The sequence below is a fragment of the Nerophis lumbriciformis genome, linkage group LG09, assembly GCF_033978685.3.
Source record: "Nerophis lumbriciformis linkage group LG09, RoL_Nlum_v2.1, whole genome shotgun sequence".
Classification (NCBI taxonomy): domain Eukaryota; kingdom Metazoa; phylum Chordata; class Actinopteri; order Syngnathiformes; family Syngnathidae; genus Nerophis; species Nerophis lumbriciformis.
In genome coordinates this window covers 43,090,475-43,234,653 of record NC_084556.2, presented here as the reverse complement: position 1 = coordinate 43,234,653, position 144,179 = coordinate 43,090,475, and the positions used below count along the sequence as shown (strand labels likewise).

The 144,179-nt window shown below is 40.5% G+C and overlaps 3 protein-coding genes and 1 long non-coding RNA gene across 5 annotated transcripts in view; 2 read left to right on the top strand and 2 right to left on the bottom strand.

Moving 5' to 3' along the window:
• Positions 1-26,715: 26,715 nt before the first annotated feature.
• On the bottom strand, positions 26,716-94,586 carry p2rx1 (purinergic receptor P2X, ligand-gated ion channel, 1). 2 transcript variants are annotated; one of them, XM_061963128.2, is made up of 14 exons: positions 94,336-94,586; positions 68,705-68,849; positions 67,955-68,026; positions 62,019-62,088; positions 50,447-50,534; positions 50,280-50,360; positions 37,334-37,475; positions 33,004-33,149; positions 31,648-31,738; positions 27,930-27,995; positions 27,764-27,859; positions 27,518-27,556; positions 27,264-27,302; positions 26,717-27,021 (listed from the first exon to the last, which is right to left on the bottom strand). In XM_061963128.2, the coding sequence occupies exons 1-14, from the start codon at positions 94,470-94,472 to the stop codon at positions 27,016-27,018; spliced, it is 1,218 nt and encodes a 405-aa protein (XP_061819112.1). In that variant the 5' UTR covers positions 94,473-94,586; the 3' UTR covers positions 26,717-27,015. The 2 variants fall into 2 exon arrangements, with proteins under 2 accessions (XP_061819113.1, XP_061819112.1); XM_061963129.2 differs by lacking the exon at positions 27,518-27,556 and having other exon boundaries at positions 26,716-27,021.
• A 3,783-nt stretch (positions 94,587-98,369) lies between these two features.
• LOC133608013 (uncharacterized) lies at positions 98,370-100,012 on the bottom strand. The gene is made up of 3 exons (XR_009815480.2): positions 99,753-100,012; positions 99,475-99,671; positions 98,370-99,379 (listed from the first exon to the last, which is right to left on the bottom strand). It is a non-coding gene; the product is annotated as an uncharacterized lncRNA (long non-coding RNA).
• On the top strand, positions 99,615-134,400 carry dhx33 (DEAH (Asp-Glu-Ala-His) box polypeptide 33). The gene is made up of 12 exons (XM_061963127.2): positions 99,615-100,033; positions 109,086-109,246; positions 113,522-113,749; positions 113,832-114,002; positions 118,237-118,422; positions 118,515-118,626; positions 123,605-123,764; positions 125,244-125,332; positions 125,404-125,531; positions 125,719-125,922; positions 125,992-126,078; positions 130,119-134,400. Exons 1-12 carry the CDS (start codon positions 99,826-99,828, stop codon positions 130,425-130,427), a joined length of 2,043 nt encoding a protein of 680 aa, XP_061819111.1. The 5' UTR covers positions 99,615-99,825; the 3' UTR covers positions 130,428-134,400.
• A 4,973-nt stretch (positions 134,401-139,373) lies between these two features.
• The window catches only part of c1qbp (complement component 1, q subcomponent binding protein), a 10,471-nt gene continuing 5,665 nt past the window's right edge, over positions 139,374-144,179 (top strand). The window contains exons 1-2 of the mRNA XM_061961700.1: positions 139,374-139,783; positions 140,328-140,478. Coding sequence (XP_061817684.1) covers positions 139,546-139,783; positions 140,328-140,478 — 389 coding nt within the window. The 5' untranslated portion in view covers positions 139,374-139,545. The remainder of the gene's footprint in view (positions 139,784-140,327; positions 140,479-144,179) is intronic.

Below are 144,179 nucleotides of genomic sequence, written 5' to 3'. Positions count from 1 at the left end.
GATGAGCCAAGGAGACGCCAACGAGGAATTGTTGAACAAAAAGCTTTAATTGTTTCAGCGAGCCTCAGACTGAAGCTTCAGTTTCCAGGAGAAAGAGTGGGCCGAATCTTTTCTGCTGTCTTCTCGGACCACTGTCCTTAAATACCGTTTACACCAAGAAAGTTACTCTTGGTTGTTCTAAACTTGGGGCCGGCCAGTCTGGCCAGTCAATCTTTCCTTGACATTGTTCCTCTGGTCAGTTTGAGTCGGGTGACATCCAACCCCTATCCTCTACCCCTATCTGTGGGGGCTTCCTACCAGATGTTGCTAATGTCTTTATTATCTCTCCTAAACTCCAAACTTAGATTCTTGTAGGATCCCAATTCCCTGGGGGCAAAAGCCACCACTCTCTGGAGCACCTGTGATGGATATGTGCACTTTTGACCTTGGTAGAATAATCCTCTACAGGATTCCGTGACCAAATACAAACACATGCTACTTCCAATCATATAAGAAAATTGTATTTATACGGTATAATTTACCTCAGTATCAACACTTAATTATTAATTAAGTATTAACAATTAAATACAATCAATAAGACAATATAAACATATACATCAATGGCATAATACCCTGGACCATGGAATAGATGCAAGCCACTTGTCAAAGCAAGAACGCCCCTTAGGGTGTCACCCTATAGGTCCAGAATCCAGAGGCTACAAAGCAAAAATCCAGGAGGAAACAACAGGCCTCCAGGAATACATCAAGAAGATGGCCCCAAGGGACAACCTGATAAGTGAATCCCTCAGTAAGGAGTTGGAGCCAGATGGGCTGTCATGGAAGACAAGACAAGCCCTGCATGGCATGCACCACCTGTGACACAACATCTGTTGCGATCATGGGGTTGCATAGCTGCGATAACCGGTTGTGTTCTCATGGATGCAGAAAAACAAGCAGGATCAGCGTGCAGGTACACTGAAAAAAGTGACTTTTTGGTGCTGTAAACTCTATTAGAGTAACTGTCATAATTTATACCTAATATTTTTAACATTCAGTAAGAACTAGAGTTTTTTAAGTAAAATTAAACATTTTATTAACGTAATACATGAATTATGGGGGAAGAGTAAGTTTTACTTATGTTTCCTCATACTATTTAAATGTTTAATAGTTGTACGCACATAAACCTAAAAATATTACATAAACTTTACTCTGAAAATCTAGTGTTTTGAAACGCATGCACGACGACGCATGCGCACAGCACAACAGGCTCCGGCCGTTAGGATCTCTTCACAGAGCATTGCAAGGTGTAGCGCCAGCAAGTCATTCCACAGGTAAGTTATTACGTTCTGTTTTAAATTTGTGATAATATACGTCTGCATGTAGTTTGACGCAAGATATGTAACTGCTCATAAGTTAATTAAGTTAAGTTAAGTAAGTAAGTAAGTTCAGTAAAAAAATTAGCATAACGCTACATTGGTCCGTGCTGGCCTGTAGTGGGACGGCTGCAGTTTTTCCTGATACAAACTAAAGTTAACTAATATAAAGTTAGGATATTAAAAAACCACCAACCTAACGGTATAACTTTTATCAACTGACGTCAACATAGTAGAACATGGTATTGTTCTCTGTAAAACTTTTGGCGGCGACACTGAAGTAACGTTAACGTTAGTGAATTAATGTTAATTGATGTGCATTGGGAATGAGGGGGCGATACTGCTGAATGTTTGGGAGAAATGCCCAAGAATAGGTTTTTAAAACACACATTTACTGACAGAAGCGCCAGAGGTCTTTGAGAGCATCAGCTTGCGATTACAAAGAGACTTCGCTGGCAGTTTTCTTTCTTTTCTTTTTTTTTGACAAGAAGCTAGTTATCGGTGTGAACCCACAGCAACATGTTTTTGTAATTCAATGAAAGAATGGATTGTTCATTACAACTTCTACTCGCAAATAAATCTGTCATGTGTTAATTGTTTTATTTAGCTAGACAAAACAAAATGTTCATTATTGTTTATGATGTAGTTTATTTCTTATTGAAATATTTTTCCATCAACAGGAAGCAAATCAGAACAGAACATTATTCTCATAATTCAGGCAAGTAGAAAATAATGTATGCATTATATTGCTTTGTTATTTTCCCTTATTCATCCATCATAATGTCATATTAAAATTGTGGCTGAATATTTTAGACCATTGTTTTAATTGTGTCTCTTCATTTTCAGGGTGCCAGTGGACTTTGTGCAAGGGAGGTGCCGTGGGGATCAAGATGAGGCCGCTCCTGGACAGACTGAGTCAGGTGTGCTTGTTTTGCTTGTTCATGCAGTATGTTTTACAGGGAGCTGGACCTACTTTTTTTCTCACTCACAGACACATACAGTATACACATACAGGACAAGCCTCACACTTGGTAGATTCCATGCCCTTGCACGCTCTGGGTCCATGCACTTAAAACACGAGCAAATATATGCACTTGTGTTTTCACTTGACAGTTCATTGTGTATATATAATGGTTATGTTCATGTTCTTAATCTGTTCACAGAAACAGAGCATTGAGATGAGGCGTGAAACCATTATCCGCAGCCTTATACTGTACCTTGGCGAGAAGGAAGAGGAACTTTTTGAAGACTGCTTGGTATAGCATTATTTTAATCATTTAAAAATATTTTTTAATGACACAGGTTAATTTAATGTTAAAGTTAAGAGGAAAGCAGACAAAGGAACATATGTTCTTGTGTTCATTCTTCCCTGATAATGAAGTCACTTTGAATGATTCATGCAGTTCTATTATTTGTTTCTCAATAACATTCTTCTTTTTTGTTGTATATTGTATGCAGGAGGACAGCCGGAGTGATGTCAGTAACCACATCCTCAAAATACTCGTCGTCCACGGTGCTGATGAGGATTCAGTTGATGTCTCCATCCTTGTGGAAGGCCATGAGATTTTGCCAGGGTGCAACAGTACTGCGAAAGCTTGCTCACTGCTCATGGGACTGATTTATGCCCTGAACTTGGCATACCCTCCCACTTTGCGCTACACTTTTGAAGTCTTCCAAAAACTCATGCTGGAGCTGGATGGATTCAAACTGTCCCCAAAAGTAAACACCTTGAAGTTGAAGTTGCTTTCCTAAATGCATGTCATGACTTTGTCATCCTAGAGGAGGAAAATGACATCATTTATGGACCCTTGTTGAGGACGTAGCATCATGCATGGACTCTTGTGAAGAAATGCCAAGAATTAGCACTGAGTTCCAGTTCATCTTGGTTTACTAGTGGGTTGCCTGTCATAAATGTTTTTCATTTTTTGTCAAATAAGGTATCTGTTAATGACAGTAAAGATTGTATTCTTCAACAAGAATGGTTAGACACCTTAAGCTGTTTATTTTTAGTTGATTATGTTGATTTTATTTCATTAATGTTTTAATTGCATACGTAAAAGTGCACTAGTCAGAGGACTGGTTTAAATGTTGAAATTGCACTTTTTCAGTGTAGTTTGTAAGATTTTAATTGCATATTTGAGAAGTGACTATGTTACCAGATCTATGTTGGACTTGGTGTATAATGTGTAATACTGTGTATTTGTTGTTTACCAGTCATACCAACCTTTGGATATTTTCTTTAAAAAATATACTATTACTACTATTTACTTTGAATACCTTTTGCTGGAGATACATCTTTAATTTACTGTTAGTACAAATTCTAATGCAGTACAATATAATGCACTTTTACTATTAATGCATTACTTGTACAGTACATTCTGTTTTTCCCCCCATTTAAATAGGGGTATACATAATCCATACACCACTGCTCAAAGTTTAAGAGGCGGTTTCTGTCCTGACCCTCTCCCAGAAGTTGTTGTTGAGTATTATATTTCTGCAATGAATGTAGGAACTCTGTTTCAGAGGGTTGTAAGATTGAACTAAAAAGAAACTGTTTAATTGCATTGTAATTTAGTTGTGTGATATGTGATACATATATATTAAATGCATAGAGTATTGGTTAAATTTATTTGGTAACATTTATCAAAAGAAAACTGGCAATGATTACCTAATTTTAGTGAGTAATGTAAAGTAATGCAACCAAGTAAATTAAAATGTCAAGCACAAGAAAATAATTAAAATCTACTGAATTACTTCATAACAGCAAATACTACAGATATATAAAATTTACTTAAAATTTTGAGTAAAATGATGTTCCTGCCGATGAAAAACAAGTAGACTTTACTTAATTTGTTTAAATAAATATAACTTAAAACTTGGATGTAATTAAGTAACTGTTACTTAATATCTTCACAAATGTTATGTTATATGGTAAGTAGAATTTACTTGATACTGGCAAGTGAGTGTTACTTGATATTGCAGCATTAAATTTTACTTAAATCATTTGCGTGCAAATACTTACAATAATTTTTTTAAGTAAATCTTATGAGTTATTTTTTTCAGTGTAACAATCTATTTTGATTCCACAAGGCAAGGCAAAAAATACAAAAACTTGGACGCTAGCATAGCGTGAAACCATACCCAAACAGTCGCCAAGGGCGAACAGCATGAAAGTCTCTAAGCGTGACAAAAAACAAGAAAACACAACTCGCTCGTGTAGCGAACATTGATCTAGCTATTAAGTCTGGGTAACCAAAGAAAATAAAGTTTTGTGATTAACTGGGAGACAGGCGGGAACACTGATCACGAGACATAAACAGCGCAAGGATTGAAACATAAACAAACTTAGTATTATAAAAAAGTTTTAATCCTTTTTTTGGGGGGAGGAGGGTGCAAAATACACCCAGTCAGACTTTACACAAAATTAAAGTTTCCCCAATAGAGAAATCCCCATAGTATGATGCATTTCACAACTCATCAGCAAAATGTATTATTCCCTTGAACTAGGGCGGAATAATATGGACTAAATCAAAGATCACAATATTCATGACCAAATACTTCGTGTTCGGTTCAAGAACTCCTTCATTCCGCACTCCATCCAGCTGTATAATCACTCGCCATACAGCAATAGATGATATCTGTCTATTACCTGACCGCCTCTATCTTAGCTACCTCTCTTTGTTTATAATGTATATTTTCTACTGGATCTACTCTGTATTTTATGCTGCCCTTTTTTTTGCTGCTGCTGTTACATATACTGTAATATTGTACATGGCATTGGCGTTGTTAGGCCTATTTTAGGGGGGCTCAAGCCCCCCTAAAATATTCTTAGACATCCTTTGGGGTTATATTTTTTTTTTTTTATTTTTTTTTTTTTTTTTTTTACAAATACTTGCCGACATATTCATTATAAAGTGACCTGAATATGAGTTTAAATAAATAAGCATATAACCTGTCATTATACACTCAGTTTCCCCTCACTTCATAGTGCGTCGGTATCCAATGCATTCCACTTGTTCATATAGAAAATGCCCACATCACTCAAAATCCAGTCCGCATTTTCTCTGCGACCTTGCTTGCGGTCCTTGGACTTGTTCATATAGAAAATGCCCACATCACTCAAAATCCAGTCCGCATTTTCTCTGCGACCTTGCTTGCGGCCCTGCAGGTGTACGAAGCACATTAGCACACAGCACTGCAGAACAAGAACGTGAACAGATGCAAAATGGACAGAAGAAACTTTTTCGAGAAAGTAAGAATTCATCACTGCTTGTAGTAAAATGTTTTAGCTCCACTTTACACCAGGTCTGTGTTTGACAAAAAATTATTTTCCCGCTCTAAAACAATGCTGCTACTTAGTTAGCTAGTTAGCCTGAAATGCATTATGAAGGTCCTCGTTATTTATAAAGTTAAATGTGCACTCTTTTTTACCATTTGCTATCTTTGGTGTTACTTCCTTCTGGAGCATCAGCTGTGTTTCTCACTTTACACATGGAGGAGAACAGGAGCTGAGCTCATTCACATATGACTATCATCAGTAGATAATAATAATAATCACTCCACAACCTCTATTGACCTGTAGGAGTCAGGGCAGAGGAGCACAGAAAGTGAGAGGGGAGAGGCCTCTACTGGAAAGGTGAGTAGGAGAATAATGATACATATAAATAAATATTAAAACAATTTTTTATATATATATATATATATATATATACAGTATATATATAGACATAAAATAAAACAGATGGCTTATCGATAAGCCATTTTTTATTTATATATTTATTACAACGCCAAAATAGGCCTAACAACGCCAATGGTTGTAATTCTGTAGCACTTTGAGATTTGGAATCAAATGTAAAGTAGATTAAAATACAATCTATTATATAAAAAATAAAAAATAAAAAATATATATATATACAGGTAAAAGCCAGTAAATTAGAATATTTTGAAAAACTTGATTTATTTCAGTAATTGCATTCAAAAGGTGTAACTTGTACATTATATCTATTCATTGCACACAGACTGATGCATTCAAATGTTTATTTCATTTAATTTTGATGATTTGAAGTGGCAACAAATGAAAATCCAAAATTCCGTGTGTCACAAAATTAGAATATTACTTAAGGCTAATACAAAAAAGGGATTTTTAGAAATGTTGGCCAACTGAAAAGTATGAAAATGAAAAATATGAGCATGTACAATACTCAATACTTGGTTGGAGCTCCTTTTGCCTCAATTACTGCGTTAATGCGGCGTGGCATGGAGTCGATGAGTTTCTGGCACTGCTCAGGTGTTATGAGAGCCCAGGTTGCTCTGATAGTGGCCTTCAACTCTTCTGCGTTTTTGGGTATGGCATTCTGCATCTTCCTTTTCACAATACCCCACAGATTTTCTATGGGGCTAAGGTCAGGGGAGTTGGCGGGCCAATTTAGAACAGAAATGCCATGGTCCGTAAACCAGGCACGGGTAGATTTTGCGCTGTGTGCAGGCGCCAAGTCCTGTTGGAACTTGAAATCTCCATCTCCATAGAGCAGGTCAGCAGCAGGAAGCATGAAGTGCTCTAAAACTTGCTGGTAGACGGCTGCGTTGACCCTGGATCTCAGGAAACAGAGTGGACCGACACCAGCAGATGACATGGCACCCCAAACCATCACTGATGGTGGAAACTTTACACTAGACTTCAGGCAACGTGGATCCTGTGCCTCTCCTGTCTTCCTCTAGACTCTGGGACCTCGATTTCCAAAGGAAATGCAAAATTTGCATGGTTGGGTGATGGTTTGGTGTGCCATGTCATCTGCTGGTGTCGGTCCACTCTGTTTCCTGAGATCCAGGGTCAACGCAGCCGTCTACCAGCAAGTTTTAGAGCACTTCATGCTTCCTGCTGTTGACCTGCTCTATGGAGATGGAGATTTCAAGTTCCAACAGGACTTGGCGCCTGCACACAGCGCAAAATCTACCCGTGCCTGGTTTACGGACCATGGTATTTCTGTTCTAAATTGGCCCGCCAACTCCCCTGACCTTAGCCCCATAGAAAATCTGTGGGGTATTGTGAAAAGGAAGATGCAGAATGCCATACCCAAAAACGCAGAAGAGTTGAAGGCCACTATCAGAGCAACCTGGGCTCTCATAACACCTGAGCAGTGCCAGAAACTCATCGACTCCATGCCACGCCGCATTAACGCAGTGATTGAGGCAAAAGGAGCTCCAACCAAGTATTGAGTATTGTACATGCTCATATTTTTCATTTTCATACTTTTCAGTTGGCCAACATTTCTAAAAATCCCTTTTTTGTATTAGCCTTAAGTAATATTCTAATTTTGTGACACACGGAATTTCGGATTTTCATTTGTTGCCACTTCAAATCATCAAAATTAAATGAAATAAACATTTGAATGCATCAGTCTGTGTGCAATGAATAAATATAATGTACAAGTTACACCTTTTGAATGCAATTACTGAAATAAATCAAGTTTTTCAAAATATTCTAATTTACTGGCTTTTACCTGTATATATATATATATATGTATGTCCTTACGTAACATCACCAGAATGATTGACGATTAAGAGGACCAATATTCAACATGATCCACAACATCCTCTAGTATACCTTTAAGTCTTTCATATACAGTATATATATATATATATATATATATATATATATATATATATATATATATATATATATATATTTATATATATATATATATATATATATATATATATATATATATATTTATCCATCCATCCATCCATCTTCTTCCGCTTATCCGAGGTCGGGTCGCGGGGGCAGCAGCCTAAGCAGGGAAGCCCAGACTTCCCTCTCCCCAGCCACTTCGTCCAGCTCTTCCTGTGGGACCCCGAGGCGTTCCCAGGCCAGCCGGGAGACATAGTCTTCCCAACGTGTCCTGGGTCTTCCCCGCGGCCTCCTACCGGTCGGACGTGCCCTAAACACCTCCCTAGGGAGGCGTTCGGGTGGCATCCTGACCAGATGCCCGAACCACCTCATCTGGCTCCTCTCGATGTGGAGGAGCAGCGGCTTTACTTTGAGCTCCCCCCGGATGGCAGAGCTTCTCACCCTATCTCTAAGGGAGAGCCCCGCCACCCGGCGGAGGAAACTCATTTCGGCCGCTTGTACCCGTGATCTTGTCCTTTCGGTCATAACCCAAAGCTCATGACCATAGGTGAGGATGGGAACGTAGATCGACCGGTAAATTGAGAGCTTTGCCTTCCGGCTCAGCTCCTTCTTCACCACAACGGATCGATACAGCGTCCGCATTACTGAAGACGCCGCACCGATCCGCCTGTCGATCTCACGATCCACTCTTCCCTCACTCGTGAACAAGACTCCGAGGTACTTGAACTCCTCCACTTGGGGCAAGATCTCCTCCCCAACCCGGAGATGGCACTCCACCCTTTTCCGGGCGAGAACCATGGACTCGGACTTGGAGGTGCTGATTCTCATCCCAGTCGCTTCACACTCGGCTGCGAACCGATCCAGTGAGAGCTGAAGATCCTGGCCAGATGAAGCCATCAGGACCACATCATCTGCAAAAAGCAGAGACCTAATCCTGCAGCCACCAAACCAGATCCCCTCAACGCCTTGACTGCGCCTAGAAATTCTGTCCATAAAAGTTATGAACAGAATCGGTGACAAAGGGCAGCCTTGGCGGAGTCCAACCCTCACTGGAAACGTGTCCGACTTACTGCCGGCAATGCGGACCAAGCTCTGGCACTGAGCATACAGGGAGCGGACTGCCACAATCAGACAGTCCGATACCCCATACTCTCTGAGCACTCCCGACAGGACTTCCCGAGGGACACGGTCGAATGCCTTCTCCAAGTCCACAAAACACATGTAGACTGGTTGGGCAAACTCCCATGCAGCCTCAAGGACCCTGCCGAGAGTATAGAGCTGGTCCACAGTTCCACGACCAGGCCGAAAACCACACTGTTCCTATTATGTTATATATATATATTTATATATATATATATATATATATATATATATATATATATATATATATATATATACTATATATACCAAGGGGCCAGGCCAATTTGGCCCCGCGGCCGCGACGCATGCAAAACTACTTTTGCAAAAATAATAATCTTAGGCCCCAAGGGGCCAGGCCAACTTGGCCCCGCGGCCATGATCCATAGAGGGTCAGAGGCCCCAAGGGGCCAGGTCAACTTGGCCCCGCGGCCGCGACCCACAGAGGGCCAGAGGCCCCAAGGGGCCAGGCCAACATGGCCCCGTGGCCATGATCCATAGACGGTCAGAGGCCCCAAGGGGCCAGGTCAACTTGGCCCCGCGGCCACGACCCACAGAGGGTCATAGGCCCCAACGGGCCAGGTCAACTTGGCCCCGCGGCCGCGACCCACAGACGGCCTGAGGCCCCAAGGGGTCAGGCCAACTTGGCCCCGCGGCCACGATCCATAGAGGGCCAGAGGCCCCGAGGGGTCATGCCAACTTGGCCCCGATCCATAGAGGGTCAGAGGCCCCAAGGGGCCAGGCCAACTTGGCCCCGCGGCCACGATCCACAGAGGGCCAGAGGCTCTCAATCATTATTATCAAAGCTAATTCTCAAATTGGATCACACAACCTCACTCACATATTCTTTATCAATTATTAAAGGTTGTTTCTGAATTTTGATCACAGAACTTAATGCAAATATTCTTGATTGATTGGCAAAGCTCATTCTCAAATTTTGATTACACAACCTTACTCTGACAAATTATCATTATCAAAAAGCTCTATCTCGAATTTGGATCACAGAATCTCACTCAAGTATTCTTAGCTGTGCCCCTCCCCCATCGAGTCTGTTCTTTTAGAATCTCCTCATTTGGTACTTTGAACTCGTGAGTGACTGCTCAAAATTTGGTTTCCTTTCCCTCAGTTCAGACTCAGAGATAATTTGAAATCATTCCACAAGAAGTTTAACGCGCACACACACACGACACACACACACTTGAGTTGAGCATTACTTGGAAATTCTTATATTTTCCATTTTGCTGTTATTATCAGCATCTTCCCATTTTGTCCTTTTCTTTCAAAAAAGTTTACAGTCTGACATTTGTCACTGCTGTCAGTTAATAACTTTTTGGTCTTTGACCCATTTTGTCATTTTCTCGATTCGATCGTCACTGACCACTCTCTCCTGTCTGGCAGACATCGTTGCTGCCATCATAGCCAGCAAGCTGCCTGCAGATAGCAACATTTTGGTGTCCTTTGTGAAAATATTTAGAAAGTAGACAAAAGTACACAAAGTTGTACAACTATTATCTTTATGATCTTTTTGTTTGTTTGTTTGTTTCTCTGTTACTGTGTGTGGCCAATTAAGCGACTTTTGGCCATACCTGGCTGGTGACATTTAGCGACTTTCTGGTTGTTGTTAAAATTAATAATAGCAACAGTTCTCTTCATCTTAATGCAATTTATTGTGTCTGTCTCTCCACATTTTGCCATTAGGTACTTTGAGCTCTTGTTGGTCAGTCACTCTAAGGTACATTGTTGCTGCCATCATAGCTAGCAAGCTGCCTGCAGATAGCGACATTTTGGTGTCCTTTGAGAAATATTAAGAAAGAAGACAAAAGTACAAGACATTGTACGATTACTATCTTTTTAAAAATTATTTGTTTCACTGTCAGTGTGATTGAGCGACTTTACCGCTAGATTTTGCGTCTTTTGGCCATACCTGGCTAGCGACTGAAAACATCATTTAGCGACTTTTTGGTTGTGAAGATAAGTGGTAAAAGCAGATCTGCCTGTTGGTCTTCCCACATTTTGCCATTTGGTACTTTGCACTCTTGTTGGTCACTCCAAGGCATTTGTCCCTGCCTTCAGCTAGTCACTTGGCTCTTTTGGAATTTATTTCACTGTAATTGGCTCTCTCTTTCTCCTCAGTACAAATCAGTCTGTTCCCTTGCCATTCATCACTGACCACTCCGCTCTCCTGTCTGTCAGACATTGTTGCTGCATGCAGATAGCTTGGGGTCCTTAGTGAAAATATCAGAAGAGAAAAGTACACAATTATCTTAATCATCTTTTTTTATTCACTGTCAGTCCTTCAGTGAGTCCCAGTGTGTTGGCGATTAAGCAACGTTGGCATTCGATTTAGAGACTTTTGGCCATACATGACTGGCGACTCAAAACGTCATCTAGTGACTTTCGCTGTCTGAGTTTAGCATTGATTGAAAATCTGTTATCAGTTCTTATAGAAATCAGCTGATTTCTGCTTTTGACTGTTAATGCTAGATTGCTAGTTTTGAAAATTGCATCACTCACACACACACACACACACACACACACACACACACACACACACACACACACACACACACACACACACACACACACACACACACACACACACACACGTACACACACACACACACACACATAGTTGGTTAAGCTGTTGTGATAGGCAAAGAGCCAATGTGCACAGAAAGAAGGGAAATATGGATCATAAACGTCTAAGTGGAGGAGCTAGAAAAAAAATTCAGCAAGAAAAGAAAAAAAAGGAATCAGTTTTACTTGAGAGTGTTCCAAATATCTCCAGCTTCTTCAGTACAAAGACATCTGCTGAAAGCAATTCTATAAATGCTACTGCAAATTCAGCTAAGGTTAGCAATGCACCTGAGCTAGCATGTAGCTCCCAAGATCCTGAGACCACTACAAGTGTACGCACTGAACCAAATGCTTCGGATGCTAATGATTCAACCAACTCAGCAGTAGCCAGTTGCTTGGATGAATGTAAGGTCACTGCACCTCTGGACAGCATAAAAAATTAGTTGAATCTTTCTTCAACACCATCTACAGTGACAACTCTACCTAGAGATCCCGCTAAAAGGGCTGATACCCTCACTGAGTCAATGAAGGAAGTTCTTATTCAAAGAGGTGCAAAATCATTTCACAACCGTCACAGCCATTATCCAGCTTCTGTGAGGAACAGTGGGCTAGGAGGCAAAACCCGATGCCTAAACAATGAACATTTTACTTCACACCTGCCCAATGGACAACGAGTACAAAGAGAGTGGATGATGTACTCTCCCTCTACTGGTAATGTTTACTGCTTTGCATGCAAACTGTTTCCCCCAAAAACGCATTCTTTTGTGACAGGCTATTGTGATTGGAAACACTCAGAAAGATTTGGTGAACATGAGCGAAGTGCTGAGCACATAACCTGCATGCAAGCAGTCTTGAACCGCGCCACAGGTGCCACAGTTGATGCAGACCTGTTCAAACAGTTTCAGGCAGAGAGCAGCTATTGGAGGCAGGTGTTACAAAGAGTTGTTGCAGTCATTAAATTCCTTGCAGAAAGGGGCCTTGCATTTAGGGGTAAAAATGAATCGTTAGGGTCTCCTCTCAATGGGAACTACCTTGGTATTCTGGAGGTCCTGGCTGAATTTGATCCCTTTCTAAAGGATCACATCAGAAAGTTTGGGCAGATGGGTCGAGGTAATACCTCATATCTGTCCTCCACCATTTGTGAGGAATTCATTGAATTGATGGGTGCAAAAACCAAACAGGCTATAGCAGATGAACTGCAAGCAAGCAAATACTACTCTATCATTGTGGATTCAACCCCAGATTTATCTCATGTGGACCAATTGACATTCATATTCCGTTTTGTTAGCAAAGAGGGCAGTGTTGTTGAACGTTTTGTGGGTTTTGAGCCCATTACTAGCCATACAGGTGAAAGTTTGGCTAACTGTGTCATGTCTGTGTTGGAAAATCTAGGGTTAGAGCTGTCAAATTGCAGGGGGCAGGCTTATGATAATGCCAGCAACATGTCAGGGAGGTATAATGGGTTGCAGGTTCACTTAAAGAAAAGCAACCCATTAATACACTATATTCCATGTGCAGCTCACTCTTTGAATTTGGTGGGAGTCAACAGCATTGACAGATGTGGAAATGAAGTCTCTAAGTATTTTGACTTGATTCAGTCTATTTACAACTTCACAACTGCATCCACACACCGATGGGACAGGGTATTTGGCAATTCCAACATAGATCTCACACTTAAAGCTTTATCCAACACGCGTTGGAGTTGCCGTGCAGAATCTACCAAAGCACTGTGGCAGAACTACAGTAAAATAAGAGCAGCACTACAGGGTATTTCCACTGATGACACAGAGAAACGAGACACACAAACTGAAGCTGACAGTCTAGTGCGGAAGCTGGATTCACTTGAGATGGCCTTCATGGCAGGCTTTTGGGACACTGTTCTGTCCAGATTTCAGGCCACAAGTCTGCAACTTCAAAAAGCAGACATAGACCTTGGTACAGCAGTTAGATTGCTGGAATCTCTGCGCACCTTTGTTCTCTCCCAAAGAGATCTATTTGATCATTTTGAGCAGAAAGCCTTAAACATGTTGGGTGGCACCCCATCTTACAGGGCTGAACGGACGAAGAAACGTAAAAAGTTTGCTGATGAATCAGCATCCCCAGATGTTGTGCTTGAGGGAAGGCAACTGTTTCAAATAGAGACATTTATTGCCTCTATTGATCAACTGAGTTCAAGCCTTAATCACCGTCTGGAGGCCTACAAACATCTGAACAATTTGTTCAGTGTCCTTTTCTCTTTGGATACAAAGTCCAATGCTTCAGTCCTTCACAAGGCCAAGATTCTCACTGAATCATACTCATCTGACCTCAATGAAAGTCTTGGACAGGAGCTTATACAGTTCAAATCTTTTATACAGCTCAACAACACTGATGAGGAGAGGACCCCTTCAGGACTGCTCAAAACAATAATACATTTTGGACTACAGCCTACGTTTCCTAATACATACATTGCACTACAGATTTTTCTCACTCTACCGGTCAGTAACTGTGAGGGAGAACGCTCATTCTCTCTTTTGTCAAGAGTCAAAAATGAGCTGCGCACAAGAATGACTCAGAAAAGATTAAATGCGTTATCTCTAATGGCAATTGAGAGTGAGCTGACAAGAGAGTTGGACTTCAATGATGTGGTGGATGATTTTGCGAAATTGAAAGCACGAAAGAAACCCCTTGCTTAAAGGTGCACTGTGTAAGATTTTTAGGTTGTTATTTCCAGAATTCACCCATTCACTAATGTTAGGCTACCTGTTTTCATGAATACTTACCACCACCATAAAATTCTAAGTATCCATTATGACTGGGAGAATTGCACTTTCGCCATTTCTGGGAACTGTCTGTCACCTGGATTCTGAAGATAGGATTGACTTTAGGCAGAAGCTTGGTGCTTTCTCTGGCAAACTGAACCTCAAGCTTCATTCTCTGCAGCTTTGCATTCTTGTTCAGACTTTCATCGACAAGGAACTTTTCAACTTCCCCACTATCGTGAAGGGGCCACCAAAAGATTTCAGTGTGTCCAGCATGTCTAGTCTCTTCTTCTCCTGTCTTTGAGCCATCTCTTGTTTCTCGTCAGCCCAACTCTCGAATTTTGCCTTCATGAGTTTACTCCAGTTGAGTTCAACCTCTCTTTTTGCTTGTGCTGCTGCCTTGAAACCTCTGAAGCTCCTGGCTCTTCTGTAAAATTATTGACCTATTGACTGCGTTCAGTGTGCCCAACTTCTTCAGTCTGTAGTCCACCTTGCCACATTGTCTCTCCATCCCAATGTTGTGCACAGGGGTGCCATCAATGTTACTAGCCTGTTCACTGACAGGGTCCATTGGGAAGGTCTCCTCATCCATCCCATAGTCCATCCTCTGCCTGGCCAGGACAGTCTTCAGATGGGGCAGCATGAGATCTGTCAGCTGCTTCACTTCATCCAAGTATTCGGCAGCCACGTCTGACACTGAGTTCAGGACATGTCCAGTGCCTGTCCAGCCACTATAGCATTCTTGCTGTCTACATCCAGATCCACCATGAAACTCTGTAGCACTTGCTCCATCTTCATATCGGCCTCCGCCAACCTCATCACTTTATTCATGGCACTGCTGAAGCCCAGTGTAGTGTGGGTGCCACAAAAGATCTGCCCTGCTGGTTTTTCCAAGTTGTTCATCTCTGCCAACAGCTTTGAAAAGCCTTTGTTGTGCTCTGTGCTGTCAGTCATATGTGCATCTACAAGTTTATAAACATCCTCCACATTGACTCCTCTGACCGACGCCAGTATTTCGAACCCCATATCCACTTGCATTTCTATGTCCTCAGTGGTCTCTCGGTGAATGGGTAAGACAGGCAGAGGAAATGGGCTATCTTGACCTGCATGCAGCCCCTGTACCATGAACTGGCCTACACCTTTCTTTGTGGTGCTCTCCGATGCATGTGTTATCATTTTACCTTTCTCCTTCTCCTCCTCAAGCTTTCCCACAAAATAGATACAGACTTTGAGCCTCAATTTGCTGCACAGCTGCCGTTATGCCAAAGTGTTTTCCTAAGATATTATTTTATTTTTAATGATAGAAGGGAGGAAAAGGGGGCAAAAATCATGTCCAATTTAGTTTTTTGGGTGGGGTGGGGGGTTTATTTCATGATAGGTACCAACTTCCAATACATAATATCCCTCAAATGACCCAATGCACCATCACTGAAGTGGGCGTAATCATTTTCCAAAATTTTTATTTTTAGGCCATTTATCCCCTCCCCCTACCTGTGTCCGTGTGAAACCTGTGCTTGTCTGTGTGGTATACCTAATAGTGTGTGTGCAGTATGTGCACTCTTCTGTACAGTACAGTGTGCATGTCTGTTCACAGTATACAGTATTTCTTGCATAGTGCGTGCACTGAAAAAAATAACTCATAAGATTTACTTAAAAAAATTATTGTAAGTATTTGCACGCAAATGATTTAAGTAAAATTTAATGCTGCAATATCAAGTAACACTCACTTGCCAGTATCAAGTAAATTCTACTTACCATATAACATAACAGTTGTGAAGATATTAAGTAACAGTTACTTAATTACATCCAAGTTTTAAGTTATATTTATTTAAACAAATTAAGTAAAGTCTACTTGTTTTTCATCGGCAGGAACATAATTTTACTCAAAATTTTAAGTAAATTTTATATATCTGTAGTATTTGCTGTTATGAAGTAATTCAGTAGATTTTAATTATTTTCTTGTGCTTGACATTTTAATTTACTTGGTTGCATTACTTTACATTACTCACTAAAATTAGGTAATCATTGCCAGTTTTCTTTTGATAAATGTTACCAAATAAATTTAACCAATACTCTATGCATTTAATATATATGTATCACATATCACACAACTAAATTACAATGCAATTAAACAGTTTATTTTTAGTTCAATCTTACAACCCTCTGAAACAGAGTTTCTACATTCATTGCAGAAATATAATACTCAACAACAACTTCTGGGAGAGGGTCAGGACAGAAACCGCCACTTAAACTTTGAGCAGTGGTGTATGGATTATGTATACCCCTATTTAAATGGGGGGGAAAACAGAATGTACTGTACAAGTACTGCGTTAATAGTAAAAGTGCATTATATTGTACTGCATTAGAATTTGTACTAACAGTAAATTAAAGATGTATCTCCAGCAAAAGGTATTCAAAGTAAATAGTAGTAAAAGTATATTTTTTAAAGAAAATATACAAAGGTTGGTATGACTGGTAAACAACAAATACACAGTATTACACATTATACACCAAATCCAACATAGATCTGGTAACATAGTCACTTCTCAAATATGCAATTAAAATCTTACAAACTACACTGAAAAAGTGCAATATCAACATTTAAACCAGTCCTCTGACTAGTGCACTTTTAAGTATGCAATTAAAACATTAATGAAATAAAATCAACATAATCAACTAAAAATAAACAGCTTAAGGTGTCTAACCATTCTTGTTGAAGAATACAATCTTTACTGTCATTAACAGATACCTTATTTGACAAAAAATGAAAAACATTTATGACAGGCAACCCACTAGTAAACCAAGATGAACTGGAACTCAGTGCTAATTCTTGGCATTTCTTCACAAGAGTCCATGCATGATGCTATGTCCTCAACAAGGGTCCATAAATGATGTCATTTTCCTCCTCTAGGATGACAAAGTCATGACATGCATTTAGGAAAGCAACTTCAACTTCAAGGTGTTTACTTTTGGGGACAGTTTGAATCCATCCAGCTCCAGCATGAGTTTTTGGAAGACTTCAAAAGTGTAGCTCAAAGTGGGAGGGTATGCCAAGTTCAGGGCATAAATCAGTCCCATGAGCAGTGAGCAAGCTTTCGCAGTACTGTTGCACCCTGGCAAAATCTCATGGCCTTCCACAAGGATGGAGACATCAACTGGATCCTCATCAGCACCGTGGACGACGAGTATTTTGAGGATGTGGTTACTGACATCACTCCGGCTGTCCTCCTGCATACAATTTACAACAAAAAAGAAGAATGTTATTGAGAAACAAATAATAGAACTGCATGAATCATTCAAAGTGACTTCATTATCAGGGAAGAATGAACACAAGAATATATGTTCCTTTGTCTGCTTTCCTCTTAACTTTAACATTAAATTAACCTGTGTCATTAAAAAATATTTTTAAATGATTAAAATAATGCTATACCAAGCAGTCTTCAAAAGGTTCCTCTTCCTTCTCGCCAAGGTACAGTATAAGGCTGCGGATAATGGTTTCACGCCTCATCTCAATGTTCTGTTTCTGTGAACAGATTAAGAACATGAACATAACCATTATACATACACAATCAACTGTCAAGTGAAAACACAAGTGCATATATTTGCTCGTGTTTTAAGTGCATGGACCCAGAGCATGCAAGGGCATGGAATCTACCAAGTGTGAGGCTTGTCCTGTATGTGTATACTGTATGTGTCTGTGAGTGAGAAAAAAAGTAGGTCCAGCTCCCTGTAAAACATACTGTATGAACAAGCAAAACAAGCACACCTGACTCAGTCTGTCCAGGAGCGGCCTCATGTTGATCCCCACGGCACCTCCCTTGCACAAAGTCCACTGGCTCCTCCAAAGGGCACCCTGAAAATGAAGAGACACAATTTGTGGTATTAAAACAATGGTCTAAAATATTCAGCCACAATTTTAATATTACTTTATGATGGATGAATAAGGGAAAATAACAAAGCAATATAATGCATACATTATTTTCTACTTGCCTGAATTATGAGAATAATGTTCTGTTCTGATTTGCTTCCTGTTGATGGAAAAATATTTCAATAAGAAATAAACTACATCATAAACATTAATGAACATTTTGTTTTGTCTAGCTAAATAAAACAATTAACACATGACAGATTTATTTGCGAGTAGAAGTTGTAATGAACAATCCATTCTTTCATTGAATTACAAAAACATGTTGCTGTGGGCTTCACACCGATAACTAGCTTCTTGTCAAAAAAAAGAAAAGAAAGAAAACTGCCAGCGAAGTCTCTTTTGTAATCGCAAGCTGATGCTCTCAAAGACCTCTGGCGCTTCTGTCAGTAAATGTGTGTTTTAAAAACCTATTCTTGGGCATTTCTCCCAAACATTCAGCAGTATCGCCCCCTCATTCCCAAAGCAAATTAATTAACATTAATTCAATAACGTTAACGTTACTTCAGTGTCGCCGCCAAAAGTTTTACAGAGAACAATACCATGTTCTACTATGTTGACGTCAGTTGATAAAAGTTATACCGTTAGGTTGGTGGTTTTTTAATATCCTAACTTTATTTAGTTAACTTTAGTTTTTATCAGGAAAAACTGTAGCCCTCCCACTACAGGCCAGCACGGACCAATGTAGCGTTATGCTATTTTTTTTTACCGAACTTACTTACTCTTACTTAACTTAACTTAATTAACTTATGAGCAGTTACATATCTTGCGTCAAACTACATGCAGACGTATATTATCACAAATTTAAAACAGAACGTAATAACTTACCTGTGGAATGACTTTCTGGCGCTACAATACACCTTGCAGTGCTCTGTGAAGAGATCCTAACGGCCGGAGCCTGTTGTGCTGTGCGCATGCGTCGTCGTGCATGCGTTTCAAAACACTAGATTTTCAGAGTAAAGTTTATGTAATATTTTTAGGTTTATGTACGTACAACTATTAAACATTTAAATAGTATGAGGAAACATAAGTAAAACTTACTCTTCCCCCATAATTCATGTATTACGTTAATAAAATGTTTAATTTTACTTAAAAAACTCTAGTTCTTACTGAATGTTAAAAATATTAGGTATAAATTATGACAGTTACTCTAATAGAGTTTACAGCACCAAAAAGTCACTTTTTTCAGTGTGCGTGTGTGTGCGCGTGCACGCGCGGGGTTGAGGGGCCAAGACCATGTCAGGCCCAGGGGGCCAAAATTTCTTAATCCGCCCCTGTATATATATATATATATATATATATATATAGATATATATATATATATATATATATATATATATATGTATATATATGTGAGTGTGTGTACTGATCACTAAAATCACATAAAAACAATGGGATTTTTGGTGCAGATATATATATATATATATATATATATATATATATATATATATATATATATATATATTTATATATATATATATATATATATATATATATATATATATATATATATATATATATATATATATATATATATATATATATATATATATCAGTCACGTGCAGTCACTAGAGGCAGGTGAGGCGGGGCCTCACCTGCCATCATGGAAAGAAAAAAAAAGTAAAAAGAAAAAAAAAAAATTAAATTGTTAAATGTATCCAATGATTATACTATAAAGTTATTTTCCATTTAACTTCACCAGTTTTAGATTATTTTTATTCAAAATCGCTGAATTTTCACATTTGCCGTTCAAATACTGAGAAGAGACGGTGCGATGAACAGCAGCCAGTTGAGGCACGTCACTCATTTGTGCCTCACCATGGATTGCGGACTCGGCTAACTGCTGGCCTGCTGTGCAGTGAGACCGTATTGCTATATGAACTATATTATACATTTCCATAGTTTAGTTAGCTGAGGTATATAATGTACAGTGTATTTTGTCAATAACTGTATGTGTGTAACGTATTTCTTGTGCTTAGCGATCATAAAACGGCTGCAAAAGACGCACTGGCTGAGGCTCGCAATAATCCGCCTCCTGCACCCCCGCCGTAGAATTTGCACCCCCTGACGGGAGTGTTATATCAACTAAAGCCCACACTTAAACTTTCCACGTGCAAGATTGAATCTATTTAAAAAAGTTATTTCATAAGAAGCCAAAAAGTGCAAAAACAATAATGTTCGTGTTGGAGGAGTTGTGAATGACTGCAGGGCCACAACATTAGGTACACCTGCAGACTGCAGGTGTACCTAATTCACAACTCCTCCAACACGAACATTATTGTTTTTGCACTTTTTGGCTTCTTATTAAATAACTTTTGTAACCTATTTTTATGGGCTTTCCTCTTTGTGATGTTAAGTTCCTGTTATGCGCTGTTATATAGTATATGCCTTGAGCTCTTATTTTGAAGGCCTAAGAGCGGAAGTGATGACACGTTGGAGTGGAGCGTAGGTTTTTGAAAGAAGGTAAATAAAGTGGTCCTCGTGTAAACTGGAGCCTCCGTGTTTGTTATTTTGTAGTTTCATACAGTATAGGCGACATTTATAAACCCTCGGTTACACTTTTTTAAATAGATTCAATCTTGCACGTGGAAAGTTGAAGTGAGGGCTTTAGTTGATATAACACTCCCGTCAGGGGGTTCATTAATCCAGCACAACAGTGGCGCATGGACTTCATTTATAAGAACAGGTAAGACCATAATAACGTTTTTTTATTAAATACTCAGTGGCCTAGTGGTTAGAGTGTCCGCCCTGAGATCGGTAGGTTGTGGGTTCAAACCCCGGCCGAGTCATACCAAAGACTATAAAAATGGCCGCCGCTGCTGCCCACTGCTCTCCTCACCTCCCAGGGGGTGATCAAGGGTGATGGGTTAAATGCAGAGAATAATTTCGCCACACCTAGTGTGTGTGTGACAATCATTGGTACTTTAACTTTAACTTAACTTAAATGTGCTTTTTTGTGTGCTATAGTTTGTATGTGTAAAGTTAAAGTTAAGTTAAAGTACCAATGATTGTCACACACACTATGTGTGGTGAAATGTGTCCTCTGCATTTGACCCATCGTCTTGTTCACCCCCTGGGAGGTGAGGGGAGCAGTGGGCAGCAGCGGCGTCGCGCCCGGGAATCATTTTTGGTGATTTAACCCCCAATTCCAACCCTTGATGCTGAGTGCCAAGCAGGGAAGAATGCTGGTATGAGCTTTTAAACATAACCCGTTAACTGCTGCCAATCAAATGGTGAATAAGATACTCTTTAGGGTTCATATGTTTGTAAATCTGACTGTGATGAAGTCAGTGCCTCACCAGCCATGAACCTCACCGCACGTCACTGATATATATATATATATATACATATATATATATATATATATATATATATATATATATATATATATATATATATATATATATATATATATATATATATATATATATATATATATATATATATATATATATATATATATATATCCATCCATCCATTTTCTACCACTTATTCCCTTTGGGGTCGCAGGGGGCGCTGGAGCCTATCTCAGCTACAATCGGGCGGAAGGCGGCGTACACCCTGGACAAGTCGCCATCTCATCGCAGGCCTATATATATATATATATATATATATATATATATATATATATATATATATATATATATATATATAAGAAAAACCCAGACACCATCTTTGTAGTCATTTTTCTCCTGCGTGGACTTCCGTCTTCCTTTACAATGAGTGAAGTTGCACGAAACCTAGTGTCTGCAATTGTAAATGATTTAGTTTTTAAGTTTTGTGTTTCTTGTAGAATCTATATAAAGTAATATACATTAGCCTATTGTTAAAATAATGAAAAAAACATCATTAAATATATTTGTTTTATTGTATTGCTACATCATACTTGCCAACCTTGAGACCTCCGATTTCGGGAGGTGGGGGGTGGGGGCGTGGTCGGGGTGGGGCGGGGCGTGGTTGGGGCGGGGGGCGTGGTTGGGGGCGTGGTTAAGAGGGGAGGAGTATATTTACAGCTAGAATTCACCAACTGGAGTATTTCATTCATATATGTATATATATATATGTATGAAATACTTGACTTTCAGTGAATTCTAGCTATATATATATATATATATATATTTATTTATTTTATTATATATATAAATAAAAGAAATACTTGAATTTCAGTGTTCATTTATTTACACATATACACACACATAACACTCATCTACTCATTGTTGTACTTGAAAGTACAATGCAATACAATTCCGGGGCAATGGCACCTATCAAATACACAGTAATGAAAACACAGTTGTTCTACTAACTGTACTGTGTGTTATGAGAGTAGAGTATGTGTGTGTGTGTGGCCCTTTAATAGGTGACAGCATGTGAGGTGAGTGACGTCAGTGAGTGTGTGGGTGAGAGAAGAGAGGGAGCTTAGCGTGAGTGCGGGGAGGGACTAGTTGGTTTTGTGTTGGATTGGCTGTGTGCAAGCAATCAATAAAGCAAGATTTGCAACTAATCGCTGGACTCATCATTCACCCTAAAGTTGTCCGCTGTGGAGACCCACTGCCGGGTAAGGTGAAAGGTGTTGCCACGAGCATACATCGGCCCTGGAGAAGCGTCTCCCCTGCGCTCTTAGACTATGGTCTCGTTCTTCTGCTTCGTCTCCTTGTGTGCGCACACTCAGGTCCGCATGGAACTGGAGGCTGAATTCCGGGAGATTTTCGGGAGAAAATTTCTTCCGGGAGGTTTTCGGGAGAGGTGCTGAATTTCGGGAGTCTCCCGGAAAATCCGGGAGGGTTGGCAAGTATGTACTACATTAAAAGCTGTTGTATTATTATAGGATGGCTTGTTAAACATTTCAGAGGATGAATCAAGACATTTAATATAAAATGTAAAATGAATACATACATAAAAAGAAAAAAAATGGTTAAAAGCCATAGTCCCGGGGAGCATTTCATTTCGTCCCGTGCATTTTTTTAAATAATAATTGTTACACCGCACGCGCAGTCTGCTTCTCCTTCCTCTGCGGGAGCACTTGAAGAGCCGCTCCCGGACACGCCCCTGCTCGCGCTGAGCTCAGCACGCCCACGCAGCACGCCCACGCAGCGACAAGCCTGCACACCTGGGACTGATGAGGGCGAGCTGTATAAAGGACCAGTGGACCAAGGATTGGCGCGGGATCTTAGTTTACCCTTTGGATACCGTAAGGCTTACGCTCGCGCTCTCGCTGCGTTTTCTCTCGTGTCTGACATCCTTGTTTGTTCTCCCGTAGTTACCTCTTGATGTACCTGCCTTCCAGAGTTTCCCCTTCGAGATCTCCCGTTGTTTCCCCCTCGTGTTTTGGGCTGCCTTCCTCGTTCCTGACTCCTCGCTCGCCCCTGGACTTTGACGTCACTCTCTCGCCCCGGATCACCCGCCTGCCCCATGGACTGCCTCGTTCGCTCTCGTCAACACTTGGTAACACACACTTCAGCTAAATACACACATAGTCCTACACTACACACTCTCGTATTTTGGTCACACACTCCATTCGATAGTTTAGTAGTTTTGTTATTATTATATATACATTAACTATATATATAATAAATCATTGTATCATTACTGCTCCCTGGTGTCTGAGCCGTCACCTCCCCTTAGTGAAACACAACAATAATAACAACAATGAACAATTTCTAAATCTTTGTTAGCTGTTTGTGAAGTTTTGTGCTCGTGCGCTACGTTCGCTCGCATCCTGTGCATCTCCTGGGGGTAAAGCCCCCCCTGTCCATAAAAGCAAGTGACGCCCCTGGTATTGGGATTTGTTATATATTGTATATATTATATAAAAATATAATATAATCCATCCATCCATTTTCTACCGCTTATTCCCTTCGGGGTCGCGGGGGGCGCTGGAGCCTATCTCAGCTACAATCGGCATATAATAATATAATATATCAGTATATACTGTGTATATAATATGTAAATATTACATGTTATATTTTATATTGCTACTATGGTACATTTTTAGTCTACTTTATACCTGCATTATCCTTTCCATCCTTACCCTTTCCTTCCTTTGTAACTGAGCTACTGTGTGGAACAATTTTCCTTGTGGATCAATAAAGTTTGTCTCAGTCTAACTTAAATAACAGCATTTTACAATATTTTATGGAAAACAGCAAACTGCCCATAATATTTTCCACAATGCAAAGTTTTGTACAGTATTTTACTGCTCTTTGGAAAGTAAGTTACTGTCATGATTTGGCTGTTTTTTCACAGCATTTTGTTACAGTGCACTCCGACATGGCGCTAAATTCCACGTAGATTGGGACGTACAAAAGAATCAAATCAAATCAAAGAAATGTGATTCGATTTAATATGTGCGCACACTTTAATGCATTTGAATATGTTTGTGCGTACAACGTTTTCTGGGTTTGAGTGTACATCATTTTTTTTGGTAGAAAATCCATGCAAGTCTTTTAATACATGGGGCCCCGGAAGAGGTCCTTAGATATGTGGATCCCCAGGAATTTAGATCTGGAGACTTGGACAATGCTGTAAGCCAAATCTGGGAAAAATACGGCCCGCGGGCCACATGCGGCCCATTAAGATTTTCAATCCGGCCCGCCGGACGTTCTACATAATTTTTTTAGGCCTTAACATCAAAACTGTAGCCGTCATTATGATGTGCAGTGCCGTTTTTAAATTACCGTTAAGTCTTGAACTATAGAAAGTATTTCAATGGTTGAAATCTGCGTTTTTGGGTGTTATACGAGTTATTACGGTAATCTACGTCACAGCAGCTCTGACGAGGAACAAACCAGAGTGGGCAGGGTTTGTTTTCAGAGCAACCAGCCCGAAACACGTGTGTCAGAAACAGGTGTGGAAGTGGATTTTTACAACAAATGTTTGCACTAACGTGATAATATATCATATTGTTGGTGTTTGACACGTTGCATTCATATTTTGCTGTTTGTTACATTTTTGTTGTGTGTTGCTTGATTGTAAAATGTCTATAGAGGAGCTGGTCTGAGAAGTAAAACAGGAGCAATGTTTATATATTGTCAATATTCAGTGTTTTATTGTTCATAGTTAATATTTTAAATCCCACTTTCTTTGTTTTATTGTCTGTCATAATGTTTTTAGAACTCTATCGGACATTGTGACTTTTGGTATTAGTGTTCCTGAAAAAAGGGACCCAAACACACAACCTGCACAGCAGATTTTTACAGCTAAATGTGTATATATCATTTATACACACATACACATTGGCCCCCCCAGACACATTTTTTCTCTCAATGTGGCCCCCCCGAGTCAAAATATTTGCCCAGCTCTGCTGTAGGCCTATTCTCTTCCTGAAGTCAATGATGAGCTCTTTAGTTATGAAGGCGCTAGGGAGCAAGTTATTATCCTCACATCAAGTAGCCAGACGTTGTACTTTTTCAACCTGCAATCCGTCTCATAATTTTTAGCAATGAGGCTGATCACCCTTGTCATCTGCAATTTTTGAAATGGAGTTGGATACATGAACAGGTCTACCGTCATGAGTGAAGAGGGATTAGAAAAATTGACTCAGCACACAGCCATGTGGTACACCTGTGTGGAGTATGGGAGTGTTGTTTGTAATGCTCGGGTGCCCAAGTTTGGTAACCAGCTTTGACGGATATTAAAGTATTGAATGCCAAACTAAAATTAATAAACAATTGTGGGGGGAGGTGTAGCCAGCACTGCCTGTAGGAGCAAAAGTCACCGCCGCTGGCCATGGTGCTGAAGACGAGCGCCATCAGCTGACGGCGAGACACAGCTGGCAGGTGATTAGATTTCACAGGTGGTATGTGTTAATCTAATCATCTGTTGTCTTTAACAGTGAGCAGTCAGGAGCAGGAGGAGGAGAGAGGCATGACACAGAGCAGGGCTGAAAAGTCGAGTGTCATATGGCTAATGTGAAAAAAATAAACCCAGAACAACGGTCTCCAGCTGAAGTGTGTGATCCACCAACCCTGCTAGGAGGTAACTTCTACAACAATATTCCTGTATGTGTTGTTTTTATCCAGATGTGTTGGGTACAGAGCTATTGCTGTGAAGGGGTGTTGTCGATGTTGCTGTTTTTTGTGGTGAGCAAGCTGGTATGGCTCCACTGTGGGTGGATGGAGTCTCTTCGATATGACGTGACCAGACCTTCAAAACTCTTCATTATAATAAGAATAATTATCAGGAAAGGACGGGCTGAATATGTCTGTGAAAACCCTTGTAGACTGCTCTGCGCATAACATTAGTAATAATATTGGATTAGATTTATACAGCGCCTTTCTAGCCACTCAAAGAGCTGAACAGAGAACCTGTCATTTATTCACTCCACATGCACACATTGACTCCTTGCTTGTGTTTATCATACAAAAACATCACATCAGATTTTATTTGTTCATTCTGGAAATAGGTTTGCAGTCAAATTGATGAATGAACATTTTAAAAACACTTTTTCAATTTCTTGCTGAGGGATAAAGGGCATCCTTTTATCTTCAATAAGAACATTTATTGGTTTTCGAAATTCAAAATTCCACACTTTTTGACACCGAAATAATTCATGCAGATTTTTGGAAGACATTTTCATCTTCTTCAATCCCTGATGTTGATTTGTTGTCTTTTAAAAGTTTCCACCGTTCCTTTGCGTACATTTCTTCCTGAGGTCACTTCTGAAAATATTAATAAACAATAAATAGGTCAGAGTTACGGTTTTGGATCATACTTCTGAAAAATATTAAACAATCACTGTCAGAATTATTATTATTATTATTATTTGTACTTCTAAATATACTAATACAAAATCAACTAGTCATAAATATTGTTGTTGTTTGTAATACTAAAACTATTAATAAACAATCAACAGGTCAGAATTATAGTTATTGTTTTTAATACATGTCAAGAAAATCCTCACTTTAGAAAGAGGTTTGCTGCCTTTCTTTGAGTCAGGATCCTGCAAGCATGGACATAAAAAAGGTGTTCAGGCTGCTCAAGCAATGCAAATATCACAACATGACAGATACTGAATGATTTACAGATTGACATGCTGGATGATTTAAAGATTGTATATAACTGACGATTATGATTGGAAGATATATGATTGACAAATACTGAATGATTGACAGATGTGATATGATGAAAGATATGATATGATATATGTAGATCCACCTTTGGCGAAGCAGAGTCTTCAGTATGTTTGTTTTTGCTCTGTTGGCATAAAAGATGTTGGTATTATTACTACAATAATAATAATTATTGATATTAATATTATTAATATTATTATTGTTATTAGTAGTAGTAGTAGTAGGAACATTCTCTCTATTAAATATAAACCCACTAGAAGTGTGTGCTGCTATCTGGTGGTAAAAGTCAGCATCTTTGTCATGCAAGGTAAAAGTTGTGTTGTTTTTTTACCTTTGTTTCGGTACCTGTGTGTTTAAATTTCATATTCTTGTAAAACTCTTTTTTGGGGACAAAATACAGTAGCACCAAGTCACAGACTACAGTTGCCTGAAAGAAAAAGACAATTTTATAAAGGTTTTGGATGAGTGATTTTGTGAAATACCGGAGAAGAATTTACCACTCCAAAAATGCCGACTCCAGATCCAATTGCTGTGAGCGTTGGAATGATATCAAACTTTCTTCCCTGTCAAAACAGAACAGTAATGTTAAGAAAACCAACACACAAAATTATGGAAACTCACACGATCTAAAAATCTATTAAAATTACAATTACAAATATTATTTCATACCCAAAGTTGTACATATATTATTTCAATACAGAATGTTTTACAAATATTAATTCAACATACAATAATGTAATTGTTACAAGTATATACATGATTGCACAATTATTATTGTAATACACAATGTGGTACAGTTATTTCAATACACAGTATGGGACATTTATTATTTTAAAATTTTTGTACAATATTAGATATTAACACACAATGTACAAATTGTATTGTAATACAAATATTTTACAATTCGTACAACAGACTCATAAAAAGATCCTAATATATATTATTGTAAGATTATTATTATTATTATTATTATTATTATTATTATATTATTATTATTATTATTATTATTATTATTATTATAATAAACAATGTTCTACAATTATTTCATACATATGCATACATATTGCAAATGTAGCAATAATGCATTAAAAAAAACACAATTAACAAAATAAAACAATATTTTATTTAAAAAAAAAAACAAGTATAAAAACATGAAAGAATAATAAGTTATTTAAAAAATAAAAACAATGATGAACTTCCATCCATTTTCTACCGCTTGTCCCTTTTTGGGGTCACGGGGGGTGCTGGAGCCTATCTCAGCTGCATTCGGGCGGAAGGCGGGGTACACCCTGGACAAGTCGCCACCTCATCGCAGACAATGAACTTACAAAAATAAAACAATAATGCATTGTTGAAAACTAAAAAAAACATACAATAATTCTGTTCCAGAGTAAGAATGTTGTTATGATAAAAATTTCAGAACTACAGCAAAAATCCTACTTCACTTTTAAACAGTAACAATAGAATGTGTTGTTTTCTGCACAGCAATTCTGCTATCTTGTGGGATGTATAGGCACTGTATGCATTAATATGCATACAAACATTAATAATTAGTAAGCATAAGCCTTAATTAAAATGTGTACCGTATTTAGTAATAAGCATACATTATCATTAATAAGCGTACAGTATTGATTAATAAGCTCACCATATAAATAAGCATAAAGTATTATTAATAACCTTATTGTAATAATTACAGTAACAAGCATAGAGTATTAATTAAAAACGCTTAGAGTATTAACAAGCATACAGTATTATGTACATTAATAAAGAAGCTTAAAATATTTAAGCGTAGAGTAATAATTTTTAAGCGTACAGTGTAAATTAATAAGCTTACAATCATAATTAAAAGGTACAGTATAGAGTATTAATTTATAAGCTTAGAGATTTGAAGAAAATGTAGAGCTATATGACTTCTTCAGTCTAATTCAAAACCTTTATTATACAAACCTCAGCACTATATACTAGTCTTTAGCATTATGCTTGTACCTACATGCTGATTACATGAACTCAATTACCTTCACATGTGTACAATTTTTTTTTTTTTTTTTTCAATGAGCAGACTTTCTGTGGTTATTGTTACTTTTCTTCTTTGCCCTTTATTAATGTCTTATTAAAATAAAAACCACAAAAACTAACAAACTACTGTACTTTGGTGTAGTACTTTAATGTAGCACTTTGGTGTAGTATTTTGAGTCAAGCCCTGGTGGAAGTAAAGCAAACATGAGTAAACCTACCCTAGTGGAAGGGATGCTAACACTTGTGAACCTACCCTAGTGAAGTAATGCAAACACGTGTGAACCTACCCGAGTGAACGTGAAATAAACTTGTGTGAACCTACCTTGATGGAACTGAAGCAAAAACGTGTGAACCTACCCAAGTGGAAGTTAAAAGCAAAGAAGTGTAAGTCTATCCTAGTGGAAGTGATGCAAAAACAAACCCCGTTTCCATGAGTTGGGAAATTGTGTGAGATGTAAATATAAACGGAATACATCCATCCATCCATCCATTTTCTACCGCTTATTCCCTTTGGGGTCGCGGGGGGCGCTGAAGCCTATCTCACAATGATTTGCAAATCATTTTCAACCCACATTCAGTTGAATATGCTACAAAGACAATATATTTGATGTTCAAACTGATAAACAATTTTTTTTTGCAAATAATCATTAACTTTAGAATATGATGCCAGCAACACGTGACAAAGAAGTTGGGAAAGGTGGCAATAAATACTGATAAAGTTGAGAAATGCTCATCAAGCACTTATTTGGAACATCCCACAGGTGAACAGGCAAATTAGGAACAGGTGGGTGCCATGATTGGGTATAAAAGTAGATTCCATGAAATGCTCAGTCATTCACAAACAAGGATGGGGCGAGGGTCACCTCTTTGTCAACAAATGCGTGAGCAAATTGTTGAACAGTTTAAGAAAAACCTTTCTCAACCAGCTATTGCAAGGAATTTAGGGATTTCACCATCTACGGTCCATAATATCATCAAAGGGTTCAGAGAATCTGGAGAAATCACTACACATAAGCAGCTAAGCCTGTGACCTTCAATCCCTCAGGCTGTACTGCATCAACAAGGGACATCAGTGTGTAAAGGATATCACCACAAGGGCTCAGGAACACTTCAGAAACCCACTGTCAGTAACTACAGTTGGTCGTTACATCTGTAAGTGCAAGTTAAAACTCTCCTATGCAAGGCGAAGACCGTTTAACAACAACACCCAGAAACGCAGTCGGCTTCGCTGGGCCTGAGCTCATCTAAGATGGACTGATACAAAGTGGAAAAGTGTTCTGTGGTCTGACGAGTCCACATTTCAAATTGTTTTTGGAAACTGTGGACGTTGTGACCAAAGAGGAAAAGAACCATCCGGATTGTTATAGGCGCAAAGTTGAAAAGCCAGCATCTGTGATGGTATGGGGGTGTATTAGTGCTCAAGACATGGGAAACTTACACATCTGTGAAGGCACCATTCATGCTGAAAGGTACATACAGGTTTTGGAGTAACATATGTTGCCATTTAAGCAACGTTACCATGGACGCCCCTGCTTATTTCAGCAAGACAATGCCAACCCACGTGTTACATCAACGTGGCTTCATAGTAAAAGAGTGCGGGTACTAGACTGGCCTGCCTGTAGTCCAGACCTGTCTCCCATTGAAAATGTGTGGCGCATTATGAAGTCTAAAATACCACAACGGAGACCCCCGGACTGTTGGACAACTTAAGCTGTACATCAAGCAAGAATGGGAAAGAATTCCACCTGAAAAGCTTAAAAAATGTGTATCCTCAGTTCCCAAATGTTTACTGAGTGTTGTTAAAGGGAAAGACCATGTAACACAGTGGTGAACATGCCCTTTCCCAACTACTTTGGCACATGTTGCAGCCATGACATTCTAAGTTAACTATTATTTGCAAATAAAAATAAAGTTTATGAGTTTGAACATCAAATATCTTGTCTTTGTAGTGCATTCAATTGAATATGGGTTGAAAAGGATTTGCAAATTATTGTATTCCGCTTATATTTACATCCAACACAATTTCCCAACTCGTATGGAAACGGGGTTTATACATGTCAACCTACTCAACTGGAAGTGAAGAAGTGTGAACCGCCCCGAGTGGAAGTGATGCAAATATGTGTGAACCTACCCTAGTGGAAGTGATGCAAACACATGTGAATCTACTCTAGTAAAAGTATACCTAATGGAGTGACTTACCAGCGATTCCACGATGATATCAATTCTGATACCAAACACTTTGAGGAGAGTTCTTTTATCTACTTTGTCTTCCTTGTAATGTTTGGCATGCCTGCAAATAATTATAGAAAAGACTTAATACCATCCATCCATCCATCCATTTTCTATCGCTTATTCCCTTCGTGGTCGCGGGGGGCGCTGGAGCCTATCTCAGCTACAATCGGGCGGAAGGCGGCGTACACCCCGGAAAAGTCGCCACCTCATCACAGAGCCAACACAGATAGACAGACAGCATTCACTCACATTCACACACTAACAATCATTTAAAAAATCTTAATACTACTACTACTACTAATATTATAATAATCATCATCATCCTCATTATATTAAATACTTAATGATTATACTTGTAATAATGTAATATTAGTAATAATAATGATAATACAAACAACAGAAAATACTTTTTAACACACACACACACACACATATATATGCAAAGTGAATTATATTTATATAGCGCTTATTTCTAGTGACTCAAAGCGCTTTTACATAGTGAAACCCAATATCTAAGTTACATTTAAACCAGTGTGGGTGGCACTGGGAGCATGTGGGTAAAGTGTCTTGCCCAAGGACACAACGGCAGTGACTAGGATGGCGGAAGTGGGGATCGAACCTGCAACCCTCAAATTGCTGGCACAGCCACTCTACCAACCGAGCTTGTCCCTCTCGGGGTCACGGTGGTGGCTGGAGCCTATCCCAGCTGCATTCGGGACATATACATAACATATAAAATATTATACTAATTAGAACAAGTATACTTGAAGAAAATACACATTATTATTTTTTCATCTCAACTTGTTTACATGTCCTGTAACTTTTCCATCATGTTCTTTGCAATATTACATTTTGACAGCACCACAAATAAAATAACTACAAGTTGAAAAGTAGTAAAATCAAATACAGAAAATAATGAACACTAATTAATATTCTAAAATATTCATTACAACAATGAATGTCAACATAATAGAAATTATTTATAAATGTTCAAATCTTATTACAAATTATGTGTATTCATACACTGTAATGAATTTTACAATATATGATTATATTGCATTAAATATTACAATATAATGTATACACTGTATTAAATAAAGTGCATGATTATAATACACATTGACATGCATACATACATTGTATTAAATATTGTAAGGCTACTGCATTAAATATTACATTGAGCGATAAAAAAATGGATGGAATATATGATTAATTTATATTATATAATACAATGTATGATTACATTGTATTACATAATACAATGAATAAAGTATTACATATTGTAGTATTTGAAGTTTAATGTATATGAAAGTATTGACACACCTAAAGTTGTATCCAACAGAAGTTCCGACGTTGTCCGTCTCCTTAGGGTTTCCATACAGTCCATGAAAACTATATTTTGGTTTGCAGTGTTTCACATCCACATCAAAGTTGCACGTCCAGTCAATTACGATGCCGATAGCACCCCCCTTTGGAAGGAATGCATCATTACACACAGTTGTAGAACCAAATCAACTACAAAATATATTAACTAAGTTAGCAGTTTTATATTCTATGTATGTATGTATGAATAGAGATGACAATCCCACTTTTCCGGGCAAATACCCAGAGTTGGAAGTGCAGATTTTTATCCCAGTCCCTTCACACTCAGCTGTGAACCGATCCAGTGAGAGATGAAGATCATGGCAAGATGAAGCCACATCATTAGCAAAAAGCAGAGACTTAATCCTGCAGCCATTTGAGCAGATCCCCTCAAAGCCCTGACTGGAACTAGAAATTCTGTCGATAAAAGTTACGAATCGAATCGGTGACAAAGGGCAGCCATGAGGTTAGACAAACGGGTCTAAATTATTGCCGGTAACGCGGACCAATCTTTGACATCGATCATACATGAGTAGAGCGCCACAATCAGATGGTTTGATACCCCATATTCCTGGCACACTCCACACAGGACTTGGGACACGGCTGAATGCCTTTTCCAAGTCCACAAAATAGGCTGGTTCAAGGACACTGCCAAGAGTATAGAGCTAGTTCACGACCAGGACGAAAACCACACAGTTCCTCTCGAATCTGAGGTTGGACTATTCGGCGTAACTCTCTCTCGAGTACACCTGAATAAACCTTACCAGGAAGGCTGAGGCGTGTGATCCTATGATAGTTGGAACACATCCTCAGGTCCCCCTTTTTAAACATAGGAACCACTAACCCGGTCTGCCAATTCAGAGGCACCATCCCAATGTCCACGGAATGCTGCAGTCTTGACAACAAAGACTGCCTCACAGCATCCAGAGTGTTAAGGAAATCCGGGCGTATCTCATCCATCCCCGGTGGTCTTGCCACCGAGGAGCTTCTTAACTACCTTGGCAACCTCAGCCACAGATATAGGTGAACCCACTGTAGAGCAGTGATGGAGTGTCCATCACTGTCCTGTGCCAGAGTGTTTCGTATCTTCTTGTGCATACCTCCAGCGTTCCTTTGCCACAGTCTTGTATACAGCCATTGCCACGTTTTTTTTTACCTTTTGTTCCACAGGAGATTCTTTGTTTGTAAACTTTTGTCAGGTAAGATTAGCTTCCTAGCATCGCCTCCATTGGAGCGCTTTTTATTGTATTTGGTAGTTTTTGTTCTTAGCCCCTTTTTCCTTCCAAAGCCGGAGCGTTTTGAGTTCTTAATATTTTTGTCAGTTTAGTGGTCAGGTTGGATCTGTTTTGATAGCCTGTTTTGTTTCTCCCATTTTGGACCCCTCCCCTTGTGACAATAAATAACTGTTTCTCAAATCCTCCATCTGTATTCAGAGTCCTATTCTGGTCGTGACAAAAACATGGTGAAATTTATGCAAAAGTCCAGAACTTTGTCTCGACTGACTGATGTTCCGTGGGATTTGATGGTCTTAAATGTTGTTCACACGTCTAAAACAAGACTGTCTGACATACAATATTTAAAAATGTTTTTATAGATTGGGATGGGGGAGCACGGTGGAACAGGGGTTAGTGCGTGTGCCTCACAATAAGAAGGTCCTGGGTGTGATCCTCTGGGTCTTTCTGTGTGGAGTTTACATGATTTCCTCGTGACTGCGTGGGTTCCCTAACCTGACTCTCGCCAGACCCTTGTAGTTTGCTGAGCTCCACACAAGGGTCTGGGCTCGAAGGCATTGCAAACTCCTTCAAGATAGCAAAAAATAATGAACCAATCAGGATCGCTGGGCGGGATTTCATAGATGTGACGTAGCGCCGAAGCGACTGTTTGATTCAAACAACAATGGCGGCACGCAGCGAGCAGTCGTGTGCTGACATTGATTCTGCTATTGCAACTGTTTTGTCGAATCTATCGAATATTAATTATTTAAAAGATGAACAGAGAACGGTTTTGAAGGCATTTATTGGTGGCAAGGATGTTTTGACTCTTCTTCCGACCGAGTTTGGATTTCCCAGCGTCTCTTTCATCAGCGTCACAGGTTGATTTCGTTGTGAGTGGTTGAAGTAGCATGTCATTCAAGATGGTTTATCCAATCACATACAATGATTTTTTTTTACAAAGCCCAGCCTTTTGAAATACATCTCCTATTGAGAACTCCCACATCCTTGTGTGGAGCTCAGCGAACTACAAGGATCTGGCGAGAGTCAGGTTATGGGTTCCCTCCTTCCACCTCCAAAGACATGCACCTGGGGATAGGTTGATTGGCAACACTAAATTGGCCCTAGTGTGGGAATGTGAATTTTTGTCTATCTGGGTTGGCCCCGTGATGAGGTGGCGACTTGTCCAGGGTGTACCCCGCCTTCTGCCCGAATGCAGCTGGGATAGGCTCCAGCACCTCCCGTGACCCCGAGAGGGACAAGCGGTGGAAAATGGATGGATGGATGGATGGATCGGGATGGTGACAATTTTAATGTGGGTTATTTATTCACAAGTTAACAGCATTACAAACAATAATTGAAACAAAAGCAAAACAATCTGTATTCATGCGGGGTCTCATTGTCATCAGATCATGATAATTAATGTTTTTACATTCTTTCTTTTTATGTTTTATAGTTGCTAGGTTTTACATTTTCATTTATGAGGTCACTGTGTTTAAATACATTGAGTTTTTAGCTGATTTTAAGTTTGTTTTGTCGTAATTTAATTAGATATTGTGATAACCGTTTATCCCTTGCCACAATTATGATCAGTAAGTGCTGTATAACTTCATATCACAAATAGCCTAAACTTTGTAAATTTTACAGACTGGAGTACACCAAGAATAGGAAGATTTACTTCTTCTTCATCTTTACACATTTCTTAAAACCTAACCCCTCACCCGAACTTTTTTTCCATGTAATAAACATGAATTTTTTCCAAACCTAACACTTTTTTATTCAATAAATAAATAAATAAACTATTTTTATATTGCTTTCAATGTTGAACAAACCAAAACGCTGCATACAATGTTTTACAGTCTGTCACATCTGAAGAAACTGAACACAACATCATTAAAAAACTCTTTGTTAGTGTACATACTTGGAACTTTATGAAAAAAGCTATTATTATAGACAGGGAGGGACACCTCACCTTCCTGTGCAAACCGCTTAAACCCTAACTCGAGACGCGAGACCCTTCAAGTCTACACTCAAAACACACAGTGACTATAGTTGACATAACATCCCTATGTCCTGTCAGATTAATATAAATAATTATATTAAATATATAGATTCATATTTTCAAAACAACTGACATGGAAGTCAGTTAATTTTTAATTTTTTTGTATTACATTTATATGACGTCATCACTTTGATTGACAGTTTGACAGAAACTCTTCCAACGCACAGCGCGTGTTCTGGTTTTAAGGCATCGGGCACCTGACTGACATGACAACGGTATAATCCCAACAGCGTTTTAAATCAATTTTATTCAGGTCAACCCAAAATGTGTTACGTCAGTATGATTTAATGTTAGCGTTACGTTGACAGCACATTGTGGATCAAATAATGTTTAAAATAAAAGTGGACCTCAATGCAAGAAGTTGCAGCGGGCTGTACATGACCTAAATGTTTATATTGAGAGAGGATGGTAATGTACAGTGCACACAAAGTCCTACACAAAGTATATTTGCAGTCAGTCATATCATCTTCTGTCACTTAACTACCGAGGACATGACCTTGGTATCCTCAATGGTAGTTACGGCCATGCCTCTGACCTGCTCGTTGCTGGATTAACCTGCCTCGTGTAAATGCCCACCACAAAAAGCAGGCTTCACATACATTCTAAAATGTATGGTGTTTTGCAAACTATATGTCGATGATCTGTAAATTTTGTCACTTTCCTTTTTGTTCAAATATGCTACCCTTGCATGATGTTGTCCTCTTGTTCCACTCCGTTGTAGTATGTGATATATGACATCTATACGTTGTTGTATGTGATGTATGACATCTATATGCTGTTGTATGTGATATATGATTTGTTGCATGCATGGGATATATGACATCTATTATCGTGTTGTCGGTGATATGACATCTATATGTTGTTGTACATGATATATGACGTTACGTTGTTGTATGTTGTATATGACATCTGTTACATTGTTGTATGTCAAATGGCATTTATACGTTGTGATATATGAAAGGTATTCAAACCTATTGAAAATGATGTGAGCATTTAGCATACTTAGTTTGAAACTCACCACTTTAGCTATAGTTTGAAAATTGAAACCAGACTGTTTGATGATGTCTCCCAGTCTGAAAATTGGACAGAAAGGAGCTTTCTTTCGATCATGAAGACATTTTCTTATGTAAGCAGCGTCAACGTGCTCCACAATGTTACTCCTGCAAACACAAACGTGTACTGTGATGAATAATTTCATGCCTGAGTTTCAGGTTGAATTCAGTTAGTTTTTTTCCACACACTTAAGGAGCAGAACATTGCTCACAATGCAAAATATGATCATTGATACAATTCAGCTGCTTTCAAAACGTTTCCTTTAAAAACAAAATAAGGCTTGAAAAAAAATACTAACCAAAATAACACTAATAATACAATTGTACACTGCAAACTATACATTACATCAATATAAATTATTGCGGCACATGTAGCTAGCTAAATAGATATACTGAACAAAAATATAAACACAACAATTTTGTTTTTGCTCCCATTGTTCATGAGTTGAACTCAAAGATCTAAAACATTTACTATATACACAAAATACCTATTCCTCTCAAATATTGGTCACAAATCTGTCTAAATCTGTGCTAGTGAGCACTTCTTTTCCAAGATAGTCCATCCCACCTAACGGTGTGGCATATCAAGATGCTGATTAAACAGCATAATCATTGCACAAGCTCAAAGTCAAGGTTTCTTTAATTATACCCGGAGGTAAAATAGTTGTGCAGACATTTGTAATTCAGCGTCAAGGCAGAATGAAACACAAATTCATATAAAACATAAAAACATTATAATCCACAAATGATCACCAGTATACAGGTACACCATAGAACAATGAAATACATTACCTAATAAACCCATAAAATCATTATGATAAAAGTGCTATGGTACAATAAATAAATAAATAAAATCACCCTGGGATAGCCTTTTTTAAGAGTATTCTTAAACCGTTTAGTCCTACAAAGAGGAACAACGAACCGCCGACCATAGCGAAGTAGCTGGAATTCACTGCGTGATGGGTGATGGGTGCAGTGATGAATAATAGAACTCGCCTTGCACTGCCTCCTTTCTGAGCTGCCACCTTATCGTGGTAGAACAGTTTGCGTGTCCCAATGATTCTAGGAGCTATGTTGTCCGGGGGATTCTATGCCCCCTGGTAGGGTCTCCCAAAACAGGTCCGAGGTGAGGGATCAGAAAGAGAAGCTCGAAGACCTTAATGGAATATAACAAACAAGGACTTAGATTTCCTTCATCCGGACACGGGTCACCGGGTCCCCCCTTTGGAGCCAGGCCCAGAGGTGGGGCACGATGGCGAGCGCCTGGTGGCCGGGCCTGTCCCCATGGGGCCCGCCCGGTCACAGCCCGAAGAGGCAACGTGAGTCCCCCCTCCAATGGACTCACCACTCATATGAGGGGCCATAGAGGTCGAGTGCAATGTGAGCAGGGCAGCAGCCAAAGGCAGGGCACTTGGCGGTCCGATCCTCGGCTACATAAGCTAGCTCTTGGTACGTGGACTGTCAACTCGCTGGGGGGGAAGGAGCTTGAGCTGTTGCACGAGGTGGTACAGCAAGGGCTCTGGAACCAGTTCTTTCGAGAGGGGCTGGACTCTCTTCCACTCTGGCGTTGCACGCAGTGAGAGGCGACGGGCTAATCCTTGTTGCCCCCCGACTCAAAGCCTGCACGTTGGACTTTAACCCAGTAGACAAGAAGGCAGCTTCCTTCCACCTTCGGGTGGGGGGACGGGTCCTGACTGTTGTTTGTGCTTACGCACCAAACAGCCGCTGAAAGTACCCACCCTTTTTGGATTCCCTCGAGGGAGTATTGGGGAGTGCTCCCTCAGGTGATTCCCTTGTTCTGCTGGGTGACTTCAACGTTCATGTTGGGAACGACAGTGAAACCTGAAGAGGCGTAATTGAGAAGAACGACTGCCCGGATCTGAACCCGAGTGGTGTTTTGTTATTGGACTTTTGTGCTGGTCACAGATTGTCCATGACAAACACAATGTTCCAACATAATGGTGTCCATATGTGTACTTGGCACTAGGACACTCTAGGCTGCAGTTCCATGATCGACTATGTAGTTGTGTCATCGGATTTGCGGTCTCATGTTTTGGACACTGGGGTGAAGAGAGGGGCGGATCTTTCTACCGATCACCACCTGGCAGTGAGTTGGCTCCGATGGTGGGGGACGATGCCGGACAGACCTGGCAGGCCCAAACGCATTGTGAGGGTCTGCTGGGAATGTCCAGCAGAGTCTCCTGTCAGAGAGAGTTTCAATTCCCACCTCCGGAAGCACTTTGAAAGTGTTACGAGGGAGGCGCTGGATATTGAGTCATAGTGGAACATGTTGCGTACCTCTATTGTCGAGGTGACTGATTGGAGCTGTGGCCGCAGGGTTGTTGGTGCCTGTCGTGGCGGTAATCCTAGAACCCACTGCAGCAGCGGTGAGGGATGCCGTCAAGCTGAAGAAAGAGTCCTATCGGGTCATTTTGGCTCATGGGACTCCGGAGGCATTGAACAGGTACCGACAGGCCAAGCGATGTGCGACTTTGGCAGTCGCCGAGGCAAAAATTCAGACATGGGAGGAGTTCTGGGAAGCCATTGAAAAACGACTTCCGGACGGCTTTAAAGCGATTCTGGACCACCATCCGCCGCCTCACGAAGGGGAAGCAGTGCACTGTCAACACCGTGTATGGTGAGGATGGCGTGCTGCTGACCTCGACTGTGGATGTTGTGGATCGGTGGAGGGAATACTTGAGGGGATCTGGTTTGTTGGCTGCAGGATTAGGTCTCTGCTTTTTGCAGATGAAGTAGTCCTGATGGCTTCATCTGGCCAGGATCTTCAGCTCTCACTGGATCGCTTTGCAGCTGAATGTGAAGCAACCGGGATGAGAATTAGCACCTCCAAGTCCGAGTCCATGGTTCTCACCCGGAAAAGGGTGGAGTGCCATCCCCGGGTTGAGGAAGAGATCTTGCCTTAAGTGGAGGAGTTAAAGTATCTCAGAGTCTTGTTCACGAGTGAGGGAAGAGTGGATTGTGAAAACGACGGGCGGATTGATGCAGCGTCTTCAGTAATGCGGACACTGTACCGATTCATTATGGTAAAAAGGGAGCTGAGGTAGGCAAAGCTCTCAATTTACCGGTCGATCTAATTTCCCATCCTCACCAATGGTCATGAGCTTTGGGTTATGACCGAAAGGACAAGATCACGGGTACAAGTGGCCGAAATGAGTTTCCTCCTTCGGGTGGCGGAGCTCTCCTTTTAGAGATAGGGTGAGAAGCTCTCTCATCCAGGAGGAGCTCAAAGTAAAGCCGCTGCTCCTCCACATCGCGAGGAGCCAGATAAGGTGGTTCAGGCATCTGGTCCGGATGCCCCCCGGACGCCTCCTTGGGGAGGTGTTTAGGGCACGTCCTGGTTCTCAGGCAGTGAAGATGTTGTTGTCCCTTTTTACACAAAGCCTCGCAGTTCATCTCGAAGGTCACCTTTGAGTCTCTGACCATGCAAAGGTATTTGTAGCAGTCTACAGGCTGACCTTTGATGACTGTGATAGATTTGGCATTAGTGTGGGTTCTAAAATCAATAATAATGTCATTTGTTTTCGATCTGTTCAGCTGTATAAAGGATTTCTTACACCAGCTAACAAATTCAATAACAGGACTACGGCTGGACTCATTTCCGCTAAAAAGACTCATGATAACTGCGTCATCTGTAAATATATATACACGTGTTTGTGTACAGGATAAAAAGAAGGGCTGAAAGCACACATCCTTGAGGTGAGCCAGTTGAAGAGTTTGATAGCCTGGATAAAATACCACTCCCCTTGACTTGTTGGGATCAATTAATTAAAAATGTTTGAATCCAAACAGTCAGATTAAAACTCAGATTAAAATTCTTGATCGGCCTCTCGGTTAGGATATGAGGTTGGATAGTGTTAAAAGCAGATAAAAAATCAACAAATAAAAGTCTAGCATGGGATTATTACCCTCTCAATGTTAAAATAAAATGTTAAGTCGCATGGTTGAAGCATGCACCACTCTTCCATTTCTGTTGTAAAATACAACTTCACAATCCTTTCAAAACATGTCATCACAAGTGAAGTAAGAGCAACTGGCTTTATGTCATTCAAGGCAGTCGGTCTGCTCCTTTTAGGGACAGGGATAATCGCGGCACGCTTCCACACACTTGGAACACGCTGTAAACTTAAAGATAGATTAAACATATAAGAAAAAATAAAACTTAGTTGCTTTTGCGCATGACTAAGTAAAATACCACTGATTTTACACAAAGTGACTCGGTAAAAAATGTCGGTGTTATCTTCGACCGAACTCTCTCATTTAAGTCACACACTAAGAGTCTTAGTAAAAACAGCCTTCTTTCATCCCCGTAATATCGCTAAAATGTGTCCAATTTTGTACACCACCGACGCTGAGATCATTATTCATGCGTTTGTTACGTCTTGATTACTGTAACGTATTATTTTCGGGTCTCCCTATGTCTAGCATTAAAAGATTACAGTTGGTACAAATTGCAGCTGCTAGACCTTTGACAAGAACATAAAAGTTTGATCATATTACGCCTATTTTTCCAAGGTGGCGCCGCTGTAGTGGCTGCTGTTGGCAGGAGCTCTGTGCTCTTGTGTCATCCTTTTGTGTTTCAGGGGGTGGCACTTTTGTGACTTCTGCGGTGCTTTTTTGTGGACTTCTGGATCTACCTCCCGGGAGCCTTTTGGCCATGGAGACCAGCTGTTGGGTCTCTGCCACACTAGAGTCGGCTTGGAGAGACTGGAGGAGATGCAGATGAAGAGACAGGGCTGCGGAGCTAGCACTGAGCGCCGGGACGGACAGGCTTCACAGCGTCTTGACTGAATGAGCAGGTATCGGACACCTCAGTCTCCTTAGATGCATCCTCGCTGGCCGAGTTAGTGGGCGGCCGAGAGTGGAGTCGGCTCTCTTGGTTGCTTTGTTGGGTCTGCTCCTGTCTCTGGCCATGCTCCCTCCACCCCAGCAGACGATGGCGTGGAACACCGCAGAGGCCGCCACAGTGTATGTTTATTTTACTTTTTATTCATAGCTGTATGTAGAAGTGGCTGGTTGCATCAGCTCTGCTCTTTTAATGTCTTTAATGTCCTTTGTGTTCTTTGATGTTTTATTTTTCCCTCTTACACACATGTAAGAGGGATGTGTGCTATGGCTATGAGTTGTTTTTTCCCTTGGTCTCAGTCTGGACCCCCTCTCCAGGGGCCCAGGCTTAGACCGATTTCCCCCCGCCCCCGGCCCATTGTTTACCTGTATCTCAGCTAAGGGGCGCCGCAAGTTGGCAGACCCGTCAGCGATCCTGTTCTGTGTCCCTGTAATGTTTGTCTGATCTTGAATGGGATTGTGCTGAAAATTTTAATTTCCCCTCGTGGATTAATAAAGTATTTCTGATTCTGATTCTGATATACTGGCTCACCTGGACTGGCTTTTGGTGCACTTAAGATGTGACTTTAAGGTTTTACTACTTACGTATAAAATACTAAACATTCTAGCTCCATCCTATTTTGCTGATGGTATTGTACCATATGTCCAGGCCAGAAATATGCGTTCAAAGAACTCCATCTTATTAGTGATTCCCAGAGCCCCAAAAAAGTCTGCAGGCTTTAGAGTGTTTTCTATTCGGGCTCCAGTACTCTGGAATACCCAACCGGTAACAGTTAGACATGCTACCTCAGTAGAAGCATTTACCGGTAAGTCTCATCTTAAAACTTATTTGTATCCTCTAGTATTGCCAACATCTGCGGTACCTTTCAAGGTTTCTCGTTTTTTACTTGCCCTGATGTGGGATCTGAGCTCAGGATGTCGTTGTGGCTAGTGCAGCCCTTTGAGACACTTGTGATTAAGGGCTGTATAAATTAACTTTAATTGATTGATTAATAATGAAGTGGTAATCATCTTTAGATTTAGTCTCAGATCCTCAATTATTAAAATCATTAAAGTCATTAAAACCTTGCTGCTGTTCACATCTCAGACAAAATGTATTAAGACCATTAGCCAAATCAATCTATCCCCACGTGCATGTCTTTGGAGGTGGGAGGAAGCTGGAGTACCCAGAGGCAAACCACGCAGTCACGGGGAGAACATGCAAACTCCACACAGAAAGAGCCCGGGGATCGAACCCAGGACACGTACTAACCCCCGTGTCACCATGCTGCCCATAATTTTGTTTAGCCTTTAATATTTCAACTTTCAGTTCCTTTTTTGCTGCCTCCATATAAAGTGCTTCTTCCTGACTAAATGCTACTGTCTTTCTCTAAAAGGGGAACTTTATTTTTTGCCTATCGTTCACAATCATTATGAGAGACAAGAAGACAAAATAGTTTTTTCCCCGCTTTCTAACATATAAAAACTGGCTCGTTCAAGGTGGCTAGCAATGCAGCTCATGGGAGCAATCAATTGTACCTCTAAATCTCTTTAAAATGCATTCATAAACCGTCAACAATACTTCATTTACGTTCCGTAACCCGTATAATAACCAAGCTGTAGCGACATTGTTACTGTAAGAGCAAACACAGAGGAACTCTTTTTCTATCATAGTAACACATCGGCGTGCTACGGTTTTAGCTCTAAAAGCTAACTACGGCAAGAGATAAGCAAGCTTCTGCAACAACACGAAACCCGGTTGGGTTTGTAATGCACAACACTGTGATATGACACCAATTTGTACTGACTGAAAAACATGAACGATCATATTAAAGTATCTGTAAAGTATTAGCCCGCATTTCATGTTTTTTTTTTGTAGACGACTGAGCTAGCCAGCCAGTGTATGTACAATAGTTGTACTAACACGCATGGTGTGCTGTGTGTATCATAATCAATATTAAAGTGACTCACTCGATGGACAGTTTTCGTCTGGTCCAGCTGGCCGGGGACGTTTTCTATTGATTTTGGGTAAGCAATCCATTTATGTTAAAATACCATGGCTCTAAGTTCCATATTTATAGCGTCGAAATTGATTTCATCCCCCTCTTTCGCCTTTTGTCTGCTTCAATGTCTCACTCTTCATTAGTGCTTGCTTCTATAAGCAGCAGTATATTTAGGTTCAAAAGTATACAATTGTAAATCCTCATTTGTCCAAAAAATTTCATCTTCGTTGTCTGTTACTAGTTTGCCATAAATAGAAAACACACTGGTGTTTGATTCCGGAAGTAGGAACACAAATGTTACCAGAAGTCAGATGTGCGCTGCTTCGGAAACAAAAAACGATGCGCGGAATAAACCAGTCCCGGAAATGATTAAAATAATCAAAATACGGCATCACGGTGGAAGAGGGGTTAGTGCGTCTGCCTCACAATACGAAGGTCCTGAGTAGTCGTGAGTTCAATCCCGGCCTCGGGATCTTTCTGTGTGGAGTTTGCATGTTCTCCCCGTGACTGCGTGGGTTCCCTCCGGGTACTCCGGCTTCCTCCCACCTCCAAAGACATGCACCTGGGGATAGGTTGATTGGCAACACTAAATTGGCCCTAGTGTGTGAATGTGAGTGTGAATGTTGTCTGTCTATCTGTGTTGGCCCTGCGATGAGGTGGCGACTTGTCCAGGGTGTACCCCGCCTTCCGCCCGATTGTAGCTGAGATAGGCTCCAGCGCCCCCCGTGACCCCGAAGGGAATAAGCGGTAGAAAATGGATGGATGGATGGATGGACGGTAAATACTGAACATAATACATATTGTTAAGAATGTGTCTGTTACTACATTATATATAGACTTGCAGTGTGTATAAAAAAATGTTGCTGGAGGGTTTTAAAGTTGTTTTAGAGGGCTTTAAAGGCTACAACGGTGACTCCCATTAGCCGCATCTTTCAAACGTTTTATCCATCCATCTTCTTCCGCTTATCCGAGGTCGGGTCGCGGGGGCAGCAGCCTAAGCAGGGAAGCCCAGACTTCTCTCCCCAGCCACTTCGTCCAGCTCCTCCCGGGGGATCCCGAGGCGTTCCCAGGCCAGCCAGGAGAGATAGTCTTCCCAACGTGTCCTGGGTCTTCCCCGTGGCCTCCTACCGGTCGGACGTGCCCTAAACACCTCCCTAGGGAGGCGTTCGGGTGGCATCCTGACCAGATGCCCGAACCACCTCATCTGGCTCCTCTCGATGTGGAGGAGCAGTGGTTTTACTTTGAGCTCCTCCCGGATGACAGAGCTTCTCACCCTATCTCTAAGGGAGAGTCCTGCCACCCGGCGGAGGAAACTCATTTCGGCCGCTTGTACCCGTGATCTTGTCCTTTCAGTCATGACCCAAAGCTCATGACCCAAGGTGAGGATGGGAACGTAGATCGACCGGTAAATCGAGAGCTTTGCCTTCCGGCTCAGCTCCTTCACCACAACGGATCGATACAGCGCCCGCATTACTGAAGACGCCGCACTGATCCGCCTGTCGATCTCACGATCCACTCTTCACATTCGTGAACAAGACTCCGAGGTACTTGAATTCCTCCACTTGGGGCAAGATCTCCTCCCCAACCTGGAGATGGCACTCCACCCTTTTCCGGGCGAGAACCATGGACTCGGACTTGGAGGTGCTGATTCCCATCCCAGTCGCTTCACACTCGGCTGCGAACCGATCCAGTGAGAGCTGAAGATCTTGGCCAGATGAAGCCATCAAGACCACATCAAACGTTTTATATCATCTTTAAAATTGTAAAAAAAAAAAAAAAAAAAAAAAAAGGCATGTGTGTTATTGTCTCTCATAATGATTGTGAACGATAGGCAAAATCCCTCCCCAAAAAAGTGCAGTACCCCTTTCAGACTGGATTTAACTGATTTAGACATACATGGTTTATTATTAGGATAAATCCTAATAGTCTTGGTTGTGATGATCATGTTCTTGCAGAAGGAAATATAAGAGCAGGTGACATCAGAGTTCATCAACGTCCTTACAAGAATCAGAGATCACGTCCCACATGGTGCAGTCAAAACAACCCTGCAGACTAGCAGTGGAATCCTCACATATTTTTACTTCTTTGGTCTAGATTTTTTTCTTTCTTTAGTACTGTTTTATATGTTGGAAGGAGCATCGCACAGTTATGATCTGCAGACCATCAGGGAGGCAGGGGGATGGATTGTTCTGTCTGGTTGGACAAGTTACATATTGATAAAAAACAGACAGTGATTTTCTTGGTTGTACTTGGGTTGTACTTGTATAGCGCTTTTCTACCTTCAAGGTACTCAAAGCGCTTTGACACTACTTCCACATTTACCCATTCACACACACATTCACACACTGATGGAGGGAGCTGCCATGCAAGGCGCTAACCAGCACCCATCAGGAGCAAGGGTGAAGTGTCTTGCTCAGGACACAACGGACATGACGAGGTTGGGACTAGGTGGGGATTGAACCAGGGACCCTCGGGTCGCGCACAGCCACTCTTACACTGCGCCACGCCGTCCCTTAGGGACACATGATTAAATTCACCCAGTATAAAATTAGGTGCTTCAAGTTACAGTACTTGTGGCTGTGGTAGGGTTTGCTTTGGGGTGAATGTACACAGTTAAAAATATTTGTGTGAAACTCCCGGGGCTAAATAAACTGGACGAAGCGACACAGTCAGAATTTACACATTCGGTGTGCACAGTCTTTCCGACAGTGACAGAGCTGCAGTAGCGCTTGTTGACGTAGATGCACACGCCTCTTCTGCGGGATTTCCCGGTTGCTTGTGCGTCACGATCCAAGCGAAATGGAATGCCAAATCCATCTATGATCACATCGTTGTCCGAGTCATCCACGGTAAGCCATGTCTCTGAGAATGCCAGCAGTCTCTGTACTCGTGGAGGAAGCGAGTAGTTCCTTTAGGTAATCAAGTTTATTTCGCAAGGACTGGACATTCCCCATAACCAAGGATGGCAAGAGGAGGCAGAATGTCTGCCGTTTCCTCATTCACAGTTGGACTCCTCCTCTTTTCCCATGCTTCCTTTTCTTAACACCTCTAAAGTACTTGTTGCACAGAGTATTTAAATACCTCCAGATCAAATCAGGCAGCTGTATGTCCGGCGTGATTTGATTCTGGTTATTGAGATGCAATAGTAGGTCCCAATTGGATTGGATTCTCGGACGCGGCGGATATGACACGCTGCTGCACTCGAGAATTAAGCCTGTCAAAGTCTGCAAAACAGCAAAAAGTAGGAGCTCTATTGCTCCAGATATACAGTATAAAGACTAAAAGCGCTTGTCACGGAAGATCAAAATACATCAGGCATAAAAACATGCACAGAGTCACTCAAACAAACATAGCAAGACTGAGAAAAACCCATCTGCCGGTCGCTGCACCCATCTGCCCTCACAATGTTGTGCCTTTGGCTGCCCACAATAAAAGGGCACTCTGAAATGTGCAGTTTTGCTTTATTAAGGGTCTGGGGCGTCACAAAAACAGTCAGTATCTGGTGTGACCACCATTTGCCTCACCCAGTGCAACACATCTCCTTCGCGTAGAGTTGATCAGGGTGTTGATTGTTGTCTGTGGAATGTTGGTCCACTCATCTTCAATGGCTGTGCGAAGTTGCTGGATATTGGCAGGAACTTGAACACGCTGTCGTATACGCCGATCCACAGCATACCAAAAACATGCTCAATAGGTGACATGTATGGTGAGTATGCTGGTCAATCAAGAACTGCGTTTCATTGATTGACCAATGTAGCCGAGTGTCCTGGGTTCGCATATTCTGTGTACTTATTTAATAAAATAATAAATGGGAGTCATTAGAGCAGGTCCGGTCTCCACCACTTCTTTTAATGTTATCTTCACACACCTTCTCCAACAACCCACACTTGTAGACCTCTTACGTCAGAGCCCTACGGCAACTCTGGAGGGACAAAACTCCTCCTCCTTACCTCACACACTGGTAACTTGGGACACCCTGAACTGTTTGTTACATACGTCCCCCCCTCAATTAGAAACGTCCCTGTTCCATTACAAACGAAATAGGTAACAAACAAGGGGAAATAGAGCAGAGAAAAAAAATCACAATCTTAATGCACACATAACAAATCAACAATATTTTTAACTGATCCACACAGTATTGCATAGGCTAGCACACTGGCTACCTACTCAGTGGCCTAGTGGTTAGAGTGTCCGCCCTGAGATCGGTAGGTTGTGAGTTCAAACCCCGGCCGAGTCATACCAAAGACTATATAAATGGGACCCATTACCTCCCTGCTTGGCACTCAGCATCAAGGGTTGGAATTGGGGGTTAAATCACCAAAAATTATTTCTGCGCGCGGCACCGCTGCTGCCCACTGTTCCCCTCACCTCCCAGGGGGTGAACAAGGGGATGGGTCAAATGCAGAGGACAAATTTCACCACAGCTAGTGTGTGTGTGACAATCATTGGTACTTTAACTTAACTTAACTGGGATGTTTTCAGCGTCCAGGAATTGTGTACAAATCCTTGCAACATGGGGCCGTGCATTGCCATGCTGCAACATGAGGTGAATGGCACAACAATGAGCCTCAGGATTTCGTCACGGTATCTCTGTGCATTATAAATGCCATCGATAAAATGGTACTTTCGTTATTTGTCCAAAACATAACCCGAACCTCACTATGGGTCACTCAATTCACAACGTTGACATGAGCAAACTGGTCTTCTACATAACGCCAAACACGCTGTCTGCCATCTGCCCTGAACAGTGAAAACCGGGATTCATTCGTACAGAGAACACCTCTCCAACATGCCAGACGCCATGGAATGTGAGCATTTGCCCACTCAAGACAGTTACACAAACTGCTGTCAGATCGAGACCCTGGTGAGAATGACTAGCATGCAGATGAGCTTCCCTGAGACGGTTTCTCTCGCAGTTTGTGCAGAAATTATTTGGTTATGCCAATCAGTTGTTGCAGCAGCTGTCCGGGTGGCTGGTCTCAGACGATCATGGAGGTGCACCTGCTGGATGTGGACGTCCTGGGCTGGTGTGGTTACGCATGATCTGTGGTTGTGAGGCCGGTTAGATGTATTGCCAAATTCTCTGAAGCGCCTTTGAAGACGGCTTATGGTAGATAAATGAACATTCAATTCAAGGGCAACAGCTCTGGTGGACATTCCTGCAGTCAGCGTGCCAACTGCACGCTCTCTCAAAATTTGCAACATCTGTGGTATTGTGCTGTGTGATAAAACTACACATTTCAGAGTGTCAGGCTTGTCTCAGACAGTTTGGTTATGTTTTAGTTTTCCCTCTGTGTTTGTTTTATTTCCTGTCAGCGCTCTAATTTTGGTTCAGTTTCCTGCTTGTCTCCCTGAGCGCTGTTTCCCCTCAGCTGCGGCTGATTGGCACCTGGCCACACCTGGTGTCAATTAGCCAGATGCTATTTAGACCTGCCTTGCCCTCCAGTCAGTGCTGGAGTATTGTCGCTGTAGCTGTAAGCTGTATGCTGTGGACTGTTTGCAGTATCCTGTATGCCGATAGCTGCTTGCAGCTTGCTGTCTTCTTGTTCCTCATTTCCTGTTTGCTGGTTCCTGTTCCCTGTTTCCTGTTTGCCTGTTCCTGGTTCCTGGTTTGTGTTTTTCCTGCATTTTTTTGACATTAAATCATGTTTTCCTGTCAAGGCTGCCATCTCTGCAACCTGGTGGTTTGTCACCACCTTTACATGACACAGAGTGGCCTTTCATTGTGGGCAGCCTAAGGTACACCTGTGCAATTATCATGCTGTTTAATTAGCGTCATGATATGACTCACCTCTGAGGTAAGGTGGATTATCTTGGCAAAGAAGAAATGCTCAGTAACACAGTTTTAGACAGATTTGTGAACAAAATTTGAGAGGAATAGGTCTTTTGTGTATATAATAAAAGTTTTAGATCTTTTAGTTCAACTCGTTAAAAATGGGAGCAAAAACAAAAGTGTTGCACTTATATCTTTTGTTGAGTGTAGATAACTAGATGATAGATAGATAGTTGTAATAAATGTGTTTTTATCATAATAACTCATTGCACATGATTGGATCATCCTGGTCACCTTGTTACGCCATATGACGGGAACGTCACAGAGTTCTTGATGAAGAGCGTGTAATTCTCTGCAGACAACAACAAGGGAGGACTGCATGTAGAAAAACAGACATGAGTATTAGTTCTATGTCTTTCAAGCAGATTGTAGAAAGTATTCCACATACACTTTGCACTTACTCTGGTATGATTCTGTCGTTCTCAACTGGACACCAAGCCAGAACCTCACAGGTCTTTGTGGTGTTGTTACACACACCCGTCATACGCCCTTCAAACAACAACATACATATGCGTTTATATATATACATACGGCTTCCTCCCGCCGCCAAAAACATGCACCTGGGGATAGGTTGATTGGCAACACTAAAATTGGCCCTAGTGTGTGAATGTGAGTGTGAATGTTGTCTGTCTATCTGTGTTGGCACGTTGGCACGTGTAAGACCGAATCCACCCAAAAAAAGTCACTTAACAAGAAGCCAAAAAGTGCAAAAACAACATTGCTCGCGCCGGAGGAGCCGTGAACGACTGCAAGGACACTACATTAGGTACACCTGCAGACTGCAGCACGGATTTCATATTTCATTCATTCACAACTCCTCCACACCGAACACCACTGTACCCGCACTTATAAGTAAAGGTAAGACCATAATAACGTTTTTTTTATTAAATGTGCTTTTTTGTGTGCTACAGTTTGTATGTGTAAAGTTAAAGTTAAGTTAAAGCAGGGGCGTCACTAGCTTTTAAGGACAGGGGGGGCTTTGCCCCCAGGAGATGCACAGGATGCGAGCGAATGTTACGCACGAGCACAAAACTTCACAAACGGCTAACAAAGACTTAGAAATTATTCATTGTTATTATTATTATTTTAAAAAAATGCACGGGACGAAATGGAATGCTCCCCGGGACGATGGCTTTTAACCATATATTTTCTTTTTCTTTTTATGTATTTATTCATTTTACATTTTATATTAAATGTCTTGGTTTTTCCTCCCTCTGAAAATCCTATTAAATGTTTAACAAGCCATCCTATAATAATAAAACAGCTATTAATGTAACAATACAATAAAACAAATATATTTAATGATGTTTTTTTCATTATTTTAACAATAGGCTTATGTATATTACTTTATATAGATTCTACAAGAAACACAAAACTTAAAAAATAAATGATTTACAATTGCACACACAAGGTTTTGTGCAGCTTCACTCATTGTAAAGGAAGATAATGTGCTTCGTACACCTGCAGGACCGCAAGCAAGGTCGCAGAGAAAATGCGGGCTGGAATTTGAGTGATGTGGGCATTTTCTATATGAACAAGTGGAATGGATTGGATACCGATGCACGAAAGGGGCTCTCGACCTTACGCTACGAAGTGGGGGGAAACTGAGTGAATAATAACAGGTTATATGATTATTTATTTAAACTCATATTTGGGCCACTTTATAATGAATATGTCGGCATTTATTTGTAAAAAAACCCAAAAAAACACCAAATTATTTAGGGGGGCTTAAGAATATTTTAGGGGGGCTTGAGCCCCCCTAAAATATGCCTAACAACGGCAATGAGTTAAAGTACCAATTATTGTCACACACACTAGGTGTGGTGAAATATGTCCTCTGCATTTGACCCATCCCCTTGATCACCCCCTGGGATGTGAGGGGAGCAGTGGGCAGCAGCGGCGCCGCGCCCGGGAATAATTGTTGGTGATTTAACCCCCAATTCCAACCCTTGATGCTGAGTGCCAAGCAGGGAAGAATGCTGGTATGAGCTTTTAAACATAACCCGTTAACTGCTGCCAATCAAATGGTGAATAAGATACTCTTTAGGGTTCATATGTTTGTAAATCTGACTGTGATGAAGTCAGTGCCTCACCAGTCATGAACCTCACCGCACGTCAATGGTATATATATATATATATATATATATATATATATATATATATATATATATATATATATATATATATATATATATGTATACATACACACACACACATATATATATATATATATTATATATATATATGTATATATATATATATATGTATATATGTGTGTGTATATGTTAGGTCAGGAAAAAACAAGCGCCTACATCATCCGAAACAGGCTTGTAGGGATGATATAGCCTCTTGTGTTTTTTCCTGACCTAACATATATTCCGCTCTATCCCGGTATTGAGCACTGTATAACGGATAAACCACAGAAACCTCGACTATATATATATATATATATATATATATATATATATATATATATATATACACATTATGGGGGTAACAATTGATTGACATATAGATAGATCGATTTATATTACTAAGATTCAAGAAAACTAATCTGTGCTCAGCTAGTTGGCCAATCCAGAAGATATATATTGATCTAACATTGTTTTAAAAGCGTGTTAATCGATTTTATTGACACAATAAAAGAACACGTTTGCTTTAACAACGGCAGACTTCATATAAAGTTTATAGCACTTTTAAATAAAGACGTTAATATTATTCAAAAAGATCAAAGATGGCGCTCCCCAGAAGGCGACGCCGCAAAGGTCTCTGAGTTAACCTTGTGCTTTTACTTAATTTCCTCACCTGTATATGTTAGGTCAGGAAAAAACACCAGCAGCTATATCATCCCTACAAGCCTATATCATCCGAAACAGGCTTGTAGGGATGATATAGCCTCTTGTGTTTTTTCCTGACCTAACATATATTCCGCTCTATCCCGGTATTGAGCACCGTGCAAGTCCTTCGAGCTTGTGCAGAGCTCGAAGGACATACAGTATTCTAAAAAAAAGTGGCGACTTTAATAAAGCTGAGATAGAGCAGCAATTTTGGGCTCTTTGACCCAGCTATGCTGGAGTCCTTCTCTTGGCTAGCATACCATGCAAACTAGACGTTCGGACCACTGCAGACGGGGAAAACGGATGACAACAAGCCGAAACGAAAGTGTGGCAGATGTGGAGGAGCTGGCCATAGACTCTGGCAAATGTTCAGTTTCTGGAAAATAAGATGGACAGACTTCTACTTCAGCAGCAAGACTCGGGGTGGAAGACCGGCTGCCCTCGTTAAACAAGCATGGGGCATCGACAGTAAGGGGATTTCCAACTCCTGCTCTGAAAATTTAGAATATTCTGACTTTGATGTTAAAGCCATTTTATCTACACATAAAACTGCAATGTATTATTGTGTGTTGTGTACATCCGCCCTAAGGTGGGGGCTGAACTTAAGGACACATATGACATGATCATGATGGGCATGAAAATACATATCCAGATGCTGCTGTAATTATCTTCGGTGATATCTATGGTAATTCCCTTACAAGAAATAACAGGAATATAGGAAACTTATCCTGCAGTGTCCAGTATCAAGTATGTATTTCACAGCCACACTGGTTGAATTTTGAGCTAAAAAGTTACTGAATTGATTTCAACTCACTGAATCATTTTGAATGGTACCAATCTGAATAAACTAATATTGTCCCTGAATCGTATCGACACTCAAACTACAAATCAAACTGTTGTAAAAACGAATCGTTACACCTCTATATATATATGTGTGTGTGTATATATATATATATATATATATATATATATATATATATATATGTGCGTGTGTGTGCATATACAGTCGTGGTCAAAAGTTCACATACACTTGTAAAGAACATAATGTCAAGGCTGTCTTGACTTTCCAATAATTTCTACAACTCTTATTTTTTGTGATAGAGTGATTGGAGCACATACTTGTTGGTCACAAAAACATTCATGAAGTTTGGTTCTTTTATGAATTTATTATGGGTCTACTGAAAATGTGACCAAATCTGCTTGGTCAAAAGTATACTGTACATACAGCAATGTTAATATTTGGTTACATGTCCATTGGCAAGTTTCACTGCAATAGGGCACTTTTGGTAGCCATCCACAAGCTTTTGGCAAGTTTCTGGTTGAATTTTTGACAACTCCTTTTGCCAAAATTGGTGCAGTTCAGCTAAATTTGTTGGTTTTCTGACATGGACTTGTTTCTTCAGCATTGTCCACACATTTAAGTCAGGACTTTGAGAAGGCCATTCTAAAACGTTAATTCTAGCCTCCCACTTTTGGCATGTGCTTGGGGTCATTGTCATGTTGGAACATCTAACTGTGCCCAAGACCCAACCTCCGGGCTGATGATTTTAGGTTGTCTTGAAGAATTTGGAGGTAATCCTCCTTTTTCACTGTCCCATTTACTCTCTGTTAAGCACCAGTTCCATTGGCAGCAAAACAGGCCCAGAGCATAATACTACGACCACCATGCTTGACGGGAGGAATGGTGTTCCTGGGATTAAAGGCCTCACCTTTTCTCCTCCAAACAAATTGCTGGGTATTGTGGCCAAACAGCTAATTTTTTGTTTCATCTGACATCACATGGACACAGATGAGACCTTCTGGAGGAAAGTTATGCGGTCAGGACAATGACCCCAAACACACGTCAAAATTGGTAAAGGAAAGGCTAAATCAGGCTAGAATTAAGGTTTTAGAATAGCCTTCCCAAAGTCCTGACGTGTGGACAATGCTGAAGAAACAAGTCCATGTCAGAAAACCAACACATTTAGCTGAACTCCACCAATTTTGTCAAGAGGAGTGGTCAAAAATCCAACCAGAAGCTTACCAAATGCTTGTGGATGGCTACCAAAAGCGGCTTATTGCAGTGAAACTTACCAAGGAACATGTAACTAAATATTACCATTGCTGTATGTATACTTTTGACCCAGCAGATTTGGTCACATTTTTAGTAGACCCATAATAAATTCATAAAAGAACCAAACTTCATGAATGTTTTTTGTGACCATTAAGTATGTGCTCCAATCACTATCACAAAAAAAATTGAGTTGTAGAAATTATTGGAAACTCAAGACAGCCATGACATTATGTTCTTTACAAGTGTATGTAAACTTTTGCCCACAACTGTATATATAAATATATATTTAGGAACGGCGTGGCGCAGTGGAAGAATGGCCGTGCACGACCCGAGGGTCCCTGGTTCAATCCCCACCTAGTACCAACCTCGTCATGTCCGTTGTGTCCTGAGCAAGACACTTCACCCTTGCTCCTGATGGGTGCTGGTTAGCGCCTTGCATGGCAGCTCCCTCCATCAGTGTGTGAATGTGTGTGTGAATGGGTAAATGTGGAAGTAGTGTCAAAGCGCTTTGAGTACCTTGAAGGTAGAAAAGCGCTATACAAGTACAACCCATTTATCATTATTTATGATACAGCTGTCAAAAATATTACGTTATCTAAGGTGAGTAATTACAAAAAATATCAAAATATCTCATTAATCATTTATATACGTACATTAATTACACCATTTATTTTGACCGTACATGCAGGAGCAAGATTTTTTACAGTCAGCGATCACGTCAATACCAGTGACGTGCGGTGAGGTTCATGGCTGGTGAGGCACTGACTTCATCACAGTCAGATTTACAAACATATGAACCCTAAAGAGTATCTTATTCACCATTTGATTGGCAGCAGTTAATGGGTTATGTTTAAAAGCTCATACCAGCATTCTTCCCTGCTTGGCACTCAGCATCAAGGCTTGGAATTGGGGGTTAAATCACCAAAAATGATTCCCGGGCGCGGCGCCGCTGCTGCCCACTGCTCCCCTCACCTCCCAGGGGGTGAACAAGGGGATGGGTCAAATGCAGAGGACAAATTTCACCACACCTAGTGTGTGTGTGTGACAATCATTGGTACTTTAACTTAACTTTAACTTTACACATACAAACTGTAGCACACAAAAAAATCACATTTAATTAAAAAAAACCTTATTATGGTCTTACCTTTACTTATAAGTGCGGGAACAGTGGTGTTCGTGTTGGAGGAGTTGTGAATGAATGAAATATGAAATCCGTGCTGCAGTCTGCAAGTGTACCTAATGTTGTGTCCCTGCAGTCGTTCACAGCATTGTTGTTTTTGCACTTTTTGGCTTCTTGTTAAGTGACTTTTTTTTGGGTGGATTCGGTCTTGCACGTGGAGGGTTTGGGTGTGGGCTTTGGTTGGTGTGGCGCTCCGTCGGGGGGTGCGTTCTGCGGCGGAGGTGCATTAACCGGCACCAGGAGGCGGGATTACGCGAGCCTCAGCCAGTGCATCTTTTGCAGCCGTTTTATGATCGCTCAGCACAATAAATACGTTACACACATACAGTTGTTGACAAAATACACTGTACATTATATACCTCAGCTAACTAAACTATGGAAATGTATAATATAGTTAATATAGCAATACGGTCTCACTGCACAGCAGGCCAGCAGTTAGCCGAGTCCGCAATCCATGTTGAGGCACGCAGTGACGTGCCTCAACTGGCTGCTGATCACCGCACCGTCTCTTCTCAGTATTTGAACGGCAAATGTGAAAATTCAGCGATTTTGAATAAAAATGATCTAAAACTGGTGAAGTTAAATGGAAAATAACTTTATTGTATAATCACTGAATACATATAACAATTTAATAGATTTTTTTTCTTTTTACATTTTTTTTCTTTCCATGAGGCGGGGCCTCACCTGCCTCTAGTGACCGCACGTCACTGGTCAATACATATGTCAGTGCAAAGATGAGTGAAAAGACTGTACTCATTGACTCATTTCACTTTAAAAAAAATTCCATGATTGGACTTTAGATAAAACTGTTCCCAAGTTTTCCGCAATTAAAATGTAAAAAAAATATTATGTGACATTCTGAAAATAAAATTGCATTTGCAACAATATAACTTGACAGCACTTTTACCACAGAGATAATCATTCTTTGCAGATTCATGTTATCACCTGTGTGCGATGTGTCGAACCATCTGCATACATCTATAATCTGTAACACCTTTTCTGAATCACAATCTAGACAACAGAAACATACGAACACTGACACTACATTCTGTGGATCACATCACCAGCACATTTGTGCGTCTGGAATAATTTGAACACAAGAAAATAAAAAATGAAAGGCGTATTTTCATGACAGAAATGTATTACTATAATATATATAGCTATAATATATTAACCTAATAAAAAAAACCTAACTACATTAAAGCACCAAAAGGCATCGAGTACATTGGTTTTAATCAGCCCCTGAGTCGTCAAGCAGCTGTAAAATGATAAAAGGAAATTGCTGAATAGACGATATGTCTAATATTTTTTTATTTCTGTCAGTCCAAATATGTTACAAAGTACATGTAGGACAAAGGATGTTCTGTCCATTGTCTAGCTTTACAGCGTACGTTCCCTTTTTTCTCACAGCCTTGTGCGTCTGATGTGTCAGTTTGCCCGTCATTCTCACACGTGCTCGTTGAACTTTGTTATTGTATGTTCTTGCTGACTATAGATCTGACTCTGGATGTGGGTGGAGCTAACGCCTAACTATCAATAAATGACTGCATGTGGTTGATGCTGTGTGTGCATGGAAACACAATGCTGAGTGGTGCTTGTTGTCCTCGGACCCATGGCAATTCTAGCTCTTCCTAAAATGTCCCCAGCAACAGTGATAAATAAAACGCAAATTAGAGCTCCCAAAACGTTGATGAGTGTTGGTAAATCAAAATGCGTGTGCTGTTTAATGTATTTGCATCTTCTCCTCTTAATATTGTGAGCGTTCTGATGATCAGCATATATTCTGCACGCTAATGAAGAAAAAGACGCAAAATGGATTGTGCTCCTTAGTATTCTTACTTAACAGACGCAATCCACATTGCACACAATTATTAGATCAGATTTGCGTGTGCTATCAAGTTTGCATGTGTTTTAGTTCACGCAAACCTTTAGTAAATCAGGCTGTTAGGGGACATGGACAAAATGATTGGTTGATTTAGCTGTCAATCTGTGATTTGCAACATTATTTTCTCTAATTGTAAGTTGTTTCATAAAATGTATAAGTGTGTTGCACTTCAAGGTCAACGTTCAAAACAGCTTCAGGTTTGATAAATCACATTGTGAGTGATAAATGATTATATTTGCATCTCCTCCTCTGATTATATGTAATTGCGTAATAACCGGCATTATTCTGCATATGCATGAAAGCAAACACACCAAATGGATTGTGACCTGTTTTGATCGTTTAACACAGTGTTTTTCAACCACTGTGCCGCGGCACACTAGTGTGCTGTGAGATAGAGTCTGGTGTGCCGTGGGAGAATATGTAATTTTGCCTATTTGGGTTAAAAATATTTTTTGCAAACCAGTAATAATAATCTGCAAATGTGCCGTTGTTGAGTGTCGGTGCTGTCTAGAGCTCGGCAGAGTAACCATGTTGTACTCTTCCATATCAGTAGGTGGCAGCCGGTAGCTAATTGCTTTGTAGATGTTCGGAACCTGGTTTGTTGTGATCACAATTTGCAGACGACAGTGTGCAGGTAAAAAGGCGTCCGTCTAATGCTTAAACCAGGGGTCGGCAAGCCAAAATGTTGAAAGAGCCATATTGGACCAAAAATACAAAAACAAATCTGTCTGGAGCCGCAAAAAATTAAAAGCCATATTACATACAGATAGTGTGTCATGAGATATTAATTGAATTAAGATGACTTAAAGGAAACTAAATGACCTCAAATATACCTACAAATGAGGCATAATGATGCAATATGTACATATAGCTAGCCTAAATAGCATGTTAGCAACGATTAGCTTGCAGTCATGCAGTGACTAAATATGTCTGATTAGCACTCCACACAAGTCAATAACATCAACAAAACTCACCTTTGTGTATTCATGCACAACGTTAAAAGTTTGATGGACAAAATGAGACAGAAAAAGAAGTGGCATAAAACACGTCCTAGAAAGTCGGAGAAAGTTATATATGTAAACAAACTATGGTGAGTTCAAGGACCGCCAAAATGAGTAGGACAAAACGGCGCTCGCCAAATACTCGAATCAGTGAAGCATGTTTAATATAAACAGTGTGATTTATAACAATTAGGGAGGTTTGTGTCATGTTTGTCCTCCTACAGAAATCATATTAAAACAAAAAATATATTTTTTACCCTCATCATTTTCCATTTTTCATACATTTTTGAAAAAGCTCCAGAGAGCCACTAGGGCGGCGCTAAAGAGCCGCATGCGGCTCTAGAGCCGCAGGTTGCCGACCCCTGGTTTAAACCAAAAATAAACAAAAGGCGAGTGCCGCTAAGAAAAGGCATTGAAGCTTAGAGAAGGCTATGCAAAACAAAACTAAAACTGAACTGGTTGCAAAGTAAACAAAAACAGAATGCTGGAAGACAGCAAAGACTTACAGCGTGTGGAGCAGACGGCGTCCACAAATTACATCCGAACATGACATGACAATCAACAATGTACAGAAGACATGAGTCTGCTACAGGAAAATACCAACAAAACAGGAAAAGCCACCAAAATAAGAGCACAAGACAAGAACAAAAACACTACACACGGGAAGACACCAAAAAACCCAAATAAGTGACAGCGTGATGTGACAGTACTTTTGAGACAAGAGCTATAGTCATGCATGGTTGGTTATGGTTTGAATTCTATCCAAAACTTGCGAGAACAACTTTTTATTGTCAATATCAGCTACTGAGTTAAATGTGTTTATGTTTTCTGCTGGTGGTGTGCCTCCGCATTTTTTCAATGACAAAAATGTGCCTTGGCTCAAAAAAGGTTGAAAAACACTGGTTTAACGGATACAATATTCAACACATAACCTTTTTAGATCAATTTTGTGTGCTATCAATATTGCACGTTTTAATACTCGCAAACCTTTAAGACGCTGATCAGGCACCGTTTATTTTGAGCAAGGAAAAAAGCAAAGCTTTACTGCTTACACATGTGATTTATGTACCTTTTAGATAACATTGATAAACTTGCCGTTCTTATTATCTGCTGTGATATGTGTCGATGTTGGCTGAATTTGAAAAAGTACACTGGGGGGGGTATTACATTTTAGCGCGGGTAACTGAATTGCTTTTCCGGTTGACCTCTGACATCACACGAGGAATTACAGATCCTTACAACTTGTTTTAACTGATGTTCGCCGCAATATTGGCACATATTAAACATATTAAGTCTCTAATGGCTATGCTGATGTTAAATAGCAAACAGCATCAATAAATGATTTTGAAGAATATATCGGGGCGGATGCAGGTCCGATGCAAAGAAGGACCAGCGGAAGAGTTTTTACGAAGGAATTTCCGGAAACAATACTTTCATTCAAAAGGCTCTGTGGATTGACGGAAGGAATTTTAAATCCAAAGGAAAAGACAATTCGGGGCCCGACTATTTGTTCCAGATGAAGGTTGCTATTGTTTTGGCCAATCTTAAAGGTTGTGCGGAAAGTTAAACAGTTTGGAGTACACAAATGCAGCGTGAAAAGGTTTGTGTGCGCTTTATTATTCGCCTTTGATATACCTGCTTCATTATTTTTCATCTCATTCGTATTTCTTTCGGGAGTCCGAATTAAGCCGGCATTTTACATTTCCTTAGCTACCTTTTTAAATTAATCTGTTTCTTTTTTTCTACCTTTGATGCACTTCAAAATGTTCTGTTATGTTAATTTGTGAAGCAAATAAAACGTATTTTCTTCATTACAATTGTCGCTATGTTTTTATTGAATGACATCTGCTTCCGGGTTGTATTCCGCGCGTTGGTACTGGCGCATGCGCGGTACGAAGGGTCCTCTACGGCCGCACACACAGCCCCTCGAGGGACCTGATTTCCAATCGCATAATACAGGTGTTAGCCCGACTTTTCAAAAATACGAACACGATCGGATTAAGGTGTTTCCATGGGTTGTAGGAGGCTTATTTGGAGCCAAACTATTTGAGAAGTCGTACTAATTTTGTACATGGACAAAATTAGTACGACTAAATGGCCAGAAACATTCTTTGAAGCCTACTTGGATGAGAGGCGAAATGTCTTCTAAGACACGCCAAACAGTCCAGTTGTGATTAATTGAATGCCCTGAAAATGTTCTTCTTATATTTTATGAAGTGGACATTAAAGCTAAAAAACGGAAAGATTACAATAAGCGTTGTCTTGTTAAAGCAGCTTCTTTATGTATTTTTTAAACAATATTTACAGTCAATATAATATATTGTATTGGCTGGATTTCATTTGTTTTAATGCATCAGTAACATTTACAGTAAATTGAATATACTGTAAAATTTTACCCAATATGTTATTTATTTTATAAATAATAATATGTACATGCTATTTATTTTATAAATGTAATAACCATATGAAATTTCACATAACTGGACATGTTATTTGTCTGAATGCTTCAGTAATATTAACAATAACTGTTACATAATGTAATATTTTACATAACATGGAAATGCTATTTGTTTTAATGCTTCAGTAATATCAACAGTAATGTAATATAAAGTAATATTTTACATATTGTGGACATATTATTTGTCTTAATACTTCAGTAATATTAACAGCATTGTAATGTCATGTAATATTCACTTAATGTGGACATGTTCACAAGCTGAACGCAGGTTTGCGTGCACATTTGAGTGAAACAAGACAAGACAGACGCAAAAAAATGTATGCTGGCAAGGACATAAAATGTTCAAGTATTCTGAGTCATTGTTTTTTTTATGAAGAGCCAAAGCCCATTTCGCAAACATCATCAATGTGTGACCATCATCATGTGTTAAAAAGGCTTTGAGAAGTGTGATTAGGTTTTGGACTGAATCCAAGTCAAATAAACCAAATATCAACTTTATTTCTGCACGTAAACATACTGTAAGGCAATTATGAATCCATAGCACACTGTCAGGATTTACCGTGTCCTGAACGTTTGTACTCTCCTCCCGGACAATCCACATCTGAGCGGCAGTTGTGCTTTCCTGGAAGCTGTTCGGAACAAAAACAGTGCTCACACTTTGCATACTAATAATCATTGTATAGGACTAATAGAAATACATAATAATCATTTTATAGGATCAATAGAAATACACAGTGATTATTGCATAGGACCAATAGAAATGCATACTAAGTATTGTATAGAACCAATAAAAATACATAACAATAAGTGTATAGGACTAATTGAAATACATAATCATTTTGTAGGACCAATAGAAATACATAAAAATTATTGGATATGACCAATATAGAAAAATAATAATCATTGTGAAGGACCATTATGAATACATAACTAGATGAGGCAATTCATGAAGGAATTACGTGTGAATGCTTCAATGCTGAAGTTGAACTGAAATGCTAATCGAATGTAGTATGAATGTAAGAATAGTTTGAATGTTGAAATTGTTTTAATGTTGAAGAGCTGACGCTGAACTGAAAAGCTAATGGTTGTAGGGTAAGTGTAGAAATGGTTTGAATGTTGAAATCGTTGAAATGCTGAAATGGTTTGATTGTTGAAGCTGTTTGAATGTGGAAAAGCTGAACTGAAATACAAGTGAAAGTGTAGAAATGGTTTGAAAGTTTAAATAGAATGTTAAAGTGGTTTGAGAGGTGAAGAGCAGAAGCTGTACTGAAATGTAGTATGAATCTTGGTATAGGTAGGGCAGTTAAAATGCTTCAAGAGCTTACAAAGAAACATAATCTATATATTTTAGTTGTAAATATATCACATTAGCTAAAATACTGGCATAAAAACATAGCCTGCTAACAGGGTAACCGCTAGCATACTTGTAACATGGTGCAAAGTAACGAAATCCATGATTATTAGGTTTACAATGTACAATATTATCTAAAATGCTAGAAAAAAAAGTTTTACTTGCTAACATTAACATGCTAACAGATAAAGAGCTAACATACTTCTAAGATGGAGGCAAGTAACAAAATGTATGTTTATTAAGTAAAAAAAATTTATTAAACTTGGTAAAAATGCTAGCATAAAACATTAACATGCTAACATTAGCATGGTAACAGTGAAAAGGCTAGCATACGTTTAAGATGGCACCAAGTAACAGAATCCATGGTTATTAGGTTAAAAAGTATGAAAATAGCTAAAATGCTAACATAAAATTTTAGCATGCTAACATTAGCATGGTAACATGGGAACAGCTAGCATACTTATAAGATGGCCCCAAGTAACAGAATCAATGATTATTAGGTTTAAAATGTACAACATTAGCTAAAGTGCTAGCATAACTTGTTAGCATGCTAACATTAACATTCTGACAGAGGAACAGCTAGCATACTTCCAAGATGGTGCCATGTAATAAAATTAATGAGCTGAACATGTTGGTATTAGAAGTAATTAAATCGGTTGAGAAATGTGGGTATTGTGGAACTCGGAAAATGTCCTACTCATTTTGGTGGGAATTTCCTGGTAATTTGGGAATTTCAAAAAAGAGGGAATTTCTTAAAGGCAATAAATAGCATGAATGTCCTAAATGAGCTGAATTGGTTGGTGTTGGAATGGTTTGAATCGGTGAAGAAATGTGTTAGTAGTGACAATTTATAATGGAAAAATAGTGTTACAGAATTTCAGGAATTCATGAATTTCCAGGAAAACTGGAATTTGGTTTGGAACTTGGGGAAAGTGTTAGTTTGAATGTCCAGTTGATGTTGGTGTTGGAATGGTTTGAATAGGTTGAAAAATGTGGAAAATGTGCAACTTGGAAAAATGTCCCATTCATTTCAATGGGAACTTCCTGGAAATTTGGGAATTTCGGGGAAAGCGGGATTTTTTTGGAAAATGATTTAGAGCATGAATGTCCGGGAGGAGCTGAACGAAGTGGCAGGGGAGAGGGAAGTCTGGGGTTCCCTGCTTAGGCTGCTGCCCCCGCGACCCGACCTCGGATAAGCGGAAGAAGATGGATGGATGTCCTGAATTAGCTGAATTGTTTGTTTTTTTGTTGGAATTGTTTAAAGCGGTCAAGAAATGTTAAAGTAGTAACAGTTTTAGAATTGAGAAATGGTATTACGGAATTTCGGCGAAAACCGGGGAATTTTTCAAGTTCCTAAACCAACTTGTTTTTTGTCCTGCATAAGAGGAACGTTTTGACAGTGAAATGGTTGAAATGGGTTAAAAAATGTGAAAGGAGTCATCACACTAAAAAAGGTTAGAAATAAGGTTAGAAAAAAAACAGGAATTCCTGAAAATTTGTTGAGCATTTAAAAATGGTTGTTTGAATGTCCAGAATGAGTTGAATGTGTTGAAGTTTGAATGGTTTGAAACAGTTGAAAAATGTGGGAAAAGTGGAAATTTGAAAAATGGACAACTCATTTTGGATGGGGAAAATGTCCCTAAAAACGGGGAATTCTGGGAAATCCGCGATTTTTTAAAAAAATTGTTAAAAAAAGAGCACACAATTCCTGAACATGCTTAATAATTGGAACGGTTTGAATTAGACGAAAAATGTGGGAGTTGTGGAACTTTGAAAAAAGTCTCATTCTTTTCAATGGGAATTTCATGAAAATTTGGGAATTTAGGGAAATGAGCAATTTTTTTTGAAAATGGTAAAAAACTTAAATGGTCGGTGTTGAAATTTTTCAAAGTGGTCAAGAAATGTTGAAGTAGTAACATTTTTAATTGAGAAATGATAATACGGAATTTCGGCAAAACTGGGAATTTTTTCCATTTCAAAAAACAACTTTGTTTTTTGTCCTGATTAAGAGGAATGTTTTGATGGTGGAATGGTTGAAATGGGTTGAAAGAAGTAGTCGACAGAAAATAGTGTGAAAATAGGGTTCGGAAAACTGGGAATTCTGGGAATTCCTGGAAAAAATTTTAACTTAAAAAAGTGATAGTTTGTATGTCCAGGACGAGTGGAATATGTTAAAGGTGGAATGGTTTGAATCGGTTGAAAAATTTGGAAATCTTGAAGTTTGGAAAAATGGCCAATTCATTTTGGTGAATGTCCCGGAAAAGCGAGAATTCTGGGAAATTTGGGACTTTTTTGAATTGGTCGATGGAAAGCCCGCGATTGTTGATAGTTTGAAGTTAGAACGGCTTGAATCGGATGAAAACTGTGGAAGGTAGAGCATGCCAAAATCTGGAGAAGAAGAATAATAATAAATAGATTAATTTTGGTGTAGAAAAACATATGTGTGATTGCTTTCACACAATTATTATATAGGGCCTATAGAAATGCATAATCATTGTATGAGACCTTCCATTTTTCCATCCATTTTCTACCGCTTATTCCCTTTGGGGTCGCGGGGGGCGCTGGAGCCTATCTCAGCTACAATCGGGCGGAAGGCGGGGTACACCCTGGACAAGTCGCCACCTCATCGCAGGGCCAACACAGATAGACAGACAACATTCACACTCACATTCACACACTAGTGCCAATTTAGTGTTGCCAATCAACCTATCCCCAGGTGCATGTCTTTGGAGGTGGGAGGAAGCCGGAGTACCCGGAGGGAACCCACGCAGTCACGGGGAGGACATGCAAACTCCACACAGAAAGATCTCGAGCCTGGGATTGAACCCAAGACTACTCAGGACCTTCGTATTGTGAGGCAGATGCACTAACCCCTCCACCACCGTGCTGCCCTGTATGAGACCTGTGGCTTCCTATTTCTGTCCTGCCACCTTGCTCTCTCTCTCTCTCTCTCTCTCTCTCTCTCTCTCTCTCTTTCTCTCTCTCTCTCTCTCTCTCTTTCTCTCTCTCTCTCTCTCTCTCTCTCTCAGCTGAGTGCTTCCAGCTGGGAAACGCTGAGTGACCACCTTGTAACCCCCTGCTATCAATGCGGTTTGTAAGCGAACCTTTCCTTGCTGTAAGGTCTGCCCAGCTTCCCTTGCCGAGCCAAGATAATTGTTGTTTGTGTTTTTCATGGTGTGTAATCCTTTTTTGACACCTCCCCTTTATCCGCTTACTGCCTTGTTTTCCTGACCTCAGGAGCAAGTGAACTGTTTGTATCTGTGACAATCAGCTCACGTTAGCTCAGAGAGCAGATGTTGCTAAGCTGCAGCAGTGCTTCTCTGATGTGTTCTCCCCTCGGCCAGGGCGCACAAACCTCATCCAGCATCATATTGAGACTAGCCCGGGTGTTACGGTGGGGTCTCGGCCCTATAGGCTCCCCGAACACAAACGCAAAGTAGTTCGGGAGGAATTAAAATCCATGCTGGAATTGGGGGTAATAGAAGAATCCCACAGTGCGTGGTGCAGCCCCATTGTTCTGGTAGGGAAGACGGATGGGTCAGTGCGGTTCTGTGTGGATTACCGCAAAGTGAACAAAATATCACGTTTTGACGCGTACCCAATGCCTCGGGTCGACCAGCTCCTGGATCGGCTGGGCGCTGCTCGTTTTTTCACGACACTGGATTTAACCAAGGGCTACTGGCAGATTCCCTTGTCACCAGAGTCCAGGGAAAACACGGCCTTTTCCACTCCGAAAAGTTTGTACCAATTTGTGACACTTCCGTTTGGCTTGTTCGGTACACCCGCCACGTTCCAGCGCCTCATGGACCGGGTACTGCGACCCCACCCCAATGATGTCATCATCCAGAGTAGCGGCTGGGATGAACACATGCGGCGGGTGGGAGCAGTGCTCGAGTCCCTGAGACAGGCAGGGCTCACCGCCAACCCGGCGAAGTGTGCAGTTGGCCGGAGGGAAGTACAGTATCTGGGGTACCACTTGGGAGTAGGGCAGGGCCGGACGGACGGCGTCCCGGCCTGAGTCTGACGGTGGAGGTATGTGGAGGTATGTGGTGGGCGTGGCCTGCGGACCTGGAGCAAAGCGGGATGTGCCAGGACCGGCTTCGAGATTAGCGACAGGTGCGTAGATGACACAGCTGAGAGTGTTTGTCTGATCACCTGTCGCTCTGTTAAAGGCAGCAGTCGAGAAGGAGAAGGGGTTGTTGATGGTGGAGAGCGAAGCCGATCGCGAGCGAAGCCGAGAGCGAGACACGACACTGGAGAAAAAACATTTGTGTGCTCACTTGAGAAAAAGACAGCTGCTGAAAAGCACCCAAAAGACTTTGCACGTTTTATTGTAAAATAAAACCCTTTTGTAAACCTGAAAGAGCTTGGTATGTTGATAATTGGTGGTGCGACGAACCCGGAGGAGCAAGACCTCCACACACATGTATTATTACTGTTTGTTTTATTTATTTTAAATTGTTAGTAACCCAAAGAAACAGTGTAAACTTTCTTGTCATCGTATTATGCAGCATTTAACAAAACCACAGTGAACTACATTTTTATAGCGCTTTTTCTAGTGACTCAGAATGCTTTACATAGTGAAACGCAATATCCAAGTTACATTTACATACCAGTGTAGTGGCACTGGGAGCAGGTGGGTAAAGTGTCTTGCCCAAATTTGTCGGAAGGGGGGATTGAACCACGCCGCCCCACAGTGTATACTATACGTTACAGCACGCCACACATAAAACACCTTCTTCTCTCTTGGACTCTAATGAGCAGGCAAACATCACTGGCCCCTATAGCCCAACCCCTAAATCATAGCTCATAAATATACACAATACTCCGTCCCTATAGTATATTTAAAAAAAACTGAAAAATCCAAATAAAAGTGTACACATATGGGGGAAAACATGTCAACAATAAAAGTCTAAGAAATGCTTTGTTTACGTTTTGGTTATGTTGACAAACAACGTATGTTTTGGGTGCGTTGACATACATTAAGAGTCTTCCACTGTACTACAATTAGTTATTCAAAAATAGTCTTGGACAAGTTCAAATTGTGTCCAAGAGACAGACTGCAGTAATACACAGCATAAAAAGTGTAAATATATTAAATAATATTAATATAGTATTAAATATGATGGAAGATGTTCACTTACCTCAGGACACTTATCTATTTTCTGCTCTGTAGTTATGATGTAGTTGGTCATGACAACGAAGGAAAAATCTCCCTACAGTTAGCAATTCAAATACAAATTGTCGTTATTATGTCACAAGAGATACATCAGACGGTTGTTATGGTGACAACTCTTTGACTTCTCCCTGTAGAAATCTAATCTGCTGTGTGTGACAGCGTAGCCTCAGGTTTCCATGGGAACTAATAGGTGTTAGATATGCTGTATATACGTCTAGTGTCGCAACTGTCTATTTTGCTATTTATGGTTCATTTAACTTACAAAAAGTTCAAACAAGACTATCACAGAGTTTTTATTTCCCTCCAGCAATTAACAGGAACATTTTCATTAAAGAAAATATAGCTGACTGTAGTCTTTTTCTTTTGATCAAATGTCTGCTCGCTTCTTTATAGGGGGTATACAGCTAGAAGAAGGATGCCTTGGTGTAAACCAATTTCTGCTGGTCTCGTCGCACATGTTGTCACTATTGCATCTGGCATGGAGTCGAGCCAACAAACAAAATTGCATGGTAAACTTTAAACTTTGTCACCATCAGGTCGCCAAACAGGGCAAATGGTTTTGATGTTTTTGGATCGACTCAGCATACAATGTTCATCTATTCTGACAGTCTAATTTGAGGACTGAGGATAGTGACCCACATCATCTGTGATCCAAACAATAATGTGCACACAAACATAAATTAATTCGTTGTTGGTCTCCATTATTATCACCAACCTGCGATGGGAAGACATAGTCAGCCACATCCCACACTCTCTGAACTCCAGACACGTTGGTGTAGCCCACGCCTTTCATTTTGGTATAGACAGAGCTGACGCCTGTGTCTGTAGACTGGTAGCCTTTCTCGTAGATGAACTCCCACCTGAACAGGATGCAAGACACAAGGGGTCAGGCCTGCCATCATGTCAAGCTACGCACCAAGCCTACAAGCAGGTACATGTACTTGTGGACTACTAGCTCACCTACCTGCACCTTGCAAACATTTGATTAATTGTTGTTACATCATGTCTTCTACATTGAATGTGTATCAAATAGAAATATTAAACTTGAACACCTAATAGATTTCTAAAACAACTTTTTTGTGGCATGGAAGGAATGAAAGTTGCATGTCAACAAACAATAAATTACAAGTCAAGTTTTACCGTATAGCAGGCTTGACCCCAGTATGCAAAGTGCATGTAAAAATATATTGTAATTGGCAAAACAGATAGCTAGACAATAAAAGGAGGTGACAATGACCCAGCGCTGGATAATGAACTCTCCTGATTGGCGATCAGGGACAGGTAAGGAAACAATCGCTGAAGTTTTCAATCAACAAAGAAACAGGAAGTCAAACAATGAAAACTAAGAATGCTGGAAAGGAAATAGAACCAAAACACAAGAAAAACTAAATGAGTCCCAATCTATCATGAGGGATCATAGCATCAATAATTGTGGAGATGGACATTTTTTGTTAAATATCATGAGTTACTATGGCTTCTACTGTGAGCTCCTCCTGTCTATTAGGGAAACTCATTTTGGCCGATTGTATTCACAATTTGTCCTTTTGGTCACTACCCAAAGCTTGTGGCCATAATTGAGGGTTGCTATGTAGATCGACCGGTAAATCAAGAGCTGAATCTCTCTGTTTACCATCACAGTCAGATACAGCGATCGCAACACTGCACACTACACTGGGATCTTTGTGTCGACCTGACACTCCAGCCTTCCTTCACTTGTGAACAACGTACCAAAAGATACATCAATCAATCAATCAATGTTTATTTATATAGCCCTAAGTCACAAGTGTTGCACAAGGCACAATGACATCCTCGGTACAGAGCCCACATAAGGGCAAGGAAAAACTCACCCCAGTGGGACATCAATGTGAATGACTATGAGAAACCTTGGAGAGGACCGCATATGTGGGTAACCCCCCCACCCCCCCTCTAGCGGAGACCGAAAGCAATGGATGTCGATTGGGTCTGACATCGTATTGTGAAAGTCCAGTCCATAGTGGATCTAACATATTAGTGAAAGTCCAGTCCATAGTGGGGCCAGCAGGAAACCATCCCGAGCGGAGACGGATCAGCAGCGCAGAGATGTCCCCAACCGATGCACAGGCGAGCGGTCCACCCCGGGTCCCGACTCTGGACAGCCAGCACTTCATCCATGGCCACCGGACCTGTGTGTCTCCCCCTCCACAAGAGAGAGGGGGCAGAGGAGAAAAGAAAAGAAACGGCAGACCAACTGGTCTAAAAAGGGGGTCTAATTAAAGGCTAAAGTATACAAATGAGTTTTAAGATGGGACTTAAATGCTTCTACTGAGGTAGCATCTCTAACTGTTACCGGGAGGGCATCCATAGTACTGGAGCCCGAATAGAAAACGCTCTATAACCCGCAGACTTTCTTTGGGCTCTGGGAATCACTAATAAGCCGGAGTGCTTTGAACGCAGATTTCTTGCCGGACATATAGTACAATACAATCGGCAAGATAGGCTGGAGCTAGACCGTGTAGTATTTTATACGTAAGTAGTAAAACCTTAAAGTCACATCTTAAGTGCACATGAAGCCAGTGCAGGTGAGCCAGTATAGGCGTAATATGATCAAACGTTCTTGTTCTTGTCAAAGGTCTAGCAGCCGCATTTTGTACCAACTGTAATCTTTTAATGCTAGACATAGGGAGACCCGAAAATAATACGTTACAGTAATCGAGACGAGACGTAACGAACGCATGAATAATGATCTCAGTGTCGCTGGTGGACAAAATGGAACACATTTTAGCAATATTACGGAGATGAAAGAAGGCCGTTTTCGTAACACTTTTAATGTGTGACTCAAATGAGAGAGTTGGGTCGAAGATAGTAACCAGATTCTTTACAGAGTCGCCCTGTGTAATTGTTTGGTTGTCAAATATTGAGGTGGTATTATTAAATAGGTGTCGTTGTCTAGCAGAACCGATAATCAGCATTTCTGTTTTCTTGGCGTTGAGTTGCAAAAAGTTAGCGGACATCCATTGTTTAATTTCATTAAGACACGCCTCCAGCTGACTACAATTCGGCGTGTTGGTCAGCTTTAGGGGGATGTAGAGTTGGGTGTCATCAGCATAACAGTGAAAGCTAACACCGTATTTGCGTATGATGTCGCCTAGCGGCAGCATGTAGATACTAAAGAGTGCAGGGCCAAGTTCCGAACCCTGGGGTACTCCGCACGTTACCTTAACATAGTACGATGTCACATTGTTATGGGAGACGCACTGCATTCTGTCAGTAAGATAAGAGTTAAACCAAGACAAGGCTAAGTCTGACATACCAATACGTGTTTTGATACGCTCTAATAAAATATTATGATCGACGGTATCAAAAGCAGCGCTAAGATCAAGAAGCAGCAACATAGATGACGCATCAGAATCCGTCGTTAACAATAGATCATTAGTCATTTTTGCGAGGACTGTCTCCGTAGAGTGATTTGGAGGTGGTGACACCCCTGACAAGCACTACATCTATCGTATTACCGTTGTGATGTGTGGGTTAATGTATTATTTGTGTAAGACCACAGCTATCAATTATAGTCTGGAGCGCCACGCACTGAGGGTCCAATGGGGTATTCATATGGATATTAAAGTCCCCCATTATGATTATATTGTCGGCGTGCGTCACTAGATCAGCAACGAACTCTGAGGATTCACTGATAAAGTCCGAATAGGGCCCGGGGGGGTGGTAGTAGATAATAGCCAGGTCGAGAGGCAGCGGTGTGACAGACCTCATAGTAAGTACCTCAAACGATTTATATTTATTATTTAGGTTAGGGGTAAGGTTAAAGTTTTCATTGTAATTAGTGCGTCTCCCCCACCCCTTTTAAGGGGACGGCCAATATGTGCATTCGTATAGTTAGGAGGAGATGCCTCATTTACCGCAAAAAAATCGTCTAGTTTGAGCCAGGTTTCGCTAAGACCAATGACGTTAAGATTGTTGTCTCTAATGACCTCATTAACTAATAACGTTTTGGGAGACAATGATCTTATGTTTAAAAAGCCCATATTATAGGTATTGAGCTGTTTTGACGAGTTTTTGTTGAAATTATCCATAGTAGCAATATTAATAATATTGCGTTTATTATGTGTAGTGCACTTTAAAAAGTTTCGACCATATCTAGGAATTGATATGACGGGAATTTTCAGATTGTTTGCTTGGTGCTGCGATAAACTGAACACATAATAATTTGCCACCTCAGTAGAATGCATGTCTACCTCTGACACAGTCACAACAGAAAAAACATTATGTGAGTTGTGTATTATTCTATGAGAATTGCTATGTGTGCAGGGATTATCCAGCTTGGCGCTGGCTAGTTCTGTTTTAACTGACTCCTCACCCGGACTAGCAGACTCTGTAATTGCCTGTGACCGGGCTTGCTCTAGGTCAGGGGTCGGCAACCTTTACCAGTCAAAGAGCCATTTTGACCAGTTTCGCAAATTATAGATAACAATGGGAGCCGCAAATTTTTTTTGAAATTTTAAATGATTAACACTGCACACAAAGTTTTTTTTTTGCTTTGTGCTATGTATAAACTAGGGGTCTCAGGCACGCTGCCCACACCTTTATATGGAATTTGAAAGCTGGTGCGGCACACGGGTTTTAAATTAATGGCACCTGTCAGCTTCATGCGTGCCGTGATGGTACAGCATATAGCGTCCACTACAACCAGCGTGCCTGATCAGCCACCACGTTATATGGTGTTTTCCGCTTGCTCACGTAGGTGACAGCAAGGCATACTTGGTCAACAACCACACAGGTTACACTGACGGTGGCGGTATAAAAAAACTATGACACTCTTACTAATAATGCGCCACACTGTGAACCCACACCAAACAAGAATGACAAACACATTTCGGGAGAACATCTGCACAGTAACACAACATAAACACAACAGGACAAATACCCAGAATCCCATGCAGCCCTAACTCTTCCGGGATACATTATACAACCCCGCTACCAAACCCCGCCCACCTCAACCGACGCACGGGGGGGGGGGGGTTTGGTGGTAGCAGGGGTGTATAATGAAGCCCGGAAGAGTCAGGGCTGCATGGGATTCTGGGTGTTTGTTCTGTTGTGTTTATGTTGTGTTAAGGTGCAGATGTTCTCCCGAAATGTGTTTGTCATTCTTGTTTGGTTTTGGTTCAAAGTGTGGCGCATTATTAGCAAGAGTGTTAAAGTTGTTTTATATGGTCACCGTCAGTGTAACCTGTGTGGCTGTTGACAAAGTATGCCTTGCTGTCACGTACGTGTGCAAGCAGAAGATGTATATTGTATAACAAGTGTTGAGCTGGCACGCTGTTAATACAGATTGTAGAGAGTGCCAAATGTTGTACCATCATGGCACGCCCTTATTATAGCAGTAAGGGTGAAAATCGGTGAATATTAATTCCGGGAGTTTTCTGCGAGAGGCACTGAAATCCGGAAGTCTCACGGGAAAATTGGGGGGTTCAGCAAGTAAGCTGCTGAGCCGCATCAGAGTGATCAAAGAGCCGCATGCGGCTCCGGAGCCGCGGGTTGCCGACCCCTGCTCTAGGTGAACTCCTACACCTGGGGCAAGACTTCACTTGCAACCAAAAGGGTGCAATCCATCCTTTTCTAACAGCAAACCATGGCCAGATACCTTTTTTTGCGAATCACTACCTTATACGGTTTGAGTGCCCAAGTGATAATAGGAACTATGTTGTCCAAGGTCTCTCACAGAAAATAGGGCCACTGATTCAGAATACCCAATTGAAAAAAAATGAAAGTGACACCGTATGAAATGCTGGGAGAGGGATTTTGCAATCTAGCCCTTGGCAGTGTTGATTTGTTCTCTGCTACTTTGTTATCTACGGAAATACAACATGACCTCGGCTATGGCACCATTGCAATGAAACAGGAGTTTTGAACACTCAAAGACATTGATTGATTGAGACTTTTATTAGTAGATTGCACAGTACAGTACATATTCCGTACAATTGACCACTAAATGGTAACACCCGAATAAGTTTTTCAACTTGTTTTATGTCGGGGTCCACGTTAATCAGTTCATGGACAGATGATTAATTGAAATAAATGATAATGGAATTTTCTGAATAGTCAGTCAATTAAATTTAGTCCAATATTCATCGTCAGTTTGAACAATTTAAGTCGTGTACAGAAAGCGACTTGTACTGTTGTCAAATCCAAACCCTTCCACATTATCATTGTCATGTAAGTTTATACAGTATTTAAGAATCATATCAATAGAATGAGGAAAGCATGGCTGAATGTTCAGACATAGCAGTATAGGTGAGATGTGTTTCTGTGGTGGCGGAAGGAAAAGAGAAAGAAGGCCTCTTGATGTTCGATTACGATTACCGTTCATACTAGTTGAAACATCAAACCTAACATTGGATTGTCGTTTTTGTCTTTTTAAATGTGACATTCAGGGGAATTATTAGAAAATACGTCTAGTTTGCTGAGGTTGCTAGCGATTACCTGCATCGCTCTCTGGCTCCACTCAAGAAGATTACTTTGGGTTAAAACACTTTTTCTATTATTGTTGTATTTTTGGAAAGATTTATGTATAACTAGTGTGTGTGTGTGTGTGTGTGTGTGTGTGTGTGTGTGTGTGTGTGTAATCCCTAAACTGTTAAATGGTGATGCACTGGAATGAAATGTAATGTAAGTAACTGTTTTTGTTTCTATTTTCAAACAGAAATCATGAAATAAGAAGTAAAAATTAAATATGTTCCAAGCCAATCAATGGTTTAATAAAGAGACTGACTTCTACTTCTTTGCAGATGACAGTGTCCACAATGAGTTCTTACTGGCAAGATCGCTATGATAGAGAGAACAAGGTAGATGAAAAAGAAAAGCTTGAAGAAAAGTTCAATTAAACAAGAAAGACGATAAAATGTACAGTTTAAGACATGTAAACAAAAAATATTTCAAAGTTATGACACTTTTCAAACAAAAGAAAAACATTTATTGTCAAAATAAAATAAAAATGATACGTAGAAAACCGTGGACAGCGCAGACCACCGCCAGGCCCATTAGTAAAAAAAAAAAAGTCCTGAATACAGAATGTGATGCGGATCAGCCCCAAAATGATAGTTTCTCTGATTAGCACAAAGACGCCCCACAAACTACTTTTGTTGTGTATTAACAGTCCTAGTTTTGTCCCTGCTGAGTTACCGTCATGCCTCCTGCTCTTGATGTCACTTCCTGTATCATACAGTGTTGTTGTTGACCTGGAGAATAGTAAATGTGAAGCTACAGAGCAACCGACGTTTCCGTGTCCTTATATTATTATTGGTGTAATGCCCAACCATATATATGGGTATATAACAATTGGCGACGAGGTGGTGCGTCCTCACATTGTGTGTTTATTGTTTACCTTGGCCGTCCCTGTGTTTTTTTTGACGAGCATTAACGAGCAACCGCGGGATACAGGCGGGGGTGCTGTCTACTTGCTGGAGAGTGGATGACCAGCATGTTACAGAGCACAGCTCTATTGCAAGAGAAAGGCACGTTTCCATGGTAAAGGACACTTAGAGAAGACAAGAAAAGACATTGACATACATCAAATTTCCGAAGCAGAGGAATATATTGGGGACATTTTTTTTTTTTTTGAACATGGCTGCACTGATTGGACATATTGGACCTTTTGAGGAGGACACAGAACAGTGGAGTTCATACACTGAGAGGTTTGAGTATTTTGTACTGGCTAACAAAATTGAAGATGATGTTTTGGTGCCAACATTTTTGAGTGTTGTAGGAGGTAAAACATTCACCCTATTGCGCAGTCTACTCCAGCCAGGAGACAAATCCTATAGGGAAATAGTGACAATATTGGGGGATCACTACTCTCCTAAGCCACTGCTAATTTCAGAGAGATTCAGATTCCATAAAAGGAACCAAGAGGAGGGTGAATCTGTCTCACAGTTCATAGCTGTATTGAAACGGTTGTCTGAACATTGTGAATTTGGACTTTCACTCAATGACACCATACGTGACAGACTGGTGTGTGGTCTACGCAGTGAGGCCATCCAGAAACGACTGCTTACGGAGGCTGATCTAACCCTGGAAAAGACTGTGCGTATAAGTACATCAATGGAGATGGCTGCCCATGAAGCACAGCAGTTAAGTGCCTCAGTTCAAGTTAATAAATTGTCTTTGGAGCCACAAAACAAGGCGACAGCTGGCAATCCATGCTACCGCTGTGGGAGGCCGGGACATCAGTCATCAGAGTGTTGCTGTAAGGACTTGGACTGTAGAAACTGCGGGAAGAAAAGACACATCGAACGTGCCTGTAAAGCGAAAAAGGCTCAGACGAGCAAACAGCACACTGAGACCAAGAAAAGTGGTTTCCAACGGAACAAGAGAAAACAGGTGAATATGGTGGAACGTGACCAGGATGAGCCAAGCGACTGTGACTCTGATGATGAGATCACAGTACATGTTTTATCTGTCAGGGACAGTGATGATGGATATTGGGTCACACCACTGTTGGAGAACCATCTTATAAGAATGCAAGTAGACACTGGTTCACGCGTATCGATGGTATCAGAAGCTGTTTACAGTGAAGAACTGCAGCACCTTGTGCTACAACCAACCCGACTGAAGTTAAGGACCTACACAGGAGAACCGGTCCCAGTGCTGGGAGTTGTGGATGTGACAGTGGAACACAACGGACAGAAAAAGACTCTTCCACTGTGTATCATTCAAGGCAAATGGCCAGCATTGCTAGGCCGCCGGTGGCTGGAAAAGCTCAGGCTGAATTGGCAGGAAGTGTTCCTAGTTAGGGATGGGGACACAGGGCCACTACAGGAGATTCTAAAGACACATTCCCCCGTTTTTGATGGAGAACTTGGCAGCATGAAAGACATTACAGTTAAGCTGACAGTGAAACCAGGAAGCGTGCCAAAAGCTTTCAAAGCGAGACCTGTTCCATATGCCATAAAACCGAAGGTGGAGGCAGAATTAGCCAGGTTAGTGAAGAGTGGAGTACTGGAACCAGTGAGCACAAGCGAATGGGCAACACCGATTGTTCCAGTCATGAAAAAGGATGGAACTCCACGGATCTGTGGTGACTTTAAAGTCACATTGAACCCTGTCCTACATGCTGAGAAGTATCCCTTGCCCCTTATTGAGGAGCTTTTTGCAGGCCTAGCTGGAGGCCAGAAGTTTAGTAAGATAGATTTATGTCAAGCCTATCTACAAATGCATGTGGATTCAGAGTCACAAGAGTTGTTGACTATAGTGACACACAAAGGCCTGTATAAGTACCGCAGGCTCCCTTTTGGAATTACCTCTGCCCCAGCACTGTTCCAAAGAGCCATGGACCAGATTCTCAGTGGGATACCAGGGGTCCAGTGCTATCTCGATGATCTGCTCATCACGGGACCGGATGAGCAGTCACACTTGAGGAATCTGGACATCACACTGCAAAGATTGGAGGAATATGGCCTGAGAGTTTGGAAGGATAAGTGTGAGTTTTTCCAGCCTTCTCTTGAATACCTGGGGCATGTAATCGACAGCACAGGACTCCACAAGGCACCATCAAAAGTGAAGGCTGTTGTAGAGGCTCCATCTCCGAAGAATGTAAGTCAGCTAAGGTCATTCCTGGGCCTCCTAACATACTATGCAAAGTTTGTGCCTAACCTTGCAAATGCATTGAAGCCTCTGCATGAACTTCTGAACAAAACTAAGAAATGGAAGTGGACGTATAAATGTGAGACAGCTTTCAAGGAAGTGAAGACAGCGCTGTCACAATCTGAGGTCCTCACTCATTTTGACCCCACATTGCCAATTCAGCTGGCATGTGACGCTTCACCTTATGGTGTGGGGGCAGTAGTGTCACACATAATGCCATCGGGCGATGAAAGGCCCATCGCTTTTGCATCAAGGACATTGAGTAAAGCAGAAAGCAATTACGCCCAAATTGAGCGTGAGGCACTATCTATAGTGTTTGGGGTGAAAAGATTTCACCAGTACCTTTATGGCAGAAAATTCCCGCTACTGACTGACCATCGGCCTCTCACCTCCATTTTTGGTTCCCATACTGGCATTCCATTGCTTGCTGCCAGCCGTATGCAACGATGGGCTCTTTTACTGTCTGCCCACCAGTACGACATTAAATATAGGAAGGCAGATCAGCATGGAAATGCTGATGGGCTGTCAAGACTTCCACTGCCGGTCACACACATTGAGCCAAACCAGGCTGAGATATTCTACTTCAAGGAAGCGGCTGCTACCCCAGTGACCTCAGCTCATGTGAAAAGACACACTCGCAATGACCCAATCCTGTCTGAAGTTATGGACATCATTGCTTGCGGCAGAAAAGGAGATATGACCCAAAGCTTAAAGCCATATCTGATGAGGAGAAATGAGCTTTCAGTCCAGTCTGGATGCTTATTGTGGGGCTATCGTGTCATTATTCCTCCACCATTAAGAGCAAAAGTGCTTGATGAGCTTCACTCGGGGCACTGTGGTGTAGTGCGAATGAAAGAAATGGCACGCAGCTATTTCTGGTGGCCAAGCCTGGATGCAGCTATAGAAGAAAAAGCCAAGTCATGCTCTGCCTGCCAGAAACTGAGAAACCTCCCACAGCTGGCTCCCTTGCATCCGTGGGATTGGCCTGAGGAACCATGGCAAAGAGTCCATGTTGATTTTGCTGGACCACTGGAGAACCACATGTTCTTAGTTGTAATTGATGCTCATAGCAAATGGCCTGAGGTCGCTGTCATGAAGAGCACCTCGTCAGAGAGAACCATTGAAGAGTTGAGATCCATTTTCAGTCGTAATGGTCTGCCACAGCAGTTGGTTAGCGACAATGGTCCACAACTGGTGTCAGAAGAATTTAAGGCATTTATGGAGGAGAATGGTATTCAGCACATCAAGTCTGCGCCCTATCATGCGGCTACAAATGGGCTTGCGGAAAGATTTGTACAGGCTCTGAAGAAAGCTCTCAAGTCCTCTCCAAGCACGCAAACCCTTAACAGGCGCCTCAATGCTTTCTTGTTGGCATATCGAAACACCCCTCATGCTACCACTAAGGTGTCCCCTGCCTCAGCGATGTTCAAGAGACAACTCCGCACTCGACTAGATCTCCTGAAACCTCTAAAGACAAGAGAGGTTGTGCACCAGCAACAGAAGGCTCAAGTGGAAAGACGGGCAAATGCAAAATTGCGGAGCTTCATGGTAGGAGACCGGGTTCTTGCTAGGAACTACACCAACGATATAAAGTGGGTGCCTGCGACCATTGTTTCCAAAACAGGTCCTGTCTCATATACTGTAGAAACCAGTGACCATCGCATCTGGAGAAGGCACCTCGACCAACTGCTGCACACTTCTGGGTCTCATGATGACTCACGCCAGCCGACATCTTTTGTTCCGGAGCTGTGTCCTTCCCTGGAGCAGCCTCAAACCCCAGACACGGCTGCTGTTCGAAGTACACCTGGATTTGCTCCTAGCACACCAGAACCTGCACGAGTACCTGCCTCAGGTTTCACTTCACCCAGACCAGAACCCACACCATCTACAGTGACCGAAGTGCCTAGAGGTCGTGTTTACCCTCAACGAGAAAGACGACCCCCAGATAGACTGTCATTGTAGTCTAGGCGCTGACCCGTGTCATTGGGGCAGAATAATCCCCAGGGTTCAGTTTGGGATTGAGGTAGTCCACCCTCATTCTCTAGTTCAGGCAAGTGTTGTATTTGTTTAAAGTTATCGTTGAACAGTTTATATTTCACAAAAGAGACTAACGTGTATTTTGAAGTTGGCTTTGATTTTGTTATTTTATTTTTTGTTAAGGGAACCTTAAAAGTAAAAGGGGAGGGATGTTGTGTATTAACAGTCCTAGTTTTGTCCCTGCTGAGTTACCGTCATGCCTCCTGCTCTTGATGTCACTTCCTGTATCATACAGTGTTGTTGTTGACCTGGAGAATAGTAAATGTGAAGCTACAGAGCAACCGACGTTTCCGTGTCCTTATATTATTATTGGTGTAATGCCCAACCATATATATGGGTATATAACAACTTTCGTTCTTCTTTCCCTTTTATTTCTCTCCGTTGTCAAGTTTGTTGTAACAGAAATACACAAGAAAAAATTAATAAATAAGTCACAGCGTATAATCCAAGTTTTTAGAAATGCTCCTAACTGTGTTCCACCAATCAGTGTTCAAGAGCACGGCCTGCCCCCAAAAAGGTTCCGGGTACCTTCCAAGTCCCACCTAGCAGGCAGGACCTCCGGAAGGTTCCTGAAGTACTAAATCTCCCCTGGGTAGTTTAAAAAGTTAAAGTTAAAGTACCAATGATTGTCACACACACACTAGGTGTGGTGACATTTGTCCTCTACATTTGACCCATCACCCTTGATTACCCCCTAGGAGGTGAGGGGAGCAGTGAGCAGCAGCAGTGGCCGCGCCCAGAAATCATTTTTGGTGATTTAATTCCCAATTCCAACCCTTGATGCTGAGTGCCAAGCAGGGAGGTAATGGGTCCCATTTTTATAGTCGTTGGTATGACTCGGCCAGGGTTTGAACTCACAACCTACTGATCTCAGGGCGGACACTCTAACCACTAGGCCACTGAGTAGGTTTTAGTAGAAGCTGTTATTTTATTTTTTCCACAAAAAAATAAACACTGGTAGCCATTATAATATGTGAATAAGAATAATTTATATTTACCCAAATATTAATATATTGGTAAGAATTATTCTGAAATATTGGTTTTTGCTTTATTGTAAATATTCCCCAAAGTGGTCCCATATCCCCATGCTTTGACAGTGATATCACTGTTTTGAATTTCCCTAACATAAATAACTTTGTAGTTTATAGTGTTTTAATAATACAGATACGATTACACAAAACAAGTAAGAATAAACTGTAGATATGCAAGAGTGTAAATAATATTAGAATAAAAATTAGTACACAATGAAAATGTAAATACAAAATTGTGGTGTGTGTATGTGATGGGACACAAGTAGGGGATTTTATTTTTTTATGTTTCATTGCCATGCATGTCTTAGTGTTTTTATTGCTGTGGATTTTAATTGCATGTTTTTACACTTTAGAATTTGATTGTATTTTTAATTGCATGTTTTTACTCCTTGTGGACTTTGCTGGTATTTTAAGACGTTGCCCCTTTTAGCTTGTTGCCCCTAGCAACCAAGGTGCCCAATTGAACGGCACCTGAAATTAGACGCACCTGTGGAGCATTAGGACTGCACATTTAAAAGGAGAGAACAGGCAAGGATCGAGGGAAGCGACAGGAGGAGAAGGCGACCGGAGAGGATCGACAGGCTTTGCCAAGAGCGACCGGGTCGACGCACGCAGGCTGGGAAGGAACCCCCCGGACTACACAGCAGACCCCGCAGGCTACCGGAGCGAACCCCATGAAGCCCACAACACGCAGGGGCAGAGGAAACTCTGCCTCCGACGTAAGTGTCGTGTTTTGTGGATCTGTGGGGGCATCCAACTGCCTTGGGCTGTGGGCTTGCGGGCTCGTGCGTTGGCTGTGTGGTTCTGTGGACAGGGGCGATCGGGACCTAGAGACCTGCGGTGACCCCCGGGAGCGACCAAGAGGCGGGGCGAGACGGGACGAGTACGGCCACGTAGGTCCCACAAGAGACTGGTGAGGAGAGTGGGCGTACCCAATACTTCGACGCGGAACTACAGCAGAGGCAGGGGAAACCCTGCCTTGCGTGTAAGTGTGACGTCAGCCCGATAGCGTCTCCTTGGTTTTAGAAAATGTTATCCTCGTGGCCTGCCTCCGTTTTAATTCTGTGTGCAGGAGGATGCCGTGGAAGTGGGCGGAGCCAGGGCATTGACTCACTTCTCCTGTCGTGGCTGTAATTTGGATTATAATAAAGTGCGAACAAGCATAATCATCACTTATTTTGGACGGCTGCTCTCACTACATTGGGTTCTTAATATTTATATTGGTTTTTAGCAAAATTTTATTAGATTTTAATATTTTACCACTCGGGTCCATTACATGTACGCTTGACCTACATCCGAACAATGAACCATACAAGTTAATCCCAAGTAACTAAATAAAATAAACAAAATCAATTAAAAATAAAAGCCATTTCAAAAAGTGTTTTTTTCTGTTAAGTTGCTAGTTGTGTGGCATTGTACCTGCATATTCATACAAATATGTCATGATCCGTTATCCGGGTCATGGCATGATTTATGTTTGGTAGTGGTTCTGTTTTAGTTTGTTTCCTGGGTGCACCCTCTTTCACGAGATTGTGATTGGATACTCTCTTGTCATTCCAAAGTGAGTATCCATTCACAAGTTTCAATGTAGCAGGTTAAAGTTAAAAACGTTAAAGTTAAAGTACCAATGATTGTCACACACACACTAGGTGTGGCGAAATTATTCTCTGCATTTGACCCATCACCCTTGATCACTCCCTGGGAGGTGAGGGGATCAGTAAGAGTGTCCGCCCTGAGATCGGTTGGTCGTGAGTTCAAACCCTGGCCGAGTCATACCAAGGACTATAAAAATGGGACCCATTGCCTCCCTGCTTGGCACTCAGCATCAAAGGTTGGAATTGGGGGTTAAATCACCAAAAATGATTCTCGGGCGCGGCCAACGCTGCTGCCTACTGCTCCCCTCACTTTGCGCCGTAGCCATACCAAGATAACAGATAAAGAGAACAAAACGTTGATAAGGTGGCAGATACAAAACCCATAACCAGTGAAGTTGGCACGTTGTGTAATTCGTTAATAAAAACAGAATACAATGATTTGCAAATCCTTTTCAATTTATATTTAATTGAATTGCATGTCCTCCCCGTGACTGCGTGGGTTCCCTCCGGGTACTCCGGCTTCCTCCCACCTCCAAAGACATGCACCTGGGGATAAGTTGATTGGCAACACTAAATTGGCCCTAGTGTGTGGATGTGAGTGTGAATGTTGTCTGTCTATCTGTGTTGGCCCTGCGATGAGGTGGCGACTTGTCCAGGGTGTACCCCGCCTTCCGCCCGATTGTAGCTGAGGTAGGCTCCAGCGCCCCCCGCGACCCCAAAGGGAATAAGCGGTAGAAAATGGATGGATGGATGAATAGACTGCAAAAACAAGTTATTTAATGTTCGAACCAAGAAACTTAATTTTGTTTGCAAATAATCATTAACTTAGAATTTAATGACAGCAACACATTGCAAAAAAGTTTGCACAGGGGCATTTTCCCCACTGTGTTACACGGCCTTTCCTTTTACCAACACTAAGTAAATTTTTTAAGCTTTTCGGGTGGAATGCTTTCCCATTCTTGCCTGATGTACAGCTTAAGTTGTTCAACAGTATCTGTTGTGGTATTTTAGGCTTCATATTGCGTCACACATTTTCAATGGGAGACACGTCTGGACGACAGGCAGGCCAGTCTAGTACCCACACTCTTTTACTATGAAGCCACGCTGTTGTAACACGTGGCTTGGCATTGTCTTGCTGAAATAAGCAGGGGCATCCATGATAACGTTGCTTAAATGGCAACATATGTTGCTCCAAAACCTGTATGTACCTTTCAGCGTTAATGGTGCCTTCACGGATGTGTAAGTTACCCATGCCTTGGGCACTAATACACCCCCATACCATCACAGATGCTGGCTTTTGAACATTGCACCGATAACAATCCGGATGGTTCTTTTACTCTTTGTTCCGGAGGACACGACATCCACAGTTTCCAAAAACAATTTGAAATGTGGACTCTTCAGACCACAGAACACTTTTCCACTTTGCATCAGTCCATCTTAGATGAGCCGGGCCCAGCAAAGCCGGCTGTGTTTCTGGGTATTGTTGATAAATTGCTTTCATAGTAGAGTTTTAACTTGCACTTACAGATGTAGTGACCAACTGTAGTTACTGACGGTGGTTTTCTGAAGTGTCCCTGAGCCCATGTGTTGATATCCTTTACACACTGATGTCGCTTTTTGATGCAGTACAGCCTGAGGCATCGAAGATCCGTAATATCATCGCTTGCGTGCAGGGATTTTTCCAGATTCTATAAACCTTTTGATGATATTATGGACCGTAGATGGTGAAATCCCTAAATTCCTTGCAATAGCTAATTGAGAAATGTTGTTCTTAAACTGTTGGACAATTTGCTCACGCATTTGTTCACAAATTTGTGACCCTTGCCCCATCCTTGTTTGTGAATGACTGAGCATTTCATGGAAGCTTTTATACCCAATCATGGCACCCATCTGTTCCCAATTAGCCTGTTTACTTGTGGGATGTTCCAAATAAGTGTCTGATGAGCATTCCTCAACTTGCTCAGTCTATTTTTGCCACTTGTGCCAGCTTTTTTAAAACATGTTGCAGGCATCAAAATTCCAAATGAGCTAATATTTGCTAAACACAACAAAGTTTTCCAATTTGAAAGTTAAGTATCTTGTATTTGCAGTCTATTCAATTGGATATAGAGGTTGAAAAGGATTTGCAAATCTTTGTATTTTGTTTTTATTTATGATTTACACAACGTGCCAACTTCACTGGTTTTAGGTTTTGTATATATTTGCAAGGCCATTTTCAAGAAGGATATTTAAAGAAAAACTACATCTTGTGAGAAGATGTCGGCCAACCCCGGAAGCTCGCTCAATTGTTCTGGCGATGAAATGGGGAAATGCCTGCCATTTCCACTCGAATAAGCTGACGACGAGGGGTACCACTGGCTTATACGGCGTCGAATAAGTTCTATAAATTGTGAGTTCAAATATTTATTTTTTTCACTTTTAATATCCATCCATTCAGCCATCCATCCATTTTCTACCGCTTATTCCCTTCGAGGTCACGGTCACGGGGGCGCTGGAGCCTATCTCAGCTACAATCGGGCGGAAGGCAGGGTACACCCTGGACAAGTCGCCACCTCATCGCAGCACTTTTAATATGTTTTTTACAATTTTAATTTTGACAGTACTACATAAGTTTTGTTTTAATTGCTGATGCGTTTTAATTGATTTTTAATTGCGCCACAAAATAACCCGTTTGTACACTGTTGAAGTGGATCAATGCCTAGTAGGGCGTAAATGTGTTCCTGTATAGTATTTCTCCAGCAATGGTCATGTGGTGACATTAATTATGGTATTTTGAGAGGTAATCATTGAAGTCGGACATCACTGAAGAACTAGGTGGGAAACGCACGGCCCGCCACTAATGGATTACCTCAGCAAAGGTGAAATGCTGACATTTAAAAAAGATGCGTCAACGTTTGAGAGAAAAAGGCCTTCCATATATTACTTCCGTGCAATACTTTTACACAAGGCCACCTGCTCGGTGGCCTTGAAGTTAGAGTGTCCAATAATCCCAACACCAACTCATTCCTATCAACTAGGACAGTTAGTATTGTTATTTTCAAAAATTCCCGGTCTTCCCGAAATTTCCAAATTTCAAAAGAATGGACATATTCAAAGTTAAAGAAAAAGAAAAAGCAAGGCCAGCAACATTCATGTCCTTTTAATAATTTTAATACCAACTGTGCAGGCGCTACCAAACACAGACCGTTTCGAAAATGTCTTCATCAGTGTGCAATTTTCAACAGAAAGTGATGCACTTAAATAGTCGCAGCTGTGGTCAATCAATTGACAAAATAAATGTAGAATAACTTCAAAATTAAAAGTGCACAAATAATAGACAAAATGGAAAATTGCAAAAAATAAATCAAAGCTTCAGTACAGAATCATAGGAAAGTAAATAAAGCAATAAAAAAATGCGTGGACAACCATTATAATAAAAGGAGACATGGCTCATCAGCACAGTGGAAAAAAATAAATAAAGAGCTAGAATAGCAATAGCTCCCTCTCTTTATAATATAATACTAATAAAGTACCAAAATTAAGCACCAACCTGAAACCATACATCAAGCCAGAAAAAAATCTATCTGAAATACATGATATGCATATAGACAACTTCATGGAAAACCATTATAGAAAACATCCCAAAAGCAACTCCTCGTTCACCCTTTTAGGGTACTAACATCCCAAAAGCAACTCCTCGTTCACCCTTTTAGGGTACTCAGTTTGTTCAGTTCAGTTGTTTGACTTAAGTGATATACATACAACTGATCAGTATGTTTTTGCTTTTTTCATTACATATTTCAATGGTTATACATTCCAAAATATTGTCAATAACAAATGACACAGTATTCACCACTTTATAGTTCAAGTCCATCACGTACACAGCTACTCCTCCTCCATTCTTGTTGGTTCTGTAGATTAGTAGTTCATATCCTTCCAGTTCAAAATCCACTCTTTTTTTTCATCAATCCATGTCTCTGAGACAGCTTTGAAGGGGTTGTTGAATCTCCAAAATATATTTCATGTTAGTGTAATTTGCATACAAGCTTCTGATGTTGAAATGAATTATTGACAGTTTGTGGTCGGCTTTAATGCTGTTGTATAATATTGTTCATATGTATAATAAAAGCAATTATTTCTGATGTGAGAAAAGGTTTTTATCTGGATCTACATAATTTTCCAATTCCAAATGTTTGTTTCATGCTGCAAAATGTTTCCAATTCCATATTGGGTTGAGTGTTGTCAGTGATGTGCATCATGGATGTGTGTAGAATGAAGTTAGTCCAGTCCTCTAACAAATCAGGTTATTTTGAGCTTTTCTGATTCCTCTCTAGCATTCTGCTGATGCCTGCTGGTATTAGTATTGGGAAATGCAATGCTAATAACGTCCTCCTAAGCCTCTGCACCAGTGACGTGCAGTCAGGGGAGGCAGGTGAGGCAGTGCCTCACCTGCGATCATGCAAAGAAATAAAATATATAATGATAAAATAATTGTAATTGCAGTTTTTATTTTTCATTTATCTTCACCAATTTTGATCATTTTTTCTTCAAAATCCCTGAATTATTGCAATCCCTCGTTAACTGCTCTGTCTGCCATGCGATCAGAGCGTGTTCTTGTCTGGTGTGTTGCTGAGCGTTCAAAACGGCAGAGAAAAAAGACCGAGGTGAGGCAAACAGCTCTCGTGCCTCACGATAAGGGCGCTCATGATCCCAGACATACGGTGGCCTCAGCGAGTAAGTGCCGCAGCGACTTGTTTTTTCCGTCTTGTGCAGCCCGACTTTCAACATGGATGACTATATTTCCACACTTAAACAGTTTTCTAAAGTGGACTTTCAAGCATTGCAGGAGATCATTACTAAAAGAAGACCAACGCCGTAGCTGAATGGTTTGTTTCAATCAACAGGACGGAAAGTTACTCGCTCTTTCCAAACGGAGTGCTATACACGAAAAGACTGGCTTTGTGGATGTTCTACAAGAAACCACCTTTTCTGCTTTCCTTGCCTTCTTTTTTCAACCTGTGGCACTGTGTGGACTCAAATGGGATTTTGTGACCTAAAGAATTTGCAAAGAAGCCTCACCAAACATGAGCGGTCGGCCGCTCATATTCAAAGCCAGATTGCGCTAAAAATGTTTGGGATGACGAGGATACACTTGGCTTTGGATGAACAGCGGCAACTCAACATCAGTGTCCACAATGCTAATGTAAAAGAGAACCAAGAGATTTTAAAAGCTCTCATCAATGCGACCTGCTTCCTCGCTAAACAGCAGCTAGCATTTCGTGGAAGTTATGAGAGTATGAGCTCTGCTAATCGCGGCAACTATGTTGAACTCCTACATGTCTTAGCTGAGAAAGATGACAGGCTAGTTAGACATTTGAAGACATCCACTGTATTTTCTGTCTTGCTGAATTTTCACATTTGCCCTTCAAATACTGAGAAGAGACTGTGCGGTGATCAGCAGCCAGTTGAGGCACGTCACTCAGTTGTGCCTCAACATGGATTGCGGACTCGGCTAACTGCTGGCCTGCTGTGCAGTGAGACCGTATTGCTATATGAACTATATTATACATTTCCATAGTTTAGTTAGCTGAGGTATATAATGTACAGTGTATTTTGTCAACAACTGTATGTGTGTAACATATTTCTTGTGCTGAGCGATCATAAAACGGCTGCAAAAGACGCACTGGCTGAGGCTCGCAGTAATCCCGCCACCTGCACCTCCGCCGTAGAATGCACCCCCTGACAGGAGTGTTATATCAACTAAAGCCCACACTTAAACTTTCCACGTGCAAGATTGAATCTGATTAAAAAAGTTATTTCATAAGAAGCCAAAAAGTGCAAAAACAATAATGTTCGTGTTGGAGGAGTTGTGAATGACTGCAGGGCCACAACATTAGGTACACCTGCAGACTGCAGGTGTACCTAATTCACAACTCCTCCAACACGAACATTATTGTTTTTGCACTTTTTGGCTTCTTATTAAATAACTTTTGTAACCTATTTTTATGGGCTTTCCTCTTTGTGATGTTAAGTTCCTGTTATGCGCTGTTATACAGTATATGCCTTGAGCTCTTATTTTGAAGGCGCTGAGAGCGGAATTGATGACACGTTGGAGTGGAGCGGAGGTTTTTGAAAGAAGGTAAATAAAGTGGTCCTCGTGTAAACTGGAGCCTCCGTGTTTGTTATTTTGTAGTTTCATACAGTATAGGCGACATTTATAAACCCTCGGTTACACTTTTTTAAATAGATTCAATCTTGCACGTGGAAAGTTGAAGTGAGGGCTTTAGCTGATATAACACTCCCGTCAGGGGTTGCATTCTTCCAGCACAACAGCGGCGCATGGACTTCATTTATATGTAAAGGTAAGACCATAATAACGTTTTTTTTATTAAATGTGCTTTTTTGTGTGCTACAGTTTGTATGTGTAAAGTTAAAGTTAAGTTAAAGTACCAATGATTGTCACACACACACTAGGTGTAATGAAATTTGTCCTCTGCATTTGACCCATCCCGTTGATCACCCCCTGGGAGGTGAGGGGAGCAGTGGGCAGCAGCGGCGCCGCGCCCGGGAAACATTTTTGGTGATTTAACCCCCAATTCCAACCCTTGATGCTGAGTGCCAAGCAGGGAAGAATGCTGGTATGAGCTTTTAAACATAACCCGTTAACTGCTGCCAATCAAATGGTGGATAAGATACTCTTTAGGGTTCAAATGTTTGCAAATCTGACTGTGATGAAGTCAGTGCCTCACCAGTCATGAACCTCACCGCACGTCACTGATATATATATATATATATTTATATATATACAAATATATAAAAGAAATACTTGAATTTCCGTGTTCATTTATTTACACATATACACACACATAACACTCATCTACTCATTGTTGAGTTAAGGGTTGAATTGTCTATCCTTGTTCTATTCTCTGTCACTATTTTTCTAACCATGCTGAACACCCTCTCTAATGATGCATTGCTGTGTGGCACGCACAAAAGTGCTTTCATCAAATGCACTAGAGTCTGGAATCTTCCATCTCTCGCAAGCATGACCCAAAACAGGTCAATCTTTGCTTCCTGAGGAAGATCTTCACTGCCAAGCACTTGGTAGTCCACTACTTCTTCCCGGAGGCTATCCAGGTCCAATCGCAGCTGCAGCTTGGAACTTACAAGCGTATTTATTCATCTTACTCGTCGTCGGCGTCGCCACGGCTGTATCTTCCTCGTTCTTCTGCTTCGTCTCCTTGTTGTGTGCGTAGTTGTGCACTGCACTCTCTAAAAGCCCTAGATCAGTGGTTCTTAACCTGGGTTCGATCGAACCCTAGGGGTTCGGTGAGTCGGCCTCAGGGGTTCGGCGGAGCCTCCGCCACGGTGGTATAGACACATCCAAATTATCGTGTAAATAAAAACTTCTCCCTATTGGCGTATTATGGAAACCCCCAAACAATGTTCCCTTTAATTTTCCATCTGATTTGCAGGTTTTTTGATTGATTGATTGAAACTTTTACTAGCAGATTGCAAAGGAAGAGAATACATTATATGAAACAGTACAGTTTACACAGGACAGTACATATTCCGTACAATTGACCACTAAATGGTAACACCCGAATAAGTTTTTCAATTTGTTTAAGTCGGGGTCCACGTTAATCAATTCATGGTAATGTGTGTAAGGTGTGTAATTTGTTGTGAGTTCATGCACTGTGTTGGTTTTGTTCTTTATACAAGGTGGTGTTCATGCACAGTTCATTTTGTGCACCAGTAAAAAAACATATAACTTTTTCTTGAATTTGAAAAAAATAAACATTTTATTTTTCACTAAAGAAGGGTTCGGTGAATGCGCATATGAAACTAGTGGGGTTCGGTGCCTCCAACAAGGTTAAGAACCACTGTCCTATATGTTATTATCACATATGCATGTACAGTAGATGGCAGTATTGCCCTGTTTAAGAGTGTCACAACATTGCTGTTTACGGCAGACGAACTGCTTTACGGTAGACGAAAACGTGACTGTGTTGTTGTGTGTTGTTGCCGCGCTGGGAGGACGTTAATGAAACTGCTTAACAATAAACCCACATAAGAAACCAAGAACTCGCCCTCGATCATTCTACAGTTATAATGTCATTGGGCAGGCACGCTGTTTATATTGCGGGAAAGCGGACGTGAAAACAGGCTCACTCAGGTCCGCCTGAATTTCGGGAGATTTTCGGGAGAAAATTTGTCCCGGGAGGTTTTCGGGAGAGGCGCTGAATTTCGTGAGTCTCCCGGAAAATCCAGGAGGGTTGGCAAGTATGCTGTAATGGCATCAGAGCTTAATGGGGTGCAGGCTAAAATTAAAGAGAAGGTGCCTGAGGCCATGTTTACTCACTGTTACTCACACAAACTGAACCTAGTGCTATTACACTCGTCAAAGTGCATGCCCAAGTGTCGCAAATTTTTTAAAACAGCTGAGGGACGAGGGACGTTTTTCAGCAAGTCCACAAAGCGCATAACCTGACTCTCGCCAGATCCTTGCCGTTCGATGAACTCCACACATTGATCTGGAAGTTCTCAATCGGAGATGTATTTCAGAAGGTGGGGCCTTGTAAAAAAAATCATTGTATGTGATTGGATAAACCACTTGTCCGTTATCTTGAATGACATGCTACTTCAACCACTCACATCGAAATCAACCCATGACGCTGATGAGAGCGACGCTGGGAAATCCAAACCCGGTTGGAAAAAGAGCCAAAACATCCTTGCCACCAATAAATGCCTTCAAAACCGATCTTCGTTCATCTTTTAAATAATGAATATTCGATCGATGTCGCAAAACAGTTGCAATAGCAGAATCAATGTCAGCATATGACTCCTCGCTCAAACAGTCCCTTCGGCGCTACATCCCATCTATGAAATCCCGCCCGGCGATCCTGATTGGTTCATTATTTTTTGCTATCTGGAAGGAGTTTGCAATGCCTTTGAGCCCAGACCCTTGAGTTGAGCTCAGCGAACTACAAAGGTCTGGCGAGAGTCAGGTTACAAAGCGCACTCACTTGTTGGGTGGTGTTGTCAAGTGTCGTTTACCCAGAAAAGGGCCTACAAGATGGAATTCTAATTCTAGGCTTCTGCAGGCAATAAGCATGCACCAAACTGATCTCCATGCCGTGTTTCATATCATTATGGAAAATCCTGATAGCTGGGATAATGACACGCTGATGATGGCAGCAGGATACGATCGGTGGCTGTCAAAAGCATCAACATGCTTTCTAATTACTGCGTATGAGGGCATTTTTAACGAAACCGACGCACTTTATAGAGTGCTGCAAAACAAGGTGATGCACATTGAATACTGTCTTGCACGCATCTGCGACACAGTCTCATATGTCGAGCGCATTAGACTAGAGTTTGACCGTTTCTACGACCGATTTGAGCAGAAATGCGGTGCACTTGGTTTGACAGACCGCGTGTTCTGTAACATTATTTACGACATCAGCAATCAAATGAAGGATAGGTTTGACCATTTTGACGAACTTGCTTTCCTCGGTTTGGTGGATTGCGCAAAATTTTGTGAAATGTCACAACATTTTGATGACACGGAACTGCAGACCCTGCCAAAGTATGCCAAGTTCTTTGACTTTGTCAGGCTAAAGACCAATCTCATTGGACTGTATAGCTCAAAAAAGGTGAAGGATGAATGTAAATCTCCTGGACAGCCCCTCAACTTTTTGGCCAAGAATGACGTTATTTCAACTGTTCCTGAGGCAACAAAGTTGCTCCAGCTAATGTTCACTGTGCCAGCTACTACAGCGTCAGTGGAGCGGTCATTCTCAGCACTGAAAAGACTCAAAACATACAGCCGGAACAGGACTGATCAAGGAAGGCTCTCTCTTCACTGGCAGTGATCTCTATTGAAACAGACAGACTTTTAAAACTGAAGGAACATAAAGAGGACTTTTACCAGAAAGTGATGGAAATTTTTATCTAGAAGGACCAGTGCATGGAATGTATATAAGTAAAGGTAAGACAGAGATACAATTTTTTTGTTTTGTTTTTAATTAAATGTGCATTATGTGGGAGACAGTTTGTATGTGTAAAGAACGCAGAAATGAAACATAACCCGTAAACTGCTGCCAATCAAATGGCAAATAATCTGCGCTGAGCGCATATATTTGTAAATCTGATTCAGATTACGTCAGTGCCTCACCAGCTATTAACCTCACTGCACGTCACTGCTCTGCGCTGAGCACAAACTCATGGTCATCAATTCTCTGTTCTCTCTCCCTACTAGACAGAAGATGGCCTGGAAACACAGTCTAAAGACTGACACAACCTCAACTATGTACTGATAGATCAAGGGACAGACAAGACTACGCATAATTCGCTCCATGCCTGGGGCAGATGACTGCTGGACGGATCACCGGCTTCTCATGTGTCGCCTTCACATCAAGAGCCAGCAACCGCCAAAAAGGGTTTCAGTAAGGGACGGACCACACAACCATCCCAAGACATCAGGGTATTTATTGGAAGAAACCCGATGGACCGCCCTGAGCCAGCATCCGTTGAGGATCACTGGACCAACCTTCACGATGCTATGACCGCTGCCGCCAAGGAGACGATTGGCTTTGCACAAAAGAAGAACCAAAATTAATTAGTTGAGAATGAAAAAAAACATCTACCATCACTTTAAAGCCAAATTTGGACACACCTTATCCTTGAAAACCACACCACTGCGGAAAACAAATGGAAATACCAGCAGGCATCAGCAGAATGCCAGAGAAGAATCAGAAAAGCTCAAAATACCCTCACAGACCCATTTTCAATCAATGGAAGGCTCAAGCAATGATGCGCACTGGCACCAACCTGTTTCTCATTGTACATGGCTGCCATATTTAACGACATCCCACCAGACTTGCCATCCATCAACATACGCTTGTATGAATGGCGGACACATTTACACGATCGGCAAGTTTACACATTAGACACTTTTTACACATTAGATAAATTATTACATTAGATACATTAATACATTAGACACATTGACACATGAAACATTTACCGGTACACATTAGACACGTTTAGACAGACATATTTACACATTAGACACATTTGTACAATAGAAATACTTTAAACACTTTTACATGTTACACACATTTTCACATTTGACACATTTACTAATTTGACACATTTACACTTTACACACATTTACACGTTTATACATGTTCTCATTCATCCAGGTCATTATATTCTATGGGCATTCAATCGATCGTAACGTGACTGTTTGGTTTGTGTTAGAAGACGTTTTGCCTCTCATCCGAGTAGGCTTAGTCAGTTCATGTTCATAGACCTAAATTGGTCATATCTAGTCTTAGACTTAAATTGGCCAGAACTAGTCTTGCAGTGGGCAGCACGAAGGCACAGGGGTTAGTGCCTCACAATATGAAGGTCCTAGGTTCGATCCTGGGCTCGGTATCTTTCTCCCCGTGGGTGCGTAGGTTCCCTACGGGTACTCCGGCTTCCTCCCACCTCCAAATACATGCACCTGGGGATAGGTTGATTTAGCAACACTAAAATGGCCATAGTGTGTGAATGTGAGTGTGAATGTTGTCTGTCTATCTGTGTTGGCCCTGCGATGAGGTGGTGACTTGTCCAGGGTGTACCCCGCCGACCGCCCGATTGTAGCTGAGATAGGCTCCAGTACCCCCCGCGACCTCGAAAGGGATAAGCGGCAGAAAATGGATGGATGGATGGATGTTGGCTAATAAAATGTTGACTGTGCTCACAGGATGTCAGAGAATGAGTCTAAAGGGAAGCTTGTTGGAGGAATCTTATGGACAGAAATTATCCATATGCAGCTGAGATAGGCCCAAATGGCCCAAATGGGCCAAGCGGTAGAAAATGGATTGGTATTGGATAGTCTTGCAGTTGGTGCCATTTACACATATTTACAAATTAAACATATTTACACATTACACATATATATATATTACACACTTTTACACATTACACATGTCTACAGTGTGCAATGCAGTCATTAGCACCTTCCGTGACCCTGAAAAGGACAAGCGGTAGAACATGGATGAATGGATGGATAAAAGTCTTACCCGATGATGTAAGCCAAGACACCCAGCTGGATGAGGCGGCACGCCACCCCCACTTTCTTGTTCCTGACCAGCACCTGGCGGGGGGTCTCATACTCGAATAAGAAGTCAGAGAGAGCGTTGATGATTTGGCTCTTCATTTTAGGGCAACGGACCAACAGAAAAAAGGGTCTTCACCTCTTAAAAGCACCCTAACTTGTCCTCTTTTTTCACTTCCTCAACAGTGACTCTCTCCTGTCATAAGGAATATCAGATGTGCTTTATGACAAGTCTTTAAACTCTCTCTCTCTCTCTCTCTCTCTCTCTCTCTCTCTCTCTCTCTCTCTCTCTCTCTCTCTTTCTCTCTCTCTCTCTCTGTCTCTCTCTCTCTCTTTCTCTCATGGCTGCATCTTTATTGTAGCTAAGAGCAAACATTATATTTCTCCTGAATTTGACTTTGCTGGTGTGTTTAAATTACACAACAGTTGCCACACCTACTCTTTAAGTAATCAAACCTTATAGTTAAGCCACTGACACCCTCTTCCTGCATGCAAGGTGGAAATAGGTGCCAGGCAAACCCAAGACAAGTACACATTGCATGTTTGCATATCCTCATGTGACTATTTGCAGAGATTATGCCTTTTCTTTAGGGGCACACTGTGCTCTCTACTTCTTGCATTGTCAATCTTAATTTTTACAGCAAGGGAAATAGAAACACAGAGTGGATAAGAAATAAATAAAACACATCATTCTAGATACAAATACAATAATACAATTATACAAAGTCTAAATACACATTTCCCCCCAGCAAATGAGCTTGAACAAAATAAGTGAGTGAATGAATATTTTAAATATACCGATGTAATTTCAAGTACATAGAACTGGACCTTTGACTGACTATGAGAGAGTTTTTAGGGTTAAAATGCACTGGATAATATATTTAATAAGTTCTTCAACTTGAAAATGTCAATCCACAAGCTGCCTTAAAATTGCAATTTAACTCAACTTTAGTGATGTCTTTGTTTTGACAAAGAAGTAAAAAAAGAATGTTGAGTCAAATACAATATTATCATTATCTCAACATTCTTTCATTAGTTACTAAATGGATTCAACTTTTAATGGCTTTGTATATAAATTAATTATAGTAAGTTAAGATAAAGAAAACAACTTACATTAATAATACAAAACTTATTATTAACGTTATATCGGCAATGTAAGAAACATTGCTTTCTACATTGTTACGAATTACAGTTTCAAGTTAAACAGTTATATTGATGTTACTTGTCCTATCAACTTCAATAATTTTTAAATCCATTTATTCATGGATTTCCAGGAATAATCTATTTTAAAGGGAGTCCTGTCACACACCAGTGTGGGTGGCATTGGGGACAAGGTGGGTGGAGGGTCTCGCCCAAGGACACAACAGCAGATGGCAGAATGTTTTACCATGAACCCTTCAGTTTCTGGATGTCCGCTCTACCATCTGAGCCACCCTGCCCTACAATCACAAATGGCTTTTGCAGACTAGTTGTGACGATCTGTCACTTCACTTCTGGTGGTGGTTCCTTGTTTGGTGTTTGTTTCCTGTCGGCGCTCTTAATTTTGTTCCATTTCCTGCATGTCTCCCTGAGCGCTCATTTCCCTCACTTGTCCCCGATTGGCACACCTACCGCAGCCATGCGGGTTCCTCGCAGAATCCTCGAGCCAGAGAGTGACCAGGCCGGAACCCCTGTCGGCAACATGGAACCAATGTTCTGGACCGCACAATTCCTGGAGGACATGAAAGCCAGGTTTGTGTGGTCCCAACCCATAGCAGGCTCAAACCTTCTCTCTCCGACTCGGCCGCCGGCCCCGGTGCCCCGCCCGGCTCGGCCATCGTCTCCTGCGCTCTGCACTGCTCAGCCGCTGGTTCCGACTCTTCGCCCAGTTCGGCCACCACCGCCATCTTCTCCGTCTCCTGCTGTGCAACCTCCAGTGCCTGCACCACGTCGACCTTCTGTGCCGGCTCCACGTCGACCCCCTGTGCCGGCTCCACGGCGATCTCCTGTGCCGGCTCCACGGCGATCTCCTGTGCCTGCACCTCGGCCTGCTGTTCAAGCTCCGGACACGCTTCCAGCCCAGCCGCCGACCCCAGTGTCCCACCCGGCTCGGCCACCGCCTCCTGGATTCGGGGACACTTGGCCTGGCGACCCACCGCCAAGTCCTCCCTCCGCCCTCCCGTGACTTGAAACTTGTTCTGGGTTTTTTTGGGACATTTGGAATCTGTCCCTAAAGGGGGCGTGCTGTGACAATATATCACTTCACTTCTGCTGGTGGTTCCTTGTTTGGTGTTTGTTTCCTGTCAGCGCTCTTAATTTTGTTCCATATCATGCATGTCTCCCTGAGCGCTCGTTTTTCTCACCTGTCCATGATTGGCAGCCCAGCACACCTGGTTGCAGTTGCCAATCAGGCTAATATTTATGCCTGCCTCGCCTGTTCATCGGCATCGAGGATTGACTATGTAGGGACCTTATGCTGGATGCATGACTTCTCCTCCTTGTTTGAGTATAAAAAAAGCTCTTACCTGCATGTCATTCTCCTGTTTGATGCATCTTGGGGTCACACCTACCGCAGCCATGCGGGTTCCTCACACTAGTTATCGATTTAAAACAACTCAAATACAGTATTTACAATATTTAAAGTGGACTGAAAGGTCTTACATCGTCCAGATAACTAAAATTTCACTACCAAGTTCAATTCAAGTATATATATATAAAATCACCGATTGTCTCATTAAAAGCAGTGTTTGAGTTTTGTTTTGTATTTAGTTTTGCATCACATTAGGGGCGGTTATAGCTCGGTTGGTAGAGTGGCCGTGCCAGCAACTTGAGGGTTCCAGGTTCGATTCCCGCTTTTGCCATCCTAGTCACTACCGTTGTGTCCTTGGGCAAGACACTTTACCCACCTGCTCCCAGTGCCACCCACACTGCTTTAAATGTAACTTAGATATTGGCTTTCACTATGTAAAGCGCTTTGAGTCACTAGAGAAAAGCGCTATATAAATATAAATTCACTTCACTTCACTTCACTAATGTTACAGCTTGTCATATACCCTCACAGTGTCTCTGGCGACTACTGCTTTATCGTACCTTAAAAACATGCAGTTAAATTTTGGACTCTCTAAACTATGAGTCTAAATGTAAGTTTAGAAGATTGTTTGTGCTTGTGTCCTTTTAAGGATGTACCTGAAGTCAGCTGGGATAGGATCCAACATAAGGGTCCGGTGCATTGTGTGTAGGGTGGTGTTCAAGGGCAGGAAACTGGGTGACATGGTCTTTGTCACCTCCCTGGTGGGGAGAGAGCCTGAGATTGTGCGAGAGGTACAGAAGTTCCGAATAGACATAGTCAGATTCTCCTTAACCCACATTTTAGGATGTGGAACCAAACTACTCAAGATGGGCTGAACATTGTTCTACTTTGGAGTTGCTGCAGGGGAGAGAGGGGAGCTGGTGTGGGCTTTATATAGTGGCTTGTCATGCAAACCCAACATTTCTTACCTATTGATCCATGCTATTATGCATTAGGGAAAATCTTATGATACATTAAACATATGTTTCTTATGGCAGTGAAAGAATAATGTTGTCATAAATTAAGATAGTGAACATAATAGACAACTTCTTCTTGAGTAGTAAGTATGCAAACGGGTTACAAAGGCTCCTAATTTGGCTGCTGACTATGCAGTAACACATTGCGTCATTTCCCATTCAATTATTTTGTCAAAATGATAAAGGACAAGCAGCAGATTATTAATCTACTTGTTTGTTTACTCTTAATATCTGCCTACATTTGGCAGATGTTTCTACTTCCACTTCTCATCAACAATGCAGACTTGAGAGCCACTATCCCATAATGCTTGTGTTTGCTACCTTGTATGTAGCACTGAACCAAGCACCGATTTCCTACCAGAGCAACAAGACAAGACTGTCTGTCCTCTTCCCCAGTGTTATAACACATTTGTGGACGAGAGTGTTGGTTTCCTTGATGGTGAGAGTGTTGTTTGCATTGCTTTTTTATGTTTTAGCCAATGTTTAGCTTGACACACTTTAGAGCAGTAAATTTTCTTTTACATGACTCACATTACATTCAATACATACAGTACCATCATGTACTTGATGGCCCTTAATCACAAGTGCCACAAACTATCAAATGAAATCCCCTGATCTGAACACATTAAATACTAGATCAATTCAACAAGAACAAAATATTGAAAATCATTTAAAAGAGATTATATGAACATATTGGTACAAGCGGTATAAAATGGATGAATGGCTGGATTTGCAATCCTTCTGATACATGCAAAACATCAATGTTGTGAAATACATAGCATATAGAAGCATCTCAGACACGCAATATCAATCAATCAATCAATCAATCAATCAATCGCAATACACTGCAAAAAAAAAAAGACAACAAAAGAGAACAGTGAAAAACATTGAAAAAAGCATAATTTCAGCATACATGTTGTAATGACACTTGGGACTTGATAAAAGTATGTTAAAAATGTATTTTAAAAAAACAACTTATATTTTGATGCATATTTTCATAATGAAGCAAAGCTACTAAAATAGTGAATACAACAACAGCCAAATTAATTTGATGACAAACTATTGTACAGTCAGATGTCCAGTTATTTATATTTTCAAGTAGATATATATTAAGACATGACAGCCAGCTTACTGTTGTTAAATTACATGTACATTATGTGCAAAAGAAATTGCTGGTCAATGTTATACCAATAATATTTGTTTTATAACTACAATAGAATTATTGTGTCAGTTATATTCTAAGTCACTGTTATGGAATATGACTAATAAAGAATTGATTCATATCCGGAACACTGGCATTAATCACATATTAGCAATTGCCCCTGCATTGAGGTGGGGACTTGTCCAGGGTGTACCACGTCTTCCGTCCAAGTGTAGCTGGGATAGACTGCAGCACCCCCGCAACCCCAAAAGAGACAAGCGGTAGAAAATGGATGGATGGATGGATGGATAGCTTTCCATATAGCTTGCTGGCAACAATCTCACTGGTGGGCACAAATACAGTACAATAATCTTCAATCCAGAAATTATAACCAATAGTAATGCTCACTCTTATTTGTGAAAATTAATCTCTTGTGACCTGTTTTCCACGCTCCGCCAATTTGTGCGAGAATATTCAGCACAATGCTGTGGTGGGGTCGTGTTCTTCCTTCTTCTTTCTGCTGCTCAGAGGAGTAGAAGACCGGCTCAAGATGGCGGCTGTATTTCCTGTGTCACCTCACCCGATGTGGCGTCTAATGTACATGACAGGCCGGAATGGTGAATGACGTCAAAGACCTGCGACAGTTTTTACCTCGTGAGACATTTTTTAACTGTTAGCTGGCGCTTGCCTGGACCGTGAATAATCACGAAAAGTACCTATCATATTTTGCCATATCCAGGGTAATATTTAAGAAAGTCAGGACTCTGAGGAAAGCTTCTCTTCTCGATCATGCCCAATGAACCCGATCATCCTCCGGCTAAAAAATTTAAGCCGGCGTCTGTTTTATTCCGCCTCGACAAGCAGAAAGCTGGTATGTTGCTGCCCGGGAAACCAAAAACAACGACGATTGATGACCAAAGAAGACAGCTTCCTATTTATCAAGCCCGAAATCAGCTTTTACACCACCTGCGACAGCTTCACAACGCTATTCTCATAGGTAAAGTCTCACAATCACATGACACTGTTAGCGTGATGTTGTTCAATGTTTATTTTGTTCATTCATGATTATCGTAAACATAAAAATACTGAACCTCAACTCACACTTAAACTGTTGTTATTGAATGTAGTGAGCAGTTTGATTTAAATATGGATTCCAGGGATAGGATCAATATCGGGTCCATACGAGCGTGGTCGGATCTCAATCATAGATCTGCTTTTTGTTAGTCCGGTAAAGTAAAAAAGAGATTGGCACATTCGAAATTATTGGATCAATAACTGAAAATTGAAAGGTAAACGAGACTTGACAATGTTTAATAATTTAGATTTGTATTTTTTTTATTAAGTATGAGCTCGACTCCAGCGACCCCGAAAGGGACAAGCGGTAGAAATGGACGGATTTTCTTGTCAGGGGTTGCTCTTTGTAGATGGTACCTAAGTAGTAGAATTGTTTACAATTGTACTGTAATTGGAAGGTAAATAACAAGCGGTAGAAAATAGATGGATGGATGGATAACTTCGTCATCCATGTTATGAATTGATTAACGTGGACTCTGACTTAAACAAGTATTATGTATTATGATGATATTTTATATCCGTATCATGAACCGTGGACCCCGATTTAAACAAGTTGGAAAACTTATTCGGGTGTTATCATTTATTGGTCAATTGTATGGACTATGTACTGCACTGTGCAATCTACTATTAAAATTTTCAATCAATCCGAAATAAATAAAATAAAAAATACTATAGACCAATTTCTGTTGAAAAAGCACATTGACCAGTTTACCACAGATTTTTGCAGATTGTATTGCTGAAAATTAACTTGTAGCTCATTGTCTCCGCTACTATGGTCATAAAGAAGTACAAACCCTGTTTCCATATGAGTTGGGAAATTGTGTTAGATGTAAATATAAACGGAATACATTGATTTGCAAATCCTTTCAACCCATATTCAATTGAATGCACTACAAAGACAAGATATTTGATGTTCAAACTCATAAACTTAATTTTTTTTCCGCAAATAATAAATAACTTAGAATTTCATGGCTGCAACACATGCCAAAGTAGTTGGGAAAGGGCATGTTCACCACTGTGTTACATGGCCTTTCCTTTTAACAACACTCAGTAAACGTTTGGGATCTGAGGAGACACATTTTTTAAGCTTCTCTGGTGGAATTCTTTCCCATTCTTGCTTGATGTACAGCTTAAGTTGTTCAACGGTCTCCGTTGTGGTATTTTAGGCTTCATAATGCGCCACACATTTTCAATGGGAGACAGGTCTGGACTACAGGCAGGCCAGTCTAGTACCCGCACTCTTTTACTATGAAGCCACGTTGATGTAACACGTGGCTTGGCATTGTCTTGCTGAAATAAGCAGGGGCGTCCATGGTAACGTTGCTTGGATGGCAACATACAGTGCCCTCCAAAAGTATTGGAACAGTGAGTTCAATTTGTTTATTTCTGTTGTAGACTGAAAACATTTGGTTTTTATATCAAAAGATGAATATGGGACAAGAGATCAACATTTCAGCTTTCATTTCCAGGCATTTACATCTGGATCTGATACACAACTTAGAAGATAGCACCTTTTGTTTGAACCTACCCATTTTTCAGGAGAGCAAAATTATTGGAACATGTGACTGACAGGTGTGTTTTGTTGCCCAGGTGTCTCCAAATTACATTGATTATTCAAACAATAAATAGCACTGAATGTCTGAGCTCAATTTCACATTGGGTAGGATAGGTTTTGCCTGTACAGACTGCGTTTAAAGGTGGAAGTAACATGAAAACCAGAGAGCTTGTATATGGGTGAAAAAGAAGCAATTGTGAATCTGAGAGAAGATGGACAATCAATCACAGCTATTGCACAAACATTGGCCATAGCCAGTAAACCATTTGGAATGTCCTGAAGAAGAAAGAAACCACTGGTGTACTAAGCAACAGACGTGGAACAGGTAGACCAAGGAAAACATCAGCAGTTGATGACAGAAACGTTGTGAGAGCTATAAAGAACAACTGTTAGTGACATCAGCAACAACCTCCAGAGGGCAGGAGTGAAGGTATCACAATCTAATGTTAGCAGAAGACTTCATGAACAGAAATACAGAGGCTACACCAGAAGATGCAAACCACTCATTAGCAAGAAGAACAGGAAGGCCAGGCTGGAATCTGCCAAAAGGTACAAAGATGAGCCTCTTTTATGGTACTGATGAGACAAAGATGAACTTCTTTCAAAGTGATGGAAAGGCGAACGTTTGGAGAAAGAAAGGATCTCCTCATGATCCCAAACATACAAGCTCATCTGTGAAACATCATGTCACGGCTTGGGCTTGCATGGCTTCTTCTAGGACGTCATCTTCATTGATGATGTAACACATGATGGCAGGAGCAAAATGAACTCAGAAGTCTACAGAAACATTTTGTCTGCTAATTTAAAGAAAGATGCAACCAAACTGATTGGGGGATCCTTCATCATGCAGCAAGATAACGACCAAAACAACAAAGGAGTTGATCAGGGGCAAGAAGTGGAAGGTTTTAGACTGGCCAAGTCAGTCTCCAGACTTTAACCCAATATAGCATGCATTTTACCTTCTGAAGAGGAGACTGAAGACAGTAACCCCCCAAAACAAACAACTGAAAGAGGCTGCAGTGAAAGCCTGGAAAAGCATCACAAAAGAAGAATGCAAAAGTTTGGTGATGTCAATGGCTCGCCGGCTTGATGCAGTTATTGAAAGCAAAGGATTTGCAACTAGTTATTAAATCTTATTCACTTTAATTTATTTTAAATTTATATGTTCCAATACTTTTGCTCACCTGAAAATGTTGCGTTCCATTACAAATAATGCTATCTTCTATGTTGTGTGTCAGATCCAGATGTAAATACCTGGAAATGAAAGCTGAAATGTTGATCTCTTGTCTCATATTCATCTTTTGATGGCAAACCCAAATGTTTTCAGTCTACAACAACAATAAAGGAACTGGCCTCACTGTTCCAATACTTTTGGAGGGCACTGTATGTTGCTCCAAAACCTGTATGTACCTTTCAGCATTAATGGCGCCTTCACAGATGTGTCAGTTACCCATGTCGTGGGCACTAATACACCACCATACCATCACAGATGTTGGCTTTTCAACTTTGCACCTATAACAATCCGGATGGTTCTTTTCCTCTTTGGTCCGGAGGACACGACGTCCACAGTTTCCAAAAACAATTTAAAATGTGGACTCGTCAGACCACAGAACACTTTTCCACTTTGTATCAGTCCATCTTAGATGAGCTCAGGCCCAGCAAAGCCGACGGCGTTTCTGGGTGTTGTTGATAAACGGTTTTCGCCTTGCATAGGAGAGTTTTAACTTGCACTTACAGATCTAGCGACCAACTGTAGTTACTGACAGTGGGTTTCTGAAGTGTTCCTGAGCCCATGTGGTGATATCCTTTACACACTGATGTCACTTGTTGATGCAGTACAGCCTGAGGGATCGAAGGTCACGGGCTTAGCTGCTTACGTGCAGTGATTTCTCCAGATTTTCTGAACCCTTTGATGATATTGCGGACCGTAGATGGTGAAATCCCTAAATTCCTTGCAATAGCTGGTTGAGAAAGGTTTTTCTTAAACTGTTCAACAATTTGCTCAAGCATTTGTTGACAAAGTGGTGACCCTCGCCCCATCCTTGTTTGTGAATGACTGAGCATTTCATGGAATCTACTTTTATACCCAATCATGGCACCCACCTGTTCCCAATTTGCCTGTTCACCTGTGGGATGTTCCAAATAAGTGTTTGATGAGCATTCCTCAACTTTATCAGTATTTATGCCACCTTTCCCAACTTTTTTGTCACGTGTTGCTGGCATCAAATTCTAAAGTTAATGATTATTTGCACAAAAAAAATGTTTATCAGTTTGAACATAGAATATGTTGTCTTTGTAGCATATTCAACTGAATATGGGTTGAAAATGATTTGCAAATCATTGTATTCCATTTATATTTACATCCAACACAATTTCCCAACTCATATGGAAACGGGGTTTGTACTATTTGTGCTTTAAAGATGTTTTGTTTTTGAGCTATTGAGCTGTTATAGCTATTTCTGAATGTGCCAATCTATTTCTAACTGTACCGCAGTCTTTTAGTTGCGTTATTAATTTTGTGACATAGTTAATATTGTTTTATAAGTGTATGGTGTTAAAGGGTATAAATGATTCATTATACATGATAAATCCATTGTACTGTATATAGAAATGTTACGTAGTTTGCAAAGTCAGTGAGTGAATACGTTGTTGGACATAGGGGACTTTAAAAGATACAATGTTAGTGTATGCATTGGCTTCTTCCCCCGTTGGGGGGCTCCTTCCCCTGGCCGGGACTCGTATGGGCACGTTGCTGTGTGGATGGCCGGGATGCGGTGTTTGCATTGGGCGTGGGGGCTGTGCGGTTTTTCTGCGTTTGGTTGCCGGTATGGGCTCTGCAGGGTTGGGTTGGGGCGGGCGGGGGCTGGCTTTGTTTGGCGGGGGGAGGGCTCGCGTGGCGTCACGTTAAAGTGGTCTGGTGTGGGTCACGGGCTGTGGCGGGGGGTGGCGGCCTCCTGGCCGTAGTTCCTGGTTGTCGGCCGCGTGGACTGGGGGGATGTCCGGGCCCTCTACTCCTCCTACTTATAGCGCACACAGTCACACATATATAGGACTTTGGGGATTGTCCTGCGGGGAGGCATGGCGGGGGGTTGAGGATGCCTCCAATGGGGCTCCAGTCCTCCTGTCTTGTCCCCTGCTCGTCCATCCCTCAATCTTAGCTGCATATTAGACACTTAGGATTTGGGGGGCTTGGTTTGGTTGGGACCCACCATGACCTTGATGTCCCCCAATTTTAATCACATTATTAGTTCCCACAAGCATACATATCTCACTCACGCTACAGTACACACATCAATAGGGACTGGAGGTCGGCTGTAACGGCTGACCTCCTAATTTTAACTACACAGTAGACACTCTGGGGGCCTTGTACACATGCATGGGGGGTTTGGGGTTCGGCGCACCCCTCATTGCCTCGTCGGCCGGCGGGGACTGCGGTCTGGTGGCCTGCCAGGCTTTTATTCATTTATTATTGTTATATATATGTTTTTATTTTTAATGTATTTATTATTTTTATTTTTATTATTTACTTATTTTTATTTTATTTTATTTTTTAAATTTTATTTTTTATTTTATTTTATTTTTTTATTATTTTTATTTTTTATTTCTTTTAAATCTTATTATTTATTTGTGTGTGGCGTCGCGCGGGTCTCACTTCCTGTTGGGTGGGGTCCGTGCCCGTGTGGCCCGACCTTGCGCTGTGGGGTCTCTGTTGGTGACTTGGTGTGGTGGCGGCGCAGCCCCCGTGTCTGGTCTGGATGCTGTGTCTCGGTTGTTTGGGCGGTGGTGTGTTTGTGCGGGTTTGGGTTGGGGTGGGGGGCCTTTTGGTTGGGGGGGTTGTTGGTGTCTCTTGTTTGCGTGTTGGCGTTCGGGCTGACTGGCGGGCTGGCGCCGGCTGGTCTCCGTGGTCCTGGTGGCGTGTGGTTGCTGGTCGCAGTTTTTTTTTGATCGCTTTGATTTGATTGGCTGGTGCTGGCTGTCTGGGGTTATTGCGGCTGCTGTTTCTGCTGCCGTTTGTTTGTGGTGTGGGCGCCCGTGGCTGCTGGGTCTGGTGCAGGGGTGTGGCTGATGTTGTGACTGGTGGCAGCGCGCGCGCGTGATGGCTGTCGGGGCTGACGAACTGTGTATATGTATGTATATGTGTGTGTATGTATGTATGTTTATATATGTGTATGTGTACATATGTGTATGTATATGTATATATGTGTATGTGTGGGTATGTATACATGTATGTGTGTATGTGTATGTATATATGTATGTATGTATGTATATTTCTGGGGGTACGCTCTGGGCCTGCCTGTCAGACGGGGGTCGACGCCTCAGGCTACTGCATCCGAACTGCGTGTCTGGAGCTCCTGGGTCCCGCTGTCCATCCCTTCCGGGTGCCCGTCCTGGTTGGGGCCTGTTGGGCCTAGTCTCTGCGTCTATTGTGGTAGCTTGGTGCTGCAAGGTATTCCGAGGTGCTGCGAGTCGGCCAGTTGCTGGGGTAGTGACCTTGTTTGTCAGCATGTCTGTGATCTTCTTTTAATTCTTTTTCTTTTTTTTTTTAATTAATTAATTAATTAATACATTTATTTATTTATTTTTTAATATATTTTATTAATATTATTTTTTAATTTTTCCCCTCCCTTAGGGGGGGGGCTCGGCGGGGCGGTTGCTGGTTGTTCCATCTCCATCGTTGGGGTCCCTGCGGGTGGGGTGGGTGGTTCCCGTGGCCCTGCGCCTGGGTGGTCCTGCGGCGGCCGGTTTGGGTGGGGTGGCCGGGGGCTGGCCTCGCCGCGCTCTCCGGGGGTGGGGAGGGGGCTCGTGGGGGCCCGGTTGCCGGTGGGGTGGGGGCGGTCTTCCCGTCCGGTTGCGGGGAGTCTCTGGGTCCCTCGGGCGGGGCGTCTCGCCTTTCTGCCCGTGTGGGGTGTGGTCTCTCGCTGGCTTGGGGTCTGACTGTCCCCTGCTTTTCTCGTGCCCTGTCCTCTGCCGGGTGCGTCTGTCTGCGGCCTGCTGCTGGCCCTTGTGGGCGGTACGGTGGGTCGGGCTCTGGGGTTCCTGTCGCTGGCCGGCTTGGCTGCGTGGGGGCGGTGGTCCCTGGTTCCCTGGGCACCACGCCTCCTGTTTGTGGGTTGGGCTCTCGGGGGTGATGGGGCCGTGCTCTGGCTCCCACGCACTCTGGGAGTCGAATGTATTGTACATGCAAATTCACATATGCTCACATACGTACATAGGTACCTACGCTCCCACATACATACACAAATACAGTACATATTTACCTACCTAATGTTCGTACATCCACACGCACATTCAATATACAAACATACACATACACATTCTGTACATATACATTCACTGTACAAACACATATACACATTCTGTACATATACATTCATTGTACAAACACATATACACATTCTGTACATATACAAGTACATATGCATACTTACACTCATGCACATAATCACGTTTCATCAAACATATATTAACGTTGTTGCCCTAGGGTAAACTGGGTGTAACACATGGCACACTGACAAAGCTTAACCTATTGTGACTATAACAATCTATAAGGTTAATGTAGGTTGCTTCTCTTTCTCCCCCTCCATTTTTCTGCATTCTTTCGTATCTCAAGTTATCATTATGTATATGTATTGTTGCATTTAAACAACTGTATTGTTGATAATAAAGGTAAATTATTGGTATTGTTCATTATCAATAGCGCTATTTCTATTGGTATTTGTATTGATCCATTTGTAGTGTAATAATGCTCATTGTCATTTCTGTATTATTTTTTATTTTTCGCTAACTGCTTATTTGCTATTACTTTTACCATCATATTTGTACATGTCATATTTGCTGATGTTGCTCTATTGTTGTTGTTGTTGTTGTTTGCTGTTGTTGTTTTTGTCTCTCTGTCTAATCTCCCTCTTGTCCCCACAATTTCCCCCTCTGTCTTCTTTTTTTTTCTCTTTCTATCTCCTCCTGCTCCGGCCCGGCTGCACTAAATGATAATATAAATACATTTAATAAAGTCAAATACAAATAAGGCAACAAGAGAAGTATCCTACACTTCTCTTTTGTAAAGTAAATCTGAACAGCCGACATGGGCATCTACATCAACTATATGATTTGCCTGAGAAGCTGGACAGGACACAAAAAAAAAAAAAAAAAAAAAAGTGATGTTTGTAATAATCACATTGCATGTATTATTCTAAAGTTTTCACAGTGAGTGAATAAAACATTTGAAAATAAGAGGACTTTAAAATATAATAATGATATGTATGATAATTACATGGCACGTATGTATTATAAAGTTTACAATGTTAGCAAATAAGTTGTTAGACATTAGGTGGGGCTTTAAAATATAACAATGATATATTTGATAATTACATTGTATAAATAGTGATGGACAGATGAAGCCTCATGAGGCATTGAACCACAGAGCCAATTCTGAGCTGGCCACAACTCTCTTAAGTTAAAGTCCCATGGATAGTCACACACACACTAGGTATGGTGAAATTATCCTCTGCATTTAACCCATCCCCATGTTCAGCCCCTGGGAGGTGAGGGGAGCGGGGAGCAGCAGCGGTGGCCGCGCTCAGGAATCATTTGGTGATTTAACCCCCAATTTCAACCCTTGATGCTGAGTGCCAAGCAGGGAGGCAATAGGTCCCATTTTTTTTTATAGTCTTTGGTTTGAACTCACAACTTCCAGTCTCAGGGCGGACACTCTAATCACAAGACCACTGAGCAAAAGCCCACATTTTAGATGTAGCTTGGGCAGTTTCTGTCTTGTCGAATCTTCCGGCACAATCTGAACTGCGTCCCGAACAGTCACGTGGTATAAGTGGGCAGCAAGACTTCGCAAGTCATTATAATTGTCTCTTTCCCTACATGAATCAAGCCTCAATACGCGCTTTGCGAAAACTCCCCCTCCATTACCCCACACACGCCTCGAAGCCTCGCCACGTTTCGTCCTATCACAAATAAATAGTATACAATAAATAGTTTACAAAGTCAGTGAATAAGTTGTAGTTGGGGGACTTTGAATGAGAGCCAAATAGTAATTTTCTTGTTTTTTCTTACCTTTTTTGCATCGCTGACTGTATTTTGGCCAAGTAATAAGTAATAATAATTTATTGTTTGTTCTTTCATTGATATTGTTTTATATTGTTGTTTTTATTTATATCAAGTTGTTCACAAAAAGGTTTGGATATATGTGTGTTTGCCTAAAATGTGTGTCATGTTATATTGTGATGGTAACCATGATCAACACAATAAATGCTCAATAATTCAATCACTGAAGGATGTAGAAAAATGTCTAGTAAAAAGCAGTTGTATTGATTATGCTTACTGTCACATTTACAATATTCGAAAAAATCAACAGCAAAACTTCCAAAGGTGTAATGTGTTTTTTGATCGGACTCTTCTCTATTGTCAGGGGAAACAGGCTCAGGAAAAACCACCCAAATCCCTCAATATCTGTATGAGGCAGGGATTGGACGCCAGGGCCTCGTTGCAGTCACTCAGCCCCGCCGAGTGGCTGCTATCTCGCTGGCAGGAAGAGTGGCAGAGGAGAAGAGGACACATCTTGGCAAGCTGGTATGTCAGCAAAACCATTATGTCCCACATCACGTCTACTGAAGTTATTACTTATAGATAAAATGTGGCACCAACAGTCTGTTCTTATTGAACCAGATCACAAAAGAGATACCTGCCATATACAAAAGGCATTTTTTTATAGTCTTATATTATTTAAGTTAAAGTTAAAGTAAAGTACCAATGATTGTCTCACACGCACACTAGGTGTGGTGAAATTTGTCTTCTGCATTTGACCCATCCCCTTGATCACCCCCTGGGAGGTGAGGGGAGCAGTGGGCAGCAGCGGTGCCACGCCCGGGAATCATTTTTGGTGATTTAAGCCCCAATTCCAACCCTTGATGCTGAGTGCCAAGCAGGGAGGTAATGGGTCCCATTTTTATAGTCTTTGGTATGACTCGGCCGGGGTTTGAACTCACAACCTACCGATCTCAGGGCGGACACTCTAACCACTAGGCCACTGAGTAGGTTAGTATTTATCTCTTCTACTAATGACAGCATATCATTTCCCTCTCTACGCCGTGTTTTTTTTACAATATCTCTGCTATATTGAGGGTGGAGAATAATAATAAAAAAGAAAATAATAGATTGGATTTATATAGCATATTTTCCAGAGACCCTCAGAGCTTCATATTAAGGAGCCAATATTCATTCAATCAAACGGCCTCTTTAACCACCACTAAACATTTACTTTCATCCATACACCAATTTGGGCTGCACTGGCGTATGACATGTCTTGCTCAAAGACACATCAGCAGTGACCGAGATAGAGGGAGTCCAGTTTCTGTGCTACCTCCTGAGCCATGACACCCATGTCTACTGCCCAATTTTGATTTAGTAGATTACAGGAATCTGAAGTATTTTCTTTGTTTTCTGTTATGGATGCTTGCGAAAAGTAACTGAAGGAGCAATTGCAATCTAGTCAACTACAGTTTGGTGTAGGGCTGGGCGATATGGCCTTTTTTTAATATCTCGATATTTTGAGGCCATATCGCGATACACAATATATATCTGGATATTTTGCCTTAGCTTTGAATTAACACTTGATACATATAATCACACCAGTATGATGATTATATGTGTCTACATTAAAACATTATTGTTCATACTGCATTCATATATGCTCATTTTAAACTTTCAGGCACAGAAGGAAATCACAACTAAGACAATTTACCAAAACTGTATTTATTAAACTGTTATTAAGCAGTGGCACAAACATTCATGTCATTTCCAAAACAGAAAGTGCAAGATTGTCAGAGACATTTTGAAACAAGCTATTAGTGCACTTTTGTGCATGGTGTCACTAAGATGACTTATCAAAACAACACTAAATTAAAGTGCACTTTTTGTACAGAACGCCACTACAATAGTTTAAAAACTTGATGTCACACAAGATATTTCAATAAGTGTCAAATAAAAATGAGCTACATATTAGGAAATCAAATAGTGTTCGTCCTTCGCTATGTGGTAGGTTCCTGCGGACATTATCTCCTTTTGTTGTCGAGTCTTTTTTTCATACGGTGTTGATCTGGAAATGTTTGCTTCAGCATTTTGATGGTGTGGCACAGGCCGGAGATGTTGACATGCGGAGTAAGCACTCTTCATTCTCTAACAGGTGACTTTTCAAATGATGATACATATTAGCAGTAATGCTACTTTTGTAGAAACGCTTTTGCCCCACACTTGACAAATTATGGTTGTCTGTTCGACATATTCCCACTTGAAGCCAAACCACCGCCAGATGATGGACCCCCTGCTGTTTTTCTTGGGAATTAATTCTTCCTTCATTTGTTACCAGATTCGCACCTTCTTTCTCTCGTATTACCACTCGCACCACAACTAACGTTACCCATGCCGCTACCTCTCTGCTCCGCGAGGGCGTATACGTATGTGACGTATGACGTGACAGTATGTGACGTATGTAAAAGGTGCGCTTGCTGTCTGTGAGAAGGAGACACAAGAAGGAGTGGGAAAAGCCTGTAGTGTAATACCAGCAGCTAAAAGCAACTGCGTGAGAACGTATACCGCTACTCGAATATCACGATATAGTCATTTTCTATATCGCACAGAGACAAACGCGTACATCGATGTATCGCCCAGCCCTAGTTTGGTGCATTTAAAGTACCAGTAGAGTGGAAAAACAAGTAACCGTATTTTTCGGACTATAAGTCGCAGTTTTTTTCATAGTTTGGCCGGGCTCCAGTGCGACTTATATATGTTTTTTTCCTTTTTTATTATGCATTTTCGGCAGGTGCGACTTATACTCCGGTGCGACTTATACTCCGAAAAATACGGTAACTTTATTTGCTTATTGTATTTATTAAACCATATCAAATTATATTTACAATCCGCAAAGTATGTTAAAATATCGTCTTAACATCACGAAATGCCACAAATCCATTCAGCCATTTTGAATATTCCGCTCCGAACGTCTTCTGTAATTTCTGTACATTGACGTCACTTCTGCACTCTGACTATTTAATCAGATCAGTCATACTGAAAATATGCAAAACTTAGAGAAACGTGCTGTCTATCATTTACAACCCTATATAAGACATTAACTTATCTTTTTCTTTTTTTATGCATTCCAAGTCGTGAATAAATAAATACATAAATAGTCTGTCAATGGGGACTCTCTATTCCGCCCACAAAACCCTCTAAATAACCATCCAAGACCCCCCAACAATACTCTATATTGAATTGATATTGTGACTTGAATATTAACCAAATATTAGCAATGTTGTTATTATAAGCGCTAACGCAGACAAACTATTTTTTAGCGCGCGGATTCATAACACACAGCTAAGTAGCCCTCTGCTGCTTAGCTGTAAGCTGGCATCGATGTCCTGCTACTCCCGCATCATCGCGTCTCAACTCGTCAAATTATTCTGGATTATAAATCATGCCTCTTATCTGGATACATTGGAGGATTTATCCATACATCTAAAAGTTGTTCTTCTGTGACATTCAATTTATACCTGGAGATGGAGACAAACAGACACATCCAAAGATAGTGTCTAAAGGGAGATTTTTCCTTATTAACCCTTCGTGTGCATCATGATTAATGTTTCATCTAAACGGGAAGATATGAACATCTTGTCAGTTGTCATCGAAGTGAGAGCAGACATCTTACAGTAAGCTATTGTTTTATTATGTTTGTAGTTTGTATTTCTTGTTTAGCACTTAGCAATACTGCTACATGATGCTTAGTGTTTCACTAAAGCTGGATCTGTTTAGTAGAGCTTCTAAAACTTGTAGCTCATCCTCCTTATATTCAGGATAAATAAATGATAAATGGGTTGTACTTGTATAGCGCTTTTCTACCTTCAAGGTACTCAAAGCGCTTTGACACTACTTCCACATTATGAACAATATAAGTTTCTGGATTAAAATGTTTCCCAAAGTAATCGTTATTGGATCTCACAAAGTCTGCATGATTTGCATTGTTGTTGGTGGGGAAAGGATCTGCGGTTCCTCTCTTTAGGTCACGCGATCACGTGACAGGCTAGCTCATTATCTCTCAAAATGGCTCAGGAATCTCTGTGAGATAGATACTTCTTTGATCATATCTATTTAATCGCAAACTTTGTAAGTCTTTCGGTGTTATACAGCAGTAATATATGGTAATAGCTTCAATATAGAGGCAACTTGTTTTTCCACTCGACCAGTACTTTAAAGGGGTGTGCCCTCTTAGGCACCTCTCAATTCGATTACCATTTATTTTTGCGATTATTACAATTATTGATGCATTTTTTCCCATACAGGATTTCTGTTAAACAAAATATTTTTGGCAGGATCCATGAAATAAAGTTAACAAATATCAGACAGAACGATCCAACAAAAAAGTGCTCTGATTACATAAAATACCTTTGGAAACCCAAATTCTCTTCTGTTTTCACATATTTCAGTACTAGCAAGTTACTACAAAACAAGTGATTCAGAAATAATACAGACTTTTGGACACAATCTTATGCAAACTTTATTTAAACTAAAATCATCAGCGTTTCATGACTTTTGTTGATTTATTGCAGTAGTACCTGTCTCTTATTTGTAGTGTTGGACTTTCTGTGTGTTTGTCCGCAGGATTGCTCGCATACACACCCAGAAGTTGAAGCTTTTATCGTAAACCTAAGGTCATATAGTAGAAAAGATGCAGATCAAAATCGAATCCAATTTCTGGCATTTCCTGGAAGTTTTATCAAAACCGCCCATAACTTTTTTAGTGTGACAAGCCACGGTCATATCTGTTTGCTGATATTATCCATTATATTTTTTCAGGTGGGGTACTCCGTGCGTTTTGAGGATGTCACCTCCTCTGAGACCAAGTTGAAGTTTATGACCGATGGTATGCTTCTACGTGAGGCCATTAGTGACCCCTTACTGCTGCACTACACAGTAGTAATCCTAGATGAAGCTCATGAGCGCACCGTGCACACAGATGTGCTGTTTGGAGTGGTTAAAACAGCTCAGCGCAGGCGCAAAGAACTTAATAAGATTCCTCTGAAGGTAATAAAAAACAAACGTGTTTCTCATTGGATTTCATTTAGCTTAAATTTGTCTCAAAATGTTTGTGCTTCAATCTGCTCAGGTCATTGTGATGTCAGCTACAATGGATGTGGACCTGTTCTCTGAATACTTCAACAGGTCACCTGTACTGTACTTGGAAGGCAGACAACATCCCATTCAAATCTATTACACCAAGCGGCCTCAATCCGACTATCTCCAAGCTGCTCTCGTCTCTGTGTTCCAGATACACCAGGTAGATACCATATACACCAGGTAGATAACATATACACCAGGTAGGTAGCTGGATGATTTATTGTCCCACAAATTATTGCCGATAAACTACCGTATATTATTGTTAGCATTATTTTGTGACCAAATTGAGCACTAATGGAATAATAATACATAATTATAATGCAAATAACCATTTAGAAGTATATACACTTTTATTTGTCTTCTCCCTGTGACTGCGTGGGTTCCCTCCGGGTAGTCCGGCTTCCTCCTACCTCCAAAGACATGCACCTGGGGATAGGTTGATTGGCAACACTAAATTAGCCCCAGTGTGTGAATGTGAGTGTGAATTGTCTCTGTCTGTGTTGGCCCTGCGATGCGGTGGCGACTTGTCCAGGGTGTACCACGCCTTCCGCCCGAATGCAGCTGGGATAGGCTCCAGGCGCCGCTTTACTCGACAATTTGAGAACAACAGCACAGCACAATTCCCCCCTTAGCAATAATAGTGATAGCACAATAATAGTGCGCCACATTCAAAATAAAGGTTTCAAAAAAGTACCTTACAAAAGCATAATGCACTTAAAGCACTTATTTATACATTTGCAAAATTATTGATAGGAACTTATAACTTTTTATGAACATCTGTGTCGTGTCTTACAATGTGCGAGGGCCGCGTGTCAGTGAAACTGATAAATCACGCCAAGTTGTGGTGGACAAATTGATGGACAGTTGTGACATTTTGTGCGTCCAGGAGAGGTTCCAGGCTAAGCAAGACCTGGAAAGACTAAATGTTATACATACTGACTTTCATGGTGCAGGATAATCAACGACTGACCTGAGTACTAAAGTCGTCCGGGGGAGGATTCCAGAGACGGTCGCTACAATGTGGAATAGGAAATATGACCAGTTGGTTAATATACCTTTGAGACACTTGTGATTTAGGGCTATATAAATAAACATTGATTGATTGATTGATTATAAGATTGGGAGTTGACTGGGCTATTGTGATTGAGCTGCGTTGTGATGATAAAAAGGTAATAATTCTGAATATATATACAGTAGATTGGCTTTTGTATTGTCTTTTATACATGACAACCCTTCTCCCTGCATTTATGTTGTCGGTGACATGAATGCTGACATAACTGACATAACTCTTTATTTGGTAACGACTTAATTCAGTTTTGTTCAGATAGTGGATTGATTTTATCTAGTAAGGTACTGTTGCCAAATGATAGTTATTCTTACATCAGCGAGGCTTGGCACTTGACTTCCTGACTAGACCACTGCCTTTGTACAGGGGCTGCACATGACTCAATTGAGATGATGAAAATTGATTATGATCTGGCTACGTCAGACCATATTCCTTCTCGCATGGTATTAAACACAGACAATTTACCTGTGTTGCTGCCTGTGGCATTGAGGTGGGGAACATAGATTGGTCTAAATTGACTCAGAAAGATCTAAATAAATATGCGAAACATTCTGATGCTTTGCTGGGCAGTGTTAAGGTCCCAAAAGATGCCTTATCATGTCAGGATGTGAACTATAAGAATGCCCAACACCGTAAGGAATTATGCTCCCTTTATGAAGCCATTGTTAAGGGTCTCAGTACCTTGAGCAGGCCCCATATAAATGTAGGACAAAAGTGTGCAATATTAAGCCAGGTTGTAAGGATCATGTAGATGAGCTCCATGCAGAGGCCTGAATTGCTTTTCATAAAATGGGCTGAGACAGGCAAAACCAGACATGGCCCCTTTTTTTGAGAACAAAAAATGCACCAATGCTAGATTTAAACATGCACTTCGCTATATTAAATGAAATGAAAACACTATGAGGTCAGATTCACTGGCAAGAAAGCTGCAAAAAAAAAAATTGCAATGACTTCTGGAAAGGAATAATAAATATTAATAATTGCACAACATCTCTACCATTGAATATTGAAGGTGTGACTGGGTCTGAGGAAATAGTACAGTTGTTGCAGAAACAATATAGTGAGCTGTTAAAATGCTTGCAGTGGATAAAGTGGAGTTTAATGATGATGTAACTGTCACTTTGACTGAAATACATGAAGCAATAATGAAGTTGAGAAATGATAAGGCCTGTGGTCTGGATAACATTGCAGCTGAACATATTAAACATGCTAGTAAGAATATTTACCCTCTGTTGGCTATGTGCTATACAGGTTTTCTTGTCCATGGAGTGTTACCCGATGCTATGTTAACTGTTGTGCTAGTACCTGTGATCAAAGATAAAGTGCGAAAGCTAAACAGCTCAGATAATTATAGGCCAATAGCCCTGGCAAGTGTCTTGTCCATAGTGTTAAGAGTCATTTGTACTGAGGAGACTGGAGAATTACATTTTAAACACTGACAACCAATTTGGTTTTAAATGGAAGCATGGCACTGACTTATGTATTTTTGCACTAAAGGAGATTTTACCGTAGATAAATATAACAGACATAATTCCACAATGTTTATATGCTTTATTGATGCTTAGAAAGCATTTGATAGAGTTAATCATGAAAAGATATTTTTTAAATTGTCTAAAAGTGGTGTCCCTTGGTATTTTCATCAGACAATGAGAGTAAGATGGCGGAATTAATATGTTATCAGATTCTTTCCATGTGAGCAATGGTGTGCGCCAAGGTGGAATTTTGTCACCGTTCCTTTTTAATGTTTGTATGAATAATTTGTCTCTGATGTTAAATGCGTCTTGTAGTGGTTGTAGGATTGGTGAATTAGTCATCAGTAGCCTTATGTACGCAGATGATTTGGTCATTTTTAGCCCTTCTTAGAGCTTCAAGGTGCTGCAGTGCTAGCCAAATGTTTGTCAGTATTGGGGTCCCCACCTGCTCTGCCACATTATGTTATCTCATGTACAGGTTCATGTGTAGGGCTGCTGAGTCAGACAACAATGTAATTAATGGTCTGACTAACTGTACTCGCAGTTCTGATAGATTTTCATCCAGTCTGTGGAACTATTGGCATTCTCGCTTCCTTGCTCCCTGAAAGTTTATTGTAGATCATAAATCATGCATCTCACCTGGACAGGAGACGTCTTAGGAGGTAATCCTTCAAGTTGGTACACTTTGACAGCCATTTAGGGCTCGGAAATGGCGGGAAAACCACAAAAAGACATTTGGTCCCCCATTCATATATTGCTTGTACAATATCTCTTCTAGTGCATAACTTACAGTATTGTACAATATCTCTTCTACTACATTACTTACAATGTTACTTGTACAATATCACTACTACTACTACATTACTGCCAATATGTTTATAGTACAATATCACTACTACTACATGTCTTACAATACATTACTTGCACAATATCACTACAACTACATTACTTTCAATATATTATTTGTACAATATCGCTACTACTACATTACTTGCAATATATTACTGTACAATAGTACTACTACTACATTACTGTTAATATATTACTCATACAATAGCACTATTACTACATTACTTAAAATATATTGCTTGTGCAATATATATTCTACTACATTATTTACAATATTACTTATACCATATCACTACTACTGTATTACTTACAAAACATTACTTGTACAATATCACTATTACTACTTTGCTCACAATATATTATTCGTACAATGTCACTACTATTACGACATTACTTACAATATTATTTTTACCAAATCACTACTACTACGCTACTCACAATACATTACTTGTACATTATCACTACTACTGCATTACTTGATATATATTACTTGTACATTTTCATTACTACTACGTTACTTACAATATATTATTTGTACAAAAGCACCACCATTATTGATTGATAATTCCATACACCAGTTTGACAATCTTCTTTATTCACACCTTAATACTAAACACTACAATAATGTGATTAGTTTGGTGGCAGGGGGACATTCCCTTAATTAGTTATGCAAGTTAGACAATAGCGTCATCTAACCGAAGTAAAATATGCTGCAAATTGACACTTTTTAATTAGAATATGATGCATAGATCATACAGTATAGAAATGTTTTAGATCATCTAAGTTGTGTACGGTATTGATAATGTCCGACAATGCAAATCTGTATCGATTATTATCACCGAAAATATATAATGTATAATGTGTATTATATTACAGCAAAACAGAATACATTATTTTTTCCGCTTGCTATATTTTAATTGGGACGTTTTGGTCATTCCTATTGTTTTGTTTCATGGCTCATCTTTGGTTTGAAGTTGATGCTGATGAGACTGCTTGTCTTTGCACAGGAAGCTCCTCCCTCACATGATATCTTGGTCTTCATGACGGGTCAGGAGGAGATTGAAGCTCTAGCAAGGACATGTCGAGACATTGCCAAGCATCTGCCAGACAATTGTGGATCTATGCTAGTTGTCCCTTTGTACGCATCCTTACCTCCCACCCAGCAGCTCAGAGTCTTTCGGGACGCTCCAAAGGTGAAAGCATTGGTCAAAAGAACAATACAAGTTTCAAATTTGTGTCTGATTTTACAACGTATGCAATGTGCTTGTCATTCTTTATTTTCCAGGGTTGCAGGAAGGTTATCTTGTCAACTAACATAGCAGAGACCTCCGTTACAATATCCGGGGTCAAATATGTCATCGACACAGGGATGGTAAAGGCCAAACGTTTCAATCCTGGTAAGATAAGAACACGGCATATTCATACTTCAAAGTAGTATTTAATTTTAGCATTAGGACGTCTATAACATGCTTAACACCTACTCTTCATGCTATAGAAACAAAGCACATGACACCATTTAAGGCAAGGCTGTCCAACTTGTTTCCTTCAAAGTCCACATACAGAAAAATTTAAGTGGGCAACTTGATAATTTAGTATTCACTTTTTCTCATACTATATTTTGTATAAAATATTCTACATTCACTCCAGAGTAGCTCAAGATATGCGAACCTGTTAAACTTATTTAAATCAGTGTCTTTGAGTGTATTGAAAAGCACTTTAAAAATACAATGTATTAGTATTATTATTATCATCATCTTGTTCAACAATGTGGATCTTCTCCTTCTTAATGTTTCATGTGAATTTAAAGTATAGAATATTACTTGGGGGCAACGTAAACCAAGCTATCTTACTTTAAATTTATTTAAGCTTTCAGGCCACTGTTATTGTAGGAAATATGTAAAAACAACACAACTATATATATATATATATATATATATATATATATACTCCTCACTCACTAATTGAATGAAAGAGCTCGCACTTTCCGCGGCGCAAGCGCGATGATGTCACGTTATCGATAGAAAAATGCATTTTTGGACAATATGATTTGCCTGAGCAGCTAGGAAACCGCGAGAGTAACAAGCGGTAGAAAATGGATTAGAAAGGACAGATTTTAAAAAATGATAATAAAAAAATATAAATATATATATACAGTATTTTTTTTTTTTTACTTGGGACTTCCCGCGGGCCGGGTTTTGGACGCTCGGGGGCCGTATCCGGCCTGCGGCCCGTAGTTTGGGAACCCATGATATGGGACATAGTTTGTTGTATATTGTACATTTGTTAAAGGGGAACTGCACTTTTGAGGGAATTTTGCCTATTGTTCACAATCACTCTGAAAGACATGATGACGGATGTACTTAAAAAAAAAAAAGCTTTCTAACCCGTAAATAAATGTGAATAAAAGTCAGCTTACAGTGGAGCCAATGGGAGGTCCTCTATTCCGCCCATGAAACCCAATAAAAAAAACATCCAAAAAACACCAACAATACTACATTTACATGTCCTGACTTGAAAATTAACCAAGTATTAGTGATATGTTATTATAAGTTTGCGCTAACGCAAACAAAGTATTGATAGAGGCGCTGTGATCACGAGCTTGCGTGCCAATGTTCAGCTGCTTTCTTGTTTCTTTGCTCGTCAAATTTTAATTCTAGATCATAAATCATGCCTTTCACCTAGTTAGTAGAAGGATCAGGATGACAAGTCGGTAGACTTTGACAGCCAATTTAGACCTGAAAATGGCAAGAATGACATGAAAAGACGCTTGGTTCGAGCATTATGAGTAATTTTTCATCCAAACAGGAATATATAATATTCTCGAAGTTGGCATTCAACCTTGACCTTGCACAGTAAGTGACGTTTTATTATGTGTGTTGTCTCTCATAAAGTCTGCAGTGAGTACTAATCAGTGATGTTGTAAAAAAATAAAAATGCGAAATTTGTGAAGCATTTTTTAGATTAATTATGCTTAAATGATCAAAATACGTAAATATTAAATGTTATTAAAAATGTGCCGATTACTACATTGCATATATACTTACAGCATGTACAGTATATGAAACCTTATTGGAGGTGTTGGTGGAGATGTTTTTTAAAGGCTTTACGAGCAGAATAGAGCAGCTCCAATAGGCTCTATGATAAGCAAACTTTTGATTGCATTTATTTACAAGTTAGAATGCAAAATAAATAAATAAATAAATCCGTCATCATGTCTTTCATATTAATTGAGAACAATAGGCAAACTTCCAAAAAAGTGCAGTTCCCCTTTAAGCCAGAGTTTCCCAAGCTCATTGAGCCAAGAGAGGTGGATGTACATGTTAACAATAAATTGTCATGTTAATTGTTACGTCTGCAACTGTATATAACTGACATAGTTAGACAAACAGTAATAAATAAATAAATGATAAATGGGTTGTACTTGTATAGCGCTTTTCTACCTTCAAGGTACTCAAAGCGCTTTGACACTACTTCCACATTTACCCATTCACACACACATTCACACACTGATGGAGGGAGCTGCCATGCAAGGCGCTAACCAGCACCCATCAGGAGCAAGGGTGAAGTGTCTTGCTCAGGACACAACGGACATGACGAGGTTGGTACTAGGTGGGGATTGAACCAGGGACCCTCGGGTCGCGCACGGCCACTCTTCCACTGCGCCATGAATACAAAGCCATTTTCTGATAAGTTAAGTAAGATTGGAAATGTTCTGTGGTACATCTGGTGATCTCTCTTGGCACAGTTCTTAAGAAGCATGAAGCTGCCATAGAAGCAGACAAAATAAATATTGCATTTAGTGTTTACTGCTTGTTTTTGCTGCCCTCACATGGACAAAACATAAATTGTTGGGTGTCTATCTCCCAAAAAGAAATGCAGTGCCACAGATTTCTAGGGTTGCTTCTAACAACTAATTTGATAAACTATCTTAAAATGGACCTATGATGATAATAATCTACATCTAAAAACACTCTCGTCTTGTCTAGATAATACCTATTGGATACGCTTTGGTGGGAATTTTGCTTCACGGGCTATAAAGTTAGACTGACCATACGTCCTCTTTTCCCCGGACATGTCCTCTTTTGCGGAGCTGTCCGGGCGGAGTTTCTTAAATGCCTCAAATGTCCGGCATTTTGAGTTAGGGTTGCGTGTATTTTCAATGTACGTTCAGGGTTAAGAAGGGGTTGAAAACAAAACAAATTGTGAAGTTGTGCGCATGCAGCAGCATTCGTGAGGGAGGGGCAGAGACAGAGAGAGCGAGAGAGTTATGATAAACGTGCATGCGTCGCCAGGCTCTGCTTTTTATCCATAGATTTATCAGATTTAATTTTTTATTATCTATAGCAGGGGTGTCAAAAGTGTGCCCCGGAGGCCATTTGCGGCCCACAGCTAATATTTTAAAGGCCCACGGCACATCCTAAAAAATACTATTAAAATAAACATAACAAAAGTGAAATAAAAAAGCTTAAAGGTGAAATGTAATTTAGAAAAGGTTGCAATGTTGACTAATAAAACAAAGCTGTTTTTTTTTCTTTCAAACTGTCATTGCTCAAAATATGATATTGAATCAAAATCAATGTTGTTATGAATTATTGACCTATCCAAGGTTCCCATTACTTCACATCAAATATTCCACTTTGAAAAATATTTTTGGTGGAACAATTAGCATACTTTGTGTGTTTGCCATTAAAAACAAAGTTTTGTTTGACAAAAAAGGGCGGAAAACAAACAAACAAAAAAACAACATAAAAAAAACTAAAACATTTTGAAATGAGGGATAGATCTGAAGTTGTAGACTCCAGAGATGTAAGCGTTAAATATAAAATGTATGTATGCCCTGGCACACCATTATCATCATTTCATGACTCAAGCAAAACACTTTTTACACTTTTATACTGAAATAAATACACCTACAACTTATTAAATAAAAACATATAGAAAAAACTACCAGCAGCGGTAAAGTTTAGATCCATGAAGGAAAGAAGAAAGTGAATGAATGTGTATAACTGAATACATTTACATATGTATACAAATTTTTTTTCTTTTTTTTTCTTTTTTTTTTAATGAATTAAGTAACGTTTATGACAACCTTTTTCCAAAACACAATATAGAATGTGAGATATAACAGGACAATGCATACATTTATCATTTTTTTTCAAAACGCTAACAAAAAAGTGGGACCCCATTTTTATGACTTGATGGGGTCCCTGGGACCCCATTTTGAAAATTCCTAGCGCCAACACTGCTGTCAACAGAGGAGAAAAAATGCTTTATTTAAATAAATATATTATTTATAAAGCAAGTTTAAGTATCATTGGCAAATTTTCACCTAGTCAGGCCTTGGCGTGCTGCCTGCCTTGGCACGCATATATGTGTCCTCTTTTTGGGATTTCAGAATATGGTCAGCCTAATAAAGTGCACCTGTTTACTGTATAAGCCACACCAACCAAATTTTTGGACACATTTTATTTTGTACATATATTGGCCGCACCTTTATACACCTGCGTGTCAACATAATGACATCTCACAGCAAAGAAAAATTTGAATATGTGGGCCAAATTAGCTAACAGCACATGTAGCATTAGCAGTTTAGCTGCTACTAGTAGACTTGTATTGCAGCTGAAACTGTCTGTATTGTTAATAAAGATGATACACATTTGCAAGTAGCCATGATAACAGCATTTGTAGCATCATAAGTTAAAAATGCTAATCTTTACATTTTAAGACGTCTTTATTTACTCCCACAGAACAATGAGTTTATTTTGAGTCTAGTATGACTTCACAAACAATCTGAACTGTATACTAGGTCAGTGTATTATTTCCTATTTGTATACATTTGTTTTACTATTGAGTAAAATATGTACCGGTATTCAAACAAATTTCTAATTGTTTTAGTTTTTAGTCAGATGTTTTAAAACTGGGAGGTTGAAACAATAATACAAATTGTTATATAAATCGGTGACTTGTCCTGGGTGTACTCCACTTTCCGCCCGAGTGCAGCTGGGATAGGCTCCAGCACCCCCGCGACTCCGAGAGGGACAAGCGGTAGAAAATGGATAGATGGGTTGAATAAATCAAGATCGGATGATATGAAAAAATTAATCATGATCTTTTTTTTGCTGTATAGCTCAGCCTTATTCGTCAAGATTCTTAACAGTCCTCCCGTACTGACTTAATTAAGACCGGTACCAATAAATATTGGTTCTTTTTACACATCCCTGCAGACAAGTTACTTGTATCTCCAGTAATATTTGTCACACATTATAAAATAACACATACAATAACCAGACAATGTAATAACACTGTGACAAGTGTTCAATTTACCTTTTTTAATCTCACAATTCTGTAAGTTGCATTGTTTTATGTGCTTTTAAGACAGTGGCTTGGAGGTTCTGGCAGTTCAGCAAGTTTCGAAAGCGCAGGCATGGCAGCGAGCAGGTCGTTCTGGCAGGAAGGAGTCTGGATTTTGCTACCGTCTCTACACTGAGCAGGAGTTCGACAAGTTTATCCCTATGACTGTGCCTGAAATTCAGAGGTAAGAGTGTTTTTCTAAATAAAATGGGGATGTCCCAATCACAATAACTAAATATACATACACACTCATGGTACATACATACACATGCACATTCACTGTACAAACATACATCTACACAAACTGTACATATACAATCACATATGCATACATATACTTATGCATACATTCACATTTCATCAACCATATATTATCGTTGTTCCCCTAGGGGAAACTGGGTAAAACACGGCACAATGACAAAGCTTAACCTATTAATACTATAACAATCTACAAGGTTAATACAATTCGCTTCTCTTTCTGTCCCTCCATTTATCTGCTTTCTTTTGTAATTCAAGTTATCGTTACATATTTGTGCTGTTGCATTCAAAACAATTGTATTGTTGATAAGAGGTAATTATTATTATTATTCATTATCAATAGTGCCATTTCTATTTTTTATTTCTCCATTTGTAGTACAATAATGTTTATTGTAATTTCTGTGTTAGTAATATTTACTTCACCAACTGCTTCTCTGCTATCACATTTTGTATCATATTTGTACATATCATATTTGCTGTTGTTGCTGTTGTTGTCTCTTTGTCTTATCCCCTTTTGTCCAGGCAATTTATTTTCTGTCTTCCTTTTTTGTCTTCTTTCTATCCCCTCCTACTCCGGTCCAGCTGCTCCAAACATTAATGTTTAATTTAAGAAAAGTATCCCACAATTCTCTTTTGTAAAGTAAGTCTTTACAGCAGATATGGGCATCTACATCAACAATATGATTTGCTTGAGTGGCTGGACAGGACAAAAAGATATATTTTTTTGCTTTGAAAAATGTTACTGTGAGCATGTTCTAAACAGCACTTTTAAGAACAATTAGATTAAAACAACACAATAATAACACTTACAACTAATATGCAATAGTTTTATGACTGTAACAGGGTTGGTAGATTTTCCCATGTCCAGCACTCCCATGAACGCATCACTTGTATTTTGTAATATGGTAATAGTAATGCGCACCATTGACTTTTCCAAAAGACTGAATAGGACTTCAAAATCATGTTCTGTCCATTCTGACATCTTCCCGTCCCAATAGATCCAACATGTACAATGAAGAGGGAAAGCTGGTCAAAAATGCAGAGATGGCAGAGAGTAATAGCGTTGAAAAAACAGTTTCACCTCCAGCTGGCCTGATAATGTCTGAAGACAAATCAAATACATAAGACGGCCAAGAGGCATGGGCAAAACGTAAATGTAAGGTGGAGAGACAATTTGTAATAAACATAGTTTATTTGCTACAGTGGAGGTGATAAATATGAACATACAGAAGACAGTTAGCTGCTAGCCGCTTGTGTCAAAAACAAATCAATTATCAGCCGCAAGTGATTGTTTTTTGTGATCGGCTTTGACTGATCACATACTTTTTTCATGGTAATTGGTCGATACGATCAATTGAAGCATCTCAAGTCATGTCTTTAACGTTCTCATTCTGCTGTTTTGTAGGTGTAACTTAGCCAGTGTTATGCTACAGCTCATGGCTTTAGGGATTCAAGATGTCATGAATTTTGACTTCATGTCAAAGCCCTCTGCAGGTAGGAAGCAGCAGATGATGCAGTGTAGAGCGTGCTCTGTGCTAAGTTGCCATTTGGCTGCTGTGTTGCAGAGGCCTTGCGCTCAGCTGTGGAGCATTTAGAGCTGCTGGGGGCTGTGGAAAGAAACCATGAACACGTTGTCCTCACTGGTTTGGGAAAGAAGATGTCACGATTCCCTCTGGAGCCAAGATATGCCAAGGTTGTACATATTCATACATACTCAGTTTGATAAATGATCAAGTGTTTATTTATCAATGATTGTAAATATATTTGTAGATGACAAAAAATAGTACAAGTTAAAGTTACAATGAGCTAATTTGGATCTGGACAAGTGTCATGAATGTTGGCTCCAACCTGACCCAACGGTCCGTGTTCCCGCTTTGTAGACAATCCTGCTGTCCTCCAACTACTCGTGCTCTGAGGAAATGTTAAGCATGGTGTCTCTGCTATCGGTAGACACCGTGCTCTACAACCCTCCAGCACGGCGAGAAGAAGTTCTCGCCATTCGCAAGAAGTTCATGTCCAGCGAAGGAGATCACATGACGCTCCTCAATATCTACAGAGCGTTCCAAAAAGTCAATGGAAATAAAGTGAGAAAGAAATTAAAAATTGTATAATAGCTATCAGACGTCATTCTATAATATGCTGTGCTTTTCAAGGAGTGGTGTCGAGAAAACTTTGTCAATAGCAGGAACATGAGTCTGGTGAAAGAGGTCCGAGCTCAACTCAGAGAAATCTGCCTTAAGGTACATTTGCACATCTGTATATGAAACATGATATTCTTTTGAAGGATCAATACAAAACTGTTACCAGGTTGTTATTTTCTATTGTACTGTCACATGAGCATTTTGTATTCATGCTGATGCTACATCACATGTTTTCACTTTCACAATTCAACTTAGAAAAAAAGGAGTAGGAAGATGCAGATCTTAATCTAATCCTTAAACATCCACAGGTTTCAGAACATACTGTCACTTCCTGTTACGTTTCTAATTGCTAGCTTGCAAATGTTCACTATTTACTGTTTATTTACATTTAAGTGCAGCTGTAATAGTGTTTGAAAGGTTTAGAGGAGAATATATAAACAATATGTGAATGTGATGGAGTGGCTCATACACTCTTAAAGGGGAACTACACTTTTATTGGGAATTTTGCCTATTGTTCACAATCATTATGAAAGACATGACAATGAATATTTTTTTAAATGCATTCTAAATATTAAATAAACGTAAATAAAAATCAGCTTACAGCAGAGCCAATGGAAGCTCCGCCCATAAAATCCGATTACCACTCCAAAAGCGCTAACAATACTCAATTTACATTTTGTGACTGGAATATTACCCAAGTATTAGTGATATTGTTATTGTAAGTGCTAACACAAACTATTTATAGCGGCAAAATAATAATTGTAATAATTTTGGTCACGATAACCATGATATTACATTTTAATATCGTTATATCCTTAGTGGCCTCACAATGGATCAGAATAAAACAATTTCTACAGCTGGACTTTAAGAAACATGCATAAATTGCAAGGTGGCAACATGTGTGGCTCGTCACTCTGGGAATCATGGAAGGAACTACAAAGAAAGCAGTTAGATAAACAAAACAACAAGTCAGAAACGTGACAATAATAATAATAATGATTAGATTTATATAGCGCTTTTTTTCTAGTGACTTAAAGCATGTGACACTGAGAATCCATCATTCATTCAGTCCACATTCCCGCATTGATGGTGGTAAATTACATATTAAGCTACAGCTGCACTGGGGTAAACAAAAACGTGGCTGCCAATTTGCGACTATGACCACCACTAAACATTAATTCACATTTATACCCCAGTGTGAGTGGAACTAGCAAGGTGGGTGAAGTGTTTTGTTCAAGGACACAACGGCAGTGACTGGGATGGCAGAAGCTGTATTCGTACCAGGAACCTTCAAGTTTCTGAACGGCCGTTCTACCATTTGAGTCACGTTAAAGGAAATCGTATATATAACGTTGCCTTTCATTTAGAGCTCAAATTGGTTTTGTGGCTCAAAGTGGGTTTGATTTGGTGTAAATGAGCCAAAATGCTAATCTTTGTTCTAGATAAACAAATCTCTTGTAGGCTGCATATTCCATAATAACAACATACTATATCTTGATACTGACAAACTTTTATGTCTAGAAGAAAGCCTAATAAACAATCAAATAATCATTAGACTTAAAATGTTATTTTATATATACAGTACAATATAATAAAATAAAGCTAGTTGGGAGTAATTATTGATGATAAACATTGCAGCAATATAACACACAATGTATTATATGTGGAAGTTTCCCAAAGAAACTTGTTCATATGTAAGTATGGAGAATAATAAATTATAATAAATATTGTCAGGATCGGCTTTAGCTGAAATAGGACACCAACGCATAAAAAAAAGAATAACAAAGAGCAGAGAAGTGAGGAAAAATAACTAAGGATGTGTGGAGAGCTTAAGTAGTGAGAAGTAAAAAACAGGTGTGCGCGCAGTTGGCCTCGCCCCGTGACCCAGAAACCAGGCACTGCAACAAAAAGCAGGCAGGCAGCTGCAGAGCTGCCAGTTCATGACAAAATGTTTTGTTTATGAGTGCTCACTGCAAACTGTCTAAAGGGAAACACTGTTAACTCAACAGCAACCTTTCTGTGTTGTATTTAGTTTTAAAGGGGTCATATGATGAAAAAACAACTTTTCTTACTTGTTGATACTTGTTCTTGTGTATTTGGGATCCCAATAAGTCCCGAATATGTGAAATCAAACCATGAAGACATGGCAGAGATATTTATTAGGGGTGTGGGAAAAAATCGATTCGAATTCAAATCGCGATTCTCACATTGTGCGATTCAATATCGAGTCTAATTTTTCAAAAATCGATTTTTAAAAAAAAACATTTTTTTATTTTTTTTTATTGTTTTATTTTTTTTATTTAAATTAATCAATCCAACAAAACAATACGCAGCAATACCATAACAATGCAATCCAATTCCAAAACCAAACCCGGCCCAGCAACACTCAGCAATAAACAGAGCAATTGAGAGGAGACACAAACATAACACGGAACAATCCAAAAGTAGTGAAACAAAAATGAATATTATCAACAACAGTATCAATATTAGTTACAATTTCAACATAGCAGTGATTAAAGATCCCTCATTGACATTATTATTAGACATTTATAAAAAATAAATAAATAAAAAAAATAAAAAAGAACGATAGTGTCACAGTGGCTTACACTTGCATCGCATCTCATAAGCTTGACAACACACTGTGTCCAATATTTTCACAAAGATAAAATAAGTCATATTTTTGGTTCATTTAATAGTTGAAACAAATGTACATTATTGCAATCAGTTGATAAAACATTGTCCTTTACAATTTTAAAAGCTTTTTACAAAAATCTACTACTCTGCTTGCATGTCAGCAGACTGAGGTAGAGCCTGCTGAAATCCTATGTATTGAATGAATAGAGAATCGTTTTGAATCGGAAAAATATCGTTTTTGAATCAAGAATTGCGTTGAATTGAAAAAAAAAAAAAGATTTATAATCGAATCGTGACCCCAAGAATCGATATTGAATCGAATCGTGGGACACCCAAAGATTCGCAGCCCTAATATTTATACCCAATCGTGTCTTCTTTTAAACTTGCTCCAAACGAGTCGTTTGGAATTTGAAACTTTACTGACGTGGTTTGGTTTAGCTACTTCAGCTTCTTCATATTGCGTGATTCAGCAATTTTTTTTCTGTTGTAGTCCAAAGGTATAGTCAAAGGTTTCCTTATTTGTATCCGTCCTTTTGTCCTGGTTCATTCAGGCTGGCTCGTACATGCACATGCATCCTCCGCTGTTGCCATTTAGAATACAAAATAGTGTATAGTTCTTACTTATATCTGTCAGTAGACTCCATATAGAAGCGCTAAAAACCTCAGCGTTGCTGAAATGTAGTTGAAGGAAGCTTGGCCTGGAGGAGGACTTCAGCACGTAATTTAAGGCTGGCCACAAAACAGCGCATTCTGAAGAGTGGATCATAAAGCGGCTTGAAGATGGTCTATAAAACATAATCTATGCAAGATTTTGACCAAAGAACCACCATTACATGTTATGTAGACCACAATAAAGTGTTTTAAATGTAGATAAATATCATAGTATGACCCATTGTTTTTACTTTATGATGGACTATCTTAGCAACTCTATAATAACTTTTTTTAAATACATGTTGGATGCATTTCCACAGGTGATTCGCAGAATTTCCATGTAACTATTTGCTAGAATACTCTTGTTTGCCCACCATGTGTTTGTCAGCAACCACTACACACGCAGGCTGTGTCTCGCCAGTGAGAAGCACCGCAAAGTAACAAAAATAGAAGGGAAAAGATTATTTTAAAGCTAAATGTCTCGAGAATATTTTGTCGTCCGAGTGACCAAGATGAGCCCATCAACACGGACGGGCCAGTATCAGTATTCACAATTTGTTGAAAAGTGATGGCAACAAAAAAAGGTAAACAAAACATCCAACTCAGTTTTTACAACTGTCGAAAAAAACTGCACTTCAAGATGTTCATATTTAAGTGCAAGTTTTGTTAGCAAAGAAACAGAGTCCATTTTATATTTTATTATTATTTATTGTTTGTCTACTTATTTTGGATAATTACAAGTTCTTGACTTTCCAATTACAATAAGAAAGTCAGAAGAAAAGTCAGCATTCTATTATTACAGTGCACATGTTTCTGTCACAGCCGCTGTAATCTGTTATTTTCTTGTTCTTCAGCTGAATTTAAAGTTGGAGTCATGCGGTGCCGACACAGGAAAGATCCGACAGTGCATTGCTCATGGGATGTTCATCAACGCTGCAGAGCTTCAGCCTGATGGCAGTTATTTAGCACTGGACACTCGCCAACCAGTAGCCATCCACCCTTCTTCTGTCCTTTTTCAGGCTAAGCCAGCATACGTGGTGTTCAATGAACTGCTGCACACCTCACGCTGCTACATGAGAGACTTATGTCTTGTCGATGCTGATTGGCTGCTGCATGCAGCCCCCCAGTACTTTGGCCGGAAACTGCATCCCAGCAAAAGCTGAGCACCTGAGATTGTAGTATGTCAGGTATCTGCATGTCAATGAGATATGATAGTAATAGACTACACTACCTCCCGCTTTTACGTGTCACAGTAACGCGATTCAAATTTCATCTTGCTAAATAATAATATTTAGCAGTTATTGCATTGTTTGTCGTCTGACTGAAACAAATATTTTTATTTTTTGCCATCAACCTTAAAATTACTTTTGACAAAAAGTTGTCAAGCTCCCAAATAATGTGGATTATTTCAAAGCATTCAAAGGTTTTGTAAGACCATGGACGTTCACAAACTCATTATAATTGATGGTATTTTATTAGGTTTTAGTTGACATACCAGGATGAAGTTAAATTTCATACAATCTTTCAACTTTTGTTCCATGTTTCACTACTTCTTTTTTTTTACATAAAATCATAAAGAATGTATTTATGTCACTCTTCTCTGCTGATTACACTCTAATTTCAGTGGCCCCTTCCCTCTGACAACTTCCTGTTTGACAGCTGGGACGGTTGTATTGAATAATTGTTGTGAACTATGATGAGGAGAATGCTTAAATAATAACTAACATGTGTTGACCGTACACCTTTGTCAATATTACTGTTGTAGTGAAACATTCAACATTTAGTGAAGGTCAAATCAAGGTCCTCTGTAAAGGTTTTATTTATTAACTTCATCCTGAAATGTTGAATCTATTCCAATATCATAAGTTTTATGAGTACTGCATGTCAAGCAGACATGATCCTTTTCTAATTATCTATTGTGTTATAATAATCTATATCAGTTTACACTTTTCTATACAGTGAGAAACATGCATGCATTATCTACGTTTTGATATTGCCTTCATTTACTGTTTATGAACACGTGTATGCAATGCATGTCGACTATCAGTAATGATGTGACTACTCAGGTCTTTCGCACTTTGTAAACTATAAATCACAGACTATGGAAGATACGGAAGCATCTTTTGTACACGACTCAGGATTGTGCAGTACAGTATGTAACCACCTTTTTTCTTACATATGAAAACCAAATATGATTGGCTTGTCTTTCATTAAAGTGTTGCATATGAATTAGTTTTTTTTCAAATCCAACAAATTGTACTTTGCACAGTAACTGAGAATTTTCTTTACTGAGCCAACATGTCAAAATGCAAGGACATAATGCAATTCGATACACGCTACCATATGTAAAAAATAAATGTACATTACAGTAATGATGACAACATTTACAGTAAAGTACATTTACAATGACGTAAATGTTATCTACAGTAATTTAAGTTCAAGTTAAAGTGCCAATGATTGTCACACACACACCAGGTGTGGCGAAATTATTCTCTGCATTTGACCCATCACCCTTGATCACCCCCAGGGAGGTGAGGGGAGCAGGGGGCAGCAGCGGTGGCCACGCCTGGGAATCATTTTGGTGATTTAACCCCCAATTCCAACCCTTGATGCTGAGTGCCAAGCAGGGAGGTAATGGGTCCCATTTTTAAAGTCTTTGGTAATGAAAAAGTTGTGTAATACATCACACCATGTCAAAATTCAAAAATAAATGTACAATACATCCATCCATCCATCCTTTTTCTACCGCTTGTCCCTTTCGGGGTTGCGGGGGGTCGCTGGAGCCTATCTCAGCTGCATTCGGGCGGAAGGCAGTGTACACTCTGGACAAGTCACCACCTCATCGCAGGGCCAACACAGATAGACAACATTCACACTCACATTCACACACTAGGGCCAATGTTAGTGTTGCCAATCAACCTATCCCCAGGTGCATGTCTTTGGAGGTGGGAGGAAGCCGGAGTCAGTAATGTTTAATACATCACAACATTTACAGTAATGTTTAATACATCGCAACATATGTAAAAAAATAAATGTACATTACAGAAATTATGCTTATCACATTACAACATTTAATACATCCCAAAAAATGTGAAATGATTTTACATTACTTTAATGTTTACCATCACATTTACTGTAATGGTGTTTAATACATCACAACGAATTTCAAAAATAAATACACATTACAGTAATGATGTTTAATACATCACAACATTTACAGCAATGTTTGATACATCACAACATATGTCAAAATAAATATGTACTACATTAATATTGTTTATTAGTTCACAACATACAGTTTGTCAAAAATGCGTACAATAATGCTGTAAGGAACATACAGGTTTTGGAGCAATATATGTTGCCATCCAAGCAACGTCTTTTTCATTGACGCCCCTGCTTATTTCAGCAAGACAATGCCAAGCCACATTCTGCACCGTTACAACAGCGTGGCTTCGTAGTAAAAGAATGCGGGTACTACACTGGCCTGCCTGTAGTCCAGCCCTGTCTTTTTACACGTGACTTTTGCGACACGTATGCCATGTACGATTTGAGAGTGCACATCCAGATTTGTGAGCGTGTAATACAACTAGTTTGCGCGCATTCAGAAGTGCGTGCGTGTAATGCAATCTGCGTGTGGGTATTTGAGGTGTGCCTACATTTAACCAACCACGGAAGACACCACACAAATTAAATCGATCAGAAACAACGTACAGCTGATGTGAAAGAGAGACGCCAAGACCCGCCTTACGTTGTTTCTGATTGGTTTATATTGCGTGATGTGTTACTTTTTGGCACTGTTTTAGAATTACACAACAGAGACTGAATACATCTAAATGGCTGAAAGTGGACGAGCAAGAAAGTACTAGTCATCTTTACTAAGCATGAGATGGCCCAAACACATAAGGACAGTATTGCATGAAAAAGCTAGCAGGCAACTTGCAAACAAGGAAATGTTGCACAGATGGTAGCAGTGTAAACCAACTTCCACACATCTGAAAACAGGGGAGGTTCTGGTGGAAAAAAACTTTCAAATATATATTGTCTGTACACAAACTCTTTGATGCAAAATGTTTGCACTTGCAAGATTTTTTTGCTTACAACTTGTTGTTATTGTATTAGAATTACACAGCAATTACTGAATAATTCGAAATGGTTGACAAGCAAAATTGTTAGTTTCCTGTTATGACTGTAATGTTAATTGAAGGCATTTAGACCACAGGTGTCAGATTCAAGGCCCACAGGCCACATCTGGCCAGTAGGGATGGGTGATATATACTATCACAATAACCTGCCATTCATGGTGAAAACGATTTTTGACAGAACAGATGATGTTGCTGGATTAATAATATTCTTGAGTCATGTTTATGCCCAAGAGCTCATATTTGGATGGGAGTCATTCAGGTGGTATACTTCAGACTGGTGTCTTCTTAATATGACAACATATAAGCTCATCCTGTGTACTTGACCTTCATCAGAAGGATCTCACCAGGTAAAATCTTACATTGACTTTCATTTGTAATTCTTCCATTTTCTAATGATGGTGTCTTATTTGCCAAACTTCTTGTTGAAGAGACATACCTGTATATCTATATGACTTCTTATGTTTGAACATGGTGTTTGTTATGGACAATCTGTGATGAGCACAAAAGTCCAATAACAAAACACCACTCGGGTTCAGATACAGCCGGCCACTCTTCCCAATCACGCCTCTCCAGGTTTCATTGTCGTTGCCAATATGAGCGTTGAAGTGCCCCAGTAGAAAGAGGGAATCACCCGAGGGAGCACTCTCAAGTACTCCCTCGAGTGAATCCAAAAAGCGTGGGTACTCTGAGCTGCTGTTTGGCGCGTAAGCGCAAACAACAGTCAGGACCCATCCCCCCACTCGAAGGCAGAGGGAAGATACCCTCTCGTTCACCGGGTTGAACTCCAACGTGCAGGCTCTGAGCCGGGGAGGCAACGTTCTTGTTGCCTCCCCAGTTTGCCACCCCAGCCCGTCGCCTCTCACTACTGGCAACGCCAGAGTGGAGGAGAGTCCAGCCCCTCTCGAGAGAACTGGTTCCAGAGCCCTTACTGTGCGTCGAAGTGAGTCCGACTATATCTCGCCGGAACTTCTCCACCTCGCGCACTAGCTCAGGCTCCTTCCCCCCCAGCGAGGTGACGTTCCACGTCCCAAGAGCTAGCTTATGTAGCCGAGGATCGGACCGACAAGTGCCCTGCCTTCGGCTACCGCCCAGCTCACATTGCACCCGACCTCTATGGCCCCTGCTATGGGTTGTGAGCCCATCGGAGGGGGGACCCACGTTGCCTCTTCGGGCTGTGCTGACAGGCCCGGCCACCAGGCGCTCGCCATCGTGCCCCATCTCCGGGCCTGGCTCCAGAGGGGGGCCCCTGTGACCCGCGTCCGGGCGAGGGAAATCTGGGTCCTTCGTTTTTATTTTTCATGGAGGTCTTCGAGCCGCTGATCCCTCACCTAAGACCAGTTTGTCTTGGGAGACCCTACCAGGGGGAATAAAGCTCCCGGACAACATAGCTCCTAGGATCATTGGGACACGCAAACTCCTCTACCACGATAAGGTGGCAGCTCAGAGAGGAGCTCTTGTATGTCCTCATTTGTTATCTAGACCTCTTGTTTTTATGTGTTTTTGCCTTTTGTTTCCAGCCCCTTTGGGATTGCGCAACAAGGGGTGCTTTTTTTGTGGACTTTAGGATCTGCCTCGTGGGGACCTTTTAGCTGTGGCTGTGTAAGAACCATAAACCAGCTGTAAACTCTCAGCCACACCGGAGTCTGTGTGAAGGCACGGGGCGGGGATGCGCAGCTGGCCTTAAGCGGTCGGGAGTGGGGATGCGGAGCTGGTGATGGTCGGGCTTTGCGGGTTCTTGAACGGATTGACATTGGCCGGGTCTGCTTTCCACGCAACACGACTGATGATTTTAGCTCTAATCTGACTCTGTTGTACAGGAAGTCATGCACAAACACAAAATACATTATCCGGTTCACTTTCAAAATAAAATGGTCCATCTTCAAGATGGATGGTATTTTACACGTTCATACGTACTAATGGGCTCCGGCAGACATGAAGTCAACTTGTCAAAGGGTTACAGACGTAATTTCACATTTGTGAATTAAATGCTGATTCTGGAGGTCCAAAATTTAAGCATTATGTACAGGCATATCCCGGGCAGCTATGTGCACATATGGAGTCCTGTGTCAAAAACCAGCTAATACTGAAGTTAAGTTAAAGTTAAAGTACCAATGATTGTCACACACACTAGGTCTGGTGAACTTTGTCCTCTGCATTTGACCCATCCCCTTGTTCACCCCTGGGAGCTGAGGGGAGCAGTGGGCAGCAGCGGTGGCTGTGCCCGGGAATCATTTTTGGTGATTTAACCCCCAATTTCAACCCTTGATGCTGAGTGCCAAGCAGGGAGGTAATGGGTCCCATTTTTAGAGTCTTTGGTATGACTCGGCCGGGGTTTAACTCACACTCTAACCACTATGCCACTGAGGCGGTGGAAGCAGGGGTGTGCATAGATGGAGTGTGACATGGGTGTCACTACTCGATCGGTCCATGCATGCGCGAAGCCTGCGTCCCTTCCGTCAAATTGTTTAATGGCAGTTATGATCGTGTCTGTTTTCTCTTTTGTAATCTTTATTTGAATAATACTATCTTATAATAGAATACAAACAAAACAAACGTTACTTAAGAGTACAGAAACCTGAATGATTTGCTCAACAGTCACTGGATTCTAGTTAATTGAAATACCACAACACTGGATATTGTTCAAAGGAGATACATTTTAATTTAAAAACTTGCACACAAAACGCAACAAACAAATGTAAAACGGCGCATGCGTACGAGGTCGCGTTGCGCCGGTGGACGGAGGGGTCTTAAACGGTGGCATTGTTGTGTGTGGACACGGATAAAGTTAGGTGTGATTTACCCTGGATAACCTTAGTGTAAACGGGGGGCCTAAAAGTGATTGACAATGTGGCGATAATACTTCCAAATTGTTTAAAATCTACCCCTTGTTCATGTTTCTATTATTGTTCCCTTTTACTCCTACGTAAGCTATTGTTTTTTTATATAAAATATTTAAATATCACAGAACATGACGTAGCAGAAGCTCCGTCGTAAAATTATGCAAGTCGAGGAAGTGACACAGTTTTCGGGCATGCGTGGACCGATCGTGTTTTCCGGTACCAATCAAGTAGTGACAACCTGGTTCGTGGGTGTTTTGTGTGTCAACAACGCAACTCAACTGTTGTGTTGTTGCTTGCTAATGATGTAGCTATTGATTCTAACACATATTATGTTTTGCATGTGGTGAATGTTTATATTCATCTTGGAGAAAGTGAACCACCAACCATCAGGTTTAAGTAAATAAGGGGTATTTCATTGTGAGCACACAAACACAGCCCTTATGTTTGACAGCACATGTTGACTAGCCCTATCCGTGAGAATAGACTACATGTTTAACTTAACGTCAATATTTAAGTTATGACCTGCATCTGTTGTTTTCAGACACTTACACACGAATATCTCCTTACATGGTCAGGTTTTATTGTCCTGGCCTAACACACCTAGGGACATGAGTGAGGAATATACAACTGTTGGTTTGGCTTCTCCAAGTTGGGAGTGACACAATTTTTGGCTAGACCTCCTCAATGTACTGCAGTCATGTATAATGACTCTCGCTTGTAATAAAGCAACTTTTTGTTGAAAGATGTGTCTTTGGCGTCTCCTTTGATCCTCCACACCACCACGTTGTCCTCAGGTCCGGACGAGGATGACAAGACCAAAAATACTCATCACTACAAAGTAAATAAAGTGGTTGTTCTGCAAGGCAAAACTGTTTTTTTCAAGAGTCAAGTCAATGCAGTCACAGATGCGCCCTCCCATAGGTATTGATGGACTGCAAAGTTCGATACGTTCCGTGGTGTTTACTTCAGTAGGCTGACCATATTCTGAAATCCCAAAAAGAGGACACATATATGCGTGCCAAGGCAGGCATCACGCCAAGGCCGGGACTAGGTGAAAATTTGCCAATGATACTGGAACTTGCTTCATAAATAATATATTTATTTAAATAAAACATTTTTTCTCCTCTGTTGACAGCAGTATTGGCGCTAGGAATTTTCAAAAACATCAAGTCATAAAAATGGGGTCCCACAGTAAATTTTTGGGGTCCCACTTTTTTGTAAGCGTTTTGAAAACAAATGACAAATGTATGCATTATCCTCTTATATCTCACATTCTATATTGTGCTTTGGAAAAAGGTTGTCATAAACGTTACTTAATTCATTTAAAAAAAAAAAGAAAAACATTTGTATACATATGTAAATGTATTCAGTTATAAACATTCATTCACTTTCTTCTTTCCTTCATGGATCTAAACTTTACCACTGCTGGTAGTTTTTTCTATGTTTTTATTTAATAAGTTGTAGGTGTATTTATTTCACTATAAAAGTGTAAAAAGTGTTTTACTTCGGTCATGAAATGATGATAATGGTGTGCCAGGGCATACATACATTTTATATTTAACGCTTAAATCTCTGGAGTCTACATCAACTTCACATCTATTACTCATTTCAAAATGTTTTACTTTTTTTATGTTGTGTTTTTTGTTTGTTTGTTTTCCGCCCTTTTTTGTCAAACAAAACTATGTTTTTTATGGCAAACACACAAAATATGCAAAATCTTCCACCAAAAATATTTTTCTTAGTGGAATATTTGATGTGAAGTAATGGGAACCTTGGATAAGTCAATAATTCATAATATCATTGATTTTGATTCAATATTATGTTTTGTGCAATGACCGTTTGAAAGAAAAAAAAAACAGCTTTGTTTTATTAGTCAACATTGCAACTTTTTCTAAATTATATTTCACCTGTAAGCTTTTTTATTTCACTTTTGTTATGTTTTTGTTTATTTTAATAGTATTTTTAGAATGTGCCGTGGGCCTTTAAAACATTAGCTGTGGGCCGCAAATGGTAAAATAAAATAAAAATCTGCGTCCTCTCTGATTTCAATGCGTTAAAAAGACACAAAAAGTGTGTTAACGCCAACACTGCTTGACAGTATAACAAAATTCTGTAACATATTCTGTAACATTCACAGTTTTGGAAAAAAAAAGTGCAGAGGTAGAAATATTCAAAATAACCTCTTGTATATAATCTAAACATAAATAATGCCTCAAAACAAGTTAATTCAATTTAAACAAAAAACAGCAGACAGCTCATGCCCTGCACAGCCGTTAAGTGCTTTGTAGTGTTGATATGGGCTTGTAGATCTTTGGCCCCTTTATTTGCCACAGATACATACGTTCCTGCTTTGCACACAGTGCATTCTGCTTCACATGTGTCACAGCCAGGACGAAAACAGGAATACTTTTTTCCGCAAATCATCCGTGAAGTTGCATTTACGTTTCGGCATTTCTTGTTTTCATGTCTGTCTCTCCACTCACTAGCTGTCTCGCTCTGTGTCTCTACCCCTCCCTCACGAATGTTTCTGCGTGCGCACACCTTCACAGTTTGTTTTGTTTAACCCCTTCTTAACTTAACCCTGGACGTACATTGAAAATATACACGCAATTCTAACTCAAAATGCCGGACATTTGAGGCATTTAAGAAACGCCGCCCGGACACCCGGATACCCCCGCAAAAGAGGACATGTCCGGGGAAAAGAGGACGTATGGTCAGCCTAACTTCAGTGTTTACTTTATCACATTATTATGCACGGATTTCGCGAGATCTCGTAAGGTTAAAATTATTTATTGCTCATTTTTTTCGTTGGGTTTTACTTTTTAGAAGCCTACTTATAATAGCATCAGTGTTGTGCTATTTACTTTATTTTGTGTTCCTTTATGTTTCCATGTGTTTTTAATCTTATTTTTGGTGGACTTTGAATCGGCACCGCAACCACATAATATCCGGATCGTGGGATAAATAAAGTCTATTATATCCTATCCTATACTTTTGAGTTCGAGAAAGAAACATAAATAGCAGCTGTGGTAAGCAAGGTTCATTCAAATTAATCACACGTTTTATTTAAAAAAAAAGAAAAGAAAAGAGGAACAATCGCATTATACAGCACATATTGTTCTACTTCCGTTCCTTGACATACTACTTCCGGAGCAAAAATTGTAGTCACGACAGGTCAACGTGCCCTTCCTCCTTCGCACGTGTACTGTTTTTCGGCCTTCACTTCCAGCAAGAACAGCGGGACGCTTGTTTTGGATGTTTTCTTTGCCGTTTAACTCATTTTAGTATTCTACATTATCATGTTTAAGTCGGTTATTCGTGTGGCTGCGGCTGCTTTTCGCTATCCAATCGCTTCCACAGGCACAGTTCGGGTTCTGCCGCTGAGCTGCCCAATACTTGGCTTACCAAACTCGGCCACTGCCCGAGCCTTCACTCGATCTCTCTGGATGATGAGCGGCACCAGAGCACCAAAACTTTTTACTTCCAAAGTGTTGAATCCTTCCATGTCGTGTGGCTGCGGTGGACTGCACACAGAGGGTACATTTTATGTTTTTATTTCCCTTAAGAAGTTATCATGAGTAGTTTGAAAACATGTGTATTTACTGGAATAATGGTAACGTAAATTCAAGTAAAACCCCGTTATTTAAAAGTCCTAGGTGAAGGTAAGATTATGTTGGCACTAATCTAGCTTGTTTGCGTTCACCTTGAAAAATGCGGTATAATCGTACGTACATACATACATACATACATACATACATACACCCATCCATTTCCTACCGCTTATTATTTTGACTTTTAATTAGTAGTCTAAGTCTCGATATTTTATGTATGTAGCTTAAAGGGGAACTACACTTGTTTTGGAATTTTACCCATTGTTCACAATCATTGTGAAATACATGGTTTACGTTTTATTTAGAATATTAGAATGCATTAAAAAAATTACATCCATTATTTATTTCATAATTGTGAGTGATAAACAATATTCCCCAACATTTGCAGTTCCCCGTTAATAAGGGAATACTGTCTTTCACACTTATGTGTATAATGAACTGGAAAATCACAATATGTTTTGTAATAACAGGTGATAAAGCATTTGGAGAGTTTCTATTTGATGAAATCAAAGAGGAGAAAAAGATCCAGAAAGGCGAAAACTTACCGAAGATGTCTGGAGGTTGGCAGCTGACTATGGATGGAACAGAAGCACAACTCACCAAACACGTTTCTACAGAAAAGTAAGGAAATTATAAATGTTCTATTATATATATGTGCTTTTTCTGGACTACTGCCGTCTTCATCGCAGTCAGTGTATTATTTACTTATTTATTTAGAGCATTATCACATTTATCTTGGGGCTGTTAGCATATTATTTCTTTATAGCATTAACATATTATGCGTACTTAATCTTCATTGTGCTGTCAGTGGATTGTTTTATTTAGAGCAGGAGTGTCAAACTCAAATACAGAGTGGGCCAAAATTTAAAACTGAACAAAGCCGTGGGCCAAGGTTGAACAAATTAACCTTTTAATAGGGACCCAAACAAGTTTTGCATTAAATATTGAACAAGCAAGGCTTATATAACTTTATAGTGACATGCAAAATTGAGTTTCTAATAATAATTAAAAAATATCAATGGCATATCAAATACAATTTAAATAAAAATTGAATGCCTCTTTTCTATTTGCAGCCTTCTGATGTAAATATCAACATTAACTTTTTCCACAGGCTAATAAATTTGAAAATAAAATAATGAATAAATCAACCATTCAGGACTTTAAACGGCTCAGTTTGCAACACACTGATCTAATCTGATGTGCCCAAGCCAGATACCTGGCATCTTTTCTTGGATGCTAGTTCATTAATGTTGGGGCTCAGGCTTTGAGCTGAAGTAACCTTCATTACCGAACGAAGGTGTTCATCAGTCATTATTTCTAGTATTCCACAGTCTTTGGGGCGTGCCTGACTGATTTTAACGTCCTCTACGAGCTGACGTCACGTCCGCTTTTCATCCCTTCTAACAACGTACCTGCCCAGTCACAAGATATGAGCGGCTTCTGTACGCACACACACGTAAATGCAACGCATACTTCATCAACAGCGATACAGTTTACACTGAGGGTGCTTGTATAAGCAACTTTAACATTGTTAGAAATATACGCCACACTGTGAATCCACACCAAACAAGAATGACAAACACATTTTGGGAGAACATCCGCACAGTAACACAACAGAACAAATACCCAGAACCCTTTGCAGCACTAACTCTTCCGGGACGCTACAATATACACCCCCGCTATCTCCTATCTGTTCATTTAATAGTATCAGCGTGTCCGATTTTTTTTTTATTACATGAAGCCTTTATCTCTATTTTTACATTTTCAAAGAGTGAAGTATTTTTTAAGTTATGTACCGTATTTTCCGCACTATAAGGCGCACCGGATTATTAGCCGCACCTTCAATGAATGGCATATTTCATAACTTTGTCCACCAATAAGCCGCCCCGGACTATAAGCCGCGCCTACGCTGCGCTAAAGGGAATGTCAAAAAAACAGTCAGATAGGTCAGTCAAACTTTAATAATATATTAAAAACCAGCGTTCTAACAACTCTGTCCCAAAATGTACGCAAATGTGCAATCACAAACATAGTAAAATTCAAAATAGTGCAGAGCAATAGCAACATAATGTTGCTCGAACGTTAATGTCACAACACACAAAATAAACATAACGCTCACTTTCTGAAGTTATTCTTCATTCATAAATCCCTCGAATTTTTCTCCTTCGGTGTCCGAATTGAAAAGTTGGGCGAATGTCGTCCGGCGCTGCCTCTGTCTTAGTGAAGGTGTGTTCGCCTTCGGTCATCCATTGTTCCCACGCAGTTAGCAGTCTAGCTTCGAATGCCCTGTTGACACCAATATCTAGCGGCTGGAGGTCTTTTGTCAATCCACCCGGAATGACGGCGAGTATTGAATTAAGCGCGTAAGCGTGTCTCTCAATGTGATGTTATGAGCTAGCAAATATAACAACTACACTACCCAGCATGCAACGATAGTGACGAGCATGCGCGGTAGCCCTGAGAAGCGTTGTTGTATGCTGGCAGTTAGAATGTGGTTATGAGCACGCTGTGAGTAAACGTTGAGAACTCAGTTAACACGCCTCGTCTGCATTATTTATAATTAGACAGACAACACACTTAATAGGAGCCATTTTGGGGTCTTTACATAAACACACAAATGGAAATGAAACGTCACATATCCCAGCATGCACCGCGCGCTTCTTCGTCATCCACTGTTCCTACGCAGTTAGCAGTCTAGCTTCGAATGCCCTGTTGACACCAATATCTAGCGGCTGGAGGTCTTTTGTCAATCCACCCGGAATGACGGCGAGTATTGAATTAAGCGCGTAAGCGTGTCTCTCAATGTGATGTTATGAGCTAGCAAATATAACAACTACACTACCCAGCATGCAACGATAGTGACGAGCATGCGCGGTAGCCCTGAGAAGCGTTGTTGTATGCTGGCAGTTAGAATGTGGTTATGAGCACGCTGTGAGTAAACGTTGAGAACTCAGTTAACACGCCTCGTCTGCATTATTTATAATTAGACAGACAACACACTTAATAGGAGCCATTTTGGGGTCTTTACATAAACACACAAATGGAAATGAAACGTCACATATCCCAGCATGCACCGCGTGCTTCTCCTTCTTCCGGGGCGGGTGGTTGCTTACAGTAGAAGAAGAAGCGCTTCCTGTTCTATGGGGGCGGGTGCTTACCTTGGCGGTTGCTTGCGTAGAAGAAGAAGCGCTTCCTGTTCTACCGGGAAAAAAGATGGCGGCTGTTTACCGAAGTTGCGAGATCGAAACTTTATGAAAATGAATCGTAATATTAATCCATATATAAAGCGCACCGGGTTAAAAGCCGCACTGTCAGCTTTTGAGTAAATTTGTGGTTTTTAGGTGCGGCTAATGGTGCGGAAAATACGGTACACACATTTAAATGTACCAATGTGTGTACATGTACATGCTGTATCTGCACAGATCCATTGAGAGATTGAGCAGAAATTGGTCATATAGGAATTCGTTATATACCATAAAACATTAATAAAATGCTATGTCACATGAATGGTTATTAAAGTAATTACTTTGTGGGATTTAAAAAAAAACACAAGTACCGTATTTTCCGCACTATAAGGCGCACCTTCAATGAATGGCATATTTCAAAACTTTGTTCATATATAAGGCGCACCGGATTATAAGGCGCACCTATGCATCCATTAGATGTAGCTGCGCTAAAGGGAATGTCAACAAAACAGTCAAATAGGTCAGTCAAATGTTATGAGGTTATGAACATGCTGTGAGTAAACGTTGAGAACTCAGCCAACACGCCTCGTCTGCATTATTTATAATTAGACAGACAACACACTTAATAGGAGCCATTTTGGGGTCTTTACATAAACACACAAATGGCAATGAAACGTCATATATCCCAGCATGCACCGCGCGCTTCTTCTTCTTCTACGGGGGCAGCTGCTTACCGTAGAAGAAGAAGCACTTCTTCTACGGGGAAAAAAGATGGCGGCTGTTTATCGTAGTTGCGAGACCTAAACTTTATGAAAATGTAGTTTGTTGTGGCTCAATATTTGTCCATATATAAGGCGCACCGCATTATAAGGCGCACTGTCAGCTTTTGACAAAATTGGAGGTTTTTAGGTGCGCCTTATAGTGCGGAAAATACGGTAATGTAAAAAACGTGTTTCCTTTTCTATATCAATATAAAACACAAAGCAGTTTGGCTAATGAAGATAAAGTCAAATAAACAAGCTTTGTTCAACAACAACCATGTACTTCAGTGCAATAGTTTGACCAACAAAATTAGAATGATACTTCTCACATCTAACACACAATCTTTGTGCTTCACCGTTCAATTCGATGATATGA

Coding starts and splice junctions, on each gene's coding strand:
- dhx33 (XM_061963127.2), top strand. CDS start 99,826: ATGCCCAATGAACCCGATCATCCTCCGGCTAAAAAATTTAAGCCGGCG. Junction 100,034..109,085: donor TCACAACGCTATTCTCATAG/GTAAAGTCTCAC, acceptor CTCTATTGTCAG/GGGAAACAGGCTCAGGAAAA. Junction 125,923..125,991: donor AAAAAGTCAATGGAAATAAA/GTGAGAAAGAAA, acceptor GTGCTTTTCAAG/GAGTGGTGTCGAGAAAACTT.
- p2rx1 (XM_061963128.2), bottom strand. CDS start 94,472: ATGAAGAGCCAAATCATCAACGCTCTCTCTGACTTCTTATTCGAGTAT. Junction 68,850..94,335: donor GTCTTGGCTTACATCATCGG/GTAAGACTTTTA, acceptor CATCCTGTTCAG/GTGGGAGTTCATCTACGAGA. Junction 33,150..37,333: donor TTCAAACTATAGCTAAAGTG/GTGAGTTTCAAA, acceptor TTCCTTCCAAAG/GGGGGTGCTATCGGCATCGT.